Source organism: Heloderma suspectum, chromosome 2 (assembly GCF_057233095.1).
Source record: "Heloderma suspectum isolate Gila_16-S chromosome 2, 16-S_ref, whole genome shotgun sequence".
Taxonomy (NCBI): Eukaryota; Metazoa; Chordata; class Lepidosauria; order Squamata; family Helodermatidae; genus Heloderma; species Heloderma suspectum.
Window position 1 is genome coordinate 324,603,154 of NC_139459.1, and position 144,179 is coordinate 324,747,332.

Sequence of the window (144,179 nt, forward strand, 5' to 3'; positions counted from 1 at the left end):
GCCTGGCTTCTTCATATCTTCATATCACTTAATGATATCATTTAGCTCAGAAGAAAGCTAATTTTGGGCGGTAAGTGGATTGACTGACCAATTTGTATTTTAAGTTGATAATTCCCCCATGTGCTACACTTCAGAGTGATCCACGGTGAACTGCTTAACACCTTCTGACACTCTGTGCAGTAGCTCTGCCTTCCGCAATGAGTGTGGCAGAGATGCAGGGAAGAGTTAAAAGTGAAGCCTTCTGCCTATTTGAACTGTTTTCTCAGTGCTGCATGTACACAGATACACTTTTGATGTGTTAACTAGAAAATCTGACGGAAGAAGAACAAAGCAGCTGTCACTGAAAGGAAGACACTGATGAAGAACCACACAGCCTTTTATTGAAGAACTGTCAAGATTGATCCTGCAGCACTCAGTTTGTCTGTAGTATTTATCAAAGACCCAGATCAGATGAAGGAAATTTTTAAAAAAGTGGGGGGAGAACTCTCTCTCTGCTGGACAGTTATTAATGGTATCTCAGGTTCTGTTCATTTTAAATGCCTAGGGAGGGTATATTTTTAAGGGTTGTAATATATGCACAACAAAGGATAAGCAAACAGCTTTTCACAACTGAGCAAATGTACTTAAGGTTATGATCATGCATGCCTTTTAAGTGCAAGATAATCTCCTTCTGGAACCCACTCCCAGACAAACATCTGCACCAGCTGATTCACTTGTTTATATTCTAACAGCTCCTGGGACTGGCTTGCATGTGGTGTGTCCCATTATTGACTCCTCATCTTCTCATGATTTGTCTTTGAACAAATAGAATCGACTTCATGTGGCGGGGTGGTGGTGGTGTCAGTAAGACTGCAGTGATTTTATTTATTTTTATTTATTTACAATGTCTATATACCGCTCCTCATCAGAAGATTTCGGAGCGGTGAACAACTTGATAAAAGAATAAAACAATGGTTAAAAGAGTTAAAACTTTTTTTAAAAAAAAAGACAAACCCCAACAAAGTGGAGTTTAACAAACCACAGCTGGTCATGCAAGGAAGGCCTCTTGAAAGAACAACGTCTTCACGAGGCGCCGGAAGGAACACAATGTTGACGCCTGCCTGACCTCTAAAGGCAGGGAATACCACAGGAAGGGGGCCACCACACTGAAGGCTCTGTTCCTGGTGGACTCCAACCAGGCCATAGGTCCATGTGGAAGTGGAACCACCAGGAACATGCCCTCTGATGACCTCAGTGACTGGGCAGGTTGATAAGGAAGGAGGCGCTCTCTCAGCTATCCTGGTCCCAAGTTGTTTAGGGCTTTGTACACTAGTACTAAGACCTTAAACCTGGCCCGGTAGCAAATAGGCAGCCAGTGCAGCAGTTCCCTCAGCAAAGGAGTTACACACTGAAATGGGGCAGCTCCTGACAACAGCTGAGCTGCTGCATTCTCCACTAGCTCCAGCTTCTGGACCAGTGATAACATCCATGGGTCCTTCATTATGAGTTCATCCCAAATTTTGCCAGCTTTTTCTTGCAAAAAGTGATGCAATCAAGGAATAGCTAATGAGGAACTCTACTTAAGCCAAGTGGAGGATCTCCATTTGGAGAGCTTTAGGAGATATAAGATGCAAATATAACATGCTCTTCAAAGAAAGAGAGAGTGGTTTTAGGGTTGTGTTTAGGCATGCACAGGAAGAAATGGATCAACTGAGGCAGACTAGCCTAGTGTCAGAACTGAAATAAATCTGTGACTTCTGTAGTACCAGCCTATGTAGAGAGACAAAAAGGTTGTGTAATGCAAGGAGCATCTAGCACTGAACTCCGATACTGAGTCATTCCGGGCAATCAGAGCACTAAGAACTAGGGTAGCCATGTGACTTTCTTTACAGATGGCAGCCCTCTGTTTGAAGGACTATCCGAGGGCAGTCCTCTATTTGAAGGTGTCCTGTATTTGCAGAGCTGTCCAGTCCAAGTCTGGCTTAAAGATAAAGAATAAAGATGAAGATGAGGCTTACAGATAAAGAGCAGGGGAGGGGCCCATCAACAGTTATCACCTAGCTAGTAGACTGAGCAGTCACCTGATCACAGTGTTTTCCACAATTGTGAGATGCATTGTATTCCTATTTAAGTTATAGGACTTATTTCTATATTTGATCTGTAATAATAAGAGGACGTGTGTCTGTCCAGCCAGCCAGCCAGCCATCCGTCAGTCCAAGACCATGACGCACTTGGGGTTATTTTGTTTTTAAAAATCATTAATTAATTTCAATTTATTTAAATATACCTGTGTGGTTGAAACCTGAAGTAACATCTTCAGCCACTAGGGGCTGACTTCCCTAACTAGCACATAGCTGCAGTCCATATGGGTTTAAGCCAGAGGAGATTAATAGGCTGAGGGACAGAGTTATATGACTGCCCCTCCCTCCTGCTGTGGAAAACCTGCCTCAGGTGTGTGGACAGACCCCCTCCCCCAGAGGGCTATAGGGATATGCCATGGCAGGGGCCAAGCTAGTGGTGCCAGAAAGCTTGGCTCTGCTCAGGTGGGGCAGGTTTAATGGGTTGGATACAGAAACTACTTTCTGTGAAAGGAAGGTCTCTGCTCTCGGAAGGCCACTCTGCCTGATTTTTGGCAGTGTCGCCCCCCGCCCCCAGCTCATCCCATTCAGCAGGGTCTCCTGACTCTGTGTTGCATTTTCAGGGGGCTGGAGGGACTGCTATTGGAAGGAGGGGGAAGGAAAGTCCACTTCTGCCAGTGCTCCAGTATAAATCCAGATCCAACCCATTCTGTCCAATTCTTACAACTACTCAAGTTTGCTTGAGAGCTTTGCTGTATCAAACTAAGGGATAGTTCCAACCCATGCAAAGCCAGGTCTCTTCACTAGTCTATACATATAGGATATCCAAATTTTATGCATATCTATGTCTTCTTTTTTGGTGATATCTCTTCTCTGTTTTGATGATGTGTAAGCAGCCACCCTACTCTTTTCTTTTCCCTGTGTCTTGTATCTATTAGATTATAAGTCTGCAGACAGTGCCGGGGCCTTGGTTCTTATTTTCTCAAGTTTCTAGTCATAGGTGATCTATAAATACAGAATAAAGTACATGTGACTCATGCATCTTTCTTCCCTGTTTCCACTATAAAGTCTGAAGTGTAGGACGGATCTTAGTGATGAAATCCATGAGTCCCACTTTGGGTATTAGAAGCTCCCCAATCCATTTGATAGGCAATGCTTGAAGGGGACATACACCTTCCTCCAACATGACACTATGGTACTTTTCATGTACAAGGCACTCTACATGTACAAATTATAACTGAATCATAAACTGGAAATTAAAGTAAGACTGCAAGCCTACACATATTTAGCTACTTCAAAATCAATAGGACTTCATTCACAGATGATATGTTTAGGATTGGAGCTTTCAGGTGACATATTTTTCTTTTAGAAATTTAACATGTGGCACAAAGTTTGTTCCTCAGAAGTGTACTTTACCCCCTTTTTGTCTCTCCCTTTTTTTTCTGGTGCCACCACTGGCTCTCAGCTCGCATCGTGTGATATTATCAGAGAAATAGGGAAAGAAGTACCAGTCACACTTCTGCTTTCACTGCTTCTTTGAAAGAATTGAAGTGCTCATGCAGCTCAATCCTATGCATGATTACTCAGCAAGTCCCACAGTGTTCAATGAAAATTTCCCTGTCAGACATAGTGGACAAAGGATGCAGTCTTACAGCATCATTATTCAGAAATAAGCTCCATTGAGTTCAGTGGGCTGTTGTCCTGGTAAATAAGGATAAGACTTTCAATGCACCTCCAGCAACATTGAACACAGTGGAACTCAACGGAGGCTGCTGGCTCCTATGCCGGTGGAGCTGTGAATCCGCTCTGGGTTTCAGTCAGAACCAGTCAGAACTCTAAAGGAGCTGTCCAAGGTGTTGAATACAATATCCCAAAGAGGTCCAGAACCTTGGATAGCTCCTTTAGAGTTCTGACTGAAATCCAGAGCATATCATAGCCCCACCGACATTGGGGGCACCAGACTCCACTGATGGAACTTATCCACGTAGATGTGTATAGAATAGTTTCGCCCACTAGTGTTTTACCCGTCATTACCTGCTGCAAAGCATTTCCCTTTAGAGGTTTGCTTTTATTGCATGACTACCATAATTATACTTCAGTTGTTGTTGTTTTTAAAAAAAACACCTCTGGCTTTCTATGACGTTTTATGACATTTGTTATGGTGGTTATTTTTAAATGGTTTCACTGCTGACATCTATAGTTTGTTCTTTTATTGTTTTGTACATATTGCTGTTCTTATTATATTTCATTATTCCTGAAAGCCACCTTGAACTATATGGGGAAAGGTGGGGTTATAAATATTTTAAATCTTAAAAATATTTCCAGAGAGACTCTGCTTATCACTGATTGATTCAACTTCCTGATAAACAACAAGCAATATAGATTTAGGACAGCCTTCTCGAACTTGGGGCCCCCTGGATGTGTTGGACTGCAACGCTCATCATTCCCAGCCAGCTTGTTCCACCTTGTCAAAGTTCCCCTTATGGCCTGGACACCCTGAGCAACTCCTTAAGGATCTCTTGCCTCCTTAAGAATCCCACATTCCTTCTTTTAAATTTCCTCTTCCCAATAACATGGGGTTAAGGCTGCAGGCATGGGGTGATTGGTACTTCAGACACCTGGATGTTAACCACAACAGTTTACTGGTAAATTAAAGCAAGCACATTACAACTAAGGGTATTTTCACAATAGAGCTGATCGATACAAAAGGCATTAAGAGGAAATAAAGTTTGCAAAAACGCAAGTTCCTCTTCTCTAGTTGCCCTTGGATTTTTCCAGGTTGCTTCTTCCTGCTCTCTCTTCAGGCTCTGATCTCTCTGTCTCTCTCTGGTCGCCCTCTCCCTTTATATCCCCTCCTTTCCCCAAATCTAAAGTACAGTTTAAAACCTGGAGAAAAAATGAAACCTAACTCAGGAAAATAAAAAAAACAACAACCAGGGACATGACACTACTCCTCTCAGGGATGCCCCCTCCCAGCACAACACCCCAGGCCTCTAGGCCTGACCTTTGAACCTTGCCTCTGTAGACCTCAAACCTTCACACACGTGACAGGAGACGTTCTTGCTGACACTGAGCTGGTGTTGGCATAAGACTGTTGTTTATAATATGAGACGCATACTCCGAAACCGCAGCCTGGCCATGAACTCACTGAGGTAAGTCACTCTCAGACGCCTTCATCGATAGAGGGAGGGAGTAACAATCGCTTTACAGGCTTGTCGTGGAGGTTGCTGAATTAATGGCTCTGAATCACTTTGACTCTGAGAGCTTAGGAAATGTTCCCCATGGATGGAACACACTTACTGGATTGGATCCAGGCTTAGTCATGCTTACACACATTGAAACTTGCTGCTTTTCCCCCTGGCAAGGCACCTGCTTTAAAATACCTGAGGGCAGGAGAACAGAGCAAACTCAATATGGAGCTCCAGGTGACAGTAATCCCACCCAATGAGCAGTAGGCCTCCCTCTAGAAATTAAGCCTCATTCATTCAATAGGCTGGATCCAGTTTCTGCTAGCGGGAGCGTTACATGAGCAGAGTTCTGCTCAGAATGCTCCCACCAGCAGAAAGGACAGGGGAGGCAATCTTTGCCAATTCTCCCTGCCTCTGAAGCCTCCAATGCCACCTGCTCCATTGTTCTGGAGTGTTCCCTCAACCCTCAGGAGCAGATGTGTGCGTGTGTGAGGGAATAGATGGTCTCCTCCCCCATTCCGCATTTTACACAAACACTGTTGATAGCTAATATCTGGGAAGACACAAACAAAATTCAAAGTGATCTTGATAGGCTGGAGTGCTGGGCAGAAAACGACAGAATTAAATTTAATGGGGATAAATGCCAAGTTCTGTACCTAGGCAAAAGAAACCAAATACAAAGTTACCAGATGGGGGATACTTGTCTCAGCAATAGTACAAGTGAGAAGGATCTTGGAATTGTTGTAGATCACAAGCTAAATATGAGCCAACAATGTGATGTGGCTGCAAAAAAGGCCAATGCTATTTTGGGCTGCATTAATAGAAGTATAGCTTCCATATCACGTGAAGTACTTGTCGTTGTTGTTCAGTCGTTAAGTCGTGTCCGACTCTTTGTGACCCCATGGACCATAGTACGCCAGGCCTTCCTGTCCTCCTCTCTCTCCCGGAGTGTGCTCAAGTCCATATTCATTGCATTGGTGATGCTATCTAGCCATCTCATCCTCTGCCGTCCCCTTCTCCTTTTGCCTTCAATCTTTCCCAGCATCAGGGTCTTTTCCAGGGAGTTTTCTCTTTGCATATTCAGCACTGGTTAGGCCTCATCTTTGAGGACTGTGTCCAGTCCTGGGCGCCACACTTTAAGAAGGATGCAAACAAACTGGAGAGGGTTCAGAGAAGATGAACAGGGGACTGGAAACAAAGCCCTATGAGTAGGGTTGGCGGAGAATTTCTCCCCGAAACTTCGGGGGGGCCAAGCACCAACGTGTTCAGCCCCCCGAACAAGTTTCGGGGAGAAATTCTCCGCACCCCCCCCCGGGACGGGACTTACCTTTGCCGAATGTCCCTCCCGGCGGCGGGTCCGGCCCGCGGTTCGGCGGGTCTTCGTCCGGGGCGGGAGCGGCAGCCGGTCTTTTGACCGGCTGCCGCCGCCGCCATTCCAATAAAAGAAAAAAAAAACGCCCCCGTGATAGGCTACGTGATGATTAACGTAGCCTATCATGGCTAGATTTGCAAAGTCAGCCGTGATAGGCTACGTAAATCGTCACGTAGCCTATCATGGGTGACTTTAAAAAAAAAAAAAGCGCGTACGGATAATGGCGGCCCCCATAGGGAGCCGCCATTCCCGTTTCTTATTTGGTCGCTGTAGTCTACGTAAATCTTTACATAGACTACGGCGAAAATAAGGGCAACGCTATTTGCGTTGCCCTTATTTTCACCGTAGTCTACGTAAAGATTTATGTAGACTACAGCGACCAAATAAGGAACGCAAATGGCGGCTCCCTATGGGGGCCGCCATTTGCGTACGCGTTTTTTTTTTTTAAGTCACCCGTGATAGGCTACGTGACGATTTACGTAGCCTATCACGGCTGACTTTGCAGATCTAGCCGTGATAGGCTACCTTAATCATCACGTAGCCTATCACGGGAGCATTTTTTTTTTTAACTTTTTAGTTCGCGGCCGGGCAAGGCGAGGCGCCTCCTCCCCGGCCTGAATTTCGGCCGGGCGAGGCGGGAAGCCTCCCCCCCGGCCTGAATTTCAGCCAGGCGAGACAGGAAGCCTCCCCCCCCGGCCTGAACTTCGCGGGGGGAGCAGCAAAGCGCCTCCCCCCCACCACGAAAAGCTTCGAGGACAGGTAAGGGACTTTCATGCACCCCTACCTATGAGGAGAGATTGGAAGAACTGGGCATGTTTAGCCTTGAGAAGAGACGACTGAGGGGAGATATGATAGCGCTCTTCAAGTACTTGGAAGGTTGTCACAGAGAGGAAGGCCAGGATCTCTTCTCAATCATTCCAGAGTGCAGGACATGGAATAATGGGCTCAAGTTACAGGAAGCCAGATTCCGCCTGAAGATCAGGGGAAATGTCCTGACTGTTAGAGCAATACGACAATGGAACCAATGACTTAGGGAGGTAGTGGGCTCTCCCATGCTGGAGGAATTCAAGATGAAGCTGGACTGCCATTTGTCAGGGATGCTTTGACTTAGATTCCTGCACTGAGCAGGGGGTTGGACTCGATGGTCTTATAGGCCCCTTCCAACCCAGAATTGTATGATTCTATGATTGTGCAAAATTGTTTTCTTTTTGTATGCAAATTATTTTATTTTATATTATATTGTATTTTTCAGGTTTTAATCTTTGTAAACCACCCAGAGAGCTTTGGCTATCGGAAGATATAGAAATGTAATAAATGGATGAAAAATGTTTTGTTGGATCAGGAGCCTTCAATAGACAGCAGGAAGACCCTGGATCCTGGCTTGAAGTATGACTGTGTCACAGGACTGGTTTTATTTATTTATTTATTATTAAATTTAGTAATCGCCCATCTGGCTGGTCACCCAGCCACTCTGGGTTCTACCATTAGGGAGAGTAAAGCAGTTGCCTCAGATGGCAGATGCTGGGAGGCAGCAGCAAGGTATTGGGCAAAGACCTGTGTGTCATGCAGCCTGCTGTGTGTTTCCTAAGTGGAGGATGTTGCCCCATCACCAATGTTGAAGGAAGATTCAACTGCCAGTCTGGTAGGATTTCGTACATGGACTAGGAGGAGGCGCCATCTTGTCCTTCGCCTTAGGTAGCAAAATGGCTTGGCCTGCCCCTGCTATGTTGGGATCCATCCTGCTGTTTATCTTACAAAATAATGTGCCAGTTCAAAAAAATATTATCCAGTGAGAAGAATGCAGAGTTCTCTTTTTAATTGTGAATTTTCTACTTGCTGTTGTAGTGAGATCCTTTTGGATAAGATGCCCTTTTTCTATTGAGAGTTTTCTACTTGCTTATAGTGCTCCATTGCAGTATTCCCTTTCTACCTTTTTAATACACTTTCATAACAAAATACAAGTGGTCATTCAAAGAGGCTTATTCAGAAGCATTGCTTATTCATTCACCCACAACTAGAAATAAGTAATACAGGCTCTCTCCGTTACAGAAAATGAAAGCTAGAGCAAAATACCAAAAGGCTGCCAGCTTTCAAGTGAAGTTTGAAAGCATGCTGCGGGTTGCAAGAGGTATCCTTTTCTTTCATGTAAATAAATAGATCACTTTACAGCAGATTTTAAAACAGAGACATGAATGCAGACTATTCCAGGGTAGTTTAATCAGCTCTAGAATAAAATGCAGCAAACAGAAAAGAAAACATTACAGAATGTTCTTTTTCAAGCAAAGATGGATACACAGGAGACAGGCTTACATATACATACATTTTCAAAAAGGGGAAGTTTACTGCTCAGATATTACATGAAAAATAGAGATAATCATGATAATCTCCAGGCAAATTGTATGGTTCCTCCACAGCATTCATTTCAACTTTCCCCAACCTGGTGCCCTCCAGAAATGTTGGACTGCAACTCCCATCATTCCCAGCAATGGCCATGGTGGCTGGGAATGATGGGAGCTGCAGTACAATGTCACCAGTTAAGGCACCAGTTTGGGAAGGCTGGTTCTCATCATGGTGAAGAAAGGTCATAGCAAAAACCACTTACAGAAAATGTGTCTTTTGTCTGCGTAACACAGGGTGCCCAAGGAAGCAGAGCACTCCAGAAGCCTGTTCTCCTGGGCTTGGATCTAAAATTGTTCTTTTGCCAGAAGAAGGATACTGTTTGTGGAGCAGGACTTCCATGTCCTCTCCTCTCCCCGCACCACCCCCGGCCGCATGCCCTCCAAATCTGCTCCAGTCCAGAGTGGCCCTCAACCCTGCCAGGGGTTGGGGGTGGATTCAGGAGTCCCATTCTGCAACTGGTGTTCCCTCCAATGGAAGAAAACATATTCTGCATCCATCCCCTGGAGATTTCTAAAGTGAAACTTAGGAGAATTTCGAAAATTGGCCAAAGGTCCAATAACCAAATCTAATGTTACAGATACTGAAATTTCCAGATTTGGATCATAACATTTGACTTTGAAGAACTCATTAAAATGAACCTTAAAATTTAGGTCTTGTTCACTTTTCAGGCAATAATCTCAAACACCAACACCCAAATTCAATTCTGGTCTCATTATTTTTTCCCCTAAAATCCCAACAATGCACAGTTTGTTACAGTACAAATCATGGGTTGAATCCAGAGCTCTGTGGAGTGAACTGGATGGTCCTCCAGGCAAAAATGGGGGGAAGCCATTTTTGCTCATTCCCCCTCCCTCACAGCACCCTATGTATCTTACAAGCTGCTCTGAAAGTTTGAGGGACCGTCCAGAACAGTGTGTGCAATGGCACTGGGAACTGCAGGGCGAAGGAACAATAGTTGAAAATTGGTGCTTTCCCCCTGCCAAGGGAATGAGACCTTCTGTTTGTTTGCAGAGGGGCAACTCGAGATCCAACCTTATGAGAATACAAGTTGTACTCCCAGTGGAATTGCACACGCTCTCCCCACGACCTGAGTTCGATCCCAGCGGAAGCTGGGTCCCAGGTAGCCGGCTCAGGTCGACTCAGCCTTCCATCCTTCCGAGGTTGGTAAAATGAGGACCCAGCTTGCTGGGGGAAAGGTAGTCATGACTGGGGAAGGCAATGGCAAACCACCCCGCTACAGTCTGCCACAAAAATGCCAGCGCAAGCGGCGTCCCTCTAGGGGTCAGCAATGACCCAGTGCTTGCACAGGAGGAACCTTTCCTTTGGGGCCACGGTGGCTTAGTGGTTAAGACGCTGAGCTGCAGACTGGAAGATTGGCAGGACAGCAGTTCGAGACCCGAGTGCTGCATGACGGAGTGAGCTCCCGTCTTCAGTCCCAGCTTCTGCCAACCTAGCAGTTCGAAAGCAAGAAATTGCAAGTAGATAAATAGGTACCGCCTCGGCGGGAAAGGTAACAGCGTTCCGTGCACCTCGGTGTTCAGTCATGCCGGCCACATGACCACGGAAGTGTCTTCGGACAGCGCTGGCTCTTCGGCTTAGAAACGGGGATGAGCACCGCACCCTAGAGTCGGACACGACTGGTTGGGGACACCTTTACCTTTTTTTAACTCGAGATCCAACCTTATGAGAATACAAGTTGTACTCCCAGTGGAATTGCACACTGTGGGTATGATCTATTCCCACATGGACTTAGTTCGGCACATGGAAAGGGATTGGCCTATTGAAATGCTTTTCCTTCCTCTCCTCTATCCAACTGGCCCTTGGATGCAAACACAAGGTAGTGCATTGGTCGTTATTTGTAATGGGAAGCCCTCATGTAGGGAATGCAGTAATAGGCACCCCTGTGTTGAGCATAAGATGTGGTTTGGAAACTACAGGTCATGGTGAAAATAGAAGAAAAGCAAATAGATATCGAAGTCACCATGTAATAATAAAGCAGGAATTTATTGAGCGTTTTCAAAACAGTGTGGGAGGCAGGTTAGATGCAATTCTGTGCCAGCTGTAGATGACTTTAAAGTTATCAAGCATTGGCTTAATTGTGCTGTGTTTTCATTTTCCACCTTCTTTTGAGGACCAGGTGTATGCCTAGAAGCAGGGTCATTTCTAGTGGGAGGCCAAGGTGTGGGGGGGTGTCACCCAGGGTACCAAGAGATCTAAGATTGCAAACATCCCCCAGGCAGGCAGCAGCAATAGCGGCTGGGCAAGGCTTGGCACACAGTAAAGGAAAGTGCGGCATTGGCTCCTCCAGGCTACAGCTGTGTGCCATTTTGAACTGCAATATTTTTATTTTCCCTAATGTGAGAGGCAGTGAATGTGTGTTCCCAAAGCAGCATCTGATTGATTGAGCTCGCTGCCACTTTAAGACTAAGGGAAATATTGTGGTTTGAAATGGCACATGGCCGCAGGACTGGACAATGGAGCTCTCTCCTGGACTGTATGCCATGCCTTGCCTGGCCACTGTTGCTACCTGCTTGGGGGTTGTTGTTTTTTTGGGGGAGCCACGACCATAGCCACCAACACCTGCTCCCACTGCTGGTAAGGTGGCAGAAGTTTTATGGGGTGGGAGGAACAAACAATTCCCTTTTCCTAAATATTTTTCCCAATTTCCCCCATCCCCAAAAACACCTTGTAAAGAGGTTATTGGATGCACTGGACCTTTGCTCCAGTGATCTCTATAAAATGTTTTTTTATAAAGAAAGGAACCCATTTGTTCCCTTCCACAAAGGGAAAGGGGCTGCGGCATGATTGGGGAGGGGGGGTGACTGACTGACTGACTGACCAAGAGGGGGCAAAATAACACAGCAGCACAAAATAGCAGGGCTTGGGGTACTACTTAATCTCTATTTATTGCTTGGACAATTACTCCTGAGTAATCCAGTCCTTCTTATTTGTGAGTAGAGATGCATTAAGATGGGTTGTTGTACTTTGCTGCTTCGCACTGTTACTTCCGAGGAGTTATGGAAAGGGGAGTCTGAAGATTCTCAGTGAAAGACATGGATTTTGAATTCTTTCCTGGGTGGCTCTGAGGATATTTTCATTATCATCCTCTCTCAGTGTCTCCTTTTGCAATGGGTTCCAAATAGGTTCCAAAGACTGTTGTTCTGTGTTATGCTCTGTGGGTATTATATCAATGACATCTTGAGTTACTGTGTGGATTCCCACCCCCACTGTTTTGCGCTCATAGTCTTAAAGTCACTTGATTCTCTGTGCAATGGGAGTTGTTTGTGGAACAGGACAATGCATGTTCAAAGAAGTGTTTATGTGCTTGCCCCTCTATACCTAGGGATGGGCGGATCACTTACCCCGTTCCAGTTGGGGGGGTCCACGAGGGGGGGAGGCGATCCCTCCCTCCCCCTGGAATCTGTCCGGGCTGGCTCCATTCCATGGTGATCCTGTAGAGCCGGCCGCCAGCTTTGCATCGCTGGCAATACAGCCAGCCACCATTGCCATATCACTGTGCTCAGTCCGGACGCAAATGGTGCCTACTACGCCATTTGCGTCCCTGTTTTTTCATGTGATAGGCTATGCAAATATTTACGTAAATATAATTTGCATAGCCTATCACGGGAAAACAGGGATGCAAATGGCGTAGTGGGCGCCATTTGTGGCCGTAAAGCTGGTCGATTAACCCAAATGCAGACATAAATGGCTGCATTTAGGCTAATCTAACAGCATTACGGCCGCAAATGGTGCCCATTACACCATTTGCGTCCAGACTGAGCACAGCGATACAGCATGGCAATGGTGGCGGGCCATATCACCAGCGATGCGGAGCTGGTGGCTGGCTCCGCAGGATCACTGCGCTGAGGAGCTGGCCCGGACAGATTCCGGAAGGGCACAGAGGTGAGTACTCTGTTCCTCCACAGACCGCAGTGGGGCCGGATTCTTGGAATCCGGCCTCATTGGGGTCCGTGGAGGAATTCTCCAACATCCCTACTTACACCCATGTAAACACAATGTGATAGCATGAAAGTGGATCCCATATTGCAGGTTCTCAGGTCTGGGCAGGTTGAAGGCTTAAAGGACATCATTTTTCCAATGCTAAATTCATCCCATCCCAATTTTGCATCAGATTGCCATTTTATTTTAGTCTTCACAAAAATTAGTACACATTCTTGTGCACATTTTTAAAATTTGGATTTGTTTTTTGCATTTTGGTGTGCACTTTTGCAAATGTATCCTTTTTTTCTTCATTAAATAATGCATTTTTGTGTAAATTTTTTGAAATACTCATACTTTGTACATTTTTTAATATGTCTGTCTGTATGTATGTATACACACACACAAACTCACACACTTCCTTTGTTCACAGTTTTTGAAATGTACACATTTTTTTGTACAGGGTGTTCCTTTGTTTTTGTTTTTTGCAAACTGCATTGCAAAATTTGGAAATGTATGGATTTTGGTGGTGAACTGTGTGGTGCATGTTTAGATTCAGGAAGTGCGAATTTTGTAAGTTCTCATCCAACCCTAGCTGTCACCCACCTTATCACAGCACAAAAGTTTTAATAGAGCAAGAAAAACCCCGCAACTAGGAGGGATCAGAGGCTTGTCTTCCAACATAATGACAACCATAATCTTCCTACAATATCTTAGATCAATGAGTACACATAAGGATTAGAGAACCAGGATGTTTGAACTCACCAAAATGCTTCAAACTTCACTTTGAAGCTTCGTTTGACTCCCATTTTTGTTTGTGGTCTGTTTTTTGGTTCATTATCATTTGAATGGGGAAGTCTGCGTTTCAAATCGGAAAAGTGCACATTTCTGTGCACATTTTTTCAAGAGTGTGCATTTTTCTCTCCATTGATAAAAGAGTGACAATGAGTGTTTTTAAAATGCGATCACAAGTTTAGGAATGTGTGAACTTTTTTTTTTTTTAATGTACTCCTGTTCAGGCGTGTGAACAGGGCAGGTTCAGATGATTTGTGAACTGAAACAAGGTTCTTGTTTCATCCCTACTTCCACATAACAGTTGTCACTGTCTGGGGAAAAAATTCTGCTGTGTTTATGAAGTATAATGGACTATACTTGGACTAAAGTATACTTGGACTAAAGGGGAGTAGAAATCATGGAGTTATAAAAGTATAACTACTTCTTTATATGAGGTGTACATAGAAGCAGCCTAAAATATGCCATTCTGTCCTGTACTAGCACAACATTGTTTTAACCAGAATGTAATTAAAGCCTTAACCATTCTGAACAGTTTCAAGCAAATAATCTCACTTTCACATTAACACGTCATTTGTGCCACAGTGTAGATATCTGCATTTCCTCAAAGTTAAAAGAGCCCACTGGGTTTAAAAAATAAAAGGGGAAATTTTTATGAAAATGCAGAAAAATTACAGATCGCATGTTTAATAGCTCCTCCTTGAAACTGTTCGAGTCTGTCAAGCAAACTATTCCACCCTGCTCCCACACCTCAGAATTAATGAGGCTTGCGAAAATCATACTGCACATACATAGCTTGAATAATATGGGAATTGTAAAGGATCAACTTGAACTCCTCAGAAAACATTTTGCAAACCGGGGGCTAAAGGAAGCTTTTTAAAGTGCATCAGAACTTTAAGGCAGTAGTACTGCAATGTGTGCCATCCACATCAATATATATTCTGGAAAGGTACAGGTCCAAACCCCATCATTCACTTAAGTAAGTTTCTGAGATCTTCACAACCAGATTTTCATGTCTTGCATACCTTTGACATCAGAAGCTCTTGTTGTCTCAAGGTATAAGCAATCATTTTCCACCTGCTCCTATTTACCAGGGATAGACCCAATTTTCTGGTCCCAGACCCAGATGTTATGTGTCAATGTTCCCATTTTTACCTTTGGAGGCTGCCTGATTAAAATGCTGGAGCCATCAGAAATTTATAGTCATGTAACAGAGCAACTCTCCCCAATGTGGTAGCTTCCAGATGTTGCCACGCTGGGGAAGGCAACATTAGAGAATGGAGAAGGATTTCCAAACCAGAAGGCAGCATTTCCAAGCAGATTTGAGTACCAGCATTTCTTTTTTGAGAAATTAAGAACTACAGAAGGGAACTCTAGAAGTGCCAGCAAAGGCACTTTGGAAACTGGAATAGTAAGGTGGGGGAGTTAGGAGGTACGTTGTGGTTCGACTTTCAGTGTGTATTACATGAATGTGCAAACCTGCACAGATGGCGATGTGCAAAGGGTGAGAAGGGGTTATTTGGTTTACTATCACCATCATCAGGGTTAAACTGGAGTAGAACCATTTTCTATTTTACCTAGGATGCCGAAAGGGCCCTGGCAGAATTTACACTGTATATATAGTGCCAAAGGTCTCCTTGCATAGTTCCCTTGTCTGCTGTGTTCTTGCAGAAGCTAATGTCTTCCCCAGTGATTTTATGCTTATAGAATTAGAAGAAATAGAAAAGTACAATTCATCCATATTAAACATTGGCTGGGCCTGTATTCCTGGAGCTCTACATCTATTCAGATCATACACCCCAGAACTCAGCCAGTCTAAAACTGTTGGAAATTATGTATATGTGGCTGTTTAGCACAAGCGACAGGAGACCTGGGTCATCAAACACCATCTAGGATACCGATTGCCATCTAAGGTGTCAGTTTGACACTGTTTTTTTAAATGAGGCCATTGATGGATGGATGATCTGGCTAGGAAACAAATATCCATTTTTTTCTCTCTAAGGCAGTTGTTCAGTCGTTAAGTCGTGTCCGACTCTTCGTGACCCCATAGACCATAGCACACCAAGCCTTCCTGTCTTCCACTCTCTCCCAGAGTGTGCTCAAGGCAGGCACAAGTTCAAATCCCACTTTTATGTCAAGTTTACAGATACTGCTTTTCACATATGTGTGGAAGTTGCTTTCTCCCTACTCCCATCCTTAAATCTAATATTATGCTTCTGAATTCAGAATTTACCTAAGTAAATAATTATTTTTAAACCTAAGATTTAGGCAGCATTAGGATTTGATGTTATGCTAATGTTTGACAATTACTAAATGTGGTTATCAGCCAGTATTTTTTAAAGTTTAATTTAAAGCAATTTGACATGGAAAGGTTATTACTTTAGTTGCCAATAAAAGCTGTACTTTTAACATAAGTGTACACTAGACCCTGGGGTATGTGACTATTATCTTTTCTGCAATTATGTGGTGTTCTACATAAATGCTAAAAAAAATTAGAAATATCAAAAGTATGAACTTAAGATACAATATAAAAAAGTTGAATAGATAAAACCAGAACACTGGTTGTTATGTTGAGTTGACATGAACGTAACGATAGGTTGAGGTTTCCCCCTAAAGGTAATATTTGGAACATCATCTAGTTTTTAGTTAATACATGAATTCAGATTGTAAACTTGGCAAAAACACAAGTTCTGGTCAGAACAGAGCCACTGTGGTGTAGTGGCTAGAGTGTTGGACTGGGAGTCGAGAGATCCGGGTTCTAGTCCCCACTCGGCCATGGAAGCTCACTGGGTGACTTTGGGCCAGTCACAGGCTCTCAGCCCAGCCCACCTCATAGGGTGGTTGTTGTGAGGATAAAATGGAGGAGGAGGAGGACTATATACGCTGCCTTGGGTTCCTTAAGGAGGAAAAAAGGCAGGATATAAATGAAATGAATGAATGAATTAACATTGTGTTTTATGTTCATAAAATATTGAGATAACAGATGATTTGGTCATGAAAGCCTCCTAATATTTCTATTTATTTATTTATTTATTTATGTATTTATTTTATTAATCGCCCATCCGGCTGGTCACCCAGCTACTCTGGGCAACGTACAACAACAAAACAGTTAAAACAATAAGATTCTACATTAAAAACATCATAAAAAAATACGCTAACCCACCCCAAATGCCTGTCTGAAAAACCACACTTTTAATGCATGGCGGAAGCTCATTAAAGAGGGGGCATAGCGGAGTTCCCTATGGAAGGAGTTCCGCAGAGTGGGGGCCACCACAGAGAAGGCCCTCTCCCTCGTCCTCACCGGTCTAACTGTCCTGGCTGATGAGACAGAGAGATGGCCATCTGAGGCTGATCTCTTGTTAAGTGGCCTGTCTGGTGTTGCTGGAGGTGCTCCTTAAGATAGGCTGGGCCGGAACCATATAGGTAGGGGTGGACGAAAGTCCCTTACCTTTCGCCGAAGCTTTTTCGCGGTGGGGGGGAGCGCTTCGCTGCTCCCCCCGCGAAGTTCAGGCCGGGGGGGGGGAGGCTTCCCGCCTCGCCCGGCCGAAATTCAGGCCGGGGAGGAGGCTTCCCGCCTCGCCCGGCCGCGAACTCGAAAGTAAAAAAAAAACAAAAAACACGTCCCCTGATAGGCTACGTGACGATTCACGTAGCCTATCACGGCTAGATCTGGAAAGTCAGCCGTGATAGGCTACGTGAATTGTCACGTAGCCTATCACGGGTGACTTTAAAAAAAAAAAAAAAGCGCGTACGCGAATGGCGGCCCCCATAGGGAGCCGCCATTCGCGTTCCTTATTTAGTTGCTGTAGTCTACGTCAATGTTTACGTAGACTACGGCGAAAATAAGGGCAACGCTATTTGCGTTGCCCTTATTTTCGCCGTAGTCTACGTAAACATTGACGTAGACTACAGCAACTAAATAAGGAACGCGAATGGCGGCTCCCTATGGGGGCCGCCATTCGCGTACGCGCTTTTTTTTTTTTTAAGTCACCCGTGATAGGCTACGTGATGATTCACGTAGCCTATCACGGCTGACTTTGCAAATCTTGCCGTGATAGGCTACGTGAATCGTCACGTAGCCTATCAGGGGACGTGTTTTTTGTTTTTTCTTTCATTGCAATGGCGGGGGCGGCAGCCGGTCGAAAGACCGGCTGCCACTCCCGCCCCGCTCGAACACCGGACGAACCGCCAGCCAGACCCGCCGCCGGGAGGGACATTCAGGGAAGGTAAGTCCCGTCCTGGGGGGGGGCGGGGGGGCGGAGGATTTCTCTCCGAAACTTGTTCGGGGGGCCCAACACGTTGGCGCTTGGCCCCCCGAAGTTTCGGGGAGAAATTCTCCGCCATCCCTACATATAGGGTTTTAAAGGTCAAAACCAACACCTTGAATTTGGTTCGGAAAACAACTGGTAACCAGTGCAACTCCTTCAGCACTGGAGTGATATGATCTCGCCGGCGGCTGCCTGTAATCAGGCGAGCCGCCGCGTTCTGTACCAGCTGTAGCTTCCAAACTGTCTTCAAGGGTAACCCCACATAGAGCACTTTACAGTAGTCTAAACGAGAGGAGACCAGGGCACGTACTACCGATGGGAGCAGATGGTCGGGAAGGAAGGGGCGCAGCCGCCATATCAGATGGAGTTGGTACAGCGCTGTCTAGCTCACAGCTGACACCTGAGCCTCCATGGACAGCTGGGAGTAATAAGGTAATCTTTCACTAGTCTCCAGTGGGGCAATATTTTTCTTTCCTCCTCGCCCAACACACACGCACGCACGCACACGCACACACTTTTACTTAGTAATCAGTCTAACAAAGAGTTCTGAAGAACCTGAAAGTTTTCTTTCTCTTTCATGACATTTTGGTTAGCCCAAACTAAGGTGTTGCTTGACTATGGATTTTAGATTTTTTCTCATGGACCAGCATGGCATTCTCTGCTTTTAGTGTTTCTCCTACTAGCTAACATATATATGCTTTCCACACCAAAAGTGTTGTTTTTGTTGTAATTACATACTAGAATGTCTTGTATCGACTCTATATAATGTAACTTGGAAACTTCACAAGCGTGCAAAAGTCTAGTCTCTTGCTATATGTACTTCCCAATTCAAATACTTATTGACTCACCTAGTCAGAAGCACTAGGGTGGCCGTTTGTTCTACTTTACAGAGGATCTTCCAGTCCAAGCTCATTTTAAAGATTAAGAACCCTAAGAAGGGAGAGCAGCAGTGGCCCACCATCAGCCAGCACCCAGAGAGGAGACTGAGCAGGTGCACAGGTTGCCTGGTCACTGTCTTTCCTACTCTGGAGAGAGATATTGTATTTCCATTTAAATTATGTCAGCATTTATACATTTGCATCTATGTATATAAATTAACACATGCAAATCAGTTCCTTCTTTTGCCTTTGTTGGTGTTGCATTTCCTCTTTGGTGATGCAGAAGTGGCCACCCTACTTCAGGCTATCATTGTTGAGCTGCATTTGGCAGACTGAAGGAGAGACTGAAAGCAAGGGCCTCAAAAAGTAAGGCGGGAAGATGGAGAGGTCCAGGACAGTGGGTAGAAGGCAGAAGGCAGGAGTCTCAGAGGGAAAAGAAAATCTGAGGCAAGAATGGGCAAAGGAGAGCCTAAGGTGGAAAAGAAGGGTGATGTTCATAGAATCATAGGGTTGGAAGGGCCCCACAAGACTATCGAGTCCAACCCAGATGTTGAAATAAACAACCCTGATCTTTGGCTGCTGGTCTCTAGTATATAAGATCAAATGATATATGAGGTAATCACTGGTAGTCCCCAGCCAGAAGCCCCTGCTGTGTGAAGTGAGGTGGACTGAGAAAGGGCCTTCTCAGTTCTGGCACCCAGTTTATGGAATCCTCTCCCCAGTGAGGCTTTCCTGGTTCCCACACAGATGGCTTTTCAGTGCCAGGCAAATACCTTTTTATTTTCCTGGATGTTATCAGATGAGACTGATTTAATTTTGCCATGTATTTGCTGTTTCATGGATGGTTGTGGTTTTACTGTGATGTTTATAATTTTATTTTAGCTTACCTTTGGGGCCAGGAAAGGAGAAGGTGCTCCCAGGATGCTGGTGAGGAGAGGTACTCATAGCACTGAGGTGCTCCTCATGCATCTCTGAGCAGGGCCCTGATCACCTCAACCTTGCTCACAATCAGCCAAACAGGAGGGTTTGCTTGTCTGAGTGCACCTATTTGAATGCTTGCAACATCCCTAAGACATTGATCTACAGTTCCTTGCTCTGGGGGTGGGGAAAACGTATGGATTGGGACTCCCTGGCCTGCTATATCAGATATCCACCTTCATCACGAGAAGCAGGCATTCTCCTTGCAGTAGCAGGGTTATCGTTACTAGAAAGCCCATCACTGAAGGGACATACTTTAGTGGTCGAGGTGATACTCAGTGAAATCAATAGCACAGAAGGTGGAAGATGAAGCCAATCACCTCTATAGGAGGCCTGGTGAATTTGGTGTAGATCAGAGGACAAAACAGAAGAGAAGAAAGTAAACTTAAGAATGACCTCATATAAGAGAGGTATGTATAAGGTAATAGATCAATTTAATAAGGCCCAAGGATGGTGTGAGAAGGTGGCCTGGGCTTAATTTTTTCAGGACTTCAATCTCAGAACAATTCTCCTGAAAGTCTCTTGGTATAAAAAAAACAACAACAACGTTAGGACTCTTGCCTCTGATCTACTGGAGTTTCATGAAAGAAAACAGGTTAACTGATGGCCCAGCTCCCATCTCTTCAACCAAAATACACAGTTTCTGAAAACATCACAGACAGTGGATTTTTAAAAAATCGACTTACTCCCACAAGGAGGAACCTTTTGTGTAAAAAGAGACTTCTCAATTTGGCTCCATGTACTTTGCTCACTGGAATCTGGCAATAAATCAGGGGTCCCAAAGATTCAAAAACTGCATGACATCAGTGATGCCAGGATTTGGAAGAGGGATAGATATGGTTGGAAGAGGGATAGATATGGCAATACATTGATAGGGACATTGCAGGTGGGCTTAGACTAGCATAAGACTATTTTCCAAACCACTTTGAAGTCATGGTGAGGTTCTGGAACCTGGACACCTTCTTATTTATTTATTACATTTCCATATTGCCCAATAGCTGAAGCTCAATCCTTTACAACACATCAAGGGTTATGATCTACAAGCCATGGTTCAGGAATTGGGTTGAGAAACCCATTGTGAACCCCAATATGCTTACTCCTACTCGGTCCAGAAAAGTTCATGGCATTATATATCATTCGGCATATTTTTAGTATAAAGAGCTTGTCAAAAAGATTAGTTCCTAAAACCACTGTACTCCCCATTTTGTTGAAGAAGTGTACTCAAACAATATTTTTTAAAAATATGAAGCACCACTGATTTACACAGGAGGATTAAATTCTATGGTCTTATGACTGCAGTGTGATTCATATAATAATTTTGCCCCAGATGTTTCCAGTTTTAAGCTGGAGAAGTCATTATTGGACACAAAAGATTGGTTCAGTCCTCAGTCTGCTTACTCCATGGTCTTTCCGCTAGGTCTAGAAAAAAAAATAAGGCTTTTGGTTATTATAATGCCAATTGCAAATGGTGGGTTATGTTTCAAATTAGCTGAAGTTTGTTATTTTTCCCTCTTAGGTAGGGACTAAAACAAGCTGTTCACAAAAGGTCCAGCCACAGTATACAAGTCCCCCTAGAATTAGTTGGAAGAACTCCTGATGAGTTCACTCCTGTTTGTACATTAACCTTGGGATGAAAGGCCAGCCACAGTCATGTGAGAATCAAACCAAGTTTTCCAAAGCATGACACAATATGATGGAAGTGTATGGGACTCATAGAAAATGGTTTTGTGAGCCCAGAAAAATAATAAAAACTTTAAGCTCTTAATGGTTCCACTTGAAGGTTTACTAAGAGTTGTTGACTCCAGAGGCCAAACTGTAATGCTTGGAAGAAGGAACAGGTCAGGGAAGGAAGTAGAGCCAACTAAGCTTGTGATGGGCAGTAGAAAGTGATGGACACAATGGAAAATTAGGCAGAGGCCAGGCCTGCCTGTTTGCCCCCTGCCCATTTCAGAATTGGCTGAGAGCTGATCAGTACCTTACCTAAATGGTGATCTTTGCATAGGATTGCAGTTTTAGTTAGATTGGTTAAATATACAATTCTTGATGCCAAGCCAATGCGAAATCCATAGGACATCAGCAAGGGGCAACGTAAAGCCCACCGGGACAGATTTCCTACTGCTTTGAGAGATAATACAAGCTCACAGGTGGTCATCACAAGTAAGGATGTTTGTGGAATTGCACCACTGAGAATTCCAATATGAACTAACCTCAAGTTGGATCCAGGATCTGCTTCTGAAGGGGTAAGGTTCCACTCACAGAAGGTCCCGCTCTGCTCAATTTTGGGGGATTCCCCTCCCCCCCACACACCACAGCTCATCCCATTCAGCAGGGTCTCCTGATGCTCTGTGAAGCATTTTCTGAGGGCTGGAAGGGCTGCCCTAGAGAGGAAGGGGCAGGGAAGTCCACTTCCACCAGCACAGTTGATCCAGCTTAAATCAGGATCCAGTTCCAGACCTGCACCTCCCAAACCAATGTGCTGACTGGAAATTAGTTATCCAGCTGCTTTTGCACTATCCAAGTTTCCTGACACAGCTCATGGCTCAAAAAACATATTAAGATATGTTTTAACATGCCTATTTTGAGAGAAAATATGTTTAGAAGCGTGCATTTGAAAGCAAATCTTTGTGCTGGTTTTTTTTTTTTAAATTGCAGGTAAATCTCGAACTGGGAAAAACGGACTTATGAGTGAACACATACAAAAGAAACAGATTTATTCACCCATCCCTTGTCACAAGTTATGTGAGCTGCAGAAAAATCGTGGCCAAACAGAATATGGCCCATGGGGTTTATACTGCCTGTCTCTGCATTATGGTGCAATGGAAAACTTGGCCCTGCACATAAAACAAAGTATTTCTTGAACACTATGAATCAGAGCAAATACCAATGACAATATTAAAAAAAGAATTAATAAATCTGGTTTTAATTTTGTAAAGGCATAATGTCCTTGTAACACCTTTTTCAAGAATTGCTGAAATAATTTGAATTTTAGAAGGGGGGAAAAACCACTTACAGTACAGACCAACTAACATTGACTGCCAATCCTCAGTCAATTACACAAGTCATATTCCTTCTGCAGGAATGTTAAGTGTTGCTTTCTTTTCTGTGGTGTGTGTGTGTTTGACAAGTGTCAACAACTTTTCTTGATCAGTTGAAACAGTAAATTAGCAAAGATTCAGGTTAACAAGATAATTTACCTGTTGGCTAAAGTGTAGCACTGTGCTATTTTTATTTTTAAAGCACAAAAATAATGTGTATAGTGGCAATCCACCATCTATTTACTCCACTGAAATGAATGGGGCCATAGAGACAAGCAGTTTTGACTGGTACTGCAGCCAGCCTAGGCCTGCATTTAAAATATGCAATCTTTCTAGTCCACATGTTGATTTTTATAAGACAAATGCTATGGGCAAGTGAGTTAATAACAGCTGCTTGAAAATTATCAACATGATATTCTTCATTTGGGGGCAGGGGATTATGGACATTTCAGTGGAGAAGCTGAACACCAGCAGCTTGTATAGAAGTTGGATGAGATCAGGGAGTCTTTCTTGTCATTCTTCTGAATGTATTGAAAGAAGATTCTGATTCTCTTTCTTTCTACCACAAGCTTTTCCCTCCTTCAATAGTGAAATTGTGGCCAGTCATATAATCTGAAGCTTCAGATGCCAAATATACAACGGCAGCTTGCAAGTCTGTCACTTGAGCCAACCATCCAGCCGGAATATCCGTGAGCCAGAGCTACACAAGAGGGTATGGCAACAATCCCCGTATAAACATACAGATTCTGTTATGGGTTCTTTCTTTCTTTAAAATGGAGCACACACAATTTAAAAAGAAAGTCCATGAGTACTATACATCATATAGAAAACCAAATAAAGAATGCAGAAGATCCTGAGGTTGGCATTTCCTAACTTCCTTGGCTAATGGCCATCAGAAACGTCAAGCATGATCTTCCTTAAATGTCTTTTGATACTGTTTTTAGAAGGCCCATCTTAGTTATCATTCTTATATTTCATCATTGAATCCTTCGTTTATTTTCACATTAGTGAGACATTAGTTAGCATAGTGCCCCAACAGAAACATTCGCCTCAAAAACAAGCATATCATCTAAATTGAAAGTGACTTGCAACCGGTTACCTACAAATAGATTTTTGGAAATGGACATACCAATTCTTCTGTTCATTAGTACACACAGCACAAAAGATTCTACAGTATGTTTGTACGCAGTCGAACAAATACATGCAGTTCAAAGGCTAGTATTTCAAGAGGAACTAAACCCCAGGATCAGCCTTTTTTAATTGTATTTAAAATGAAACTTCATATTAACCATGACTTTTCTGCAAAGAAAATGTCATTCAGTTTAAAAAATAGAAAGCTTGATGAATTAATCCAGTTTGGATATTTTTTCCTGCTGCAATGCAACAGAAAATTAATCAGGAAATGTTTCTGAAAGTTTCTTTATTTTGAATGGGAACCACAGAATCCACACACAGCACAGCAAAAACATTTTGTAAGTGTTTAGGGCTTTAACAATAACCAATTTGTCATTCCTTCTCCTTAACAACATATTTGTATTTTGTGAAATGTTATAATTTTTCCCCCAGCCCTGTATAAATATATTTACATAACTGTGCCTAACAAGAAATTACATTTAACTTCTCAGAAATGACAATAACTAAAACCTGAACTGCCAATTCCACTTCATTAGTGTGGTAGAAATGCATTCCAAATGTTAATAAAAATTCCAACATGCTGATAAATTAGCGCTTCTAAGGAGCATGTGACACCTTGGTTAACATATTCAACCTCAATTATATTTCTCTTCAGCACCCTGTTATCTGGAACCTTTGCTGGCAATCAGAGGTGCTGTTTTTCAGCGGCCAATTTTCTAGATAATGTAGCTTATCAACACTGTGGGTAAACTTGCCAATGAAATCAGGCTGCACTGAACCACACACGCGCTAATTGCATCTCTTTTTTATGCATATTTACAGACTGTCACTTCAAAGAAATCAGTGGCCCATTGAGGCACCCAGTTAGCTGGAAGAATTGCCTCTTGCAAATGAAAATTAGCAAACAACCTAGTGATAAATATGAAATGAACAAAGTCTCAAAATGCCGTTTTGTTCTCAAACTTCGTCCTCATCCCAATTTATACTTCCAAAGAAATAGGTTTAACAAACACACTGAATTATGGGAGTGAGAGCATCCTTCCCATAATTTTGTTTTAAAAGAAAGTCTGTTTATGATATTATCTGATGAACATGTTTCAGACCTTGCCCTCCTATCCATTTACTTAAAAAAATTATCATCATCGTCGTCATCGTCATCTTGCTAACTGGGGCACCTTTTAAATCGCAGCCTTCCTTGTTTTCCCAGACTGAAACTGACAAGAAACAGCATAGCTATTCATATATAATACTGCACAAGGGCAGCTTGATTGACCTCTGGCACTATCCTACATTCCAAAGTTACATTATAATCACATAATTTCCCCCAAACATTTCTCTCCACCCTCTCCTGGATCCCTTGGCTCTAGCAGATGCTTGCTGAAAAAATAAACACACTTTCATTTGCAAAAACATCAACAGGCTTCATTTACAGTTACTTTACATCCATATTCATATATAACGCCCTCACCTCCCCATATGAAGACTGTATAAAATTATGCTGAGCTTGGATAATGCTGCTACTACCACCACTGGTCATATATCTATATCTACGTCTATCTATCTATCTATCTATCTATCTATCTATCTATCTATCTATCACCGTGTGCTAGGTGCTGTACAGAGTACAGATGCAAGATTCAAACAAGGCGTTTACTATTGTTTTACTTCACTTGTAATAGACATTTCTTGACTATTGAAGTGCTTCCTGATTCCAGGTTTTGAAGCGTCTAATGGCCCAGTTCACATGATCAAACAGCCCACCGTGGCTTATTTAAGTCACGGTGGGCTGTGGCACATGCGTCTGCATGCATGCGTGCAGAAATTTTGAATATTCAAGCCGCAGCCATGGCTTGTCATGTCATTCAAACCCAGACGGGGGGTTGTGCAGGGGTTAAACAACCCTTGTATAACCCATGATTTATCTAGGGATATGTGAGGATTGTTTAACCCGGGCACACACCCCACCACCTGAGTTTGGACAACTTGACCAGCCTCAGCTTGAATATTCAAAAATCTCCCAGCATGCGCTAGCATGCGCCACAGCCTGTCATGGCTTAAACAAACCATAGTATGCAGTGTTGATTATGTGAACCAGGTCACTTTAATTCTCTGCTTTCCATTTAGTACTGTTTTCATTAGGAAATGTTCGCAAGGCATGACTCTGTGCTTCCTGTGACAAGGTTTTATTTTCCTGTAACTAGATATTGTTGTTTTACGTCAGGTAAACTCTCTGGCTTTGATAATAATTTAACCCAAACCAAGATATAGATAATTATCAACTGTGCAATAGATCGATAAAATTTGCTTGTTCCCCTTTTCATGACAAAAGATCATTAAAATGAATGAGCTTATTTCAATGTTCCAGTGAGAGAGATCCATATGCAGATGTGCCATAGCGTGTGTTCACATGTGTGTGTGGGGGGGAGGTACCACTCTTCTCTAGAAAATTGTCTGAATAACTGGCAGAGTGTGGGGCAGGAAAGGGGAGAGATCAATTTAATTCCCTCCCTCAAAGGTTACTCTCACTAGGAGGGACGTCTGTGATAAGACCTTTAAAGTGCTCATCAGCTCTCAAATGGAGATGAGAAAAGGAAGAAGTGAACTCTTTGACTCAATCTTCTGAGTGTCCACTTTCCTGCACTTTCTCCAAATTAACCAGCTAAAGCAAGACAACCTAATCTCAGAAAACCTGCTGAGCAAAAGTGTGCTCACCGTACAGCAGTCCTAAGGCTCATAGCAGCCAGTGCCTCTAGGCTCAGGATGTTACAGGGAAGTAAGAAAAAAAATGGATATTTCTGAATTAAATTTACTGTTCCCACATTATAGAGCCACATATTACAATTTAAGCCTTCCTGTTAATTATGCTGGGGCTAGGGAGGGGAGGGAAATCAGAGTTTTATTTTGAAGACAAGATAATTTGGTATGGTTCTCTTTTTTAAATAAATAAAAACAAGGAAAATTATAGAACAAAGCGTACAGTTGCAAACACACATTCCAGTTGCTCTATAAATATTAGTCATGCCCCAACACAGCACATCTTCTGGGAGAGGCTCTGTGCCAAGATGGGCAATTTAATGCTGGAGATGGAAACCCTTTTAGGCAAATTTTAGTTGGCTCTTAAACATTCTGAACAGCGACAAGTGCCAATGGATTAATTCCCTGCTTCATCTGGAAAGCAATGCTGTTGCATGACAATGGCTCATGAAACTGTAGGTTCCTTAACATGAGGTGTGGGACTGAGATTTTGCTTCTGGCACACAGGCAGATTAAGACTCAAGTAGCCCAAGACAATCCCCACTTCATGCCTCGGTATATGTGCTGCTGATGTTGTTTTTAAATGTGCCGCTTGTTGGCTACTTTACTGAAACTGCACAATGTGTTAATATCCCAAATTGCGGGGGTGGGGGGAGATTCCATCTGTGTGTAAGTTGATTTCTTTCAGATGAGTTATTAATTTGAATGATTTGAGAACACTTCATTTGCTCAGGAAGTGTTTAATCAGTAAAATCCACTTAATTGGGACATCTCCCAAGAAACTAGATACAAGCCCAGAGATATTTAAGAGCAACTGCTGTTGCTTAATGGAGACAGTAATGCTGGTTAATTGGGATGCCTTTAAGTGATAGAATGGTGCTTAGTTCTTCCCTCTGGTGTACTTTGATGCCAATTCTGTCTATGCACAAAAATGTGTTGTCCTCCTCAGTGTTGAGATTTATCCTACATTAAGATCCCCTTAGCATTCTAGATGTCTTGCAGCTTTTGTCAGTCTAGATTAGAAATCCATTCGCACTGAAGGTGCACCAGATATTCTCATATGTTTGAATTCCATTTGGATGTTCCTATGGAATGATCATGGCGAGCAATTGGAAGCAAATACTGCAGTCGATGGAACAAGGTGCTCCATAACTGCTCATAAGCACACAGAAGCTGTTTTGCTTGCAAGCAAATATGGCAGCTGACTTAGATGTCTGATTGGAGGGGCAATTTTGGTCACCAGCTCACTGCTTCAAGGTCCCGCTCACAATCTGTGCATACATTCCACCATGGGACACAGAGAGCTTCGGCTATTGGGTGGTATAGAAATAAATAAATAAATAAATAAATAACTGTGCACACACCGCCTTCCAATTCCCAAATCCATCCTTCTCTCAGATGACCTAATTGCCTAGCCCCATCATAAGCTCCCCAACAACATTTCCTTCTGAAGTCGCTCCAGCACCACCAATCCACTCTTCTGGAGACTTTGAGCAGTGTCTAGCGATGTTGTTCTGCTAACGCTAATTACATTGAGCTAGCATAAGGGACCTTTAGCGCAACACCAATAGTATTAGTTTGCATGACAGGATTCCCGGAAACCCTCTTGTGCAAGCCAATGTTATTGAGATTGTGCTAGAAGTCCATTATGCATTGCCAGCACAATGTAATTTGTCTGATGCTGTGTAACTCATCTATACCCTCCTCTCAATCAGTCTATCCAGTTGTGTTTCTCCCCTCCCCCGCTGCATTATTTCATCAATCTGCCATAGTGTGGAAGATATTAGGACCTCTGTGTGTTTTATGCATGAATGGAAACAAAATATTAATGCACAAAAATGCATTAGCTAACACTTCAATACTAAACTAAATCTAGCCATCAGATATTACTAAAGGAAGCCTCGGGCACCTACTTAGTGATAAATGTGGATTATCTTGTAAAAATACAGTTCAGGGAAACATCTCCTTGTGTAATTGGAGCCTGCACATTCTTTCTAAAGCCCTGTCATTCCTTCGTCTAAAATGTAACACATGAAGAACAGTGTATGTGGGGCTCACATCTTCATTTAGCTAATACAAAGCTGTGAAAGTTGCACTAAAGCTGTTGTCAATATAGCTATTACAGCCAAGGTAAAATAGCTAATCAGGTCAATGGACCTATTGCCTGGTAAAGAATGGGAGGCCCAACTAACATCATGAAATACAGAAAACTCTGCTTACACGCAATAAAGTTTAATGACACGTCACACCTTCAAGGGTCAGTTCTGTGAGCAGCAGCTAAAGGAGTATATCAAATACAACCATAGGTTGCATGGAAGGCATGGCATGGTGCTATATGACAACTCACCATGTGAGTTCATGAGACAATAGCAATTGGCATTGTTTTATTCGCCAAGCCTTTAATATTTTTATTTATGTATGTATTTTTGCCCTGGCTCACTGTTATATTTTGTAATAGGAAGTTGCTGAGTTGCTGCTTGTATTGTTATTTTTATCCATTTCTTTACATAGCATAATCTTGTATTTTAGGGATTTTTTAATTTGGAAGGCCTTTTCATTTTATTTATTTAGTGTATTTTTAGATTGCCCCCCTGCTGAATGGACACTCAAGGATATGTACAAATAAAAGTAATAAAAAGAATAAATGCATCAAACTACATCAAACTAAAAAAAAAAAATCTAGCACTGGCAAACAAGAGAAACCACAGTATAATAAAATCAGGAAGCACAAATAAAATCAGAGAGCAGCATTCACTATTAAAAGCTCAGCAGAACAATGTCATCTTCAACAGCTGTCTGAAGGACAGTAAACAAGGAGCTAACCTAATTTCCCTGCAGAGTAAGTTCTGCAACCAGGGTGCTGTTACACAGAAGGCCCTGTCTTGAGTACCCCCCAACCTCTCCTCTCTAGGAGGTGGAATATGAAACAGGGGCTCAGATGGCAAATGTAAATTTGGGGCATGGTCATAGGATAACTGCCAAGGGGCAATCGACTAATCAAAGTTTATTATGCAGCCAGCACCACCTTATGGGTGGGTCCAGCCATATAGGACCAGAACCACAGCAATACTGTGCCTCCAAGTCCCATATGGGCCAAGTGCACCAGAAGGATGCCACGGTCAACTGAATGCTGCTAAGAAGTCCAGCAAAATCAACAAGGATGCACCCCCACACCCATCCAGCTTCCAGCATAGTCATCCACCTAGGTTACCAATGCTGTTTCTGTCCCCAAATCAGGCCTGAACCCAGATTGGAAAAGATCCAGATAATCAATTTCTTCCAAGAAAATCTCCAAGACTTTCCTTAAAAAAGAGAGATTAGATACTGACCAATAATTATCAAGGGTGATAGCAGCCAATGAAGGCTTCTCCAGTAAAGGTCTTACCTCTGCCTCCTTAGAGAAGCTGGAACATAGCCCTCTTTCAAGGAGGGACTAACAGTCTCCACAACCTACACAGCTATCCCTGTTACCCCTGTTTCCACTCAACTGTTTTCCACAGTTGAGTGGAAAAGCACCCTAAAATGTTATTAATATTAATAAAAATATAAATAAAGATAATGAATGAAATAAGCTGGTTTTGTTTTTATCAGGAACTGCTGACCACTGCCCCATGTTGTGAGCAGAGTCCCTACGGCTTCTCAGTGAAGAACTTTCCAGACCGAGTCTGTGTGGGTTAGCCTTTGGATAATACTAACCAGGAAGGAGCATAGGAGGGCTTCCTGTTTCAATGGAACTTTGCTCAACTCACAAAGCTCTGAGATGTCTTGTGTTTTTGGTCCTGAGCTCTAGAGTGTCTTGGGTTTCTGGTCTTGCTCTTTGGTCCTGACTCCTGGCTTGTTCTCCAGTTTTGCCTCCTGCTTTGCCCTCTGATCCTGATTGCTCTTCAATCCTGACGTTCCCCTGACGTTTGCCCTTAGCCCAGCCCTGACAATGCTGAAGTCTTTGACACACTTAGCTAGTAGACCCACTGTTCCCATTTCACATCCAAGTACAGACTTTTCTTTAAAGAAAAGTGCAAACCTCCCCTCCATGTTATGGCCTGCAAAGTTAAAGATCGAAACTTTTTTGTTCGTCCAGTAATGGCAGCTGGACTGTCCATTTGTTCATTCTCTGAGTTTAAAAATAATTTTTATTTATTTTTTATTATTAAATTTATTAATCGCCCATCTGGCCAGTCACCCAGCCACTCTGGGCGATGTACAGCATACAATAAAACAATTTAAAACAATAAAATTCTACAATAACAACATTTTCTAAAATACCCTAACCCACCCCAAATGCCTGCCTGAACAACCATGTTTTTAATGCACGATGGAAGCTCATTAAAGAGGGGGCATGGCGGAGTTCCCTAGGGAGGGAGTTCCACAGAGTGGGGGCCACCACAGAAAAGGCCCTCTCCCTCGTCCCCACCAGTCTAGCTGTCCTGGCTGATGGGACAGAGAGAAGACCATCCGAGGCTGATCTTGTTAAGCAGCCTGTCTGGTGCTGCTGGAGGCGCTCCTTAAGATAGGCTGGGCCGGAACCATATAGGGTTTTAAAGGTCAAAACCAACACCTTGAATTTGGCCCGGAAAACAACTGGTTGAAATTGAAACTGGATGAGTGCTTTTGGGGTTTCTCTTTGTCCAAATTCACTAGCTGGTTGTTAGTTATCTTCAAAACTGACTACCATCTATTTTAACTTCCCAACTGCCTAGATTAAAGACAATTACAGTATTGTACAAGACCAGCCACTATGACTGTCAATATGCCTATGAGTGTGAAGTGTCCCTTCATGGGCAGTGAGGGACTTGACCAAAGACTCCTCGTGGTTCTCAATGCCTGTGAAATATGATCTTCAGAATGGAAGATATGTGCATGGGCTGACACTTCCTTTGGGTGCAGTTGCTGTGTGGGTGGTTTAGAAAGCCAATGTGGCGTACTGATCAGAGTGCTGAACTTACATCAGGAGAGCTGTGCTGCCTGGGCCAGACCATTTAGTCCAGCATTCTGTTTACACAGTGGCAACCAGCTGCCCATGGGAAACCCACAAGCAGGACATGAGTAGCAGCACCCTCCCACCCATTTTCCCTAGCAACTGATGTACCTAGGCATACTGCCTCTGATACTGGAGGTAGCTTTTAGCCATCAGAACTAGTAGCCATTGATAACGTTATCATCTATGAAACCCGGGTTCAAATCCTTGCTCAGCCATAAACTTATTGGGTGACTTTCAGCCCAGTCACTGTCACTAATCCTAACCGAGCTCACACAGCTGTTCTGAGATTAAAGGGAGGAGGACAGTGTGTGCTTCCCTGACCTCTTTGAAGGACAGGCACAGGCAGTAGCAGGACCAACTGGTGGCTGTCATGCCTGCTAAAAAAGTCCCTGTATGATTCCAGGATGCTCTACTGGTGTATTTGTAAATAAGGCAGATACTACAAAGGCACCATAAGGCTGCAGAGCTCTCTCATCCAAAGGAAACCCTGTAGCACTGCCCTTGGACTTCTCACTCATAGAAGTGCTTAACAGCATGTATGCTTTTGAACTATACATCAGCACATTCTCTGGTAAGAAGCATCGAGCAGAAAACAAGCCCCAAATGCTCATTCAAAGCCACCTTCCTTGGGGTAAGGCTTGTAGAAATGAATGACTAGCCTTATCCATGCCGGCTTCTCTGCAGAGATATAGAGAGCCACTGATGGTATTCCATAATGTGAGAGATCCATATGTGTGTGTGTGTGTGTGTGTAAGCTACTGAGCTAAGTGTAATGTGTTAATATGTAAAGCCTAAGCAACTTGGGACCAAGTTACCTTAGGGACCACCTCACCCCTTATATCTCTGCCCGATCTCTATGATCATCTGAGGGAACACTCCTGAGGGTGCCGCATGCTCCTGACTGAGGTTCGCCTCAAGAGCTCTGGTAGTACAGCCTTCAGTGTTGTAGCACCCACCCTCTGGAATGCCTTACCAACTGTTATTAGACAGGTCCCCACAGTTCTGACATTCAGACATCTCAAGGCCCGTCTCTTCACACAGGGTGTCCCTGAAGTATGACCCAGCCAGCTATGATCTGTAGTGCACCATAGGGTGTGGCACTTTTCCAAACATATCAGCATTTATTTATTATTTTGTAGTTTTATTGTTGTTTTAATAATAATGACATTGTATGCTAACTCCATGGAAAGCTCCATGGAAATCTGGCACACACAAGCCCTGTTCAGGCATTTGCCTGAACACATGAGGGCTTAAAAGTGGGTAGAGTTGGGGCCATGCACGCTGATAAGGCAGGGTCTGTGATCGCATAGAGAGTTCTCTTTCAGACCTTGTTGATTCAACATGGGAAGGTCTTGAGGGAAGCAGGGCCCATGTGCCAGGAGATGTAAGGGACATGGCCAGTGTGCATGGCCCTATCCCCACCTACTTTAAGCCCTCACACATTCAGCCGAATGCCTGAATAGGGATAGTGTGTGTGTGTGTGTGTGTGTGTGTGTGTATGTCCATTGAACCATCCATCTATCCATCTATACACACATTACATATTATATAACACAGAGGCCACAATCCACTGGGCAGTTTTCCTTTGAAAGCTGTATAGAAATGAATGGGAGCTGTGAAAGAAAAACACACTTGTTAAATTTTTCCTTTTCAAAAACTCCAGTCTTTAAGCCTTCAAAAATTAGGTACAATGTAATTTGTAATGAATATATTTTTTAGAAACAAAATAATACCTAGGTATCCTGTAATTGCTATTGCTGAACAGCTTCTAAATTATAGTAGTATAATGTGCCTTTTAAAGTGCCTATATATTTGTCTGAGGTAAAAGGTGGGGGAGACTGGGGGAAGCATTGTCTATTAAGTGTCAAAAGCCTTTTCTTTAACCACAGAAGACTTGGACAGTAGTAAGGAAATATTTCATCTGGAAAAGAAATGTTAAAAACCACCCTTCATGTAATTGGAAAACCTGTTATTAAATAGTAGAATCTTTTCAAAAATCCCGAAGTGTATACAAAGATAGGGATGACTTTGTGATAAGTGATTACACACTTGTGTTATGCTGACAGATACTTTTTTAAAAAGGAACACACGTTTTGCCAATTAACAACTTTGTTTCCCTACATTTTCTTAACTTGAGGACTTTAGTAAATTTATGTCATCTTATTTTTCCCCTTCACTAAAATTACATTTTACTAGGGATGTCAGTTATGTATTCTCCCACATTTGAACCTCAAATGTGTTCTGTCTTATTTATGAAGACATTTGTGAATTTTGGTAATTTTTTATTTAAAACCCCCCAAAGTGAACAAGTTTCTCATCAAACTACACCAACCAAATGCAATAATTACAGCTTTTCCCAGCATGGAGAGCACCGTGTTGTACCTGCTTGAAATGTAGCTATTAACAATGAAAAAAAGAGGTGGTAACTCTAATTCAGCACACCAATGTGGTTGGATAAACAGGCATTCAAACCCAGATATTTAAAAGCTGACCACTCAAAGCCCGGATGGATGAATCGGACAGTTTCTCTTTCCCCCCATATTCATTTTAAAAAACAACAAAACTCCAGTTCTTCCCCTCTGATTTATGAAGAAATTTGCAAATTTTGATAAATTCTCATCAAGGAATGAACTGAACAAAATTCTCACCCATTGCTACCTTTTACTTACAGAGAAATACAGTTCACTCTCCCTCCTCTGTCAATCCACTCTGTCCCCAGCATCTGAGTTAATTTTACAACCCCGGCTTTTGAAGCATTGTAGGCTAATTGCTTCTGAGGGCGGGGAACTGAGAGAGGGGAGGTGGAAACACAGATATTTATCTAGCACATAGTATTGGAGAGATAGTAAATAAAACTGAAACAGTTATTTGCATGCATTCAGCACACAGACAATCGTGTATCGATTTATATATCTATAATCTTATAGTAATTTTGGATCAACAAATTGAAAACTAAGCCCAAAACACTCGCAAACAAACAAAAACACCAAGTAGTTAACGTAATTGTTTAAGAGTGTAATCTTATGCATGTCTACTCAAAAGTAAATCCCACTGAGTTCAATGAGACTTACTCCCAGGTAATTGTGAATGAGATTGCATCCTAAGACATGTACTTGCAGATGCTTATTCAATTTTAAAAGTTATCAATATACCATCTCTATATGATCATATAAAGCCAACACAGGGTTATATAAGATTCAGCATTTATATAGATGCTCGTGTTCCCAAAATGCCAATCTCTCCTAGCATCTTGAGTGTCGGATGCTTTGGGGAGGGGGGGGGGAATGCACAGATGTCACATGTCAGTCACAAACTAAAATGATCGGCTTTGTTAATTATAATGTTCACGCTTACAAGCTACTTTGGTATGTTCTTCTCGTCCTGCCCGTTTCCTTGAGCTTATATACCTGCACAAACACATATTATTTTTAGCAACCCAGCCATTATCATTATCTTTTAAAACAGTGTTTAGGTCACATATTGCAATATGAATTAAAAATATTTGTTTAAAGAGAGAAAGATAGGAAGATAGTGGTGTCAAATGTAACTGGTACACCCCATTTTTGTTGACAGGGAAATGTTTTAGACCTAGTTGTAACAATTTTGAAGAAGCACTCTAGAACATTTCAAAGGCCAGACCAGCATTCCACCTGGAAACCACCTTGGTATTAATTTATTCTTTGTCTGGCAACCTTTATTCCCTTCTCCTTAGTTTTTTATCCCACTTTACTTTTTCTATTCACATTTTTGGTTGAATAATGAATTGTTATACAGAATAAGGTAATAAAAAGCAACTGTGCCTCAGATCAGGATTCCATGTAGACCAGGCCACATCTCCGACAGTGGCCGACCAATCACATCTCCACTCGCAAGAAGCTCAGCGCTACAGCACTAAGAAGATAAATGCACATTAAATGCCATTTTTCTTTTGGGGAGGGCTTTAAAAAATGGCTCGAATATAGATATTATAATTGTTGGAAGTATGAAAAGATTTAGGATGTTATATTAGACAAGGGAAAGAAATGTACAACAAAAGTCAAAAACTACAAATCATCAGTAAATTGTTTCTATATGTCAGAGTGGTTTTCATTTGATTGGGAGCAATCCTATAACAAAGTCTGGAGAATTCAACCAAATGAAAACTATCTTTGTAAAACATTAGAGGATGTAACAGATTGTCTTTTGCTTGCCTGCCTGCATTCTCATATATTTCTTAAAATCAATACAGTGGAAAATGCAGACATGAAGGTTAGCAAATAAAAAGTATTTTTGTTGAGTTGTACAAAAGCGTGTAAAAACATACCACAATTTACATAGGCTGTGGTCCTAGTCAGTTTCTGCCTCCCCTTTCCCACAGTATAATAAAACTCGATTTGTAACATTAAATGTTTTTAAAGTCTGCTGCTTTATAAAAGAGAAATCTTTTTTTTAACAGTTCCAACCTATTTATTCAATAAGCTTTCATTACAAATATTTTTCCTCCTTTGCTGTTGTTTTGTCTGGCATGCCTGCATTCAACACTCCATGTGGGCTGGAGAAGAAAAGAGGAATCTAATTTCTTGATTAATTACTCTGCTCAAGATCCAAGTTACATACAACTTTGGTAGTTAACCCCATCACCTTGGAAAAGTAGCACCTGCTAAAGTTTCCAAATGTGCCTGCTTATGATAAATTGCTGTGTGTTTGCTTAGAGGGGCTAAATGCTTTTCCATCTTCCTCATCAGAGATTTCTGTTTGTTTCCAGAAAACCAGAAACCTATTTACTTACTCAACTAGTTTTGACCAGACCTACAAGGTGGCTCCCATAGAAATATAGCATGCCTTCTACTGAGTCAGATCATTGGTCCATCTAGCCCAGGATGGTCCACTCTTAACTGGCAGGGGCTGCCCAGAGTTTCAGGCAGGACTCAGAGTTTTTCCTGCCCTACCTGGAGATGCTGGGGATCAAACCTGGAACCTTCTGCATGCAAAGCAGGTGCTCTACCACTAAGCGACAGCCCTCTCCTGCTTACTTCATAGATTCGCAAACCTTCTGCACTCAGGTCTCCTTCTCAGCTTCTGAGACCCCTCTCCGAATGCGCTCCAGCCACACACAATATAAAATGTAAGAATCAGTTTGATACTAGTTAAGAATGAACACTTAAAAAAAAAACTGATAGAGTGGAAGCAATACAGCACAGCTGTTATTATAAGAAGTTAATACAGAGTCAAAAAAGCTATGTACAAAAGTCACTTACCTTTTATGAAATTTGATTCGCGGTGGGGGGGAGGTGCTCCCTGAAATTCTGGCCCGGGGGGAGGCGTCCCATCCCCCCCAAAAAAAATTCTGGCCCGGGGGGAGGCGCCCCATCCCTCCCACAGCGAATCCTGGCCGGCCGGGTCTGCAAATAGCAGCAGCCGTAGCCACCACCATTTGCATCCCTGCAGTCAGCTGTGATAGGCTACGTAAATGTTTACGTAGCCTATCACTTCTGAGTTTTTTTAAAAAAACAAAAACTGTGCATACGCAAATGGTGGCTCCCATGGGCGCCGCCATTTGCATTCCTTATTTTGGCACGTCTAGTCTACGTAAACATTTACGTAGACTACAGCGAAAATAAGGGGAACGCAAATAGTGTAGATGCTACGCTATTTGCGTTCCCCTTATTTTCGCCGTAGTCTAAGTAAATGTTTATGTAGACTAGACGTGCCAAAATAAGGAACGCAATGGGCGCCGCCATTTGCATACGTGCAGTTTTTTTGTTTTTGTTTTAACTCAGCCGTGATAGGCTACGTAAACATTTACGTAGCCTATCACGGTATTTTTTTAAAAATCTAGCCGTGATAGGCTACGTAAATCTTTACGTAGCCTATCACGTTTTTTGTTTTTTTTTTAAACTTGGAAATGGCAGTGGTGGCAGCCGGTCGGAAGACCAGCCGCCGCAGCCACCACCGCCGAATCGCCGCCGGAGCCGCCGCCACCAGGGAGATTCACCCAAGGTAAGTCCCGTCCCGGGGGGGGTGGCGGGGGGTGGCAGACCGTTTTGCCACCAATTTCGGGGGGCCGAATGCGCTGGCATTCGGCCTCCCCGAGATTCGTGGTGAAATTCTCTGACATCCCTATAGGAAATTCTGCCCCAGTCACTGAGAGGTTGGGCTTGCTTCAGGCTGCACAACTTTACAGATCGAGGCTGTATATTGGGAAGGGACCATAGCTCAGTGGTAGAGCGCCTGCTTTGCAGGCAGAAGGCCCCAGTTGAAAGGATCAGGCAGCAAGAGACAGAAAAGACCATCTTCATGAGGACAGAGGAAACCACTGGCAGTCAGAGTAGATAACACTAGCCTGGATGGACATATGGGGCAGTATCCAGTGCTGTCCATGTGCCAGCAAGACCCATTACTAGTGCAATGGAAAGCTAGCACTTCCTAAAGCATCCGGAAAGGAGCTGAAATGCTAGTTTCCAGAATGGAGCAGGTCAGCAGAGCTTGCAGCTGCTGACTGAAGACTTTAAAATTCTCTTCTGGGACTGGGGCCAGAGGCTCCCTTATGTAGGTGGTCCTTCAAATAGCCTGTGGCATAGGCAACTGGGGAAAAAAAGTTCATTGCTTTCTGGTTCAACAGTGAACTACTTTGCAATGCTGACCTTTTCAATGCTGAGAATTTAGGCAAAGACATACATTGAAATTAAAGTTTCAATGCATCATATGAAGAGAGACCAGCAGTGCTGAAAAATGCCCTTTTGGTGTTTTAATAGTATTGACAGGTGGATGGATCCAGACTGTGGAGAACCTGGTCTTAGGGTGAAACCCTCTACTCTAGGGCAGTCCCACCATTAACACCAAATGTGGAAGACCACCCTTCACGACTAGGCAATCTCTCCCTTCACTTCTGCTGACACCATTAAACTACGCCCCATTATGTAATATACGGCTCCCCCTCCCCCAATATCTGGTCACTAGGTGTGAGACAAACAAGATCAGAGGTACCAGGAAAGTGTGTGTGTGTGTGTGTGTGTGTGTGTGTGTAAGAAATAAAATAAGAAAGTTTGCTACTGTGAAAGAAACCCCAGCTCCTGCTCCTAAACAAACTTAAGCCAATTCCCCTATCAAGCTCCACCCCAGTTAGGCCTAACAATGGGAGCTTGAAGGACAGTCTTCTCTGTGGTAGGGTTTGACTTCTTCCTGGAACCTTCAAAGCTGTTCACCAGGCTTCCCCTAAGTCTTCAGTTTGGTCCAGCACCTGCTCTGTCTTCAGACCCCCACACCAGATTACACTCAGGCTTCAGCTCTTTCCTCCAAAGGCTGTTCCAGAAGTCTTCCTCTCTTCACTTGCAGACATTCGTCTGCTTCTGCCTCACGTACTCTCAGCTTTCAGTTTGACTTCCTGGTCTTGTGGCTGCTCCTCGTCTTCCTCGGGCTCCCCAGCCTGTAGACATTTCCTGATGACTCTTCTTCAGGCAAAATTCCCCAGGAAAACTCTCCTGACAGATGTCCCCAGATGCCTTTCCACAGCTCCTTATATTCACTCCAGTCAGAACCCTCCAGCCAATTAGCTTTGGTGTGACCAACATTCCACCACACCACCTCTGTTTAAATGCAGGACCAATGGCCACCTTCAGAAAATTCAGTTATTCTCCAATCAGATGGTACCAATTTATATCCTACCTTTCCATATATAAAGACAGAAACCTGACTTCATTTCCCTCTCAGTAGTGACAGCAACTGCCACTCCACCAGCACACAATATTTACAGTGTATGTCGCTCTGGCACTTGGTAAATGACACACATTGTCCTTCAGTCATTGAAACAGAACATGGCAGTTAAACTTTTGCCTTAGTTTTACCTCAGTTCCTTCACACAAATTAACAATGAAGTCTTAGGCATGCCTACTCAAAAGTACCCCTTCATGGATCACTGCCTTGTTGTGGTGAAGGGGCTTGCATAACTCAGTGAAGCCATAAGCTATGCCGTGCAGGGCCACCCAAGATGGACAGGTCATGGCGGAGAGTTCTGACAAAATGTGGTCCACTGGAGAAGGACATGGCAACCCACTCCAGTATTCTTGCCAAGAAAACCCCATGGAACGTATCACAAGGCTAAAAGAGATGAAGCCGGAAGATGAGCCCCTCAGGTCGGAAGGTGTCCAATATACTACTGGGGAAGAGCAGAGGGTATTTCCAAGTAGCGCCAGAAAGAGTGAAGCGGCTGGGCCAAAGCCGAAAGGACACTCAGCTGTGGATGTGTCTGGTGGTGAAAAGAAAATCCGATGCTGTAAAGAACAATATTGTTTAGGAACCTGGAATGTCAGATCAATGAATCAAGGTAAGCTGGAGGTGGTCAAACATGAGATGGCAAGATTGAACATCGACATCTTGGGAATCAGCGAACTAAAATGGACAGGCATGGGCAAATTTAATTCAGGTGACCATCATATCTACTACTGTGGGCAAGAATCCCTTAGAAGAAATGGAGTAGCACTCATAGTCAACAAAAGGGTGGGAAAAGCAGTACTGGGGTACAATCTTAAAAACAATAGAATGATCTCAGTATGAATCCAAGGCAAACCATTCAACATCACAGTAATTCAGGTCTATGCCCCAACCACTGATGCCGAAGAGGCTGTCTGAAGTGGCTGTCTGATGAGGCTTTACAAGCAGCTGAGGAAAGAAGGGAAGCGAAAAGCAAGGGAGAAAGGGGAAGATATATCCAACTGAATGCAGAGTTCCAGAGAATAGCAAGGAGAGACAAGAAGGCCTTCTTAAATGAACAATGCAAAGAAATCGAGGAAAACAATAGAATGGGAAAGACTAGAGATCTCTTCAAGAAAATTGGAGATCTCAAGGGAACGTTTTGTGCAAAGACGGGCATGATAAAGGACAAAGAAGGCAGGGACCTAACAGAAGCAGATGAGATGAAGAAGAGGTGGAAAGAATACACAGAAGAACTATACAGGAAAGATCTGAATGTCCCTGATAACCATGAGAGTGCAGTCACTGAACTTGAGCCGGACATCCTCGAGAGTGAAGTCAAGTGGGCCTTAGGAAGCATTAGTAACAACAAAGCTAGCGGAGATGACAGTATTCCAGCTGAGCTATTTAAAATCCTAAAAGATGATGCTGTTAAAGTGCTGCATTCAATATGCCAACAAATTTGGAACACTCAACAGTGGCCACAAGACTGGAAAAGGTCAGTTTACATTCCAATTCCAAAGAAGGGCAACACCAAAGAGTGTTCAAACTACCGCACAATTGCGCTCATTTCACATGCCAGCAAGGTGATGCTCAAAATCCTACAAGCTAGGCTTCAGCAGTATGCAAACCCAGAACTACCGGAAGTACAAGCTGGGTTTCGAAGAGGCAGAGAAACTAGAGATCAAATCGCCAACGTTCGCTGCATCATGGAGAAAGCAAGAGAATTCCAGAAAAACATCTATTTGTGCTTCATTGACTATGCTAAAGCCTTTGATTGTGTGGATCACAACAAACTCTGGCAAATTCTTAAAGTGATGGAAGTACCAGACCACCTTACCTGTCTCCTGAGAAACCTGTACGAGGGTCAAGAAGCAACAGTAATAACCAAACATGGAACCCCCGATTGGTTCAAAATTGGGAAAGGAGTACGACAAGGCTGCATATTGTCGCCCTGCTTATTTAACTTATATGCAGAATACATCATGAGAAACGCCGGGTTGGATGAATCACAGGTCGGAATTAAGATTGCCGGGAGAATTATCAACCACCTCCGATACGCAGACGATACCACCCTAATGGCAGAAAGCGAAGAGGATCTAAAGAGCCTCTTGTTGAGGGTGAAAGAGGAGAGTGCAAAAGCTGGTTTGAAACTCAACGTTAAAAAAACTAAGATCATGGCATCTGGCCCCATCACTTCCTGGCATATAGAAGGGGAAGAAATGGAAGCAGTGACAGATTTTACTTTCTTGGGCTCCAAGATCACCGCAGATGGTGACTGTAGCCATGAAATTAAAAGACGCTTGCTCCTTGGGAGGAAAGCTATGGCAAACCTAGACAGCATAGTAAGAAGCAGAGACATCACCTTGCCAACAAAGGTCCGTCTAATTAAAGCTATGGTTTTCCCAGTAGTAATGTATGGCTGTGAGAGCTGGACTATAAGGAAGGCTGAGTGCCGAAGAATTAATGCTTTCGAACTGTGGTGCTGGAGAAGACTCTTACGAGTCCCCTGGACTGCAAGGAGGTCAAATCAGTCCATCCTAAAGGAAATCAACCCTGAGTGCTCATTGGAAGGACAGATGCGGAAGCTGAAGCTCAAATATTTTGGCCACCTAATGCGAAGAGAAAACTCTCTGGAAAAGACCCTGATGCTGGGAAAGACGGAAGGCAAAAGGAGAAGGGGACGACCGAGGATGAGATGGCTAGATAGCATCACGGATGCAATGAATATGAACTTGAGCACACTCCGGGAGAGAGCGCAGGACAGGAAGGCCTGGCGTGCTATGGTCCATGGGGTCACGAAGAGTCGGACACGACTTAACGACTGAACAACAACTCAAAAGTAAGTCCTATTGATCTCAATGGGTCTTACTCCCAGGGAAGTATCTATATTCTGTGGGCCTGCAGTCTATGTTAGTTGAACGTAGGTCCCATTGAAATGAAAGGGACAAGCTAGTCATGGCAACTTAGTCCCCCTTGATTTCAATAGGAACAAAGTCTAATTAATTTAATCTGGATTGAACCCAGAAGCTCTCATCCAGTCATATAAGGCAATGTTGATATCAGGAAATTATTTCTGGATTCTGGAAAGGATTTTTTCAGTGGCAGTAAATTACTCTGAACACATTCTTTCAGCACCGCACAGAGTACCGCTTTGCTGTTTTCAGGGAAAATAATTGTTTTTGAAAATATCTCTATATGACCACATCTATTTGTCTTTGCCATGATACATCTTGTTTTAAATTAACTAAGCCACTCTACCACGATACAGTAACATAAATATCATGTCATGAAATGGTATTCAGCTTCTCAGATATGTCACGTAAGTAGGCAACATCACTGGAAAGTCACTGGAAATGAATAACTGGACACTGGTATGATTTCTATCAACCAGAAATGAATGCAGTTCATTTCTCACTTTGCAAACACACAACTGGCTTTGCCTCTTCACAACCACTTTGACTTTTATTTATTTTTATTTATTATTAAATTTATCAATCGCCCATCTGGCTGGTCACCCAGCCACTCTAGGCGATGTACAACATACCATAAAACAATTTAAAACAATAAAATTCTACCATAAATTTTTTTTTTAAATACCCTAACCCACCCCAAATGCCTGCCTGAACAACCACGTTTTTAATGCACGATGGAAGCTCATTAAAGAGGGGGCATGGCGGAGTTCCCTAGGGAGTAGGGGTGGACGAAAGTCACTTACCTGTCCTCGAAGGACGTTCGCGGTGGGGGGGAGGCGCTTCGCTGGTCCCCCCGTGAAGTTCAGGCTGGGGGGGGAGGCTTCCCGCCTCGCCCCGGCCGAAATTCAGGCCGGGGGGGAGGCTTCCCGCCTCGCCCCGGCCGAAATTCAGGCCGGGGGGGAGGCTTCCCACCTCGCCCCGGCCGAAATTCAGGCCGGGGGGGAGGCTTCCCGCCTTGCCCCGGCCGAAATTCAGGCCAGGGAGGAGGCTTCCCGCCTCGCCCGGCCGCGAACACGAAGGTTTAAAAAAAAACAAAAAACGCCCCCTGATAGGCTACGTGACGATTAACGTAGCCTATCACGGCTAGATCTGCAAAGTCACCCGTGATAGGCTACGTGAATCGTCACGTAGCCTATCACGGGTGACTTTAAAAAAAAAAGCGCGTACGCTAATGGCGGCCCCCATAGGGAGCCGCCATTCGCGTTCCTTATTTGGTTGCTGTAGTCTACGTAAATCTTTACGTAGACTACGGCGAAAATAAGGGCAACGCAAATAGCGTTGCCCTTATTTTCGCCGTAGTCTACGTAAACATTGACGTAGACTACAGCGACCAAATAAGGAAGGGGAATGGCGGCTCCCTATGGGGGCCGCCATTATCGGTACACACTTTTTTTTTTTTTTTTAAGTCACCCGTGATAGGCTACGTGACGATTCACGTAGCCTATCACGGCTGACTTTGCAAATCTAGCCCTGATAGGCTATGTGAATCGTCACGTAGCCTATCAGGGGGCGTTTTTTTTTTTTCTTTCATTGCAATGGCGGCGGCGGCAGCCGGTCAAAAGACCAACTGCCGCTCCCGCCTCGCTCGAACACCCGCCGAACCGCCGGCCGGACCAGCCACTGGGAGGGACATTCGGTGAAGGTAAGTCCCGTCCCGGGGGGGGGGCGGGGGGCGGGGGGCGGAGGATTTCTCCCCAAAACTTGTTCGGGGGGCCGAACACGTTGGCGCTCGGCCCCCCGAAGTTTCGGGGAGAAATTCTCCGCCGTCCCTACTGGGGAGGGAGTTCCACGAGAGACTCACAATAAAACAGTAACCCTATACCCAGCCCCCAGTTCTTCAAAGGTCAGCAGGCTCGTGCTCATAGCTGACAGCCTTTACTACAGTTTGCGGCACCATATGTGTAGTGAAACCCCCGCTTCCTTCAGTGTGTCTTGACACATTGTGCAGAGTTTCTAGCCTGCACCAAGGTCTCCTCTCCTAATCAGAATGAGTAGCCGTTTGTATGGACCTGACTTTGAATGTGCTATGCTTGTGCACAATTTAACCAGTGCATTTTCAGAAAAAGAGGTCAAAGACATTGATGGAATCTTCCATTTTCCATGTGCCTTTGACTGGTTTGCAGACTAGTAGGTCCTTGATGGCTGGACATCTCTCTCCCACTGCCTTTGGAAGGTGGCACCCTTCAGCCAGAAAGCTGAGAGGTTTTAGATGGAGATGTTTAAAACTGAGGCATATTGGGTACTGTTGCTCTCTTTGGGAACCTGATGGAGTGGTTGTGCTGCCTGTTCTTGGTAGTCTACGAACAGTCAACTTGATTCCAGGAGGCTTACTTGCTTCCAATAGGCTTAGGCTCTGTTTGTATATCTGTAAATAAACAGATTACAAAGATACCAAAAGTCTCTTTCATCCAAAGGCGATTCGATCTTGTAGCACACCCCCTGGATTTGTCACCATTCTTACTTTACCCATCCATTACTGAATGCCACACAAGCAGGCCATTCCTGCTTGTAGGGAGGGTTTGTAGCTCAGTGCGACAGAGCACCTGCTTTGCATGCAGAAGGTCCCAGGTTCAATCTTGGACATCTCCCGGTAGGGCAGGAAAAAACGCCTGCCTGAAATCCTGGACAGCCACTACCAGTCAGTGTTGACAATACTGGGCTAGAAGGACCAATGGTCTGACTCGGGATAAGGCAGCTCCCTGTGTTCCTTCCTAAGTGCACTGATTTCCCACCAGCAGCAATCCATTCCCCAAGTTGGTTTCTTTCCCTTCCTTTCCCCAACCTTGACAAAAGCTGCTCACATAATCTATTCCATCCATGCGTTCACTGCCTTCTTTTCCAGCTTTCCTATCACCTCTCCCTCTCCCACACACAACCTTAGCCATCGCTCAGGACAGGCATAGCACACACAGGTTGCATGCAGAAGGGACCAAACCTGAGTTCCTGGCATCCTTAGTTCCTCTCCAGCACTCACAGGTAATGATGTTCATCACCTCTTGGGGGTGGGCAGAGGGACAGCTGAACCAGACACTACCTTCTCACCTCCTCACTCTGCACAAATGGGTGTCAGCATGACAGTATCAATTGTGGATTTAGTGAGAGAGATCCTTGCTTTCAGGAGCTCTTGCACAGCCCCTCTGAATAGTGAAAGGAGTGCTCCCCCAGCTCATTTTGGATTAGATCATAATTAAACAATACTATGTCTGAACAAGACTTTCCCAGCCACCCCATATACAAGGCTGGCAACTCCCCTCCCCTGTTAAGTGGCACTGGTGGGGCAGTGGGAACGGGAGATAGGAAAGGGAAAGAGGAGAGCCCTCTCCTCTCTGGTGTCTGGTGTGCTCCTTATTCAGTGTGCCATGCTGCCATTTTCAAAAGGCTACATTTCCTTGAGTCTGTTTATGGCCTGTCATGGTCGCAGTCCAGGTGCCAGAGAGGGGTGAAGGAGACTGTTCTCTCCATTCCCTTTCCCCACTTGCCTTGGTGTGGCATGCCAGCGCCACTGGAGTGCCAGTCCAATAAACGTTGAGTAAGCAGGAGGGGATCGGGTGGAGGTAGTGTCTTGACTGGCTGGGCATATGTGAATGGGAGTGTGATTCTTCTCTGCCTCACTCATGATCCAGGACCTGACCCCTCATCCTCAGAGGATGAGGCTCCTGAGTTAATGGATCAAGGAGAGGGATCAGTTACAGAAGGATGTCATGAAGTTCCCACCTCCTTAGGACCTAGTTCTCCAGGAAGACCCCAGGCACCAGCTCCCCTGTCTCCAGAGGAGACTGCATCACCATCCTTGGATTCTGAGACCTCTAGCTATGAATATATCACAGCCACTTCCATAGTGTTGCAGCCCAAGACTGCTGAAACACACCAGGTCACTTTAGGAGAAAAGGCCTCAGTCAATAGGGAGGTGGGGCTAAGTAGCCTAAAGCAGCAGTCCCCAACCTTTTTGGCACTAGGGACCGGTTTCATGGAAGACAATTTTTCCACGGACTGGGGGGGATGGTTTCGAGATGATTCAAGCGCATTACATTTATTACTTTGCAGTAATAGGCTACGTAAAGATTTACGTAGCCTATTACTTGAAGAACAGGGATGCAAATGGCATCCGCTATGCGGACGCCATTTGCCTCCCAGCGGCTGGAAGTCCACCAGCAGCTGGAGCCGGCCGGCAGCTCCACAGACACAGTGGAGCAGAGCTGGCCAGGGCCGATGAGGGTTCCGGGGGGGGGGAAGGACAGATCGCCTCCCCCCCCCCGCGGACCCAAGGTAAGGGGGTTTCGCACACCCCTATGCTCACCTCCTGCTGTATAGCCCAGTTCCTAACAGGCCACGGACTGGTACCAGTCCGTGGCCCGGGGGTTGGGGACCCCTGGACTAAAGGAAGCCAAAACCACACTTAAGGCTCAGTCTCAATCTGCTGTTTGTTGGAACCACATACAGGCAAGCTTTTCTGACTTCCAGCCCCAGCATCTCTCAGCATTCTCCTTGGTGCTGCTCTATTTCCTGTCCCTCTGGGAAACCTGACTCCTGCTTTATCAGAACCTTTTGAACTCCCTTGCTCCAAATCCTTGCTGTGAACTGGACCACATATGCCCAATGACACTAGACCCTTGCTGTAACAGGGCTCACTGACTGAAACAGAACAAGGCCAAAGCTGTTTTAGATCACTATTAGATCACTGTTTTGCAATATAAATTGCAGGCATGGGGAGGGACAATCCAGATTAGATCCATAGCAGGAGAAAGGATTAAAGCCTCCCTACCCCACACCCATCCCAGATCAGGAGGCCTGCGCTTACACTAATTTAAAAACAGCCGCAGCTGCTTTCTGCATTTTTAATGTAATATCTGCTTTGGCCCTCAGATTAAAATCCCAGCCAGAGAAGAACTCAGGGGTCATGATGTTCACCTTGTATTACAGGCAAGCTTTATGAACCTGGAAATATGAGTTTCAGTGGTATCACTTATGTTAGAGAAAGACTAAGAGAGCTGCTGCCAGTTGGGAGACGACAACACTAGTCTAGATGGATCAATAGTGTGACTCAGTACAAGGCAGTTCCCAGTTTCATATTGTCAGACATATTGTCATTTGTCTGGAGGTGCAAGTGCATCAAATATACTCCTCCAGGTGTTGTATGTGGATTTCGCCTGCCTTGCAGCAGTCTTTAACTGAGCTCCAGGCTCAGATCCATAAGGGTGATCCACATACTGAAACAGATTTCCAGGCATGAAGTGTCCTTCCTGGAAAAGGGAAAGGTCCAAAGTCTAATGCCTGAGGAGGAGTCGGTTCTGTCTCTGTGCTGGAGTAATGTGTAGTCAGCATCACGTCTGGCTTCTCTAATCTAATCTAAATCATCAGGTCTCCTGCCTCATCACAGTCACAGATGGAATGACTAGAAGCAGTAAGCAAGTCAGCTAGCTCAAGTCTGGCTGGAGTCGACAGCAAGTTTCCTAAACAATGAAATGCTTCTGCAAAAGCTGGGATCTGGTTTGGCAATGTGGATGGTCCAAGAGAATCTGCCTGTGTCCAGTTTGATATGATTTTGCAAATGTATGTTGAAAGTAGGGATGTACGAATCCCTTACCTCGTTCCGCGTGGGGTCATTCGCGGTGGGGGGGAGGCGCTCCATTTCTCCCCCCAAAATTCTCCCCGGCCACTGGGCTGCAGCTGCTGGGCTGCGCGGACATCCGGCTGCTGGGCTGCGCAGGGACACAAATGGTGGCCGCCATAGTGGCTGCCATTTGCGCCCCTGTCTTTTGCCATGATAGGTTACATAAATATATACGTAGCCTATCACGGCCGCCATTGCGGCTGCCATTTGCGTTCCTGCCTATTGCCGTGATAGGCTACATATATATTTAAGTAGCCTATCACAGCCATTCGACGGAATGCGAATGGCGGCCACAGATGCGGCCGCCATTCGTGGAGCACCAGACAGCCGACACAAGGTAGGCTCCGTTCCGGGCCCATTTTGCGGTGTGGCGGGGGGGGTTGCTTCATTCCGCCACAGATTCCGAGGGGCCAAATTCACTGGAATTCGGCCTCCCTGGGATCCGTGGCAGAATTCTCTGACATCCCTAGTTGAAAGCAGGTACAACTGTAGTTCTCTAATGTCTGTCTTACCAGAAGCAGATAGGGTTGCTGCCTGACACTTAGGCAGGACAGCGCACAGGTGATTGTGTTTGCAAGGGCGCCACTTCCAAACTGAAGGGGACTGGCATGGTGGATAGTGCACCTTCCATAAATGATGTCCCATAAATGGTGCTTACTGAGGTGACTCTCCTATCACTTTACCTCCTTCCTACATCATGCACTATCCCTGGCAATTTTGTCTATTTATTTATAATAAAATATTTACCCCGCCTTTCTGAAGCCCACATACCACACAAGGCAGCTGGCATCAATTAAAATTAAAATCTCACAATAAAAACACAGCCATGACAGAAAAAAAGAATCTTCCAATAAAGTCATTATCTACCCCCATGAACTAAGGCCCTCATCTGGGTACCTCCTCTGAGAGAGGCTCAGAAGGTGGCAAGAAGGGAGGGGGCCTTCTCAGTGGTGCCTCCCCGCTCCCAATTATGGAATGATCTTCCCAATGAGGCCTGCCTGGCATCAACACTGTCATCTTTTTGGCTCCAGGTTAAGACCTTTCTCTTCACTCAGGCATTCGGCAGCATATGATGACTTTTTGATTAGATCCTGGATTTGTCTTATGTGTCATAGTTTAGAATTGTTTTTAGATGTATGTTGTCTCTGTGTGTGCTGTCTGTTTATATGTTTTATGTAAACGGTTTTACAATTTGTATAATGTATTTTTAATGGGGGGGGGGGTTATCTTTGTAAAGTGCCCAAAGAACTTCAGCTATGGGGCAGTATAGAAATGTAACTAACAGCAACAATAATAAAGCTTGCTGGATTCAAAAGGTCTTCGCTGGTGGAAAACAGCAAGAGAGGGGACCAGCTGAACCTCATGGAGCAATGTGTGCCAAAGCTTGGATGCTGCCACAGAGAAGGCCCTGTCTCTACACACACTGCCAGTCATGCTTCCACCATGGGCAGGACACAGAAAGGGGCCTTTTCTACCAGAACTTAGGCAGATGGCAGGCTGGAGCAGGAAGCGGTATCTTGCACTCAAGTCATTCAGAGCATTCCAAGGTAGAAACCAACCGTTATAATTGCACCTAGAAACAAATTCTAAGGAACACCTAGAGAGCTTCAGATAGTGGATGGTTTGGAGACCACTTTGGGATTTTTTAAATTAAAAAATGAATAGCGGTACAGAAATGTTCTGAAATAAATAACTATACAAATGTAATCAACAAATAAATAAATACCCAGTGCAGATGATGCACTGAAGGTACAACCAGGGACTGATAGCACTTATGAAGAGAAGTAAGAGGATGGGGATTGACAGCAGCTGGTGACAATGGGGGTAAGAAGGTAGGCTCACTGAGGGAGGGGGCCCATAGAGGGCATTTCACACAAGGGCCCTCCAAAAGCTGGAGCCAGCACTGCTGCTGTGCCTAAAGATTGTCACCAACATATTAAATAGGAGGGGCCATGGCTCAGTGGCAGAGCAGCTGCTTTGCATGCAGAAGGTCCCAGGTTCAATCCCTGACACCTCCAAGTAGGGCTAAGAAAGAATCCTTCTGGAACTGTGGAGTGCCACCGCTGCCAGTCAGTGCTGACAATGCTGGATGGACCAATGGTCTCACTCTGTACAAGGCAGCTTCCTACGTTCCTAAATGGTGCTTTTCTTACCTACTTTCTCCATATATTTTCAGCCACTGATATAAACCCATTGTATGCCCCATGTAGAAACACAGGGCAGCTCACCAAGAACTGTTGCTGTGCAACCTCCATTCATTCTAACGGGACTTGCCCAGAAGATCCATGCAAGCCTCATTCAAACGATGTACAGCACAGTATACCACTCGGTATACTGTGGACCTTAGACTGCAATTTCCGTAAGGTATTCTATGCTAGCTTTTGAAAATATAATTGTTGCTTGCAAATTGCCAATGACAAATCAAAGCAATACAGGAATGCTGCTGCTGCTTCTTTTATGTTTATACGTATTTCTGTTTCCTATACTGAAACTTGTACATTTCTTTAAATGTCTTACTTTTGTTTGCAAAAATTCCTTACACTTGGGCAAGAGCAGCTTCTCTGGTGTTATAACCATAAGTGAAACAGCTGGTAAAAGCACTTGAAAAAAAATTAAGAGCAACATTATAAATGCATTTTTTTTCCTGAAGAAACAGTTAAAGTTACTAAGCAATAAACTGAACAGAATGTCATAGAATGTCAAACTGGGCACAGTAAAAATAAATGTTATTCCCAAGGAAAATAAAAAGGCTGCATATTTATGTAACATTCAGCAGATGGACATGATATTAATATCGAGCTTTTCAGTTGTACTTTTATAGCTACTGGATTTTTTAATTTTTTTAATTTCGGGGGGAGGGGGGCTAACTTGGCAGCTCACAGGCACCATTTGATTTTTGGATTTGGACAATCCTGCAACAGATGTCCAGACCAATAAAACAAATTCCTAAAGGGCTATGCTTAATTTGTGTAATTGATCAATTTTTGTTACATGGGCCTCAGTTCACCAGCATGTAACTGCCTTCCAGATTAGCTCAGCAGTTGGGATTTCGTTCCATATGTTGCAATAGTTTATTGGCTCTTTGACGACGCTGCTGATACAACAGCGCTAGTGGGGACACCTGTTGGCAAGACGCATTAAATATAACAATTGGTATTAGAGCACAAGCAAAGGAGACCAGCTGGCACGCACACGGACACAGCCAGGTATATGCCCAAAGTTGGGGTCTGAAAGGTCACTGCCAATAACAAACATGTACCGGAGCCAAACACGGCTGGACAACCAAGACAGCAGTCCATTGAGCACAGGACATGGGGATGCATCTAGGAGAGTCTAGGATGGATGTAAGACAGAGCCAAGGATGACCTGATTTGGCTGAGGGAGCTTTGAAGCACAGCCACATCCAGACCATCCAGAATTGAGGGCTGACCTATGTATATATCAGATTGCCTGACCAAGAAGATGACTGTGCTGGAGGCCAACTGGAGCTCCGTTTCCGTACTGAGGAAGGGCATACAGCAGCAGTGCAGAACCAGGCCCTCTGCGGCCAGATGATGACAGTAGGCGGGAAAGCAGCACACAGAGGAATCCCTGCTGCTGTTTCCAATCTCACATAACAGAGGAGACTCCTGCAGAGGCCAAGCCCCACCCCCTGGAGGAGCCCACAGAGGCCAGGGGTACCACATGCCTGCTCTACAGCTTCTTCAGAGGCATTCTGAATATTATACAGAATAATCCGGTAGAATTCTGGACCGTACCACTTCAGATTTCAGATGGGTGTCATATTTTTGAATGCCTCTCCTCCCATACTAGGTAAAAAGCTTCCTGCATGCAGTCAATTTAGCACATTATGATAAACTGGTGATGCCCCGCTCCTCTCTCTGATATGTTCCTTCCATGATGATGCAGGAAGCTTTTCATATGGGGCAACATTTCTGAATATACCACCTCTGTCTATCACCTCATTCTACTAATGTCTGCATTGGTTAGCAGCCTCCTGGGTGAGTTAGGAAATGGAGACATCTACCAACCAATGCAAAGGACTTGAGTTCGAATCCCATATATCACACTCCCTGCCAGAGCAGGTAAGTCCTTTAGGGCACCCTATAAATAACGAAAGAAATAATATGCCTCTCATTCTAATTGTGGAGGGTGGATTGCCCCCAACACCTTTCTTACATAATGAAATGTGTCAGCTTCAGAGACCGTTAACCCCACCTCTTCTATAAAGAGTAATAAGTGCTCTAAAATAGAAGGGACAGATAAATGTTGAAAAATGATATCAATAAAAATTTTGTAGTACATTTTCCCTAATACAAAATGTCAGTGATTTACTTCTGTGCAATACAGGTTTAATTGATTCAAATAGCATCAGTAGTAATTAAAATATGGATTCTGAAGCACAACTGTTAGCTCTCATCACTCACCTATTAAACTTGCCATAGATGCTGTGTTAATTATCTTCCCATATCCTTGATTCAGCATAATGCGGCCTGCAGCCTGAGATAGAAATTAAAGGAGAGACCAGTGACCCCTTTTGTGATTCTGCTAATAATGACATGATAATAAATTAGTCCTCACTTTTCAGAAGAGTTTATGTGCTAACTAATTTTCCCCCTCTCTAAAGTGCTTGATGTAGAAACTTGATATGACAAAATGCTTAATGCAGGAAAGTTTCTACAGCCATTTTAGTGCATTTCCAAAGTGGCTTCCAAAAGCAATTGGCAAATTTCAGAGCTCTGCTATAAATTCAGATAGTCACTGCTGAAAAGGTTAGATTGATCTTGTGTATGTCATAGATCGACAATGGACTACAGAAATTTACAGAGAATTGGGACAACACAAGTTAGCAGTAATTTTATTATATTTTTATTTCTTACATTTTAATGCTGCCCTTCCTAATAAGGAGCTCAGGCTGCTATACATGATTCTGGCTTTTTAAATCTTCACAACAATCCTGTAAGGTAGGTGAGGCTTATTTCTTTGGGAGGGCAAACAGGATGGCCACCTTGGGCACCAAATTCTGGGTGTGCCTAAATGAGCCCCCAAAGATGGTGGCAGTACTCTGGCTCATTCCCCATGCTGGCAGCCCACCTATCTGTCCCATCCAGAGAGCCTACGTGTCCACCCAATCTTCACTCAGCAGAATTTCCCAGACTGAGAGATCAATTGGGCAGGTGAGCTCAGAACTATACCAGCTGCACAAAGCAGATGATGTAGCTTTCCAGAGAGCCAGCCAAGCCCAAATACCTTGCTTTGAGGGGCCCTTCCTTCAAATGAGGCATTCTGGATAAGGTGGCTATGAAGACTGCCCATGCTGCTATGGCATGGGCAATCTCCAGGGCCACCTCACCCAGAATGCCTCTCGCTAAGGACAGACACCTTGAAGCATGGCATAGAGGGGAAGACAGATGACAGGGAGAGTAAAGGAGGATAGCAGTGGCTAGAGAAGAGGAGGTAGGAGGTAGGGGAGTGGCAATGGCCAGGGGTGGGGGAGAGGAGAGATGGACACAGCTGGGGGATGGGGGGAGAGAGAAGAGAGGTGGGTGGTGGCAGCAGCATGTCCACCAGGGTGCCAAAATACCTAGAGATGAGCCAGGTGAGGCTGAGAAATAGTATCTGGCCCAAGCTCACATCATGGCAGAGCAAGGATTTGAACCAGGATATCCCTGGTCCTACTCTAACACTCTAAGCCAATGTTGTGAACCGGTAGCTCAAGGGCCAAATGCACACCTTGGCCTAGCTCCATGCGGACCTCAGCCTAGTTTCCAACTCTCTCCACTTTGGCTCTGATCACACTCACCTTGGGGTCTGCCATCACCACAGGGGGTCAGCACCTGCCCGCCACCCCTACCCATATCATAGCACCACCTTTGGTTTTGAAAGCTGCTGCTGTTTTGAGATTTTTTTCAAAGTTTTTTCAGAGCTGAACAGGTAGTCCTAGGGGTTACAGCTAGCATGACAAAGTGGCTATGAATATGTGGCAAAACATAAGATGGTGATGACGTGTTGACTGGCCATTGCCTATTAGCTGAATGCTTTGGGATGAAAAGTAAGAAGCAGGAGAGTTAGAAAATGAAAGGACATTTTGAAGGTTGCTTGTAAGAAACTAAGCATAATTTGAAGAACAATGCATAACACATGGATCAATCCCCATATCCATAATTCTGCATACACCTCCCTCCTATAATATGTCATATCCCCTTATTCTTTCCCAAATGGTGTGACCCAACTCTCCTTATCTCCTGTGTGTCCTATAGAGCTGACAGTCTTATGAGTCGCCAAAGCCTTCTCATAGAGCTTTTCTACATGAGGCATTCATTGTGCGCTTGTGATTCCTGACTTACAGTTATTTACATGTTCTTTAGATGGCTAGTGGTCCTCCAGTTTCACTTTTGTTTTTTAAGAGTATTTTCCCAGGGTTTTTTTAGAGCAGGGAAAATGCAGTATTATTTCTGAAAGTGAAAAAAATCATTTTCCTTCTTGTATAATTGTAATATTCCACTATACCACAGTGCCACCTAGAGGTTACTTAGCATAAAAACAGGGAAGGGAAAAGCTCTTTCTGTCTCAATGTTGCCTCAAAGCCAAAAGTAGATACAGCGATTAATGGCCTCATAAGCAGAACATAAGAAGAGTGATGCTGGATAAGACCAAGGGTACATCTAGTCCAGCATTCTGTTCACACAGTGGCCAACCAGCTGTTGCCCAGAAACCCACAAGCAGGACATGAGTGCAACAGCACACTCCCACCCATGTTCCCCAGCAACTGGTGTACATAGACTCACTGCCTCTGGTGCTGGAGGTAGCACATAGCAATCAGGACTAGTAGATCAGCCTTGGATGGCCTTCTCTCTGTCCCGTCAGCCAGGACAGCTAGACTGGTGAGGACGAGGGAGAGGGCCTTCTCTGGTGGCCCCTACTCTGTGGAACTCCCTCCCTAAAGAACTCCGCCATGCCCCCTCTTTAATGAGCTTCCGCCATGCATTAAAAACATGGTTATTCAGGCAGACATTTGGGGTGGGTTAGGGTATTTTTAGAGATATGGTATTTTTAATGTAGAATTTTATTGTTTTAAACTGTTTTTATTACTGTACATCACCCAGAGTGGCTGGGTGACCAGCCAGATGGGCGATTAATAAATTTGATAAATATTTTTTTTTAAAAAAATAGCCATTTATAGCCTTTTCCTCCAGGAATGTGTCTACCCTGCTTTAAAAGCCATCCAAATTACTGGCCATCACTACATCCTGTGGTAGCAAATTCCATAGTTTAACTATGCGCAGCCGCAGTGTGAAGAAGTACTTCCTTTTATCTGTCCTGAATCTCCCACCAGTCAGCTTCATGGGATGACCCTGGGTTTGAGTATTTTGAGGGAGAAAGATGTCTCCCTATCCACATTCTCCACACCATGCATAATTTTGTACACACCACCTCTATCATGTCTCCCCTTACTCTCTTTTTTTCCAAGCTACAAAATCCCAGCTGTTGTAACCTTCTCATAGGGGAGATGCTCCAGCCCCTTGATCATTGTAGTTGCCCTTTTCTGCACTTTTTCCAGCTCTGCAACATCTTTTTTTTTAGGTGTGGTGACCAGAACTGTACACAATATTCCAAGTGTGGTTGCACCATAGATTTGTATAGGGGCAGTATGATATTGGCCATTATACTCTCAATTCCTTTTCTAATTATGCCTAACACTGAGTTTGGCTTTTTTTTTTTTACAGTGGCCACACACTGGGTTGATATTTTCATCAAGCTGTCCACCACAACTCCCCAGATCTCTTTCTTGGTCGATCACCACTAGCTCAGATCCCATCAGGCTATATTTGAAGTTAGGATTTTTTGCCCCAATGTGCATCACTTTACATGTGCTTACATTGAACTGCATTTGCCATTTAGATGCCAATTCTCCCATTTTGGAGAGATCCTTGTGGAGCTCTTCCCAATCCCCCCCCCTTTTTTTTAACCACCCTAAATAATTTGGTGTCATCGGCAAACTTAGCTACTTCACTGCTCACTCCTAATTCCAGATCATTTATGAACAAGTTGAAAAGCATTGGTCCTAATACAGATCCCTGTGGGACCCCACTATTTACTTCCCTCCATTGGGAAAATTTACCATTTATTCCTACTCTCTGCTTTCTGTTCTTTAACCAGTTACTGATCCATAAGAAGATCTGTCCTCTTATTCCGTGACTGCCAGGTTTGCTCAGGAGTCTTTGGGGAGGGACTTTGTCAAAAGCCTTTTGGGAGTCCAAGTAAACAATTTCTACTGGATCACCCCTGTCTACATGTTTATTGACACTCTAAAAGATCTCTAAAAGGTTAGTGAGACAGGACTTACCTTTGCGGAAGTCGTGTGGATTCTTTTTCAAAGGGAGTACGAAATTCATACCTGGCTCCGCGCCAGGCAATCCGCAGTGGGGGGGAGGCGCTCTGTCCCTCCCCCCAGAATCCTCCCTGTCCGGGTCTGCTCCATGGTGACTCCGCGGAGCCACCAGCCGGGGCCTCCCGCAGCCGGACATCCAGCTGCTGGGCTGCACAGGGACGCAAATGGCGGCTGCCGTAGCCGCCACCATTTGTATCGGTGTCTTTAGCTGTGATAGGCTACGTAAATATATACGTAGCCTATCATGGCAATAGGAAGGAATGCAAATGGTGGTCGGCTACGCCATTTGCGTCCCTGCCCTGAGCCGTTATAGGTGATGTAGATACTTACATAGCCTATCACGGCTTGCCAGGGACGCAAATGGCAGCTGGCATAGCAGCCGCCATTTGCGGCCACAGCCCGGCAGCGGCTGGAGCCACCGGAGCCGCCGCCACTGCCGCCGCTGGAACCACAGCCAGGTAGGCTCCATTTCGCGGGGCTTTCACGGGGTGGTGGGGCGGGTTGCTACATTCCGCCACAGATTCCAGGGGGGCCGAATTCACTGGAATTCGGCCTCCCTGGGATCCGAGGTAGAATTCTCTAACATCCCTACTTTTTCAGCAGGGCTTGTCTTTCTATATGCTTATTAATTTTATCTTTAATAATGGCTTCAACCAATTTACCCAAAACAGACATTAAGCTAACCGGCCTGTAATTTCCCAGGTCACCCCTGGATCCCTTTTTGAAAATGGGTGTTACATTGGCCATCTTCCAGTCCTCTTATATAGAGGCTGATCTTAGAGACATGTTGCATCATGTAGAAAAGCTCATAGACTTAGGGAAAATATTTCAAGTATCCTGAAAGGAGGGACGGTAGCTCAGTGGTAGAACATCCGTTTGGCATGCAGAAGGTCCCAGGTTCATAGAATCATAGAATCATAGAATCATAGAATAGTAGGGTTGGAAGGGGCCTACAAGGCCATCGAGTCCAACCCCCTGCTCAATGCAGGAATCCAAGTCAGAGTATCCCTGACAAATGGCTGTCCAGCCTCGTCTTGAAGGCCTCCAGTGTGGGAGAGCCCACCACCTCCCCAGGTAATTGGTTCCATTGCCGTATTGCTCTGACACTCAGGAAGTTTTTCCTGATGTTCAGTCGGAATCTGGCTTCCTGTAACTTGAGCCCATTATTCCGTGTCCTGCACTCTGGGATGATCAAGAAGAGATCCTGGCCTTCTTCTCTGTGACAACCTTTCAAGTACTTGAAGAGTGCTATCATATCTCCCCTCAGTCTTCTCTTCTCAAGGCTAAACATGCCCAGTTCTTTCAGTCTCTCTTCATAGGGCTTTGTTTCCAGTCCCCTGATCATCTTTGTTGCCCTCCTTTGAACCCTCTCCAGCTTGTCTGCATCCTTCTTAAAGTGTGGTGCCCAGAACTGGACACAGTACTCCAGATGAGGCCTAACCAGTGCTGAGTAGAGGGGAACTAGTACTTCCCGGGATTTGGAAGCGATGCTTCTATGAATGCAGCCCAAAATAGCATTTGCCTTTTTTGCAGCCACATCACATTGTTGGCTCATATTCAGCTTGTGATCGACAACAATTCCAAGATCCTTCTCGCTCGTAGTGTGGTTGAGCCACGTATCCCCCATCTTGTAACTGTGCATTTGGTTTCTTTTTCCTAGGTGCAGAACTTGGCATTTGTCCCTATTAAATGTCATTCTGTTGTTTTCTGCCCAGCACTCCAGTCTATCCAGATCACTTTGAATTTTGTTTCTGTCTTCCAAAGTATTAGCTATCCCTCCCAATTTTGTGTCATCTGCAAATTTGATCAGCATTCCCTGCACCTCCTCCTCCAAGTCATTAATAAAAATGTTGAAGAGCACTGGGCCCAGGACTGAGCCCTGCGGTACCCCACTCGTTACCTCTCCCCAGCTTGAGAAGGTCCCATTGATAAGCACTCTTTGAGTCCGATTCTGTAGCCAACTGTGGATCCACCGGATCGTTGTTTCATCTAGCCCACTTCGAGCAAGTTTGCTCATCAGGATATCATGGGGCACTTTGTCGAAAGCTTTGCTGAAGTCGAGGTATATGATGTCTACAGCATTCCCACGGTCTACAAGGGAGGTGACTTGATCAAAAAATGAGATCAGATTTGTCTGGCAGGACTTGTTTTTGACAAATCCATGTTGGCTTCGAGTAATCACGGCATTGTTGTCAAGGTGCTTCCAGATGGATTGCTTTATGATCTGCTCCAGAATTTTCCCAGGGATTGATGTCAGACTGACTGGTCTGTAGTTCCCAGGTTCCTCCTTTTTACCCTTTTTGAAGATAGGGACAACGTTAGCCCTCCTCCAGTCATCTGGCACTTCCCCCGTCCTCCATGATTTCTCAAAGAGAATAGACAGCGGTTCTGAGAGTTCTTCTGCCAGTTCCTTTATGACTCTAGGATGCAGTTCATCTGGCCCTGGAGATTTGAACTCATTCAAAGTAATGAGGTGTTCCTTGACCATATGCCTGTCGATCTCAAGCTGCAATCCTGCCCCTTCAGCCTGTACTTCGCCTTTGCCAGGGGGGTCATAGACCCTCTTTTGGGAGAAGACTGAGCCAAAGTAGGAATTGAGCACCTCTGCCTTTTCTTTGTCCTCTGTTATCATTTTGCCATCCTTATTTAATAGCTGAACAACCATTTCTTTCCTCTGCCTTTTACTATGCACGTAGCTGAAGAAAGCCTTTTTGTTGTTTTTAGCATCCCTCGCTAACCTCACCTCGTTCTCCGCTTTAGCCTTCCTGACGCCATCCCTGCAATTCTGTGCTACCTGCCTGTACTCTTCCTTTGTTACTTGGCCTTCTTTCCACTTCCTATATGTGTCCTTTTTTGTTTTCAGGTCATCCCTAAGCTTTTTGTGAAGCCACATTGGCTTCTTCTGTTGTCTTCCACCTTTTCTTCTTGTTGGAATTGTTTGTGATTGTGCCTTGAGAATTTCCTTTTTTAAAAGTTCCCACCCATCTTGGACTCCTTTTCTCACTAGCATTGCTTGCCATGGGACCTTACTGATCATTGTTCTGAGTTTATTAAAATCAGCTTTCCTAAAATCCAGGGTACGCGTTTGAGTACACTCGGCTTTTGCTTCCCTTAGAACCAAGAACTCAAGTACAACATGGTCGCTTTCCCCCAGAGTTCCTGTAACTGCTACTTTCTCCACTAAGTCATCTCTGTTGGTTAGGATCAAGTCAAGGATAGCCGATCCTCTAGTTCCTTCCTCTACTTTCTGTAGGAGGAAGTTATCCGCCACACAAGTCAGGAATTTCCTGGAGGGGCCATGTTTTGCAGAATTTCTGTTCTTCAATCCCTGAAGAAGGTTCAATCCCTGTCATCTGCAGGTAGGGCTAGGAAATAATCCTGCCTGGAACTCTGGACAGCCGTTGCCAGACAGTGTACTGGGCTAGATGGATCAATGGCCTGTTTCAGTATAAGACAGCTTCTTGCATTCCTAAGTAAACTCATTAATCCCACAGCAATTCATTCTGTATCAACTGTCCATGTACTAAAATTTGTCACTTGGGCTGTAGATCTTAAACCTCCACAAGCTAATAGTGAGAAATAGGAATGGAATATTTTTTTACTGGTCTATGCTTTTCTGTACTTTTGCTGTAGTGTCCAGTCCTGGCTACAAGCCACATACAGAATACTGGAGACGAGAAGGTGAGTGTTCTGATCCACTAAGGTGGTTTTGATGTTATTTCAAGAAATGATGATTAGTCATAACAGTGCTGACAAATTATTATTGTTAGACCTTGTAAACCTTATGTTAGCAGATGTCTGACAATGCTAATATTACTTCCAACACTTAGACATGGGGAACATGTTTACATAAAACACTGAGGGATCCATTACTCACTTGGCAACACAAAAACAAGCCTCATAAATTCACATTAAAAGTTTTGTCCCATTCTTCCAGCGAGGTGGATTCACTTGGGGAATTCATTTTAATCCCTGCATTGTTACATGCAATGTGGTCTGTGCCCCACTTAGCCATGATGGTATCAAGCATCTTCTGGACATCTTCTGGTTTGCTTATATCTGCTGTTATAGCAATGCTTTTTATCCCTAAAAACAAACAGAAAATACCTGATTTACTTGAGGTTTTTTCATGTATTATTTCAAATAATATGGTGATGGTAATTATCTGCAAACACGTAATTTTCAAAGAAGCAAAACCATTTTTAAAGATTTACTCATTCCCAAAGTGTTACACATACAACCAGCCTGTTCTAGCCTTTCAGATCAGAGATTTTGGTAGAAGCTTTGAACACTGCACCATCTACTGGAAAATAATTTCAACTGCCACTGCTGTTGATTGTCATCATGATACATATATGGGTCTCTTTTCACATTTTCAGTTTCAAAACACAATGCATTGGAGGAGTTCCGTGTATAAAAATGGTTGAAAGTATGAGAATTAAAATACTCACAGCTATCTCTGAGATTCCAGAGTGGTACTCGCATTTTGCAGACTTTGTGTTCGAATGAAGACTGGAGATTGTTATTCAGATTGTACATTTGTACCTATTTTTAGAAACAGGGTTGGAGCCCTAAACTTCCATTATGACTTGAAATGGTAATGTTCAATGGCCTTCAAAATAAAGGCCAGTTACCAAGGGTAACTGGCCTTTACTTTCTCAAAAGAGTACTTCTTTCACACAATGGGTTGGATCCAGACTTGCCCTTCTGTGAAGAGGAGGGATCCTTCCATTTGCAGAGGGAACAGAGATCCAGCAGAGGCTTCTTTCTGGAGTAAGGGTCTGGGTGGCCGTTTCCTCCAATTCCCCCTTCTCCCTGCAGCCCACAGTACTACCTACCTCCCATGTTGTTCTGGATGATCCCCCAACCCTCTGGAACAGTGTAGGAGGTAGTCTTGGGGGCTGCAGGGGGAAGGGGAATCAGAGGAAATGGTCAGCTCACCCCTTTTCACCAGCGGAAGTCCACTGAGTGCAACTCTGGATCTAGTCCAGTAGTTGGAAGGGGGACACATTAATGTAGGGCTGGGCAATGAAAACTGGGTAGGGGCCAAATGACCCTCACCCAGACTTCCACGGGCCAAACCATGTCAAAGAGCCACCATTTGGCCCTCGGCAGGTGTGTTGAGAAGATGATCCTCCTGGTGTTTCTGGCTTCACTGCACATGGGGCTTATCCTATTGGAGAAGGCTCATGCACAGTGAAGCTGCTTCACCTGCCCCACACCTTTTCACTTTGGGGAGAGGACACAGGGCAGGTGAAGCTGCTCAGCCTGGCTTCACTTGTACTTTGCCTTCCCTGCACGGAGAGGGCAAAGGATGAGCAAAACCAACTTGTCTGGTACAGGAGCTCCTGCAACTGCCTGATGATCTTATACATGTCTTCTCAGAAGTAAGCCCAATTGAGTTCAATGACACTTACTCCCAAGTAGGTCTGCATATAATTGGTACCGCTGAGTTCCATGAGGCTTACCCCAAGTAAGTCTGCTTAGAATTACTACCTTCAGTCCTCATTTACTTGTAAATGCATCTAGACATTTTTTTGTTCGTTAGAAAGCATATATGAACATTTGACACTGCTGTATGTCGAGTATTAGCCCCATATTTTGTAGTCCTCAAGGTATTTGCCTTCCCTTGTAACTAAGGGAAGTTACTAAGATTGTAACTAAGATTGTTTTAACTGGAGATGCCAGGGGCTAAACCTGGGATCTTGATCAAGCAAAGCTTTGTCACTAGGAATATGGGTCCTTCCTGTCAAAGGCTAAGGTTTTATTTGCAAAGAAGCTGCAAGTCTTGCACAAAAGTCTGCTTTCATTCAGTTTTCCAGTGCTTCATTTAAATTAGCACACTAGTTCTTGGGAAATTGACTTTACTAACACTAGTTAGGAAGCATCAATGAAGAAGATGGCATTCATTGTCTAGGAAATAAAGGGCAAAGCCAGATTAGATTTCAAAGCCAGAGGCAGAACTCCCTTAATATCAGGTGTCCTCTCAGTATGACAGAGCTGGCAAGTCAGGGTGTTATGAAAGCATCTTGATTTATTCATGCCCCCCTTGCGGGGTTGATCCAACATCTTATATCTGTCAACAATTTTAGCATGGGTTCTGTGTGCGCAGTACTGAGAATGATCCATACATGAAGACAATACAGAGTATTGGATGACATTCAATCAGAACTGGCCCTAATCTGTTGTGGCTGTTACCTGATGATGCGTTCTTTAGTGGCATAAGTACGAAAGAGAGCAGAGTTGCTGTTTGGCTCTACTTTGTTAGGAAAGTCTTAAATGCCATAGCTGACACATGATTTATTGTATGGAACACCTTCTTTTGCTGGCTGATTGATGTGTATTATATAGAACCTGTTAACAAAAGATTGCTCTCCTCTGTTCCCGTCAGTCATGCCTCATTGTATGTTATTTTTCCTTCAAGTACCCCAGTGAAGAATTCTATATAGGGTAATTTGCTTTCCTGGCTGAATCATCTCTGCTAGGCAACACGCATATGGCTCAGCTATGTTAGTCCTTGTTTACCAACAAAGAATTGATGCAGTACCTTTAGAGAACTTGCTTTAAGACAATATTATTCCACAGAACAACATCTTTCAGCATGCAAGTCAGCATTTTCTCCCCAAGATGATCATTCCATCTCTGATCTTTCCATTACTGTCCTAAAGAGAAACTTACAGAAGATCTTACGAAAGCCATGCTTCAAAGCTAAAGTACTAAATAACACAAAGAAAGCTTGTAACGGCAGGCTGCATTAGCAGAAGCATTGCATCCAAGACTAAGGATGTTATTCGCATTGCTTCCTCCTAAATTGGGCCACTGAAAATAAGAAAGCTTGAGGGGGAACAGCAGATCTGTGTGCGAAAGGATTTGTCTGCAAGCTCTGCTAATACAAACACTTCACTTTCACAACCACTTGGGTGGGGGGCAGGGGAGTGATTTGTTTATTTTTAGTGCTGGAGGCAAATGTTCATGTCCTTGCTACAGACCAGATCTAACAGAACAGTGTCATGCAATGGATACCGTATAGGATTGGATCAGGAGACCTAGGTTCAAACTCCTGGTCTTGGGCAGATCACTATTTCATAGGCTAATCTCCCTCACAGAGGTGTTCAGAGGATCAAATAGGAATATGCTGCCATCCAAAACCCCATGGAGAAAGAGCAAGATACCAATGTAAGACATACATAAACGATATCATTGTTTTGAATGGTGTCCAATGTGCTAGTATAAATCAAGATTGATTGATTGATTGCATTTATACCCTGCCTTTTTTCCTCTTGCAAGGAACCCAAGGCGGCTTACATTATCCTCCTCCTCTCTGTTTTATCCTCACAACAACAACCCTGTGATGTGGGTTGGGCTGAGAGTCTGTGGCTGGCCCAAAGTCACCCAGTGAGCTTCCGTGGCCAAGTGGGGATTAGAACCCGGCTCTCCCGGCTCCCAGTCCGTCACTCTCACCACTACACTACACTGGCTCTCTGTAGATGTAATACAATACAAGATGTAAAGCAGTGTCTTGCCGGCCTTATTGTTTGTTTGTTTGTTTGTTTAAAAACACTTGTATCCTGCCCTATATCATTAAGATCTCAGGGTGACGTACAGATAAAATGAATTTAAACAGTATAAAACAATAATTTAAATAGCTAAAAACATATTAAATCATTAAGTTAGCCAATACCAATTTAAAATCTAAAACAATAAAACAGTTAAAACAGTGTGCAAACTCAGGGAATCCAATTAGTCCTCAGTCATGTTTTGACTTGGTGTAGGGATATATGAAAGTCTTACCTGGATCAGCTCTGGGGCATCCGGAGTGGGGGGGTGGCACTCCGTCCCTCCCCCCGGAATCCTCCCCAGCTGGCTCCGCTCCGTGGCGACTCCACAGAGCCGCCAGCCAGGGCTGGCCGCAGCCAGAGTTCCGGCCATTGCCGGGCTGCTGCAGCTGCAAATGGTGGCTGTCGTAGCGGCCTATCACATAGCCTATCACAGCAAAAAGCGGCCGCCATTTGCATCCCTGCTCTTTGCTGTGATAGGCTATGTAAATACTTACGTAGCCTATCACGGCTGACTGCAAGGACGCAAATGGTGGCCGCTACAACAGCCGCCATTTGCGGCCACAGCAGCCCAGCAGCGGCTGGCTGGGAGACCAGCCAGAGCTGCTGCCGCCACATCTGCCACCAGAGCCGCTGTTGCCGAAGCCACCACCAGGTAAGATCCATCCCGGGGGGATTCCGCGGGGTGGCAGGAGGGGAGAGGCCATTCCGCCACAGATTCCAGGGGGGCGGATTCTAAATAATCTGGCCTCACTGGAGTCCGTGGCAGAATTCCCTGACATCCCTAACTTGGTGTCGAAATGAAACCAATGTACACCTAGGGATGTACGAAAGTCACTTACCTGTTCACGGATTAAGTTTATGGGGGGGGCGTTCCATCCCTCCCCCCGGAATCCTGGACGGGGGGGAGGCGCTCCGTTCCTCCCCCCCGGAATCCTCCGTGGCCGGTTGGGCTCCACGGCAGCTTTGCGGAGCAGCCGGCCAGCCCCAGCCAGGCCAGAGCCGTCCGCAGCCGGATTTCCGGCCGTGGAGGGCTCTGGGCAAAAAAACAACAACAACTGCGTATGCAAATGGCGGCGGCTACGGCCGCCGCCATTTGCATTCCTTGTTTTTGCCCTCTTAATCTACGTAAATATTTACATAGACTATGATGGCGAAAATAAGGGGAACGCAAATAGCGTAGCAGGCACTATTTACGTCCCTTTTTGATTCGCTGTTTTAGCCTATGTAAATATTTACGTAGGCTAAAACGGGGAATCAAAAAGGGACGCAAATAGCGCCCGCTATGCTATTTGCATTCCCCTTTATTTTCGCCATCATAGCCTACGTAAATATTTACGTAGACTAAGACAGGCAAAAATAAGGAACGCAAATGGTGGCGGCCGTAGCCGCCATTTGCGTACGCGGGTTGTTGTTGTTTTTTTAACCCACCCAGCCGTGATAGGCTACGTAAAGATTTACGTAGCCTATCACCTCGTGTGTGTTTTTTTCAAACCTAGCCATTATAGGCTACGTAAATCTTTACGTAGCCTATCACGTCTTTTTTTTTTCCCCCCGGGGATCCGCGGGGGGGCGGGGGGGCAGGCCATTCCGCCACAGGTTTCGGGGGCATTCGGCCTCACCGAGATCCATGGCAGAATTCTCTGCCATCCCTATGTATGCCCTAATTGGGTCTCCAAGGGGAGGGCATTCTACAACTAGGGATGTCGCAAGCACAGTACGGGGTTCGGGAATTTGTCGAGCAACCCCCACCCATGACCCCCAAACTGTTCCTGCCGAGACGCTGTCCTTGTTTGCCCCCCACTTGTGCCCACTATAATCGCTCTAATATTGCACTTATTTTGCTTTCCCAGCTCCAAACTGCGCACATTTGAATATGCGCCTTTTTTTACCTTCCTGTTTTACGCAGAAATCAAAGGCGCAAAAATGGCGGCGCTCACCAAACGAGTTTGCGGTGAGCACTGGGGAATTCACTGAACATGTGGGTGACTCGAGCGCAGGTTCGGGGGGATGCGAGCAGGGGCGCTGCTTTGGTGAGTACCTGGAGAACCCAAACTAGGGTGAGTTCTTACATCCCTATCTACAACCACAGCTAGGGATGGCGGAGAAATCTGCCGCAGACCCCAAGGAGGCCGGATTCAAAGGAATCCGGCCTCCAGAGTCCACAACGGAGCAGCACCACTCACCTCCGCCTCCCTCCGGAATCCTACGGAGCCAGCCTCTCTCTGCGGCAATTCCAGATAGCTTATCACGGGAAAAAATACAGATGCAAATGGCATAGTGGATGCCACTTGTGGCCGTAAAGCCCTTAGTTTAACCTAATTGCAGCCACTTACGGCTGCATTTAGGTTAAACTAAGGGGCTTTACGGCCGCAAGTAGTGTCCACTACGCCACTTGCTGCTGTATCCATTCGCCAGGCCAGCGATACGGAGCTGGCTGCTAGCATGCAGCGCTGCGGAATCTCCGCAGAGTAGGGATGTATGAAAGTCACTTACCTGTTCCAGTCGGGGCATCCGCTGGGTGGGGGAGGTGCTCTGTCCCTCCCCCCAGAATCCTCGACGGGGGGGAGGCTATCCAGTTCTCCCCCCCCCCAGAATCCTGCCCGGCCGGCTCTGCTCCATGGCAGCTCCACGGAGCAGCCAGCCAGGGCCGTCCTCAGCCAGATTTCCGGCTGCAGATGAGTTACTGCGGACGCAAATGGTGGCCGCCATAGCAACCACCATTTGCGTCCTTCCAGGCTGCCATGATAGGCTACGTAAGAATTAATGTAGCCTATCATGGCATGCCCCCCCCCAATAAATAAAACGGCGTATGCAAATGGCAGCGGCTACGGCGGCTGCCATTTGCGTTACCTATTTTTCACCATTCTAGCGTACGTAATTTTATGTAGGCAATTACAGCGGGGGGGAAAGGGAACCGCAAATAGCATAGTGGGTGTTATTTGCGGTTCCCTTTTTTTACGTAGGCTAGAAAAATAGAGAAATTTATTTTCGGTGAAAAATAGAGAACGCAAATGGCAGCTGCCGTAGCCGCCACCATTTTCGTACGCTGGGGTTTTTTTGGGGGGAGCCATGATAGGCTACGTAAATTCTTTTGTAACCTATCACAGCTCGAAGGATGGCAATGGCAGCCACAGCAGCCCGGCCACGGCCAGCTAGGAGACCAGCCGCCACCAGAGCTGCTGCCAGAACCACTGCCCGAACCGCCACTGCCACCGAATCTGCCGCATCCACCCCAGGTAAGTGCCATCCCGGGGGATTCCGTGGGGGGGGGGCAGGAGGCCGTTCCGCCACAGATTCCGGGGGGAGGAATTCTACAGAATCTGGCTTCACTGGAATCTGTGGCGGAATTCTCCGCCATCCCTAAGGGTGACATTCACAGTGGGGGGGAAGTGCTCCATCCCTCCCCCCGAAATTCTCTCTGGCCGGCTCCACTTTGCGGCGATTCTGCAGAGCCGCTGGCCAGGGCCGCCTACAGCCAGACATCTGGCCGCTGGGCAGCCTGCACAGGGATGCAAATGGCGGCTACCGTAGCTGCCGCCATTTGTGTCCCTGTATTTTGCTGTGATAGGCTACGTAAATATTTACGTAGCCTATCAGGGCAAAAAACGAAACAAAACAGTGAACACAAATGGCGGCAGCTAAGGCGGCCACCATATGCGTTCCCTTTTTTTTTGGCCGTGATAGGCTACATAAATATTTAGTGGCCGCTATGGCAGCCACTACACCATTTGCGCCCCTCCCTTTTGCCATGATAGGCTACATAAATACTTATGCAGCCTATCACAGCTTCCGCTGGGACGCAAATGGCGTCTCTGCATTAGCTGTGATAGGCTACATAAGTATTTACATAGCCTATCACGACTATAATGAAGAAGTGAATGGTGGCCGTGGATGCGGCCAGCATTCGCAAAACAGCGCGAACAGCAGTAGGTAGGTGTCCCGTTTCACGTGCCTTTCGCAGGGTGGGGGGCGGGGGGGCTTCGTTCCACCACGGATTTCGGGGGCGAATGCACTGGCATTCAGCCTCACCAAGATCCATGGCGGAATTCTCTGACACTTCTACTGCAGAGAGGAGCCAGCTCATGAGGATTCCCGGGGGAGAAACAGATCGCCTCCCCCTGTGGGCGGATTCCCCATGGACTGGCAGGTAGGGAATCTGCCCATCCCTATCCACAGCAGAGAAGGCCCTCTCACATGGCCCACTGTAGTTTATGTCTCACACTGGTGGGATGCGGAGGAGGGCCCCTCCAATAGATCTCAGTCCTCAGGCAGGCATATATAGGGAGAGGCACTCCCTCAAATATCAAGGTCCGAAGCTTAAATATCATCACCAGAACTTTGAATTCTGATCCAAAGCATATTGGCAGCCAGTGCAATTCCTTTAAGACTGGTGTTATGTGATCTTTGCGGGATGTTCTGGTCAACAATCTAGCTACTGCATTTTGTACTGGCTGCAACTTCCGAGTCGTCTTCAAGGGCAGCCCCACATAAAGTGCATTGCAGTAATCTAATCGGGAAGTTACCCGTACATGCAGCACTGTGGCTAGGTCATCCCTGTCCAGGAAAGGCCGTAGCTGGCGGATCAGCCGAAGCTGGCCCCAAGTACTCTGAGCCACGGAGTCCACCTGGGGCTCCAGTGACAGAAATGGATCTAGGAGTACTCCCAAGCTACGCACCTGCTCCTTCAGGGGGAATGCAACCCCATCCAAGACAGGTCGCTTACCCAATTCCCAGACTTGGGAACCAGCAATCCACAGAGCTTCCGTCTTGTCAGGATTCTAGGAATGGCGGAGAATTCTGCCATGGACTCCAATGGGGCCAGATTCTAAAGACTCCCCCCCCCCACAGAGCCCGTGGTGAAATGGAGCACTCACCTGCAGAATCCGTCTGGGTCGGATCCCTCTTGATGTCAATCCTGTGAAGCCAGCCATCTGCTCCGCAACACTAGTGAAAGTTGATACGGCTGGCAGCCATTGCCATGCCGTATCTCTGTATAAGTAAGTCTCCACAATTCGGACACCATTTGTGGCTAGGGATGTATGAAAGGCACCTACCTTTCATGGATTATGTTTATGGTTGGGGGGGAGGCGTTCCGTCCCTCCCCCCGGAATCCTCGCCGGGGGGGAGGTGCTCCGTTCCTCCCCCCCGGAATCCTGGCCGGCTGGCTGTGCTCTGCAGGGATTCTGTGGAGCCGCCGGCCAGCTCCGCCAGCAGCCGGACATCCGGATGCTGGCTAGCAGGGACGCAAATGGCAGCGGCCATAGCCACTGCCGTTTGCATCCCTGCAGTCAGCCGTGATAGGCTATGTAAATGTTTACGTAGCTTATCACGGCTGACTTAAAAAAAACACACAACGGGCGTACGCAAATGGTGGCAGCCATGGCTGCCGCCATTTGCGTTCCTTATTTTGGCACGTCTTAGTCTACGTAAACATTTACGTAGACTAAGATGGCGAAAATAAGGGGAACACAAATAACGTAGCGGACGCTATTTGCGTTCCCCCTTATTTCTGCCATCTTAGTCTACGTAAATGTTTACGTAGACTAAGACGTGCCAAAATAAGGAAAGCAAATGGTGGCGGCCATGTCCGCCGCCATTTGCGTATGCGCGGTGTTGTTGTTGTTTTTTAACTCAGACATGATAGGCTACGTAAACATTTATGTAGCCTATCATGGTTTTTTTTAAAAAACCTAGCCATGATAGGCTATGTAAATCTTTACATAGCCTTAATAGGGATGTCAGAGAATTTCTCCACGAATCCCGGGGAAGCCGAATGCCAGCACATTCGGTCCCCCCAAATTGGTGGAGAAACGGTCTGCCACACACACCCCACCACCCCTGGGATGGGATTTACCTTGTTCGAATGTCCCTGGCAGCAGCGGCTCCAGTGGCGGTGCAGCGGCGGCGGCAGCCGGTCTTCCGACCAGCCGTTGCCGTTGCCATTTCCAAGTAAAAAACAAACAAACAAACGTGATAGGCTATGTAAAGATTTACGTAGCCTATCACGGCTAGATTTTTAAAAAACACCGTGATAGGCTACGTAAATGTTTATGTAGGCTATCACGGCTGACTTCGGGGGGGGGGAAAAGCGCATACGCAAATGGCAGTGCCCATGGGCGCCGCCATTTGAGTTCCTTATTTTGGCACGTGTAATCTACGTAGGGTTGGCGGAGAATTTCTCCCCAAAACTTCGGGGGGCCGAGTGCCAACGTGTTCGGCCCCCCAAACAAGTTTCAGGGAGAAATTCTCTGCACCCCCCCGCACCCCGCACCCCCTCCCCAGGACGGGACTTACCTTTGGCAAATGTCCCTCCCGGCGGCGGGTCTGGCTGCCGGTTCGGTGGGTCTTCGTGCGGGGCGGGAGCGGCAGCCGGTCTTTCGACCGGCTGCCACCGCCGCCATTCCAATAAAAGAAAAAAAAAACACCCCCGTGATAGGCTACGTGACGATTAACATAGCCTATCATGGCTAGATTTGCAAAGTCAGCCGTGATAGGCTACGTAAATCGTCACGTAGCCTATCACGGGTGACTTAAAAAAAAAAAAAAAGCGTGTATGGATAATGGCGGCCCCCATAGGGAGCCGCCGTTCCCGTTCCTTATTTGGTCGCTGTACTCTACGTAAATCTTTACGTAGACTACGGCGAAAATAAGGGCAACGCTATTCGCGTTGCCCTTATTTCGCCGTAGTCTATGTAAAGATTTATGTAGACTACAGCGACCAAATAAGGAACGCGAATGGCGGCTCCCTGTGGGGGCCGCCATTTGCGTACGTGCTTTTTTTTTTTTTTAAGTCACCCGTGATAGGCTACGTGACGATTGACATAGCCTATCACGGCTGACTTTGCAGATCTAGCCGTGATAGGCTATGTTAATCGTCATGCAGCCTATCACGGGGCGTTTTTTTTTTTAACTTTTTAGTTCGCGGCCGGACGAGGCGAGGCGCCTCCTCCCCGGCCTGAATTTCGGTCGGGTGAGGCGGGAAGCCTCCCCCCCGGCCTGAATTTCGGCCGGGCGAGGCGGGAAGCCTCCCCCCCCCGGCCTGAACTTCATGGGGGGGAGCAGTGAAGCGCCTCCCCCCCACCGCGAAAAGCTTCGAGGACAGGTAAGTGACTTTCGTGCACCCCTAAATCTACGTAAACATTGACGTAGACTACGGTGAAAATAAGGGGAACGCAAATAGCGCTTTTTTTTTTTTAAGTCAGCCGTGATAGGCTACGTTAACATTTACGTAGCCTATCACGGCTGACTGCAGGGACGCAAACGGCGGCAGCTACAGCTGCCGCCATTTGTGTCCCGGCAGGAGAGGAGGTTTCACGGCCAGAGGGATGGGGTGCCTCCCCCCCGACCATAATTTCAGGGGGGAGGGACGGGGCGCCTCCCCCGGCCAGAATTTTAGCGTTGCCCTTATTTTCGCCGTAGTCTACGTAAACATTGACGTAGACTACAGCAACTAAATAAGGAACGCGAATGGCGGCTCCCTATGTGGGCCGCCATTCGCGTACGCGCTTTTTTTTTTTTTTTAAAGTCACCCGTGATAGGCTACGTGATGATTCACGTAGCCTATCATGGCTGACTTTCCAGATCTAGCCGTGTTAGGCTACGTGAATCGTCACGTAGCCTATCAGGGGACTTTTTTTTTTTTACTTTTGTGTTCGCGGCCGGGCGAGGCGGGAAGCCTCCTCCCCGGCCTGAATTTCAGCCGGGCGAGGCGGGAAGCCTCCCCCCCCGGCCTGAATTTTGTCCGGGCGAGGCGGGAAGCCTCCCCCCCCGGCCTGAACTTCGCGGGGGGAGCAGCGAAGCGCTCCCCCCCACCGCGAAAAAGCTGCGAGAAAAGGTAAGCGACTTTCGTTCTTCCCTACGTAGCCTTACATGGCAAAAAAGGGAAAGCAAATGGCAGCAGCTACGGCGGCCACCATTTGCGTTCCTGTTTTTTTGCCATGATAGGCTACGTAAATATTTACGTAGCCTATCACGGAGAAAGACAGGGGCACAAATGTAGGGGTGGACGAAAGTCACTTAGCTGTCGTCGAAGGCCGTTCGCGGTGGGGGGGAGCGCTTCGCTGCTCCCCCCGCGAAGTTCAGGCCGGGGGGGGAGGCTTCCCGCTTCGCCCGGCCGAAATTCAGGCCGGGGGGGAGGCTTCCCACCTCGCCCGGCCGAAATTCAGGCCGGGGAGGAGGCGCCTCGCCTTGCCCGGCCGCAAACGCGAAAGTAAAAAAAAAAAAACTTCCCCTGATAGGCTACGTGACGATCCACGTAGCCTATCACGGCTAGATCTGCAAAGTCAGCCGTGATAGGCTACGTGAATCGTCACATAGCCTATCACGGGTGACTTTAAAAAAAAAAAAAAAAGCGCGTACGCGAATGGCGGCCCCCATAGGGAGCCGCCATTCCCGTTCCTTATTTGGTGGATGTAGTCTACGTAAATGTTTACGTAGACTACGGCGAAAATAAGGGCAACGCTATACAACGTGATAGGCTACGTAAATGACAGGAATGACAGGTGGGGAATCCGCCCATCCCTACAGGATTCAGCTTCAGTTTATTTGCCCTCATCCAGCCCATTACTGCCTCCAGGCACCAGCACCTTCACTGCCCCAGCTGACTCCAACGACAAGGAGAAATAGAGATAAGTATCATCAGCGTACTGGTGACACCACACCCCCAAACTCCTAATGACCTTGCCCAACATATAGATGTTGGACAGCATGGGGGATAGAATAGAACCCTGTGGCACCCTACAACTTAAACCCCCAACCCCTATCCCACAGAGCCGATCCAGTAAGATACAGCGATCATTCTGCCCTCCCATTAGGCATCATGAGGGTGACAAGTAGTGGTAACCTAGTGTTGGAGGACAGAGCTGCACATGTCACATAGCCTTCCCTGCATCCCCTAAGCAAGCCTGCTGTCCTCAAGTAGTGGAGGAGGCTGCCCCTGTGCCCCATCACCAGTGTTGAAGGACGATTCCACTATTAGTCTGATCATTAGATCAGACACTATTAGTCTTATCGATGAGACATTTGACCCACCAAGGACTTTTCCATAGTTCCTGCAGCCCCACATGGGATAATCGCAGTGAAAAGAGGGATATTTTGTTGAGGAAGAAGCTTTGAAGGAACAGCTATAGCCTGTTCACCTTCCTCTGCCTATCCCTAATCTGCCTCTATCTATATCTATATCTAAATAAGGTTTTGGCTGCAATCCTCTACACACCTACCTTGGGATAAGTCTCACTGAATGCTCTAGGTCTTACTTCTGGGTAGACAAGCATAGGCTTGCACTGTTAATGATATTAAGGATGGAAGAATCAGGGGGTTCAACATTTGGATAGTCTGGTGCTAATTCTTTTAAAATGGAACAAGAATAGAACAAGTGTTTTATCTGCCCACTGCAATGCATTTTCCCCCTATGCCTCTTTGACCCAGCTCCTTTGCTATGGCTTCTGCCTTTGCAGGCATCCGATCCACCACAGCCACTTTAGCGCCTGCCTCCCCCAGTGCACGGCAAAAGCCTCGCCCAATCCCTTGGCTGCCACCAGTTACATATGCCACTTTGCCATCCAATCATAGGCGGTCAAGGATGCGGCACCCACAGTAGCCCCCAAACACTTTCATCTTTCATGATTCCCTCTTCATAACAGAAACAGAAGAAATCATTGAGGAACTAAGGAAGAATACCTAAAACATAACATATATGGAGGAGTTGACACACTCACGTTTTACAGGCCTTGCACTCAGAAAGCTTGGCAAGCTTGTTCACAGTGAATGCCTGTATACATAGTGCCCCCATGTGGACAAGCCTTGGATTTCAAGAATGGACATTTTTCGTGATTAGAAAGGTTTATATTGAGAGATGGGTGAGAATTGTGTTTCAGTTCGGTTTTGATAAAGAATCTAGGGATGTACAAAAGTCACTTACCTTTTCGCAGCTTGGATTCGCGGGGGGGGGGAGGCGCTCCGTCCCTCCCCCCAGAATCCTCCCTGGGCCGGCTCTGCTCCGCGGCGGCTCCATGGAGCCACCGGCCAGGGCCATCCACAGCCGGAGTTCCGCCATTCGCAAGTCAGCGCGGACGGCAGCAGGTAAGTGCTCCTTTTCGCACGCCTTTTGTGGGTTGGGGGGGTGGGGGCTTCGTTCCGCCACGGATTTTGGGGGGCCGAATGCACTGGCATTTGGCCTCACCGAGATCCATGGCGGAATTCTCTGACATCCCTAAAAGAATCTGAGATTGAAAAAAATTGAATGTGGGAGAAACCAAAACTGATTTGTCCACCCCAAGGTTTAGAGTGCTTTACTGTTAAAAGTCTGGGTTTGAATCCCTTTGTATTCAACCATGTTAGTGCTGAATTAGGAGTGCCACCTCTTTTTCCTGGATCCTCTTCTTTTTAACAGATAAAAGACTGGCAAGAATAACACAGTCCTTTCCACACTGGGAACAGCTGTACCTATTGAATGTAGCTGCTTTAGATGAGTGAGAATTTAATTTTTTCATTTTTCATAAGAAACTGCCAAAATTTACAATGTTTTTCATAGTTGGGACAGAAAGAACGTGAGACTAGGGATGTCACAGGCGCCCGACTGGGTCCAGGAATTCATGGCCCTGCTCACAACCCTCGGACTGCACTCGCCGAGCCACTCCTTGTTCGCCCCCTGTCGTGCCCGCTCGCACTCTCCAGGACTCACCACGATCCCGTCCGGTGAGCGCCTGCCATTTTCGCGCCTTTGATTTCTACATAAAACAGGAAGTTTAAAAAATGCGCATATTTAAATATGAGCAGTTCGGAGCTGGGAAAGCCAAATAAGTGCAATATTAGAGGGATTACACCTCTAATATTGCATTTAGCTTTCCCAGGTCCAAACTACGCATATTTAAATATGCGCATTTTTTTAACTTCCTGTTTTACGTAGAGATCAAAGGCGCGAAAATGGGGGATGCTCACCGGACAGGATAGGGGTGAGCCTGGGGAACTCAGCAAGCTTGTGGGTGGCCCAAGCACGGGCCTGGGGTAGGGGTGCACGAAAGCCACTTACCTGGTCTCGCAGCTTGCTTCGCGGTGGGGGGGAGGCGCTTCGTTGCTTCCCCCGAAGTTCAGGCTGGGGGGGAGGCTTCCCGCCTCACCCGGCCGAAATTCAGGCCGGGGGGGAGGCTTCCCGCCTTGCCCGGCCGAAATTCAGGCCAGGGAGGAGGCGCCTCGCCTCGCCCGGCCACGAAATAAAAAGTTTTTTAAAAAAACGCCCCCATGATAGGCTACGTGACGATTAACGTAGCCTATCACGGCTAGATCTGCAAAGTCAGCCGTGATAGGCTACGTTAATCGTCACGTAGCCTATCACGGGGGCGTTTGTTTTTTTTTTTACTTTTATTGGAATGGCGGCGGCGGCAGCCGGTCGAAAGACCGGCTGCCGCCTCTGCCCCTGTCGAAGACCTGACGAACCGCCGCCGGGACCCGCCACCGGGAGGGACATTCGGGAAAGGTAAGTCCCGTCCCGGGGGGGTGCGGGGGGCTGGGGGGCGGAGAATTTCTCCCCGAAACTACTTCGGGGGGCCGAACACGTTGGCACTCGGCCCCCCGAAGTTTTGGGGAGAAATTCTCCCCCATCCCTAGCCTGCAGGGGTGCTAGCAGGGGCGCTGCTTCGGCGAGTGCCCACAGAAACTGAGCTAGGGTGAGTTCTAACATCCCTATGTGAGACATTTTTTAAAAAATTGAATGGAGGAGAAAGCAAAACTGACAGAATCACTCATTCTTAGTAATATTTGCTGCTGCAAGCTTTATAAGGGTGCAATCCTATGTTGATAGTCGACAGTCTCCAAAGTCAGAGGCAGCCAAGTATCCTAATGCAGGGTGGCTGTTCACCTTCCCTGCATCCTCGCCTCTGTGCTCGGGCTGCCCTGCATTTTTGCTAGATGGGCCATTTCTCCCATCTAGCCACAGTGCTTCAGAGTGTGAGGGAAGGAGGCTGGGGCAAGCATAGCTTCCCTGGTCCCCTCCCCTCTCCTGGGACCACCCCCTTTTCCCCACCTCCACATTCTGGTGTCCGAGCACAAAAATGTAGCCAGCATGGTTCTCTCTGCGCTGGCTGGGGGGGAGAGCCCAGTTTACTGGCTCCAAGGTCAGAGCCAGTAAACCAAACAATCCTATGGCCCCCCAGACACTGTCTAGGGGCCATAGGATTGTTCTCTAAATGACTCGAACAGGACACTTGAGTGTTCAATGAATGAACTATATTCAACATGGTGCCATTCTTAGAAGCTCCATCTAAAAGCTCCATCTCAAACGTTCCTTATGTGGTCGCTGTAGTCTACGTAAAGATTACATAGACTACGGCGAAAATAAAGGCAACGCTATTTGCGTTGCCCTTATTTTCGCCGTAGTCTACGTAAAGATTTACGTAGACTACAGCGACCAAATAAGGAATGCGAATTGCGGCTCCCTATGTGGGCCGCCATTTGCGTACGCGCTTTTTTTTTTTTTAAGTCACCCATGATAGGCTACGTGACGATTAACGTAGCCTATCACGGCTGACTTTGCAGATCTAGCCGTGATAGGCTACGTAAATCGTCACGTAGCCTATCACGGGGGCATTTTTTTTTTACTTTTTATTTCGTGGCTGGGCGAGGCGGGGCGCCTCCTCCCTGGCCTGAATTTTGGCCAGGCGAGGCGCCTCCCCCCCGCCTGAATTTCGGGGGGAGAAGCGAAGCGCCTCCCCCCCACCACGAAGCAAGCTGCGAGATGAGGTAAGTGACTTTCGAGGACTCCTAGTCCCGGGGGGGCGGGGGGCAGACCGTTTCACCACCGATTTCAGGGGGCCGAATGCGCTGGCATTCAGCCTCCCCAAGATTTGTGGCGAAATTCTCTGACATCCCTACATTTTTTAAAAAATATTTACTCTCCTATTGTTTCCATTGGGAGGGGATTAACTACACCAGCTTGCAGTGGCAGGGGGAACAAAGACACTTAGAATCCGGTGAATCTGCAGCCTTCCCCAACCCCCAAATGCCCTTTGTCGTCCCCCGCCCCATGCTGGCAGGAGACTGACAGGAGAGGACCCTTCCACTGCCGCACCTGGAGACTTCTAGATCTGGATGTGTCATCCCAATGGGCCTCCCACTCTGCCAGGAAAGGGGCACTTCTACATCACCCAATGGCTTCTCAGACCACTACCCAGGGAATAGGGATGGGGAGAAATTTGTTTGGTTCACATTTTAATGTGAACTTACCTAGTTTTGTACATTTTGAACCAATGTGCAAACCAAAACTCAAGTTATCCTTTGAAATTCACTTCTCTGAATTTTGCGGTGGAGTTCTCCAATCAAAATTGTAAAAATGCATATATAAAAGAAAGGTGCAGACAACAATGTGTGTGTTCATGAAAACAATGTTCAAAAATGCATTCATAAAATTGCTTGCAAAAATGTGTATATTAAGCAAAAAAGTTTACAAAATGCATGTGTTAGGAGAAATGTGCACAAAAATCATAATGCATGTGAATTTTCTTACAAACGTCTTTGAAAAATTCAAAGTTTGGGGTGAGCCAAACATAAGACTAGAAATTGACAAATTTGTAGGGATGGCAGAGAATTCCACCACGGATTTCAGTGAGGCTGAATGCACTGGCATTCGGCCCCCCAAAATCCGTGGCGGGATGGCCTGCCCCCCCGCCCCCCCGCAGATCCCCCCCAGGATGAGACTTACCTGGGGTGGATGTTCCAGACGGCGGCAGCTCCAGCGGTGGCTTCAGCGGCAGCGGCTGGTCTTCCGACCGACTGCCACTGCCGCCATTTGCGGTCTCGTCTTTTTTTTTTTTTTTTTTACATAGACGTGATAGGCTACATAAGTCTTTACGTAGCCTATCATTGTTGAATACAGGGACGCAAACGGCGTTCCTTATTTTGCACATCTTAATCTATGTAAACATTTACATAGACTAAAACGGCGAAAATAAGGGGAACGTAAATAGCGTAATTTATAAGGAACGCTTATAATTTACATTATAAGTGTTCCTTATTTTGGCACATCTTAGTCTATGTAAACATTTACGTAGACTAAAACGGCGAAAATAAGGGGAACGCAAATAGCGTAGACGCTACACTATTTGCGTTCCCCTTATTTTCACCGTCTTAGTCTACATAAATGTTTACAAAGACGTGCCAAAATAAGGAACGCAAATGGCGGCGGCCATGGCCGCCACCATTTGCATACACGCGTTTTTTGTTTTTTTAAAAAATCAGTCGTGATAGGCTACGTAAACATTTACGTAGCCTATCATAGCTGACTGCAGGGACGCAAACGGCGGTGGCTACGGCCGCCGCCATTTGCGTCCCTGCTAGCCAGTGGCTGGATGTCCGGCTGCTGGCGGAGCCGGCCAGTGGCTCTGCAGAATCGCTGTGGAGCACAGCCGGCCGGTCAGGATTCCGGGGGGAGGAACGGAGTGCCTCCCCCCCCGGCGAGGTTTCCAGGGAGAGGGACGGAACGCCTCCCCCCCACCATCAGCATAATCCCCGAAAGATAAGTGATTTTCATACATCCCTAGCCTAGAAGGCCATCAAGTCCAACACCCTGGTCAATGCAGGAATCCAAGTCAGAGCATCCCTGACAGATGGCTGTCCAGCCTCATCTTGAATGCCTCCAGTGTGGGAGAGCCCACCACCTCTCTAGGTAATTGGTTCCATTATCGTATTGCTCTAACAGTCAGGACGTTTTTCCTCATGTTCAGCCGGAATCTGGCTTCCTGTAACTTGAGCCCATTATTCTGTGTCTTGCACTCTGGCATGATCAAGAAGAGATCCTGGCCTTCCTGTCTGTGACAACCTTTCTAGTACCTGAAGAGTGCTATCATATCTCCCCTCAGTCTTCTCTTCTCAAGGCTAAACATGCCCACTTCTTTCAGTCTCTCTTCATGGGGCTTTGTTTCCAGTCCCCTGATCAACTTTGTTGCCCTCCTCTGAACCCTCTCCAGTTTGTCTGCATCCTTCTTAAAGTGTGGTGCCCAGAACTGGACACACTACTCACGATGAGGCCTAACCAGTGCTGAGTAGAGGGGATCTAGTACTTCCCAGGATTTGGAAGCTATGCTTCTATTAATGCAGCTCCAAATAGCATTTGCCTTTTTTGCAGCCACCTCACATTGTTGGCTCATATTCAGCTTGTGATCTACAACAATACCAAGACCCTTCTCACGTGTAGTGTTGTTGAGCCACGTATCCCCCATCTTGTAACGGTGCGTTTGGTTTCTTTTTCCTAGGTGCAGAACTTGGCATTTATCCCTATTAAATGTCATTCTGTTGTTTTCTGCCCAGTGTTCCAGTCTATCCAGATCACTTTGAATTTTGTTTCTGTCTTCCAAAGTATTAGCTATCCCACCCAATTTTGTGTCATCTGCAGATCTGATCAGCATTCCCTGCATCTCCTCCTCCAAGTCATTAATAAAAATGTTGAAGAGCACTGGGCCCAGGACTGAGCCCTGCGGTACCCCGCTCATTACCTCTCCCCAGTTTGAGAAGGTCCCATTGATAAGTCTTTGAGTCCGATTCTGTAGCCAGCTGTGGATCCACCGGATCGTTGTTTCATCTAGCCCACTTTGAGCTAGTTTGCTCATCAGGATATCATGGGGCACTTTGTTGAAAGCTTTGCTGAAGTCAAGGTATATTATGTCTACAGCATTCCCACGGTCCACAAGGGAGGTTACCTGATTAAAAAATGAGATCAGATTCATCTGGCAGGACTTGTTCTTGACCAAGGGTCCATATAGTCCAGCATTCTGTTCACATAGTGGCCAACCAGCTGCCCATGGGAAACCTACAAGCAGGACCTGAGTGCAACTGCACCCTCTTGCCCATGTTTCCCAGCAACTGGCATACCAAGGCATACTGCCTCTGTTACTGGAAGTAGCACATAGCCATCACATAGCCTCCTTCTCCAGGAAATAACTGTGATTTCAGTGGAATTTACTTGCTAGAATTTGGGATGTACGGATTTTGTTAAATCCATTCTGTCTGTGTTTCACAGATTGTTAAGCATCTTTCATTCCATCATCCATTCGTTGACAGAATCAGATTTTTTGTATGAGAATTTCATTTGTTTGCAAATGCACACTTGTACTAATATGCCCTTACACAAATCCCCTCAAAAGTTTTTTTTAAAGGTCTGCAAGTTTGTGGAATCTGCAGACGCAGAAAAAGCTGGTCTGCTGAGGAATAAACAGATCAGATTCACAGAAATCCAATCTCATTTGAATCAGTTGTGGATTTCTCTGACATCTCTAGCTAGAACATGTGCTTAAAATTGCAGGTAGGGATGGCTGCCTTTATTTCCTTAGGGTAGACTGATATTTTGCTTCCACCAAGACAGAAAATGTATTAGAACTGAACAATGTGAGGGGAAGGATTGGTAGCGTGGGAGGCTAACACATATTTTCAGGTCCCAAATATGCAGGATGCATCTATCAAGAAATCTGTCACAAAAACCAGTTTCATGAGACTCTTACCTTAAGGGGTGAATAGGAATGGACTAATCTATCAAGTTTGGTTTCACTCAGGTTTTTTTTTTCTTTTCTCTTTTTCAAACCTTAAGTTCATTTCGTCTCATTTCTGAATCAGTGCACACAAAAATCCTTACACAATTTTGTACATACTTTTCCTAATATACACATTTTGGCCAAGCAATTTTATCTCATATAATTATTTTTTGTATATTATTTTAATACAATATGCATTTTTCCGCACAATTTCCCCTGATATATGTATTTATGTATGCATTTTTTAAACTGGAGAACTGCATCGCAAAATTTGGGAAAGCACAAAATCAAAGTATAACTGCTTTTCAGTTTGCGTTTTGGTTCAGGAAGCATGAATTAGGTATGTTTGCATCAAAACGTGAACCAAACAAATTTCTCTGCCATCCCTAGGGGTGACAAAGAGAAAACAAACAACTTCTGAATGGGAGGCACACAGATATGTGAACCCACTTTACTAGCGAATCAAGTACAAGAAATTGCAAGATGTATGCTGAAAGCGGGATTGTTTCCTTAACATTTAAAGTGCAAACAAACCATTTTGAGAGAAGCAAATATGTACATTTGGATTGGCCTCCTCACAAAACAAATCTGACTCCTTTGGAGCAGAATCAATCCACCTTGGCAAATGAAAGCACAGTTTATTAAATGCTTAGAACAATTCCTCAACAGTTCACTTTGAGCTCTCTCAGTCATGGCACCAAACCTGAAGCCCACTGATGCTGAGGAGTTTTAAAAATATTTTCTTCAGGATGTCCCTTTATCTCCCATTAACCAAGCTCCTTTCTATTTTTTTTTTTTTAGGTTCTCATTAAACACTTGCCATTTCATCAAACCACCCCCCTGCATGCGCATGCGCACGCACACATGCAGGCAGGCACACACACACCTCAAGTCAATTTTAAGAAGTACCACACAGAAGGTTTGATGACTTCATATCTCAGTGGTAAAACTAGTGTGCAATTTGAACTGGATCTATTATCCCAGAGAGCAAGACTTGGGAGTTCCCTGGCTTTAATGTCTCTGACATGCTCAGAGAAGGTTAAAGACAAAAACCAGAGAACAGGTTTGGAGGAGGGGAAGAGGGATGAAAGAGTATGTCATATTCTCTCCCAGCCTAGAAATTGGCTTGTGTCAGAAGGAAAATCAGAGCCAAACTACACATTACACTAATCATGTAGCTGAGAATTGTCTTTTTTGTTTACTCTAGTGTGAACACAAACAGCTCTGATTTGAATCAGGACCATTGTGCTCTGAGAGGAGAGGGTTAAAAAAAAAAGTTTCAATTCATGCCAGTGGAGACTTTTTTCTTTCAACCCTCCCCTCAGGACGTGCAGTGGTCCCAGTCTGAATCGAGACCATACACACTTACGCTAGAATAAACAAATAGCCTCAGCTGCACAGTATGTGATTCATGTGACATGTAGTATGGCTCTTATTCCCAGTAGGGATGTCAGAGAATTCCGCCACGGACTCCAGTGATGCTGGATTCTTTAGAATCCGGCCCCCCGGAATCCATGGCGGAATGGCCTCCTCCCCGCCACCCCGCGGAATCCACCTGGGACGGAGCTTACCTGGCGGCAGATGCAGCGGCGGCGGCGGCTCCGGCTGGTTTCCCGGCCGCTGCCAGGCTGCTGCAGCCACAAATGGCGGCCGTCATAGCGGCCGCCATTTGCGTCCTTGCAGTCAGCCATGATAGGCTACATAAGTATTTATGTAGCCTATCATGGCAAAGAGCAGGGACACAAATGGCGGCTGCTACGCAAATACTTACGTAGCCTATCATGGCAAAGAGCAGGGGTGCAAATGGTGTAGCGGCCGCCATTTGCGTCCCTGCTCTTTGCCGTAATAGGCTACGTAAATACTTACGTAGCCTATCATGGCTGACTGCAAGGACGCAAATGGCAGCCCCTACAATGGCCGCCATTTGCGGCCGCAGCAGCCTGGCCACGGCCAGAACTCTGGCTGCGGCCGGCGGCTCCATGCCTTCCCGAATTCAGACCTGGCTTTGGGGAAGGAAGCAAAACCACAGGTGGGGCAATGAGGCCAGGGAAGGATGCTCACTAGAAGGCTGCACAGCAGTTTGAGTGGGTGTACCCCTTTCCTTCCATGCCCGGGATCAGCTTGGAACAAGGAGCATCTGTCCTTTCCTTGTCCTCACCTGTGATCTTTTTGATATAATAATTTTATTTTTTATAAAAAGAAAACAACAACAACATAAATACACAATACACATACACTAAAATATCTCTTAAGATTGTAAGAAATCTACCTTTGGCTCCCCTTACACAACAATTGCTTATTATTATTCTCTACTTCTTATCTTAGTTGTATATCATACATTGATTTCTCACGCATTATCTCATTTCTCTCCTATTTTTAACAACAACAACAACGACGACAAAGGAGAACTAACCATCTCAAAGTTCAAAGTGCACATACATAAATATCGTTTTTCTCTATTTCTTGTACAAATTCTATAAAAGGTTTCCAGTCTAACATAAATGTAGTTGTTGACCCTTCTTTAATTATAATAGTAAGTTTTCCCATCTCTGCCAGCGCCATCGTTTTCATGATCCACTCGCTCAAGGTTGGTATTGTTTCATTCTTCCACTTTTGTGCATACAATAACCTTGCAGCCGTTATCATGTAGAGAAAGAGGGTTCCCCCCTTCTCTTTTACATGTTTATCTGTTAGTCCCAATAAAAAAAGTTTCTGGCTTTAGCTCTATAGTAGTCTTTAATATTCTTTGAGCTAAAGACTGTATTCGTTTCCAAAATATTTTAGCTTTTTTACAAGTCCACCATAAATGATAAACGGTTCCATCCTGATCTTCAGTCCCCACCTGTGATCTGATTAGAATGGTGCCCACTCCAAATTTAATATGTTCAGTGACAGCATGAGGAATATCCCATACCCTCTAGGTTAAGCAGCTAAGGGGTGGATTGGACATCATGTCTGTCCCCACCCCTTTCTTCCTTCATCTGGAAATTTCACAGGGCTACAACTATTTATTGAAACCAGTTCTGAACGTCCATCTCACTAGCATCATATTAAGAAACTCATGGTGATAAGTTATGGCAGCCTTCCTGAACCTGGTGCCCTCTAGATATTTTGGACTACAAGTCCCAGAATTCCTAACCATTGGCTATGCTGGCTGGGGCTGATGGGAGTTGAAGTCCAAAACATCTGGAGACCACCAAGTTGGGGAAAGGCTGCGTAATAATAATAACATTTACCCAATTGCACCTAGGTTTTTTAAAAAATGGGGCAGGCATCTCAACTGTATTAAAATCTGCATATCTAGCACAGATAAATCTTCAGCAACCCCTAGCATACTTATGACTCATTTGTACACATACACAACAACAACTTCACACATACACACACCCCACAGTAATAAATTTCAAGGCAGCTCACAAGTCTGACATTAAAACACTTACAATTAATAATCAATCATTACAACAAAAAAACTGCACTTAAAACAACTTTGAGAGCCCTAAAACGTTAAAAGTAGCACACCAGCTAAAAAGAAGTACTAGAAGTAGCAAGCAGATAGAACCAGAGCACCTGCCCTGAATTAAAAGGCTAGGGCAACTGAAATTATTTTTACCTGGCACCATAAAAATTGGTGGGAGGCACACGGCACTGGGCAGGGCATTTCAGAGTCCGGGTGTCACAAGAGAAAGGCCTGATCCTCAGACACCACCTGCATCACTTTAATATGATTATTAAGATCTCCCCACTCATAAGGGAAGCTTAAGTAAGGATAATCCATATGCTTATGTTCAATGAAGGAGCAGGTAGAAGGGCCTAAACAAACTTATCATTTCTTGCACCAAACATGTGCAAAAGCTATTATAATATCGACGTCAGCCTTAATTGCATTGCACTAACCTGCTCTATGTGAGGATCTGAATTAATTACTTGATTCAATTTTTTGACATCTAATACATTTTCATCTGTTGTATTCTCCAGGTAGGCATGTCCTTTCATGAGTGTGTTCTCCACACAGAGCATCCCATCCATCCTCAGCAAATGGTTCTCCATGACAAAGTGATAGTACTCTGCAGGGTCCTTTTGATCAGCATCAATAAAGACGACATCAAAACCGTCCCCCATGGCTGCTAACTGCTGGAATCAAAAATATTAAAATCAAGTCAAAGGAAAACATCACAGTGATGTGTGATTTGGCCCTCAGGCCAAAACAAGTCAGGTGCCCTTGCTTCAAAACAAACAGATTTCTTTCTTGCTTGCTTTTTTAAAAACCCAGCTGCCAGATAGTTCTGATCAGACTGAAGGCATATCCTGACAACTCGCACTTCAGGAACCAATGGGTCCTGAGTCAGCTCTTCTAAGCTCCACAGCCTCGACGCTTCAACCTACACTGGCTCCCATATGGCTGACAGGGAGTGCTCAAGACAAGAGCAGATAGTGTGGGAGTGCCCAAGCTGGTTCCCTAAGCTGACCATAGAGACATCGAAGGGAAAAGGGCCTACTCTTAATGTCCAAATTGGGGCCCTGGAATCTTTTGCAATGGACTCTACAAATGAGAAATTCCAATACAAGACACACTTCAAATCCATTACCATGGATACGCCTTGTTCTTGACCTAAATGAGGCAGTAATCTTCTATACGGGACATGATATACATGGGGAAAGTGTAAGCCCCTTTTAAAAACACCATTAGAATATTTTACTGCATGTGGCCATCCACTCTTGTTGCTTCTGGATGCTATTCTATTGAGTACAGTTTATATTCACTGGCAAAGCTAAATCTCGGGGGAAGCTAGAGAGGGAATGCAATTTCTAGTAATAACAGCTCACAACAGTGAATACTATCCACTTATCCCCACAATTTCCAGCTATTTTGGACTCCTTTCTGAATTAACCTTTCATATCAAAAGGAGCAATTCTGCACACTAGAGACTCCGACACAATTTCATGCATAATTTATTCACTCAGTTCAACATTAAACGTGGAGTCCTTGACTTTGTCAAGGTGGATTCTGTTGGCAGACTTCACAAGCAGCAAAACAGGGGAAATGAGATCTGCGCTTCAACCTCTTCACCTAGTCTATCGAAGAAATGAGAGGAGGGGATGAAAAAGGCAGCAAAGTCCCTACCATTCTTCCACAGTGTGCTGCAATTACCAGACTCTTTTGCAAATGTATTATTACTTCCTAGCATGATCTTGTTAAGGCTTTCAAATGAAAGGTTCTAAAACTTTGTCTAGATTCGAATAAGAAACCTGAACCAGTTCTAAACTAAAACAAATCAATACAATGCTGCTAGGGTGCACTAGGCAATTCTAATACCTCAGTATGTCAGTACCATAATATATTTTGACTATGGTAATCAATGAAACTTGCATCAAACACTTGAAAGGAGCACTATAAATGCTAAGTGTTGTTGCTGTCATCGTCTCACACCCTTTCATCTATTTATTCTCATAATTATTCTCTTACAAGGCAACTATCTCCACGTTATAGATGAGGAATTTAAGACACAGGCAAAGAAAACATAAGAACAGCAGCATATCATGAGTCCAGCTATAATAGCAGCTTATATTACCTGGACTGGGTGTCTTGGGGAACAAACAGAATTAACTGAGGGCCAGTGCATATGTTCTGCCAAGAATCCAACATACGAACAAGCAGATAAAGGCTGTACAGCAGAAGGCTGCTACAGGATAATTCAGCTTGGCAGCTGTTCAGAACAACATCTGTAAAGGGACTGGGGAAAGTGTGGGAATAAATCCAGGCTGTGTGTACAACCATCTGCTAATTCCCTGCCGTGTGTACCTGAATTCCTAACCGTGGAGCTTCTTGCAACCTATGGGTTGCTTCATCCTCCAGTCTGTGGTCTTTGGCATGGATTTGACCCCATTCCCATCTCCTTTGACCTCCTTCAAAATATCCTAATAGGAAATCTGTGACTTTGGCTTAAAGGATCTTCCATCTGTGTCAATGAAAAGCTCAGAATACCAACATCTTATAGTAGGCAGTCCCTTGCTTCCGATTTCAAGGACATTTATAACCAGGGACAATCAAGGACATTAGAAGTAGGGCTGTGCACCCCCTTGGTCTGAACCCCAAATAACAAGGTGAAGCGGGCTGCTTCGGGGGTGCCTCGGTGTGATATGACCCCAAGGTGAAGCAGCTCACCGCCAAGGTGCCTCAGCCCACCCCAGAGATTCATTGCTCTTCTGATGCCTTCTGAGCAGGCCAGACAGGCTGGCTCCAAATGTATCAACTTGAGAGAGATCTGGGAGGGGGAGAAGAGGAGGAGGGAGGGGGGAAGGGGAGAGGAGGAGGAGGAGGAGGGAGGGAGGGAGGGAGCTTTGGTGAATGGCAACTCTAGTTGCCAAATTAGGGCTGAATGGAACCCAGCAGTTTCCAATCAGTAACAGTGATGGAGGAGGGGTGGGGAATACTGGAGGAGGAGATCAGTGTGTTTGTTCATTGTGTGTGTGTGTGTGTGTGAGAGAGGGAGGGAGAGAGGGAGGGAGAGAGGGAGGGAGCACACTGATTAGGTGGTGGTTGGTTTTGTTTGTTGTTGGAGAGAGATCTGGTGTGTGCATGCAGCTCTGTGTTCTTTATTAATTCAACTATTCTCTTTCTTTCTTTTGTAGATTTTTAAAAACCAAACATTTAGTATTTAGTCTAAGTTTCCTCTTTGGTTCTTAGTCTCCCCCCACCCCACCCCACCCCACCCTTCTGTAATAGGTTTTACCTATCATTCTTCTTGTTTGTTCATTAAAAAAAATAGAAAATTTCACTTTAGTTGCTTTGCCTTGCTCTTTAGCTCTCTCTCTCTCTCTCTCTCACACACACACACACACACACACGCGTTCTCCTTGCTCTCAACCATTACTTTGCCCTTACTTTCATTCTGTCTAGAATATACATACATACATACATACAGAGAGAGAGAGAGAGAGAGAGAACGAACTTTCTTGTCCTTGTTCTTGGCTCCCCTCCACCCACCCTTCTCAATCCCTGTTTTCCTTCTCTTCTCATTGATCTCTTTTCTCAATAAAATAAAAAAACCCTTTTCTCTTCTGCTAGGATTATAGTTAGTTCCCCCCACCCCTTGCTTGTAGGTAGTTCCATGGTTGCATTTCTTTTGCTCATGTGTGTGTGTGTGTGTGTGTGAGTGTGTGTGCATGCTTGTGCTATGTGGACAAGCAGAGTGTGGCAAAGCAGTACACAGTCCACATTTCAAAAAACAGTGGGCAAAGCACCATTAAGAGCTATTATTTAAATAATAAAATAAAACGACACTGTGTGGCAGAGCAAGCAAGCCCAATATGAAGCATCTTCAGGGCGTTGTTGGTGAGGTGCCGCTGGGACTAGCAGCACTGGTAGCCGAGCTGGCTCTCCCCCAGTCCAGATAGTACGTCCTGGTGTAGCAGGGCAGCAGACTGCAGAGGCAAGCCGCAGTGCCCAGAGGGCACTGCTTGAGGAGGTTGGTGCAGGCAGCAGCAGTAGGACCGTTGCCGAAGGAGCACCATCTCCTTCTGTAGTGGAAGAGGAGAGCCCACTGATGGACCTTACGTCAGAGGTGTCTGATGTCCTCAGCGTGGTGGAGGGTCAAGAGGAGGACGAGCAGCAGGCGGAGGCTCCAGCACCTGACCCCTCTTCCATTGTTCCCCCTGCTCGTGTGGCGCCCCCTGAGTCTCAAGGCAGGCAGTCTCTGTCTCCACGGAAATGTCACTGCAGCATCGTGTGGGACCACTTTGAGGTGGGAGTGGATCCCACTGCAAGGCATCTCTGAGCAGGGGGAAACAGCAGGGCACTACACCAGCAGCAGCCTGCCCCTACACTTAAGGAGGCAGCACCAATCCGGCTTGCTCAGGGAAGAGGCCCCCACATCCCAGCAGGCGGGCAGCAGGGGCAAGCAGAAGACTGGTAGTGCCAGACCTCCTGCAAGCTCTCTGTCTCTTACCCCCAAGAGGCTTAGGTGGGCCACCAAGGAGGAGATGGGGTGGGGGAAGCTCAGGTCAATGTGCCTGCCTGGCAGGAAAGCTGTCTTTGCTTGCTTCCTGCTGACCAGCCAGTATTTTCCCAGGCAATTCAGCCAAAGAGAGTCTGAGGTCATCAACTGTGATTCTGAGTAGTACTAGGGGATAGGGGTTATTTATTCTGCACTTCAAAGAAACCTACTACAGCAGAGATTAGGGTTAGTGATTTCCTCCTAATTGCCGCTTAAACACCTAACTTCTCTGATTATCCCTTTCTGATTACATGACCTTTGGTTTGAGTTTCTGAGAATAGCACATTTTACCTGTGCATAGCACAAAAACTACTAGGCCAAACTGCCTGAAATTTGGCAGGCGGGATCCCCTCCTTGGGGGCTGAGAAGTCCCCAAATTTCATGCACTTCTGTAGATACAGTGAAAAGTTATAGCTCTTTGCTTTAAGAATTTTTGTTGAAAAAACAAATTTCACCTATGCCTAGCACAAAAGCTACCAGGCCAAACTATCTGAAATTTGGCTGGTAGAATCCATTGGGGATGCCAGGACCCCAAATGTCATGTATTTATCTTGAAAACTGAAAAAAATATGGTTGTTTGTGTTTTCCAATGCAAGTCAATGGGAAAACATCAAAAACGAGTAATTCGGATGGGGTCCAAATTGGTCTGAAGTGAAGTGGGGCTCCTTGAGAAGGTCTGAATGTGCATCCGAAGTGAAGTGGGGGGGGTCTGTGCACAGCCCTACTTAAAAGCACCTTAAAAAACAATGCATCGCAGGATGCATACATTCACTGTTTTATTGAGACAAGTAGCCAGTAACTCTGCTTTCCCCAACCTGGTGCCCTCCAGATGTGGCCATTGAACATGCTAGGTGGGGATGATAGAAGTTGTAGCCCAATACATCTGGAAGGCATAGCCTTGGGGAAGGCTGCAGTTACCTGTACCATTCAGATATTGTTTCCCTGCTGACTGGCATCTTTTAAAGTAGCTTTCTTTATCTATTTGAACATGCCACTTATCCTCCCATTAGGGATATGCCAGATGTGTTCCAAGTAGGGATGTATGAATCCCTTACCTGGTTCCAGTCAGGGCATCTGCTGAGGGGGGAGGCAATCCATCCCTCCTCCTTGAATCCTCCTCGGCCAGCTCCGCTCCGCAGCAAAGCCTCAGAGCCTCCAGCTGGGGCTGGCCACAGCCGGACTTCTGGCCACTGCTGCCATGCTGCAGACTCAAATGGTGGCCTCTACACCAGCCGCCATTTGCATCCCTGCCTTAGGCCATGATAGGCTATCTAAGTATTTACATAGCCTATCACGGCAAAGAGCAGGGACGCAAATGCTGCCCATTATGTCATTTGTGTCCCTGCCCGTGGCCGTGATTGGCTACATAAATATTTACGTAGCCTATCACGAAAAGAGCAGGGATGCAAATGGCGTAATGGGCGCCATTTGCATCCCTGCTCTTTGCCGTGATAGGCTACATAAATATTTACATAGCCAATCACGGGCAGGGACGCAAATCTCTTAGGTCCACAGGCCAGCTGAGGAAGGAGGACGACCTGACCCGGAGCATCCGCCACCATGTAGGGTCCATCCCGGGGGGATTTTGGGGGGTGGCAGTGGGGAGGTAGTCCATTCCACCACAGATTCCAGGGGGGCAGATTCCAAAGAATCTGGCCTCACTGGAGTCTGTGGCGGATTTCTCCAACATCCCTAGTTCCAAGAGTATTCTAAGAGATGCACTGCCAGCTGGGGCTATTGGAGAAATGGAATCAAATGAGTTGGATTACTATTAATCCAACTCCTGGATTTGGCAGCGGACCAGCTTTTCCTGAGCTGCACGGATTCTGTGGACTTCCAGGTTGTTGTTGTTGTTGTTGTTTTTAACTGTCTGTTTTAAATGTTTTTTTAAGAAATGGTGATTGGCGCAGAGGAGGCAAATGGCTCCAGTGGAAGAAGCAGCTGAGTGCTGTTCCACCTCCAATCCTTCTGCAGTGGAGATAAATGGTGCAAAATTTATGCAAATTTAGTCATAGAAAAATACATAAAATAAAAAGACACCAGCTGAAAATGCGCATTTCTCCCATAGGGTAAAGCATGCACATTTTGGGGGGATTTGTGCTTTTGCAAGTGCAACTCTGTGCAAATTTGGGAAACTGGAAAAAATCCAATGTTATCCATGAGTGGACAATGGAACATAAGGCACCTAACACTCCATGAAATGCAGATGGAACGGATTTTCCAAAATCCCTACATCCCTACTGTCAGGATTGATTCTGAGTCTGAGCACAGGGAGATAGCAGCTCAGATTCAGAAGAGGAGCAGCTGGAACTGGGGGAGGCATTTTCACAAGCCAGTTCAGATATGGATAGGCATGCTTCTCAGGTTACCAACTCCCAGGTGGCCAGGCAAGAAGCTTCCTTCTTACCCACCTCTGTGAGAAGCAGAGAGCAGGAGGAGGAGGGGCTTGAGGACTGTGACCTAAGAGATGCAAGGCAGCGGTGCAGAAGGAAACGTCAGAAGGAGTGCAAGGCAGCGGTGCAGAAGGAGTGGAGCTCAGACAGTCGACCCCGTTAGCGATGAGCGAGAGGCTATGCAGGGGAGCAGCAGGCGAGGGGCAGGACCTCCCTCCCTAAGGTAGCCTAGTCTAGGGATGGCGGAGAATTTCTCCCCGAAACTTCGGGGGGCCGAGCGCCAACGTGTTCGGCCCCCTGAACAAGTTTCGGGGAGAAATCCTCCGCACACACCCCCGCACCCCGCACCCCCCCCCCCCCCGGGACGGGACTTACCTTCACCGAATGTCCCTCCCGGTGGCTGGTCCAGCCGGCGGTTCGGCGGGTGTTCGAGCGAGGCGGGAGCGGCAGCCAGTTTTTCGACCGGCTGCCGCCGCCACCATTGCAATGAAAGAAAAGAAAAAAAAACGCCCCCTGATAGGCTACGTGACGATTCACGTAGCCTATCACGGCTAGATTTGCAAAGTCAGCCGTGATAGGCTACGTGAATCGTCACGTAGCCTATCACAGGTGACTTTAAAAAAAAAAAAGCGCGTACGGATAATGGCGGCCCCCATAGGGAGCCGCCATTCCCGTTCCTTATTTGGTGGCTGTAGTCTACGTAAATGTTTACGTAGACTACAGCGAAAATAAGGGCAACGCTATTTGCGTTGCCCTTATTTTCGCCGTAGTCTACGTAAACATTTACGTAGACTACAGCGACTAAATAAGGAACGCGAATGGCGGCTCCCTATGGGGGCCGCCATTCGCGTACGCGCTTTTTTTTTTTAAGTCACCCGTGATAGGCTACGTGACGATTCACGTAGCCTATCACGGCTGACTTTGCAGATCTAGCCGTGATAGGCTACGTGAATCGTCACGTAGCCTATCAGGGGGCGTTTTTTTGTGTTTTTTTTTACTTTCGCGTTCGTGGCTGGGCGAGGCGGGAAGCCTCCTCCCCGGCCTGAATTTCGGCCGGGCGAGGTGGGAAGCCTCCCCCCCGGCCTGAATTTCAGCCGGGCAAGGTGGGAAGCCTCCCCCCCCGGCCTGAACTTCACGGGGGGAGCAGCGAAGCGCCTCCCCCCCACCGCGAACGGCCTTCGACGACAGGTAAGTGACTTTCGTCCACCCCTAGCCTAGTCAGACAGCTGCCCTTCCAAACTGCGGGCAACTTTCGTTTATCCCAATTGAATCCCCTGAAGGCATTCCTTTGCAGCCAGAGAGTCTTTGAGGATTGGCATCTGTAATGAACCTGTGAATAACGAATTAAAGGCGTGAGACTGAAGCCTCTCTTTGTGTGTGTGTGTGAGTGCTTAAGGAAAGAGGGGCCCAAGGGACTGTGACACCTACTGCCAGCACTATACCATACATTTCTACTTTTGGAATCATTCCTTCAGCTTCAATCAAAGCTGGAGTGTGACAAAACCTAATATCAAATACATAGCCCTGAACCTGAGACTTGGGTATCTCAGGCAGAATATCTTGCACACCACCACTATGCTGCCAGAGGTAGGGATACCAGGGGAATTTGTCCAGGGGGTTGGGCCTGCTGAGTTTTGGGCAGCTCACCCCCCTGGACTCCCAGCTCATTTGTCTGTGGCCTAGGGATGATAGAGAAATCCGCCACGGATTCAAATGAGGCCAGATTTTGGGGAATCCAGCCTCAGGAATCCACGGTGGATTGGCACCATTTATCTCCACTGCAGGAGGATTGGAGGTGGAACAGCACTCAGCTGCTTCTTCCACCGGAGCCGTTTGCCTCCTCTGCGCCAATCACCATTTCTTTAAAAAAAAAAGCGGTCGGCAGGATGTGCCCATAGACTTATATGCAAAATAGAGTCCTGAATCTTGCATAAAAGCCGGTGGACACATCCTGCTGATTGGCTTTTTTTTATTATTTAAAGAAATGGCGATCGGCACAGAGGAAGCAAACGGCTCTGGCCGGCAAGGTAAGCAGCCCTGTAGCCAGTGCGGCTCCACAGAATCCTCGTGGAGTGGAGCCACTCTGGAGGATTCCGGGGGGGGGGGGGAATGGATTGCCTCCCCTCCCCCCACGGATTCCCCACCGGATCAGACGGTGGGGAATCCATATACCCCTACGTGTGGCCTGGCTTGACTCAACCAGCATGAATTGGGCCAGCTCCCAGACTTCCAATGACGGCCAAACCCTCATGCTCTCCTTGCAGGCAAGGTGGGAACTGAGAGGGGTGCCCAGCAGAGGAAGGCTCAGTTGCTCGGTGGCAGTGGGATAGGGCCAGAACCGGCACTGGACTTGCGTGCCACCTGTCCTTGAGTGCAAGTCTCCATTCTCCCTGCTGGGGCCCCAGCAAGAAGAAGGGATACTTGCACACAATGACAGGTGCTGGGCTTGCCCACCACCTGTTGGTGCCATTGCCACGATTGCTCACTGGCTGCCCCAAGCAACTCTCTCAAGCAAGAGAGTTGTGCAGAGTGGCCAGCAATGGGGTTGGCAGCAGCAACAGCAATGACAGGCGTCGGGCAAGCCCAGCGCCCCCCATTGCCCACCACCTGTCATTGTGCGCAAGTCTCCCTTGTCCCTGCTGGCACCCCAGCAGGGGGAAGGGAGACTTGCACACAATGACAGGAGAGTCCAGGAATTGCAGCGGGATTGAGTGCAAGCTCAGCCGGGGGCTCCTGGGAAATCCGTCGAGCCCCAAAAGGGCCAGATTTCCCAGCACTAGACATCCTTAGCCTGAGACAATGGACCGAGTGGTGCCCCCTCCCATCCCATGTACAAATCCTGATCAAACTAGCAGTGGAACATTATTTCAACACTGGCAATGGGACAGCATCCTCCACCACTCCTGAAGCCAGCAGGCTAGTTTAGGGGGGGCCGAGCAAGTTGCTGAGCACACACAGTTCTGCCCTCCCAGCACGTTGCTGCATCTCCCTGCCTCCCAGCATCTGCCAATTCACTCTGCCCAATGGTAGGGCCGGCCCTGTTCCTGAACTAGGCCAGAGCAGTCACAAACAGCCTGACCCATATTAGAGCTTCCATGTGCATCCAGCATGCTTTTTTGGGCTGAGCAGCAAAAGGACTCAAGTTGTTTCTGCTCCTTGTTCCAGATTTGCCCCAGCTTGCCTTTCCTTTCCTTTACCTTCCCAGACCCATTGCCTCATCTCATCAAGCTATTTTTCAGTCTCTGGACTTTGCCCTCTCAACACACACACACATGCATAATGCCACATTTAGCAGGAAACAAGCCTGGCAAATGGGGAAAACACATAACACACCTCCATGTGACATTTGTTTGAGGGAACGGAGCCGCACACGCTTCCCTCTGCTGATAATGACTTGTTTCTACATTCAGCATTGTACCCTGCTGAGCCCATCTAAAGTGAGTGCTTGCAACAGTTCTTTCTATGCCTGAAGAAGCATTTTTCTTTTTGCTTCAGTGATCATATCTTCAGACACCAAGTATCCTATGTCTACCACAGATTATGCATTTGCTCCAATGCATATAGGTAAGTTGACCCTGTATTTGCTTCAGTACTTTGATGGCCATGACAGACAGCTACAGACATGGGGGGGGGGGGAGAAGAAAGGGGCTACTGAGGTTAGGAAATAGTGCCTTTAATGCCACACAGATCCAATGCACAGCCACAAACTATGTGATCCTAATCATCATCCTATGCATATTTCACTGAATTCAGTAGGTCTTCTTACCAAGCATGTATGGAGAGGATTGCCACATAAGAGGTTGTGGCTGTCAGTCTTTTTACTCGACCAGGTGAACTACCATAAATCTCCCAAAACATTGAGAGATGAATTGCTCGCATGCAATCTAGGTCAAAAGTGGAGCAAATTAGGACCAAAAAACCAAAAGAGTCCAGAAGAGCTCAACCATATGTTCAACTGATCATGAATCGCCGTATGTGGGTGCGCATTTGTATATCTGTGTGTGTCTATGTGTGTACCTGCTGCGAGAGGACCTACCTTGGGAAGGGAAATATCTTCCCAGATGCAATATGCTTAATTGACATTGGCCATTATGAGTAGGAAGCAAATAGAAAAGAAATAAAACAGTTGCGGATTTTTCTTAAGTACCAAGGAATTGCAATTTGTGTTGCTGGAGAAATTCAAGACGGACTAAAATGAACTTCGATTTTTAAAAATCTGACCTGTGGAATCTGCTGCAGACCAACCTCCTCAGGCCGCACAGAGCCTGTGGACTTCCAGATCTTTTTTTTTTTTTTTTTTTTTACTTTACCAAAATTTATGCATATTTATTCGTAGGAAAATACACACGTTTCTGCTGAGACTGGTGAATATACACAGGGAAAAATTGAATGGAATGTTACGTAATAAAGCAAATTATGTAAATTGTTGCAAACCCTCTAACAGAATTATTTGCATATTTTTCCACATAATCCCCCAAAATTCGAATCCGTCTGTGAGGGGACGACGGAACAAAAGGCACCTGTCAATCTGTGAAACACAGACAGAGCGCAATCCATACATCCCTATTTGCAATGCAAAACGCATCAGTGCTTAACAACTTATCGAGTAACTATTTGCTGCCATCAGACATTGTCCTCCTCTAATAGTTCTTTTGTTTTTTTTTTGTTTTTAAACGTGTTGAAAAGGGGGGGTATTCCTTTTTATAAGAAAAGGAATACTTTTATAAAAAAAAGTATTCCTTTTTGTCCTTGGCATTTCAAGGTCTCCTTCTGTTCCATCTATATTGTGCATTTGGGATGTCTGTGATCCTCATTTTGGAGGGGTTAACAAAGAAGGAGCAGTACCTACCCTCACCCTGCCATACATGCCACAAAGAGTATTAGTTCTTTCCAACTTAATCCCACTTCGAGGTACTGAGCACTTCTGAAAAAGGGCTTCCTTCAGAATTCAGATGACTTTGGATAATTTGGGCCACATACTGTAGCCCTTTGCCATGGAAAACCCCTAATCTACTGCTGCATTCTCCTTCAAAGTCTCCATTTACATGCCTTCACTCTCATCCTGGTCCTTTTTTTAATCTTCACACCACATGTACTTTGCTTGCCTCTAGTTATTTTTATTCACAGTCAGTTACACAGAATGAGCACTAGAGAGCATCAGCAATTCAATTAATTTCACACTCTCTGCAGGGAGCCAAAGAATTTGAAACCTTGCACATTGCAGGTGATCTGTAACATTCTTTTTTCCTCAGTGTCTTTGCTAAAATCATTATATTTGATACGTATATATTTATTTTCTGTCAAGCTCATGGTGACGACATAGGTCAAAAAGCTTGTGACCATTTCACTGAGAACCAAAGACAAGACAGCAGCACAAATATGAATAAAGCCACAATGAGCCTGCAGTGATACTGCTAGCAAATCAACAGTTAGGTCTGTACAAACTGAAACTGAGGTGGATGGAGAGGGGTTGAGACTTCTTTCAGTCTGTACATGCACGTGTGGGCCACCTTATTAGCACTTAACTATTAGTCCTGATCTCTGGCAACCCTGCAACAAGCCATGAGACTTGGCCAATACCTAGACTGTTATTTAAACAGGCTGTTATTACAAAATTACAAATTGAGAAATATAACGAAATGTTAGGGTGTGTCCCTCCCCAGCTCTGACAGACAACATTTTGTTATATATCTCCGTTTGCAATTTTGTAATTCCTGTTCATGACTCCAAGTAGCCTGGATTTGACTTTGTGGCACTGTTTGGGTCTCACAGAGATAAACAGGGAGGTTTCAGGAGGGATGGGGAAAGGAAAATGGGAGGGGAGGTTTTCCTGTAAGCCCACCCCCCAGTTCTGTAAAGAGTCCAAGTTTGGGAATAGCAGTATGGGGAAAGTATCTGGTGATTGGGAAAGGGAACAGTGCCCCTTCCCTTTCCTCTCCCAAACCTCCCTAGGGAGGCAAAATAAATAAATAAATAACCTCACAACGTGTATCCATCCAACCCTAATTCTACTTCAGGATACTATCAGCTTAGGACTCAAGAAGGCAAATTTCCTCCTTCCCCTTCAAATGACACCCTCAATATTCTGTAAGTAATCAAAATCACTGAGCCATTCCTCAAAATAATATATTTTAGTTTAGCAATCAATATGCTTTTGTATACTGAACACACAGAAACCATCACCTTATTTTGGGGCAAGGGACCAAACAAGTTTGACTTGAGAGGGAATTATTACTTTTCCTCACAAGAATGGATCAGCAAAGTATGATTCGCTAGTACAGTGAATTATACCTCAAACTGGGGATGTACAAAAGTCACTTACCTTTCCGCGGATTATGTTGATGGTGGGGGGGGAGGCATTCCGTCCCTCCCCCCCAGAATCCTCGATGGGGGGGAGGCGATCCGTTCCTCCCCCCCGGAATCCTCCACGGCCGGCTGTGCTCCGCGGCAGCTCCACGGAGCAGCCGGCCAGGCCCAGCCAGACCAGAGATGTCCGCAGCCGCATTTCTGGCCACAGAGGGCTCGGGGGGGGGGGTGAAACTGCATATGCAAATGGCGGCGGCTACTGCCGCCGCCATTTGCGTTCCTTATTTTTGGCCTTCTTAATCTACGTAAATATTTACGTAGACTATGACAGCGAAAATAAAGGGGAACGCAAATAGCTTAGCGGGCGCTATTTGCGTCCCTTTTTGATTCACCGTTTTAGCCTATGTAAATATTTAATCTTTACGTAGCCTATCACGTTGTTTTTGTGTGTGTTTTTAAACCCAGCCATGATAGGCTACGTAAATCTTTACGTAGCCTATCACGTCGGGGTTTGTTTTGTTTTGTTTTTTACAACACTGCAAATGGCGGCGGTGGCAGCCAGTCGGAAGATCAGCCGCCGCAGCCACTGCCACCCAGAAGATCTGCCCCAGGTAAGTCTCGTCCCGGGAGGGATCCGCAGGGGGGCAGGGGGGGGCAGGCTGTTCCACCACGGAGTTCGGGGGGCCGAATGCACTGGCATTCGGCCTCGCCGAGATCCGTGGAGGGATTCTCTGACATCCCTACCTCAAACACTATTTCTTAGAAGAGGTAAATGTGTGTTATAATTTAGCTGATTAGTAATAGTATTGAAATATTATTAATAATAATATTTGATTTGATTTGATAGCCCTGAGAGATTCATCTCTAAGCTAATGTATTAATATTAATAGTAGTAGTAATAATAATCACTTATCACTTGATTATGCATTTCAAATGTTTATTGACTATCACATCCTTACATCTGTTATTACAGTAATAATATACTGTATTAACATACAGTATTAACATACAGCCTCATGTGGTGCAGAGTGGTAGGCAGCAGTATTGCAACCAAAACTCTCCCCACGACCTGAGTTCGATCCCAGTGGAAGCCGGGTCTCAGGTAGCTGGCTCAGGTCGACTCAGCCTTCCATCCTTCCGAGGTCAGTAAAATGAGTACCCAGCTTGCTGGGGGAAAGGTAGTCATGACTGGGGAAGACAATGGCAAACCACCTCACTATAGTCTGCCATGAAAACACCAGCACAAGCGCGTCTCTCTAGGGGTCAGCAATGACCAGGTGCCTGCACAGGAGGAACCTTTCCTTTCCATTAACATACTACACTATGGACACCATGTATGATAATGCACCATTTGGGGATTTTTGCTTTTTAAATTGTTTACAGCTTTTACAGGGCACTCCTATACATATCTAGGAGTAAGTTTCATCACATTCAATGGGACATGCCCCTGTGTGTGTATAGAATGGCAGGATATATTATTAGACACAAAGAAGAAATATCAGAGAAGAAAGCGTATTAAGGCTCTAGCATAGACATTACCCAACCTGCTGCAACAAATTAATTTTCATAAGAACATGAGAAGAGCTGGAACATGCCATCTGTCAGGATGCTCTGACTTGGATTCCTGCATTGAGCAGGGGGTTGGACTCAACAGTCTTGTAGGCCCCTTCCAAACCTATGATTCTATGATTCTATGATTCTGTGCTGGATCAGACCAAAGAACATGCTGGATCATACCAAAGGTCTGTGTAGTCCAGCATTCTGTTCCCACAGTGGCCAACCAGCTGTCAACCAGGAACCCATGAGCAGGACAGGAGTGCAATAGACTGCCCCTCTTGTTTGCACCCTGCAACTGATAGTCAGAGGCATACTACATATATGGACACAAAGGTTTCATATAGTCATCCAACCTTCGTGAATTTGTCTAGTCCCCCTTTAAAACCATCAATGCTAGTGGCCATCATCACACCTTTTTAAGGCTTCTTAGGTGGAAGAAGGACTCTTTTTTTTGGTCTGTCCTGAATCTCCCACCAGTCAGTTCTATTGAATAATCTCCAGGGCCAGCCCTACCACGAGGCAGAGTGAGGCAGCTGCTTTTGGGTGTCATGAGAAGATATTAAGTAGTTACTTAAATTATTCTTATTGCATTTTAACTGCCAATGAAGGGGATAGGGGCTTCTGGGATACTCTGCCTCGGGTGCCAAAATCTGACCAGCCTTGGGTATTATGCAGTTCGACGGGGGGGGGGGGGGGGAATTTGCTGTTCCACTTCAGGCAGCAAAATACCTTGGACTGATCTTGATCATCTCAGGGTGTAATCTTATGGGAGAGGGAGAAAAACTTCAATCTATCCACTTTTCCCACATTGTGCATCATTTTCTGCTTATTTATGTATTTTTGTTTATTACATTTATTTGTTGTTGTTGTTCAGTCGTTCAGTCATGTCCGACTCTTTGTGACCCCATGGACCACAGCATGCCAGGCCTTCCTGTCCTCCGCTCTCTCCCGGAGTGTCCTCAAGTCCATATTCATTGCATCGGTTATGCTATCTAGCCATCTCATCCTCTGTCATCCCCTTCTCCTTTTGCCTTCAATCTTTCCCAGCATCAGGGTCTTTTCCAGGGAGTTTTCTCTTCGCATTAGGTGGCCAAAATATTTGAGCTTCAGCTTCAGTATCTGTCCTTCCAATGAGCACTCAGGGTTGATTTCCTTTAGGATTGACTGATTTGAACTCCTTGCAGTCCAGGGGACTCGTAAGAGTCTTCTCCAGCACCACAGTTCAAAAGCATCGATTCTTCGGTGCTCAGCCTGCCTTATAGTCCAGCTCTCACAGCCATACGTTGCTAATGGGAAAACCATAGCTTTGATTAGACGGACCTTTGTCGGCAAGGTGATGTCTCTGCTTCTTACTATGCTGTCTAGGTTTCCATAGCTTTCCTCCCAAGGAGCAAGCATCTTTTAATTTCATGGCTACAGTCACCGTCTGCAGTGATGTTGGAGCCCAAGAAAATAAAATCTGTCACTGCTTCCATGTCTTCCCCTTCTATATACCAGGAAGTGATGGGGCCAGATGCCATGATCTTCGTTTTTTTAATGTTGCATTTCAAACCAGCTTTTGCACTCTCCACTTTCACCCTCAACTAGAGGCTCTTTAGATCCTCTTCGCTTTCTGCCATTAGGGTGGTATCGTCTGCGTATCTGAGGTTGTTGATAATTCTCCCGGCAATTTTAATTCCGACCTGTGATTCATCCAACCCGGCATTTCTCATGATGTACTCTGCATATAAATTAAATAAGCAGGGCAACAATATACAGCCTTGTCGTACTCCTTTCCCAATTTTGAACCACTCGGTTGTTCCATGTCTGGTTCTTACTGTTGGTTCATGTCCCTCATACAGGTTTCTCAGGAGACTGGTAAGGTGGTCTGGTACTCCCATCTCTTTCAGAATTTGCCACAGTTTGTTGTGATCCACACAATCAAAGGCTTTAGCGTAGTCAATGAAGCAAAAATAGACTTTTTCTGGTATTCTCTTGCTTTCTCCATGATCCAGAGAATGTTGGCAATTTGATCTCTAGTTCCTCTGCCTCTTCAAAACCCAGCTTGTACTTCCACTAGTTCTCAGTTCACATACTGCTGAAGCCTAGCTTGTAGGATTTTGAGCATCACCTTGCTGGCATGTGAAATGAGTGCAATTGTGCGGTAGTTTGAACACTCTTTGGCATTGCCCTTCTTTGGAATTGGAATGTAAACTGACCTTTTCCAGTCTTGTGGCCATTGTTGAGTGTTCCAAATTTGTTGGCATATTGAGTGAAGCACTTTAACACCATCATCTTTTAGGATCTTAAATAGCTCAGCTGGAATACTGTCATCTCAACTAGCTTTGTTGTTACTAATGCTTCCTAAGGCCCACTTGACTTCACTCTCTAGGATGTCCGGCTCAAGTTCAGTCATCGCACTCTCATGGCTATCAGGGACATTAAGATCTTTCCTGTATAGTTCTTCTGTGTATTCTTCCCACCTCTTCTTAATCTCATCTGCTTCTGTTAGGTCCCTGCCTTCTTTGTCCTTTATCCTGCCCGTCTTTGCACAAAACGTTTCCTTGATATCTCCAATTTTCTTGAACAGATCGCTAGTCTTTCCCATTCTATTGTTTTCCTCGATTTCTTTGCATTGTTCATTTAAGAAGGCCTTCTTGTCTCTCCTTGCTATTCTCTGGAACTCTGCATTCAGTTGGATATATCTTCCTCTTTCTCCCTTGCTTTTCGCTTCCCTTCTTTCCTCAGCTACTTGTAAAGCCTCCTCAGACAGCCACTTTGCTTTCTTGCATTTCTTTTTCTTTGGGATGGATTGAGTTGCTGCCTCCTGAACTATGTTACGGACCTCCATTCATAGTTCCTCAGGCACTCTGTCTATCAGGTCTAATCCCTGAAATCTATTCCTCACCTCCACTGTATATTCATCAGGGATATGATTGAGGTCATACCTGAATGGTTTAGTGGTTTTCACGACGTTCTTCAATTTAAGCCGAAATTTTGCGATAAGAAGCTCCTGATCTGAGCCACAGTCAGCTCCAGGACTTGTTTTTACTGACTGTATAGAGCTTCTCCATCTTTGGCTGCAAAGGACATAATCAATCTGATTTCGATATTGACCATCTGGTGATGTCCATGTGTAGAGTCGCCTCTTGTGCTGTGGGAAAAGAGTGTTGCCATGATCAGCATGTTCTCTTGGCAAAACTCTATTAGCCTTTGTCCTGCTTCATTTTGTACACCAAGGCCATGCTTGCCTGTTATCCCGGTGATTTCTTGACTTCGTACTTTAGCTTTCCAATCCCCTATGATGAAGAGGACATCTTTTTTTGGTGTTAGTTCTAGAAGGTGTTGTAGGTCTTCATAGAACCAATCAACCTCAGCTTCTTCAGCATCAGTGGCTGGGGCATAGACTTGAATTACTGTGATGTTGAATGGTTTGCCTTGGATTCATACTGAGATCACTCTATCGTTTTTGAGATTGTACCCTAGTACTGCTTTTCCCACCCTTTTGTTGACTATGAGTGCTACTCCATTTCTTCTAAGGGATTCTTGCCCACAGTAGTAGATATAATGGTCACCTGAATTAAATTCGCCCATGCCTGTCCATTTTAGTTCACTGATTCCCAAGATGTTGATGTTCAATCTTGCCATCTCATGTTTGACCACCTCCAGCTTAACTTGATTCATTGATCTTATATTCCAGGTTCCTAAACAATATTGTTCTTTATAGCATCGGACTTAGGGATGTACGAAACCCCCCTTACCTGGCTCCTCCGGGTTCCGCTGTTGGGGGAGGCACTCCGTCCCTCCCCCCGGAATTCTGGCCAGCCGACTCCGCTCCACGGGGATTCTGCAGAGCCGCCGGCTGGCTCCGCCAGCAGCCGGACATCTGGCCGCTGGCTAGCACGGACGCAAATGGTGGTGGCCATAGCTGCCACCGTTTGCGTCCCTGTATTCAGCCGTGATAGGCTACGTAAAGACTTACGTAGCCTATCACGTCTGGGTTTTAAAAAAAAAAAACTCGTACGCAAATGGCAGCGGTACAGCTGCCACCATTTGCGTTCCCTATTTTTGGTTGTCTTAGTCTACGTAAATATTTACGTAGACTAAGACAACCAAAAATAGGGAATGCAAATGTTGGCGGCCGTAGCCGCCGCCATTTTCGTACACGTTGTTTTTTTTTTTGTTTTTTTTTAACACAGACGTGATAGGCTACGTAAGTCTTTACGTAGCCTATCATGAATGGGGGGGGGGAAAGATTGCAAATGGTGGCGGCGGCAGCCAGTCGGAAGACCAGCCACCGCCAAAGCCACCACTGGAGCCGCCGCCATCCGGAACATCCGCCCCAGGTAAGTCTCATCCCAGGGGGGATCCACGGGGGGCGGGGGGGCAGGCCGTTCTGCCATGGAGTTTGGGGGGCCAAATGCACTGGCATTCGGTCTCACCGAGATCCGTGGCGGAATTCTCTGACATCCCTAATCGTACTTTCTTTTCCCCACCAGACACATCCACAGCTGAGTGTCCTTTCGGCTTTGGCCCAGCTGCTTCACTCTTTCTGGCTCTACTTGGAAATTCCCTCTGCTCTTCCACAGTAGTATATTGGACACCTTCCGACCTGAGGGGCTCATCTTCCGGCGTCATCTCTTTTAGCGTTGTGATACGTTCCATGGGGTTTTCTTGGCAAAAATACTGGAGTGGGTTGCCATTTCCTTCTCCAGTGGACCACATTTTGTCAGAACTCTCCGCCATGACCTGTCCATCTTGGGTGGCCCTGCACAGCATAGCTTATGGCTTTACTGAGTTACGCAAGCCCCTTTGCCACAACAAGGCAGTGATATCCCACCTTTTTTCTTCTTGCAAGGAACCCAAGGTGGCTTACATGTAAGGATAGACAGACTCACCCAAATCTGTCTTGTGTACCGCTTGCCAGACCCCTGCCAGCCATCCACCCCTGCTCTCTGCACATGGCAAGCCACCAGGCGGTCCACGGACACCCAGTGAGCACTGCATAGCCACCTGATCCCTCAGCAAACCGCTATTGTGTGTAAAGTGGTGGCTCATTATTTTATGTAAAGGGCCTTTTATGCAAATTACAACCATAAAGCAGCCATTCACTCAAGATTACAGGCATAAATGGTCTATTTACGCCTGTAAGCTTGCATAAATGGCTGCATTACGGCCACCATTTGCATAAAAGGCCCTTTATGTAAAAGAAAGAGCTATCATTTTTACGCAAAATGGCAGCTCGGGGGACCAGCAGGAAGCATCGTGCATGCTGAGTCCACCAGACTCCAGCCCTCTCCCAGACTCCCACGACATTCCTACTTACATGGTCCATTTTATCCACAGAGCAACCCTGTGAGGTAGCTTAGAGTCAGCGACTGGCTCAAAGTCACCCAGTGAGCTTCCTTCATAGCCAGGTGTGCACTAGAACCCAGATCTCTTATGTCCCCCTTTAGTCATCTTTTTTTAAAACAAAGAAATGTAGACTCAGATGACTAGCAGAGAATAATGGTTTGCATTTTGCTCAATGTATCATATTCTAAGCTCTAACCTTTGAGATCATATTTTAATCCCTCACCTGTTAGTAGCAGTGATCACTTTTTAATTTGCCATCATATTCTTCTACACAGACCTAGGCGTCTGAGGCTGTGTTCGCTCCTCTTCTCTAGTTCTGTGCATATGGGGCTGCTCCAATGCTGTTGGACATGAGCTGATCCAAAACCCATTCATGGGTCTTAATAATGTTTCTTGCCCCAGGTTTTTTGCCCCGATACAAAGATCAATCCATATTTTGTTATAATGACAGCACCACTTAGCACCACTAGCTTTACCAAAAAACAGTGTCAAGCAATAACTTTGGATGCAGATCCTAAAGGGAGCACCATTTTTCTGCCTCAGGCATTTTTACTAGCCTGCTAAGGGACACCAGCCTGGCTGGCTCTAGAGGGGGTGCCATGAAAAAGGGCTGGGGATAAATAGGCCACTATCCCTTCCCAGGGGCATTCCAGGGTGTTAGCATCCATGTTAGTCCATCGAGCAAAGGGCTGGATGTGCCTGATCTCGTCTGATCTCGGAAGCTAGGGTCAGCCCTGGTTAGTACTTGGATAGGAGACTGCCTGGGAATCAGGCTTCCTGCACTGAGCAAGGGGGTGGACTCAATGGTCTTGTAGGCCCCTTCCAACCCTATGATTCTATGATTCTAGTGGGCTGTATTTCCATATTGGTCTTGAAGGAGAGAAGCCCATCCTCCATGGCCAGCATGGAAACACAAGCTACTAGCCTCTTAAAAGGCTAGTAAAGAAAAGGACTTCTATGAAGCGGGCTAGCAGAAAGGGGGCAGCTTACCCAGTCCCCACCCCCTTTCACCAGCCTGCTGTATTTCCAGGCTGGCAGTGAAGGAAGAGGCTTTCCTTTCTCTGTGTCTAGAATGGAAATCAAGGCTCCATCCTCTTCTGCCTGCCTGCAGAGCAATCCAATTCTCTTCTGCTAGCCAGCTCACTAACCTGCATGGAATTCTTGGTGCCTGTGGCTACCAGGTGACTTGTAAATTACACAGTCGGCAGTGTATACACACATCAGTAACCCTATGTAGCTAGTCACATTCCTATGACCTTCATTCATGGAGACTCATACTGCAGGTTATCTTGCTTGTGTAGTTTGTTTGGTTTTTACTCTAAATTAAGCACAGGGCACCTCAGCTGGATCAGGACATGTGTGTGTGTGTGGGGGGGGGTTAGGGGGCTTTAACCTTTTGCCTGTCACTGTGGTCGAGATCTATATTGGTTAAAGCCTCCCAACTCTCCATCCTAGGGTCCTGATCCAGATTGGGCCTCTGGGTTCATAGATAGATAGATAGATAGATAGATAGATAGATAGATAGATAGATAGATAGATAGATAGGCAGGCAGGCAGGCAGGCAGGCAGGCAGGCAGGCAGGCAGGCAGGCAGGTGTTAGCTACAACTTCGAAGTAATTTGTAGCTTGGCCCTGAGTCAACCTAGATGGTTCCAGTGAAGAGGGAGGGAGCTCTGAATAGAAATATCTGTGAAATTATGAAATCATTAAGGTAAACTCCATGTTAGGCATAATTAGAAAAGGAATTAAGAATAAACTGCCAATATCATACTGCCTCTATACAAATCTATGGTGCAGCCACACTTGGAATACTGTGTACAGTTCTGGTCACCACACCTAAAAAAAGATATTGTAGAGCTGGAAAAAGTGTAGAAAAGGGCAACTAAAATGATCAATGAGCTGGAGCATTTTCCCTATGAGAGAAGGTTACAACAGCTGGGACTGTGTAGCTTGGAAAAAAAGAGAGTAAGGGGAGACGTGATAGAGGTGGTGTACAAAATTATGCATGGTGTGGAGAATGTGGATAGGGAGAGGGAGACATTTTTCTCCCTTCCTCAAAATACTAGAACCCAGGGTCATCCCATGAAGCTGATTGGTGGGAGATTCAGGACGGATAAAAGGAAGTCCTTCTTCACACAGCACATAGTTAAACTCTGGAATTTGCTACCACAGGATGTAGTGATGGCCACCAATTTGGATGGCTTTAAAAAGGGGTTGGACAAATCCCTGGAGGAAAAGGCTACCAATGGCTACTAGTCCTAATGGCGACGTGCTACCTCCAGCACCAGAGGCAGTGAGCCTATGTACACCTGTTGCTGGGAACATGAGTGGGAGGGTGCTGTCACGCTCATGCCCTGGTTGTGGGTTCCCAGTCGACCGCTGTTTGGCCACTATGTGAACAGAATGCTGGACTAGATGTACCCTTGGTCTGATCCAGCAGGGCTCCTCTAATGTTCTTAGATTTGCCAGGAGTAGTCAACAAACAGTGAAATGGTACCTTCAAGAAGTCTGTTATCAGTCCTATATTTGACCTTATTTTGTTGTCATGAGGTGAAGAGTCACAAGCCTCCTGGATGAATTCTCCAAAACAGGGTTGTGCTGAACAAGTGGTTACGCTGCCCTCATGTGGGACCACCTCGGCCAAAGGCAAAAGAGATGGAACAGTTAGCATGCCTATTGTTAAAAGCCTTTTGGCTCCAATCATGTGCACCAACATCTTGTGAAGTTGCCCTAGGCAGAAAGCAAAACAGAAGGCAAGCACATCATAGGCATACAGTATAACCTCACGTTGGCAAGTAGCACTGGGAACGTCCCATAACATTTGGCTGATAGTCCGGGATTGTTATATTTTTACACATCATCACATTAATATGAGCTACTCTGAGTGTTCTACATGTACTGTCTATATCGCACGAGCTCACTGTGGAAGCATGGGATTTGGTAACAGGACTAGCATTTGCCTTCTACACAGTTTGTTTTATGTAAGTAAAAGTCATCTAGCCCTTGTGACTGCCAGGCCCAAGCATGGCATGCGGGAGCAGGGGGAGACACACTTTACCAGGTCCCAGAGTTCTGGACTGGGAGGCTGTGGCATTTCCTTCTTTCTGTGGGTCTGCCAAAGAGCACTCACTGTGTGAGATGACCTTCCATCTTGTCTACCCTAAGTCCCAAAAGCACCAAGACTCAAGGTAACTTCCAGAACCTTCTTTATGAAGGAGCAACATAGCAACTTGATAGCTTTGATGTACTATATAGACTAATACATCCTAACCAGTTTTAACTGGATCGTGAAGATATCCACACCCAAAGAGGAAGGGAAGCTGTATTGCAATCCAGGCATGTCTCTTAAAGAGACATACTGCACACCTGACCCAGACTGCAACACCATTATAATGAGGAAATAAACTGAAACTAAATATATTGTAGGTCAGTGGCAGCTGATGCCCAGTGAGGCTGGGTGGGTGGAGGGTGAGTGGAGTCAAGGGTTCACAAGAGGTGGAGCCAACTACATCTATTTTGCTACCAATCCCTGTCTCTCGCAAAGACCCCAAGGACACTTAAGCAGAAATGCCTGTCTGGAGAGTATGGACTGCTTAAGAGTAAAGGTATACTTGTGAGCAAGGCTCCACTTGAGTAGACCATTCCTCAGGTGGCACTGTTGTTCTGCAGCTGTACCCTGAGTGCTCTGACCTCTCAGTGTTAAAGGCCTTCAATTCATAGAATCATAAAATAGTAGGGCTGGAAGGGGCCTATAAGACCATCAAGTCCAACCCGCTGGTCAGTGCAGGTATCCAAATCAAAGCATCCCTGACAAGTGGCTGTCCAGCCTCGTCTTGAATGCCTCCAGTGTGGGAGAGCCCATTACCTCCCTAGGTAATTGATTCTATTGTCGTATTGCTCTGACAGTCAGAAAGCTCTTCCTGATGTTCAGCCAGAAGTTCTAGACAGAGAGCGCTGGAACAACATGTGTGACCAGGTGTCTGCTTTGTAGTTCCCTGGTATCCTAGTGCTTCTTTGGACCTCCCTGTATTTGGACCTTGGACTGCCTACTGACCCTGCCTTTGGAAATGACTCTGGCTAAATCCCTAGAGGTTTGGCCCTATGCCATGGTAGGGAGGACAAAGGGTCTCTGACATTGTGTTCCACAGGAACTTCTTTATCCTCCTCAGTTGAGAGCATCTACTCTGCTTCTGCTATTGCCATAGTAGTGGTGGTGAGGATTCTCAGCAACAGCATGGTCTGTTACAAATTCATCCCCAGATTGTTCTCCTGTCAGGCACCCAGCTGACCCAAGTCCAGTGGAGACCTCTTTGGAGGAGGAGGAGGATTTTGACCCCTCAGTACACCTCACTCCCACAGAAGACATGAGGCAACCTGAGGAGACCTGCTCAACACACACACATGGTTTTTAATTTTTTATTTTAACACTCGCTCTCTCACACTCCTGGACCATCAGTGGTGGTCCAAATAAGAAGTCAAAATTGTGCTCGTTGTCATAGTGCTGCCTCTGCTGCCCTGTTCACAATATGTGCCTGAGTGCTCTTCTCAACTAACAGAAAATGCCCATCACTGGTTTGCTGCCCCTCTATGCATGCATGGGAAGAAACCTTTTTCTTTCTTTTTTTAATTCTCACACTGTGATTTTCTGTGGACATCTGCCTTCATGCCCATTCTCTTCCACTCCTTCTATGATGAGCTGTTGTTGGTGAGGGATGACAGCTCTGGCAATGCCCTGATTCATGAGGGGAAGGGGAAACAGGCAAACTGGAATGCCTGCACTCTCTTTTTATTACAGTTTTACTTCACGACTCATGAAATTGTATGTATGGGATGGGATCATGATATGTGTGTGTTGGGGGCTTCAAGTTTGTACTAGGTCCCCCAAAATGATGCTTGTACCCTGGCCTGCCTTTTTTCAGAATGCTCCATTCTCCCTCCATAGAATCATGGAGTTGGAAGGGGCCATTTAGGCCATCAAATCCAAATCCCTGCTCAGTGCAGGAATCGAGTTTAAGCATTTCTGACAGATGGCTGTCCAATCTCTGCTTGAATACCTCCAGGACAGACAGCCCACCACCTTCCTAGGCAGTTGGTTCCATTGTCTGACTGCTCTGACCATTGGAAAGTTTTTCCTGATATTCAACTGAAATCTGCCTTCCTGAAACTTAAGCCAATTATTTTGTATCCCACAGTCTTGGATGACAGAGAACAGTTTGCAGCCCTCTTCTATGTGACAATCCTTTAAGTACTTGAAAAATGGTATCCTATCCAAATGGTTGCCCATTTCACCAGCATTCAATAGCCAAAGAGCATCTCAGTCCACTTTTGGCTGTTTTGCAGGGTGGGGTGGGGGGTCCCCTTTAGGGGTTTTTAAATGTATTTTTATACTTTTGCGAACACTGGGGTTTCCCCCAAGCCTGTTGATACCTTCCCCTTGTGTGTGGATACTGTTGTTTGGACTATATAAGCAATGGCATTCATTACAAGGGTGTGATAGTAACTGGTAGTTTCAGATAATCAAAGTTCAGCTAAATAAACCTTCACTTCGGCATGTATGAGAATTTCGTTTCAATTCACAAGTCACTAGAAAATGCCCTGTTCGCTTTCATTTTCACAAAATATGTCCTTGAAAAATGCACACATTTTAACTCACCCACGCTTCAGTCTCTGGGAAAACTTGTGCAAAATTGGGAAATGTTTGCACCATTTTCACATTCAATAGTTGTTGGTTTTGCACAGTGTTCCAGTTTGTGCAAAATAGTGAGCACAAATGCGAGCACAAACCAAGGAAAGATGAGCTGCATCCATCCCTAGCTTCACTTCCTGAAATTGTAAAGCCATGAACATAATGGTGTTGGAAGACCATGTCAGTAGTGGGACCATAATGATGAAAAGTGACTTGCATCCACATGCAGCTTAAGGAAGTAAAAGAAGTATTTTAAGTATTACAGGCCTTTTTGATCATTGTTAGCTAGTATCATTCCAGGATTTTTAGACCTGTCTGACTCTGATCTGCTGAATATTTGAATATCAGCCCCCATGAAAAAGACTTCCAAGACATTCCACATGTCTTGTTCCTGGGGCAGGTTTGGGGGACGGGTGTGTGAGAATCATGAGATTACCTTGCATTTGCTCTTAAAGTCATTATTCCTAGACAGCAACATCATTTAAGAGATTTATCACCACTACTGTCCTTTGAACAATGTATTCCTGCAATACATTTCGAGAGCACTTTGTTTCCATGATGTATTACTCAAAAGATGGCAACATCTGGGATACATGAGCCTAGCGATTTAGTGTAATAACTTTACAGAGGAGCAAAGGCATTGAGCATTGAAATAATCTGAAATGAGCTAGAATCCCTGACAATTCATCCCCTATAAATACATTCAGATTGTCTAGGAATAAAAAAATTAATCATCCTTCATTAATTTAATATCCTTACTACTGGAAAAATGTGTAAAGGTTAGGGCTGTGCAGGGACCCCCCAACCCAACTCGGAAGCCCTTCACAGCTTCGGAGGCAGGTCCAATTCATATCGGGCTGATTTGGGAGGACCCTGAGCCGACTTGGCCCTGAACCCAAAGCGGAATTCGGATGCTGAACCCCGCTTCCGGTCCCCCTGATGCCCCCGCGCAACCCCCCAGCTCTTCCATTGCTACCGCCTTCTCCTCCTCCATCGCTGCTGCCGCCGCCATCGCCACCTCCACCTCCACCATTGCCTTCTCTTGCCACCTCTGCTGCTGCCTTCTCCTCGCTGCTGCCTTCTCCACTGCTGCCTTCTCCACTGCCGACCCCACCATCACCACCACTGCCAGCTCCTGAGGCCTGGACAAAGGCCGACTCTTATTGCAGGGAGTCGCCATTTTTAAAATGGCAACCTCGTGTAAGTTTCTGTAAGTTGCCATTTTTAAAATGGCGACTCCCTGCAATAAGAGTCGACATGTGTCCAAGCCTCAGGACCTGCTGGTGGTGGTGGTGGCAATAGTGGCAGCAGCAGAGGAAGAGAAGGCGGCGGTAGTGATGATGGTAGCAGTGATGGTGGAGATGGCATGGCAATGATGGCGACATAGAATGAGGAGAAGGCGGTGGCAGCGATGGTGGTGGTGGAGAAGGCAGCAGCAGCAGAGAAGGCAGCAGCGGTGCTGAAGCTGCGAAGCACACGGAGCACTTTGGAGAGCCCCCGACCTGCTCTGGGTCACTTCGTGTCCCCTCTGCTTCGCATCAGAAGGGGCTCAAAGTGACCCGAAGCAGCCCACTTCGACTCAGGGTTCAGGCCTTGGGCCAAAGCGGTGCACAGCCCTAGTAAAGGTAGCTTAGAAAAAAAGGTTGTTCATGCTGTGTGGAAAGAATACAGCTACTCAAACATCTCATATCCAATGCTTGGATTCTGCATTCTGCATGAACGTCACAACTAACAGGATGCTGAAGGGATGGCAACAATATCTCTTCGTCTCCCATCCACATGATAGTGAACTTAAACACAAAAGGTTATGGGTGATTGGTTCCATTGGGTCCAGTCTGTGGGTTTGCACACCTATTGGGCAATATCCAGTCAGAAGCTAGCAGATCTTTAGTGCAACACCTCTCATGTCCCCATGGCAGTCATTCTGTGAGATGCCCATGGCCATGACACTCCCTTAAAATTCCAAATGTGCCCATTGACCCAAAAAGGTGGGGAACCCCTAAACTACCCAAAGTAACTCATGTCCTAATGACATCAAGATTAGGCAGTAGTAATGCAGTCTAGGTGGGGGTGTGGGGCCACCTTCAAATAGTGCTTGGAAGTGCAACTAGCCCAGAATACAGCCATCAGGCTTTTAACCATGCAGATCACATGGAGCATATAGTTTCATGACATCTTGTCCGCTGGCTTCCAGTTGGTTTCCAATAGGGATGTCAGAGAATTTCTCCATGAATCTCTGGGAGGCCGAACGCATTTTTCCCTGAAATTGGTGGGGAAATTCTCCGACACCCCCCCGCCTCCCCCCCGGGATGGGACTTACCTCGCGCGAATGTCCCTCTCGGTGGCGGGTCCTGGCGGCGTTGCGGTGGCGTTGCGGCAGCTGCGGCGGCCGGTCTCCCGACCGGCTGCCGCCGCCGCCGCCATTTCCCAGTAAAGTAAAAAAAAAAACATGATAGGCTACGTAATGATTTACGTAGCCTATCACGGCTAGATTTTCAAAGTCAGCCATGATAGGCTATGTAAATCGTTACGTAGCCTATCACGGCTGACTTTGGAAAAGAAAAAAAAAGCACATACGCAAATGGCGGTGCCCATGGGCGCTGCCATTCGCGTTCCTTATTTGGGCATGGGTAGTCTACGTAAAGATTTACGTAGACTACGGCAAAAATAAGGGCAGCTCATATATCCTAAATCTTTACGTAGACTACCTGTGCCCAAATAAGGCCCATGGGCGCCGCCATTTGCGTACGTGCTTTTTTTTTTCAAAGACTTTGAAAATCTAGCCGTGATAGGCTACATAAATCGTTACGTAGCCTATCACATTTTTTTGTTTTGTTTTTTACATAACTTTTTTCTTTCGCGGCCGGAGAGGCGGGGCGCTCCCCCCCCCGGCCTGAATTTCGGTGGGGAGGGGTGGGGTGCCTCTCCCCCAGCCTGAATTTCAGCCGGGAGGGGTGGGGCACCTCCCCCCCGCCAAGAATTTTGGGGGGAGAAATGGAGCGCCTCCCCACCACCGAAAACAGCTGCAGGACCAGGTAAGGGACTTTCGTCCATCCTTAGTTTCCAAGCCCAATTCAAAGTATTGCCTTTAAGCAAAGTCCTAAATCAGGGCTGCAGAACCTCTTTCAGCCCCAGGACTAAATTCCATTCTGGAGAAGCTCTCAGAAGCCACCTCTAAGTAGCAGACATGGCCGAAGGCAAAAGGAGGGCCCGGAGTGCCATAGTGGAACCTGGGGGGTGGGCAGATTTGGCAACACCATACAGGTCTGGAATCCCTTAAAGAACACCTTCTCCCATATGAACCTACCCATACACTAAGGCCTTCCTTGCCCTGCTTTATGTATACAGGTACATGGAGAATAAACTGCTTGCTGTATAATGGATAGAGCCTCAACAGTGGCAGCAAAATTGTGAACCTTCCTAGGAAGTTCTGTTTCTCTCCATCATTATAAGCTTTTAGGTATCAGACTTTTGAAGAGTTGGGGGGGCGTACTGAGTGCATATCTTAATTAATGACTGCTGTTGTCGCTTTTATTGATTCCACTGCTTATGGTGGACCTTGGTACTGTATTTATTTGTTGTTTTAATTATATATTACCTCATGAATCCATGGACTGGAAACAGGGATATAAACATTTTAAATCAATTTATCACCAAACATTAATTAGATGGATGCAAGTTGCTACTGGGTACAGTTATTGCTGCCCACCTTTAGCATAATATAGTAAATAATAAACACACTGGCATAAAACTCATCTAACCTTTGGTGAAAATAATACAATGTTATAAGTATAACGTAGGGATGGCGGAGAATTTCTCCCCGAAACTTTGGGGGGCCGAGCGCCAACGTGTTTGGCCCCCCAAACAAGTTTCGGGGAGAAATTCTCCGCCCCCCCGCCCCCCCGCCCCCCCACCCCCCGGCCCCAGGACGGGACTTACCTTTGCCGAATGTCCCTCCCGGCGGCGGGTCCGGCCGGCGGTTCGGCGGGTCTTCATCAGGGGCAGGGGCAGCAGCCCATCTTTCGACTGGCAGCTGCCGCCGCCATTGCAATAAAAGAAAAAAAACAAAACGCCCCCATGATAGGCTACGTGACGATTAACGTAGCCTATCACGGCTAGATTTGCAAAGTCAGCCGTGATAGGCTATGTAAAAATCGTCACTTAGCCTATCACGGGTGACTTAAAAAAAAAAGCACGTACGGATAATGGCGGCCCCCATAGGGAGCCGCCATTCACGTTCCTTATTTGGTCGCTATAGTCTACGTAAATGTTTACGTAGACAACGGCAAAAATAAGGGCAACGCTATTTCCGGCCTGAACTTCGCAGGGGGAGCAACGAAGCGCCCCCCCCCACCGCGGGAAATCTTCGAGGACAGGTAAGTGACTTTCGTCCACCCCTAGTATAACGTACGTGTGTACATCTTGATGTTTGCATCCTTGTCTTTCTCAGTCTGGCCCAGATAGGGATATTGGAGAATTCCACCATGGATCTCAGTGAGGCCAAATGCCAGTGCATTCGGCCCCCCGAAATCTGTGGCGGAACGAAACCCCCCGCCCACCACCCTGCGAAAGGCACATGAAACGGAGCACCTACCTGGTGCCATTAGCGCTGCTTTGTGAATGGTGGCCGAGTCTGCGGCCGCCATTTGCTTCTTCATTATTGCTGTGATAGGCTATGTAAATATATATGTAGCCTATCACGGTGAAAGACAGGGACGCAAATGGTGGCGGCCATTTGCATCCTTGCGCAGCCCAGCAGCCGGATGTCCGTCTGACAGCAGAGCTGGCAAGGGAGAATTTCAGGTGGAGGGACGGAGCACCCCCCACACACTGTGGATGTCCCTGGATGAAACCAGGTAAGTGTTTTGTACATCCCTAGGCCCAGAATTTGGAACTCCAGACATACTTTGGGAGTAGCCTTACAGCAGGGGTGGGGATCCTGTGGCCTTCCAGATATTATTGGACTGTGATTCCCATCAATGCTAGCTGGTATAGCCAGTGGGGATGATGGGAGTTGTAGACCAAAACATCTGGAGGTCCTTAGAAGGACTGGATGACAGGTCTTGAATAGCTGTGATTCAGGATAACCAGGTTTTACTTCCATGAGATCCCTGTGTTATCAACTAGCAATACTTAGGGCACAAATCCCTTAGGGCACAATCCTATGCTGGTTTAGACAGAAAAAAGCAATACTAGCTGGGACATGCTGGGAGTTGTAGGCCTTTTTCCTCCCTAAACATATATAGGATTGCCCTGTTAGTTAGTTATTTCATAAGCTGAAGGACTCACCTTCTGGATAGCACAAGAGCTGCTCTTCATTAGTCTTGATCTCAGTTTCACTATATGGGACATTTAGATGAGCACCCATGGATGAAGGTGTCCTAGTCAAAGAGAGGGAATAGAAAATAGAATATTTTTTCAGTACGACCTTGTGAGAAATCGTTGTGCTCAAATCACTAGGTTCACTGGGTTTTTTTAAGAGTTAGATAAATCCATATAGGATGGATCTATCAATACCTACTAGCCATGACAACTAAAAGGAGCTTTCATATTCATAGGCAGTATATCTCTGATTTCCAGATGCCAGAAGCAAATAATAGGAGAAGTCCATCACCTTCAAGCCCTACTTGTGACCTCAGAGCCATCCATTTTGCTACTGGTAAGAAATTAAATGCTGGATTATCTTAACCTTTGGTCTGAGCTGGGAGCCTGGTAGGCCTGACTGAGTAGAGCAATTCTTCTATTGTTATGGCTGCACATGGACAAAATCGTTATTGTTCATGCACAACAGATATCAGAATGATGGACCACTCAAGAAAATGTAAGAATTCCAGGACTACTTATATCCAACTTCATTCCCCAAGAAGCTCCCAAAAGGAAGCTTACAAAGGGCCTTCAAAATAAAATCACATTCAGATAACCTAACACAGGAACAGAAATTAGCTAGCCTCCAAATGGAACCAGGATTATTCAGGCAGAATTTCCTGTCCTCATTTGTATGCTTGGGTGAGATTATCAAGAAGGTTACAGAGAGCACTGTGAGAAGACATGGACCATCGGGAGGGGGTGTTTGGGGGCCATCAAATTGGTAAACTGGTTGATCTCACTCATGTTTTGTCAGGCTCCCAGCAGATCCAAGACCGGGGGAGATCTCTTCAGAGGAGGAAGAGGAAAATTTGGATTCCTCCACAAAACTCAGTCTCACAAGGCATGGGGCAACCTGAGGATTCCCACTGCAGGGATGCCTCACCTGAGGTCCCAAATAACCCCCTTGACCCCATCCTGAGCCCTGCTGTCGGTCCTGACTCTCCTCCCTCATACCATGGCTCTCCAGAGCACCAGCGGCAATGTACCAGATGGGACACTCAGAGTCACTGTTGGAGAACCTGTCAGACCACCAGAAGACCATTTCACTCAGGCTTTTCTCAGGAGAAAGGGTCTACTTGTGGGCAGGAAGAGCCAGCTGCAGCCAGTGACAAAGCAGACTGCACTGCTACTGCTGAACTAGTAAAAGGGGTAGCTGGCAGCATACATACATACATACATACATACATATATTTATATACACACACACACATACACCCTCATTCTTCTCTCAGACCTTTGCTGGGTTAACAGCTCTCATGGAGCTTCTTGCTCCAGCTGCCTGATCAGGAGGACACATTTCTGCTATTGTTTAAAGTGCTGGATAATCATTGTCACTCGATGGAGTTGATGTTCAGGGCAACCTCACAATGTCAGCTGCAATCTTTTGAATAACTAACCATTCCTCCTCCCAAAGAAGAAGCAAGATCTTCCCCAGCTGAATGAAGTGGAACCCCAGAAGGCTTGCGAATGCATTCCTCCAGGCCAGCATTTGAAATGTGTATCATCAGTTTCTGCTCTGTTCTTCACATAGCCTTTCATGATATAAGAGAAAATTCATAGCCCAGAACAGATATGCTCAGCTACTCCAAGACTGGTAGAGTAGGACATTTAGGGTAACCTCTTTGCTGCCCCTTTCCCGTGCTTCAACAGCTGTAATAAGATAATGTATAGCTATTATCACCCAGCTAGTGGAAGTCAAACAAGTATCGACTATTATTTCAGCAACAAAACTAACATTCAGTTTCCCCATAACCCATCGACTGGAACAGTTACACGCTGTTAATTCTTAAGAAAAGAACCAACTTTTCTTCTCTTCCCCTTCCCGCCCCTAGCAGAACATATGCTGATAAATGGGAACTATTTAGCAACCTAGGTATTACTGAGAAAGGAATAATGAGAGTACCAGACTGCTGAATTAATGATACCTAAAATTAGCTTAATTAATTAGTTTAGTTACTAGAGTAATTTAGTTAGCAGGTTAATTAATGTTCATAAAGTAAGTTATTTGAAGACCAAAAAAAGGTCTGGTGTGCCTGCCCTGAAGGACTTGCATTAGTGGACCAAGTCCTCAGCTACAGCATATATGTTATATGAACTCTTTATTCACAGAGCCCCGTATCAGAGCCATTCTTTTCTATGATATGTTCTGGTTATCTTCCTGATCTTGATTGCTTGACTGAGGGCACGTGAGTAAGAATTACATTATATGACAGGTTTTTTAAAGTTTGTCATCCTGAGCCTCTCCAAAGAGCTCGTTATTAAAAGCACCATTTTTTGTTTTTGCATCATATGGTTAGGTTTTTTAATGCTTTACAGTGAGATTTCTGATGAAATCCTTTACATGTCTACTCAGAAGTAAACTCCATTGAGTTCAGTGGGGCCTACTGATGCAATTCTATTCCCTTGCCTGGGCAAAAGCCCCATTGAAGTCAGTGAGACGTACTTCTGAGTAGACATACGTATATAGGCTTGCACTGTTACTCAAATGAATCCTTAAATAGCATAGAACACTACTGGTAACCTTTTTTCTTTCTTTTAAAGTATTTTATTTATGGTAAAGAGACTTCATTCCACATTCCCCAATGGTAGCCAAGCCTCAAGTTGCCACCCGTTCATAATTTTCACTTTCAAATATATACTGGCCCATTTATCAAGTGCTTTTGAGCATGCACAGAATTCATTTCTTCCATGAGAAATTATTTCCCCCCTAAGACATCAGGGTAGCATGCCCCTGATCACATGCAAAATGGTTTTTTTCCCTCTGTAAATAGTATATTTAAATCCAAAGACAAGTAAAGCTTAAGCTGTTTAAGCTGCAACTGAGTGTAGAGAAATGAGTAAACTACATGCAACTAAAAGTGCTTTAGGATGCAGGGAATGCTGGGAGTTGTAGGACTTTTTTCTGTCTAAACATGCATAGGTTTGCACCCTTAGACTTCTTTGTCTTTGGAGTTAAATAACTTCTAAATTCAGCTTTGAAATGTGCTGAATTTCTTCACATTGAGTTGGATCCAGATGGGACAAGCAATCCTAACCCTTTGGACAGCCATCTGAGAAGGGTTAGGATAGGGCAGAGGTGCCCCTCCACTGGAAGATGAGACCTCCATCAGTGTGTGTGGGGGGGCTTCATCTGCCCCGAAGGTCCCAGTAATGCCAGCAGAAATGTCCATGGGCATAAATCTATCATCCTGAGTCCCTCACTTACCCCTGTCTCAGGCTGAGGTAGGCATTTTCCCTCCCATTAATTTCAAGGGAAGGGGGAATATTTAAGGGAGAACCACCAGGGAACAAACTGGCAGAAAACTGCTCTCCTGCTTTCTGCCCGGGCTGCTTGTGTGCTGGCAGAGCTCTGGGTGCCATGACTTGAACTTAGTTTCCAATGATTTCAATATGGATCCAACTCAATCTGGTTCAATTAACTCACTCTAGATCTCAGTCTGTAATAAATCTGCATTTTAAGGTTTCAAGGGGAGTGCTGCCTGGTCTGGCTTTGTCTGGAGAAGAAAGCACAGGAGTCTTATGGTGGCTTTGGAATATCTGCTGTATTTACAAATATACTAGTAGAGCATAGGTGCAGACAAACGGCATGCACATGCCTAGCAGGCAGCAGATCCACTACCTCACATCCAATCTTCAGAGCGAAGAGAGAGAGAGACCCTGCATCCACAGGGTGCTTCCCTCTCCAGCCAGCTCTTGGCTCACTCTGTGCTTTTCTCTTGCGTAGCTAAACTACACAGGACATTAAACACAGTTTGGCATCACATGCATTTTTTAAAAAACAGTAAATAGCAGCCGCTGGGGGTGGAAGAGAGAGAAATCAAGGCAGAGATCTGTGTGGTGGGGGTTAGACCATTCTTTTTGTGCCGTGATCCCAATGAAAATCCACCCCAAGCTGCTATTTAGCATGGGAGGGAAGCTCCTGCTGGCCCCAATGGTCCTATGTCTGGCCCAACAAACTGTGATCTCTCGTGCATGTGCGCGCACATCCGCACACACACACACACCCCTGCCTTTGGCTAGAAGGGTTCAGAGCTGTCACCACCTCCAAACTCTGATTGCTCTCTCACTCCAAACATTCCAAAGAGAACTCTGCTATCAAATAAATGTCTTCTTACAAGTAGATCCCATAAAGCTGACCTTCATGGGCCATGTTTGAATTAAAACACCAAGTTCAGATGTCTGAAATCATGTGGAGATAAAAAATGGCAAATAGCATGTGTCAAGCTTGTCTACATCAGTTATATTACAGATGTACAGAGGAAAGTATGATCATCCATTAACATGTGGGTACTTCACAACCTGACACTAGGCAACACACATACGTTTCTTTACAGAAGCCTCTTAAAATATGAATCACTGAGGCATTCACAACCAAATGCAGGTCTTGGGTTTATTTTTGTTTTTATATCTCTTGCAAAATTATATCACACACACATAATATACAGTATGCTATGTAACTTTTTGCTGTAATTTAGATATGCTGTATAACCTAGATAATGACCTTTTCCTTAGGCTATTTTACTGTCATTGTCTCACAAGCATTGTTGTTGTTGTTGTTCAGTCATTAAGTCGTGTCTGACTCTTCGTGACCCCATGGACCATAGCACGGCAGGCCTTCCTGTCCTGCGCTCTCTTCTGGAGTGTGCTCAAGTCCATATTCATTGCATATCTAGATGCTATCTAGCCATCTCATCCTCTGCTGTCCCCTTCTCCTTTTGCCTTCAGTCTTTCCCAGCATCAGGGTCTTTTCCAGGGAGTTTTCTCTCCGCATTAGGTAGCCAAAATATTTGAGCTTCAGCTTCAGTATCTGTCCTTCCAATGAGCACTCAGGGTTGATTTCCTTTAGGATGGACTGATTTGACCTCCTTGCAGTCCAGGGGACTCGTAAGAGTCTTCTCCAGCACCACAGTTCGAAGGCATCAATTCTTCGGCGCTCAGCCTTCCTTATAGTCCAGCTCTCACAGTCATAACAGTACTACTGGGGAAACCATAGCTTTGATTAGACGGACCTTTGTTGGTAAGGTGATGTCTCTGCTTCTTGCTATGCTGTCTAGGTTTGCCATAGCTTTCCTCCCAAGGAGCAAGTGTCTTTTAATTTCATGGCTACAGTCACTGTCTGTGGTGATCTTGAAGCCCAAGAAAGTAAAATCTGCCACTGCTTCCATTTCTTCCCCTTCTATATGCCAGGAAGTGATGGGGACAGATGCCATGATCTGAGTTTCTTTAATGTTGAGTTTCAAGCCAGCTTTTGCACTCTCCACTTTCACCCTCCACAAGAGGCTCTTTAGATTCTCTTCGCTTTCTGCCATTGGGGTGGTATTGTCTGCGTATCTGAGGTTGTTGATAATTCTCCCAGCAATCTTAATTCTGACCTGTGATTCATCCAACCCGGCGTTTCTCATGATGTACTCTACATATAAATTAAATAAGCAGGGCGACAATATACAGCCTTGTCATACTCCTTTCCCAATTTTGAACCAATCGGTGGTTCCATTTCTGGTTCTTACTGTTGCTTCTTGACCCTCGTACAGGTTTCTCAGGAGACAGGTAAGGTGGTCTGGTACTCCCATCTCTTTCAGAATTTGCCACAGTTTGTTGTGATCCACACAATCAAAGGCTTTAGCGTAGTCAATGAAGCAGAAACAGACGTTTTCTGGAATTCTCTTGCTTTCTCCATGATCCAGCGAATGTTGGCGATTTGATCTCTAGTTCCTCTGCCTCTTCGAAACCCAGCTTGTACTTCCACTAGTTCTCAGTTCACATACTGCTGAAGCCTAGCTTGTAGGATTTTGAGCATAACCTTGCTGGCATGTGAAATGAGTGCAATTGTGCAGTAGTTTGAACACTCTTTGGCATTGCCCTTCTTTGGAATTGGAATGTAAACTGACCTTTTCCAGTCTTATGGCCACTGTTGAGTGTTCCAAATTTGTTGGTATATTGAGTGCAGCACTTTAACAGCATCATCTTCTAGGATTTTAAGTAGCTCAGCTGGAATACTGTCATCTCCGCTAGCTTTGTTGTTAGTAAGGCTTCCTAAGGCCCACTTGACTTCACTCTCTAGGATGTCCAGCTCAAGTTCAGTGACCGCACTATCATGGCTATCAGGGACATTCAGATCTTTCCTGTATAGTTCTTCTGTGTATTCTTTCCACCTCTTCTTCATCTCATCTGCTTCTGTTAGGTCCCTGCCTTCTTTGTCCTTTATCATGCCCGTCTTCGCACAAAACGTTCCCTTGAGATCTCCGATTTTCTTGAACAGATCTCTAGTCTTTCCAATTCTATTGTTTTCCTTGATTTCTTTGCATTGTTCATTTAAGAAGGCCTCCTTGTCTCCCCTTGCTGTTCTCTGGAACTCTGCATTCATTTGGATATATCTTCCCCTTTCTCCATTGGTTTTCGCTTCCCTTCTTTCCTCAGCTGCTTGTAAAGCCTCCTCAGACAGCCACTTTGCTTTCTTGCATTTCTTTTTCTTTGGGATGGATTGAGTTGCTGCCTCCTGAACTATGTTACGGACCTCCGTCCATAGTTCCTCAGGCACTCTGTCTATCAGGTCTAATCCCTGAAATCTATTCCTCACCTCCACTGTATATTCATAAGGGATATGATTGAGGTCATACCTGAATGGTTTAGTGGTTTTCACAACATTCTTCAATTTAAGCCGAAATTTTGCAATAAGAAGCTCATGATCTGAGCCACAGTCAGCTCCATTTCTTGTTTTTACTGACTGTATAGAGCTTCTCCATCTTTGGCTGCAAAGGACATAATCAATCTGATTTCGATATTGACCATCTGGTGATGTCCATGTGTAGAGTTGTGCTGTTGGAAAAGAGTGTTTGCTATGATCAGCATGTTCTCTTGGTAAAACTCTATGAGCCTTTGTCCTGCTTCATTTGGTACACCAAGGCCATGCTTGCCTGTTTTCCTGGTGATCCCAGTGATTTCTTGACTTCCTACTTTAGCATTCCAATCCCCTATGATGAAGAGGACATCTTTTTTTGGTGTTAGTTCTAGAAGGTGTTGTAGCCGTAGGGATGTTGGAGAATTTCTCCATGAATTTCCGGGTGGCCGAATGCCAACGCATTCAGCCCCCCGAAATTGGTGGAGAAACGGTCCGCCACCCCCCCGCCACCTCTTGGGATGGGACTTACCTTGCGTTCGGTGTAGGTATGTACGAAAGTCACTTACCTTTTCGCAGCTTGGCTTCGAGGTGGGGGAGAGGCGCTTCGCTTTTCCCTCCGAAGTTCAGGCGAAGGGGGGGAGGCTTCCTGCCTCGCCCGGCCAAAATTCAGGCTGGGGAGAAGCGCCCCGTCAACCTGGTCGTGAAACAAAAAGTAAAAAAAAAAAAAGACCCCGTGATACGCTACGTGACGATTTACGTAGCCTATCATGGCTAGATTTCCAAAGTCAGCCGTGATAGGCTACGTAAATCGTCACATAGCCTATCACAGGTGACTTTGAAAAGAAAAAAAAAAGCGCGTACGCAAATGGCGGCAGCCCATGGGCGCCGCCATTTGCGTTCCTTATTTTGGCATGTCTAGTCTACATAAACATTTATGTAGACTACGGCGAAAATAAGGGCAACGCAAATAGCGTGCCCTTATTTTCGCCGTAGTCTACGTAAATCTTTACGTAGACTAGACGTGTCAAAATAAGGAATGCAAATGGCGGTGCCCATGGGCCGCCGCCATTTGCGTACGCACTTTTTTTTTTTTCAAAGTCACCTGTGATAGGCTACGTGACGATTTACATAGCCTATCACAGCTGACTTTGGAAATCTAGCCGTGATAGGCTACGTAAATTGTTACATAGCCTATGCACAGGTGTGTGGTTTTTTTTACTTTAGTTTTTTTTTTTTGAAATGGCGGCGGTGGCAGCAGCTGGTCAGAAGACTGGCCGCCGCCCCCGCCCGCGACGAACCGCTGCCGAACCGCTGCTGGGACCCGCCGCCAGGAGGGACATTCGCCAAAGGTAAGTCCCATCCCGGGGGGGGCGGGGGGGGCAGAGAATTTCACCGCTGATTTCTGGGGGCCAAATGCATTGGCGCTCGGCCCCCCGAAGATTCGGGGAGAAATTCTCCACCATCCCTAGTTCGGCGGCGGTGCGGCGGCGGTGCGGCGGCGGCGGAGGCCGGTCTTCCGACCGGCTGCCGCCACCGCCATTTCCAAGTAAAAACAAATCAACAACAAACGTGATAGGCTACGTAAAGATTTACGTAGCCTATCACGGCTAGATTTTCAAAAAACACCGTGATAGGCTATGTAAATGTTTACGTAGCCTATCACGGCTGACTTTGGGGGGGAAAAAAAGCACGTACGCAAATGGCGGTGCCTATGTGCACCGCCATTTGCGGTCCTTATTTGGGCACGTGTAGTCTACGTAAACATTTACATAGACTACAGTGAAAATAAGGGCAATGCTATTTGCGTTGCCCTTATTTTCGCCCTAGTCTACGTAAATGTGTACGTAGACTACACATGCCCAAATAAGGAACGCAAATGGCAGTGCCCATGGGCGCCGCCATTTGCGTACGCGCTTTTTTTTTTCCACAGTCATCCGTGATAGGCTACATAAACATTTACGTAGCCTATCATGGCTGACTGCAGGGACGCAAATGGCGGCGGCTATGGCCGCTGCCATTTGCGTCCTGGCAGGAGAAGAGGTTTCGTGGCCGGAGAGACGGGGCGCCTCCCCCCCGGCCAGAATTTTGGTGGGGAGGGATGGGGCACCTCCCCCCCTGCCCAGAATTTCAGGGGGAGGGACGGAGCGCCTCCCCCCCACTGCGAAGCAAGCTACAGGACCAGGTAAGGGACTTTCATCCATCCCTAGTTGTAGGTCTTCATAGAACCAATCAACCTCAACTTCTTCGGCCTCAGTGGTTGGGGCATAAACTTGAATTACTGTGATGTTGACTGGTTTGCCTTGGATTCGTACTGAGATCATTCTATCATTTTTAAGATTGTACCCCAGTACTGCTTTTCCCACCCTTTTGTTGACTATGAGTGCTACTCCATTTCTTCTAAGGGATTCGTGCCCACACTAGTAGATATAATGGTCACCTGAATTAAATTTGCACATGCTTGTCCATTTTAGTTTGCTGATTCCCAAGATGTCGATGTTCAACCTTGCCATCTCATGTTTGACCACCTCCAGCTTACCTTGATTCATTGATCTGACATTCCAGGTTCCTAAACAATATTGTTCTTTACAGCATCGGACTTTCTTTTCACCACCAGACACATCCACAGCTGAGTGTCTTTTCACTGGCCCAGCCGCTTCACTCTTTCTGGCGCCACTTGGAAATTCCCTCTGCTCTTCCCCAGTAGTATATTGGACACCTTCCGACCTGAGGGGCTCATCTTCCGGCATCATCTCCTTTAGCCTTGTGATACGTTCCATGGGGTTTTCTTGGCAAGAATACTGGAGTGGGTTGCCATTTCCTTCTCCTTCTCACAAGCATATCTATGATATACTAAGAATTACTAAGGAACAAATACTAAGAACTAATAATGTCTGAAAGCTTGGAACCATATAGTTAAGGCCGTTACTCTGGAAGCTCAGGGAGTAGCCATGGAGAAGCAACTCTTTATGCTACTGTGAGTACTTATGAAGGGTCTTAAGATTTAGCTGAAAGAAGCTGGGAAAGGAGGGAGGAAAGAGACCAATAAAGAGCCATGTTGTGAGAATTCCCATGACACACTATCAAAATTCCAAATGTGCCCACTGTCCCAAAAAGGTCGGAGGCCCATGACTCATAGCTCAGATTTAGAGGGGAAGATATGGAGGGAGCAATCCTGTGGCTGCTAGTCAGCAGCTAGACGGCCATAGGATATCTGGTTTTCCAGGAACCGACCTCAGAGACCGTGCTCCCAGAGAACTGACCTCCCCACACTGTGCTCTGCGCTCGCCCTGTGCTCTGTGCTCTGTGCTCACAAGAGGAGTGCAGAGCAGCCAAAATGGGGCATGCCGGGGCATTCCGGGGCAGGCAGGGTGGAAATGCCTGTATGACACATCCAAAGTGTCGTATGGCAGCCTGCTCCCCCGCTCTGCCCTCCCACAGCCAGACAGCCACAATCGGCTGTCTAGCCAAAAATGCAGGGCAAGAGGAGCACAGAGGGAACGATCCCCTCCATGCTTCTTCTGCCCTGCATTGGATAGGCAGTCGCCTATCTGCATAGGATTGCGCCCTTAGTAGCTAATAAAATTCACATTTGAAACTCAAAGAACAATGTTTGATCATTTTTAAATGCATGAGATGCATCATCATGGTTCTGAAGGCAGGTTCTTTGTCCTTTCTGATGGGATTTGAATCAGGTCCTGAAAGAAAAATAACCAACTCTGAACATTCTGTTATTTTGCCAAATGTTATATCTTGCTAGTTTCAGAAGGTAGCTATTTTGCAATGATTAGAAACATACAGCAGGACAGACTCTTGAGAGTAGGGAACTATTATTCAAAAAAGTGTAACATAATCATGCAATAAATGTTAGGACTTCAGATTTCTAATGGTACATGTACTATAAAACATTGACTGTATAATATTCATATCCCAGAGCAATGAAGACTAGAGGACATCCTAGCAGAAAATAATGTTTTACTACCAATCTTTTAGGCAGCAATCTTTGTCACGGTCATATTTCCTTAGTATGAAATATTTCTTGCAAAACACAAGGTGCATTTACTTTCAGTATAAGGTAATCTCAAACAATAACTTTAAAACAGAGGAAATACATGTCTCTTCAGCTATAATATACACCTTCAGAAAGCACTTGCCTAGAAAGAAATCAGGCAGAGAAAGAGCATTTTGTTTTGTACCATCTGGCCCTGAAGATTCCATCATGCAGCATTCTCCCATTTCTTTGAATAAAACGAACAAGGTGCTTAACCCTTTTTTTGACCAACAGTTTTTCTTCTCAGAATCATCATCATCATCATCATCATATTTATATTTATATTGTTGTTCAGTCGTTCAGTCGTGTCCGACTCTTCGTGACCCCATGGACCATAGCACGCCAGGCCTTCCTGTCCTGCGCTCTCTCCCGGAGCATGCTCAAGTCCATATTCAGTGCATCGGTGATGCTATCTAGCCATCTCATCCTCTGCCGTCCCCTTCTCCTTTTGCCTTCAGTCTTTCCCAGCATCAGAGTCTTCTCCAATGACTTTTCTCTTCGCATTAGGTGGCCAAAATATTTGAGCTTCAGCTTCAGTATCTGTCCTTCCAATGAGCAGTCAGGGTTGATTTCCTTTAGGATGGACTGATTTGACCTCCTTGCAGTCCAGGGGACTCGTAAGAGTCTTCTCCAGCACCACAGTTCGAAAGCATCGATTCTTTGGTGCTCAGTCTTCCTTACCATATTTAAAAAATATCCCTAGTGATTTACAAGGAGAATGAAACACATTAAAACGCATTGTGGTGTACTTTACAATACAATTAAAGTACATAATTGTTAAAATATTTTTATAAAACATTAATAATTCTTACATAGACTGCACTCCTAGGAGTGGTTTTACGTACATGAATAAAGCGTATGGCTTTGAGATAAAAAAAAAACACATGCCAAAGAGAAACAGAGAAGAATAGGAAAACACAGGTGTTGCAGAACTCAGAGTCAGAGAGACCACGGAGTGAAGGAAAAAGAGTTTCTTTATTTAACGCGCGGGCTTAAGGCTGGAATCATTTCCAAAGAGCCAGAAGCCCCGATTTACATCAGCACATTGTTTTTATAGATATTGTGACACATAGGAAACGGCTCCTCCTCTCCCTCCCGTGTGGGGTTGCAGTCCTCAACATTTCTTCTCCTAGCACCATTGTTTATAATACAAGAAATGGGTCATAGGGTAGCCATGATAAGCAGAGAACAGAAACACAGTATGCAATAAGCAAAGAACAGGAACATGATATGCAATTTGACTTAACCTCAGCCTGCTGATAAGTAAGGAAGTTTCCACATTGCTGATCTTGCTAAACTATGGTAGCTCAACAAGAACATGGGACCACTTAGTCTGACCCCCGATATGGCTGCTACACAGGAAATATTGCAAAATAAAGCAATAATTAAACAGAACAAATCTTAACCCTTCTTGAAAAGGCAATGGAGGGATCAGGGGGAAAGTTTACCTGTAAAGTGTAGTGTTGTGATTTACTTCACTGAAGCTTCAGGGGATGAGGCTGCTTCTTTCAAGTGGTGTGAGGCCAGATGTGGCCAGCTGGGAAATGTGCATCTTCCTCCATGTGTGGGGTAGGGCCAATCCTGTCAGCACATGGACAGAATCAACTGGAGCCCAAATGCCATCTTATAGAATGACTTGGCTGGGTGTCAACACCTGCTGCACAGTGTTGGCACAACTGTCTGATGCCCCAGGTCCCAAGACCTGTGCAGTGGCTAAAGCATAAGAACTTAAAAAGAGTCATCCTGTATCAGACCAAGGGTCCATCTAGTCCAGCATTCTGTTCACACAGTGGCCAACCAGCTGTCAACTAGAAAACCACAAGCAGGACTTGAGTGCAACAGCACCCTCCCACCCATGTTCCCCAGCAACAGGTGTGCATAGGCTCACTGCCTCCGGTACTGGAGGTAGCACGTCGCCATCAGGACTAGTAGCCATTGATAGCCTTTTCCTCCAGGGATTTGTCCAACCCCTTTTTAAAGCCATCCAAATTGGTGACCATCACTACATCCTGTAATAGTGAATTCCATAGTTTAACTATGCACTGTGCGAAGAAGTACTTCCTTTTATCTGTCCCAAATCTCCCACCAATCAGCTTCATAGGATGACCCTGGGTTCTAGTATTTTGAGAGAGGGAGAAAAATGTCTCCCAATCCACATTCTCCATACCATGCATAATTTTGTACACCACCTCTATCATGTCTCCCCTTACCCTCCTTTTTTCCAAGCTACACAATCCCAGCTGTTGTAACCCTCTCTCATAGGGGAGATGTTCCAGCCCCTTGAGTATTTTAGTTGCCCTTTTCTGCATTTTTTCCAGCTCTACAGTATCTTTTTTAGGTGTGGTGACCAGAACCGGGCACAATATTCCAAGTGTGGCTGCACCATAGATTTGTAAAAGGGCAATATGATATTGGCAGTTTTATTCTCAATTCCTTTTCTAATTATGCCTAACGTGGAGCTTACCTTAATGATTTCATAATTTCACAGATATTTCTATTCAGAGCTCCCTCCCTCTTCACTGGAACCATCTAGGTTGACTCAGGGCCAAGCTACAAATGATGGGGGAAATAGTTTGATATTTCATTTTCTGAGAATTTCAGCACTTGTGGGGTGATTTATTATTTATTTTATGACTTTTATTATTATTTATTTTATGATTTTATATATTATTTATGACTTTTTAACATTTTTATTCTTCAAATTAGGTTTACATGAGGAGTAGAGAAGGCCAAGGAAGAGCAACACAGGAACAGATGACCTATGCTCTACTTGTATATTTGCAAATAAATATAATACTACAAAAACAGGTCTCCAGTGATTCCTCCTCCAAAAAGGAAGCCAAACCTAGGTAGCATCTTGAGTGGAAGATAGTTACTCTACATGCACTTTCTCCATCCTATCCCATCCCCTCAAATCTCTGTCCCCCTGCAAAATATGTGGCAGCTCTTCCTAACAAACACCCAAGAACTTAGCTTATTTCCTGTTTACAGATGATAACATACTGGCATTCCAATCCAATGATATGTCCCAGGCACAGGAGCTCAAGTGTGGAGCTTCAGTCACCCACCCGCAAGAATCCCCCCATTCATTTCCATTGAGGCAACATCCCTTCTATGTGTGTGGAGCTCTTCTCTCTTGGTGAGAAGGGGTAAGGAAGCCTGATCATGCCGGAGCTCTGTATGATCACAGATATGCGCAAAAAGCTCTTGAATGGGGTGAAATACACTTTGGTTTTTTGAGATCATTTGGATGTGTGACATAATGGCAGAGAGTGTGAAGTAATAGCTGGTGCTGGACTTTGAATGGGGAGACCAGACTCCAAATCCATGTTTTATCCTGGATAAAATGCTGGGGGGCAGGGGGGGCATATGTACATTGCTCTGAGCTCCTTTGAGGGCAGGTGAAATACAAATGTGATAATTACATAAACAGAAACAAAGATTTGTCTGGAAAAAATATAGCACACCTTTGATGTTCAACCAGGACTAAGCATCTAATTCTAGTCAGTTTCTGTGATCTAACTTTGAACAGCTTCTAGGGTTATTTAAAGGTGTGTTATAATCAAAGGGTCAGTGTTTCAGCCGTTTCATTGCAGGGCATCCCATAGGAAACTCAATTTTGCATTCTAATTGTATTTTTGATCCTTATAAAACCATTGGGTTGCACAACTTTGCTTCTTCCCTCTGTGTGTGTGCACACACATGAGCATGCATATCTTGGTAATGTGACCATCCCACTTTTATGTATACAGATTAGGTAATGCTAGTTTTATAATTCCTCCCCCCACCTCCAAACCCCACCAGGGGAGGAATACCTCCCATTCCAACCTATGGTGAAAGTGGAGTTTTTGTAAGCCTATATAGATAGTGCCTTCTTAGTAGATACCTCTTGGAAGAGAAGGTGTGATCATGCCAGCTTCCAAAGAGATCTTCTCAACTGATACAAATTGCAGAACCACCATGCCCCAACATTCCAAGCAGGCAGACTTCCAACTAGTGCGGGTCAAAAATACTTGGTGCCCAATCAAGGAAGGTGGAACTATTCCTGGTGCTGAGAATGAGGTCACTGTTTCACATGCTAAAATGTAGGTAGAGGAGGTTGCACAATATTTCCAGTGTGAAGGGTAGCAATGGAGGTGCCATTCACCTTATTTGGGTTAAGTAATCCTCTCTAGGATAGAGAAGGTATTAAATCTAGATGCTAGGATTATTTGGTCTCATATATTGCATTTTTGTTTTTATCATGGGATTTTTCTTTGAAAAAAAGTTAAAAATACAGGCAAAAGGAAGAAGACACATACTGAGTAACTTTACAGTTACTTACTGATCATGAATATGCTTGTGGGACAACTAAAAAGCCTAAGGAGAAGCCCGCTATTATTGAGAGGTTGGATATATAAATTATATAGCCAAATCATAGTCAGAAAAATTTATATAAGCATCTCTACTTGATTGGAATGTGACTGGAAGCTTGAAGGGCTTCCACACAGGAGATAAATAGTAAGCATAGTGCCATAATATCTTTTTTTAAAATTAAGATTCTTCCTTGCTTGTTGCACTCACTGAATAATGCCATTATTGAAAAACAATCCATCCTATGTACAGGCATGAGAGAGTGACTAAGGCGAGTCTGGCTGGTGGTCTATCTGGGCCTCTTTTCCAACCTCATCAATCAACACTAATATAAAAGAAACATAATATAAAGTACTCAGTAGCTGATACATTGCCCCTGCAAGGCTTCATCTAATATGTTCAAACAATGGCCAGTGCTGCTGGAAGTAGTGTGGACAGATTGGTGCATCTTTGGTAGGAATGCTCAATGATGTGGGAGTTGTGGAACATGGTTGCTGATTACTACCAGGAATTTCTCCACACTAGGCCATACATAACTCCGAACACTACCCTTCTTCATCATTTTGAACCTAATGATCCTGGATTCCTCTATATAAAGACCTTCTTAAACAGCAGCAAAGATCGGTATTGTCCACAACTAGAAGTCTCCCAAGCAACCTTCTAAACAGCATTGGATTGATAAACTTTGGGAGGTGATAATTATATACAAATATAGGGTTGATTCCAGACTCAGTAGATTCATTGAAATAAGTGGAACTAAGTCATGACTAACTTAAGTCCCACTGATTTCAAGTAAGTATGACTAAGTCTACATCCAAACCATAGCAAGTGCAGCAAGCTAGGAATCCTTTTTTTAAAAAAAGATATTGAGGCACCATGAGGTTGGATCCAAACTTAGTCATACTTAACATGAAATCAATGGGACAACAGTTAAAGGTAAAGGTAAAGGTGTCCCCAACCAGTCGTGTCCGACTCTAGGGTGTGGTGCTCATCTCCATTTCTAAGCCGAAGAGCCAGCGCTGTCCGAAGATGCTTCCGTGGTCATGTGGTCGGCATGACTGAACACCGAGGTGCATGGAACACTGTTACCTTTCCTGCCAAAGCGGTACCTATTTATCTACTTGCAATTTCTTGCTTTCGAACTGCTAGGTTGGCAGGAGCTGGGACTGAAGACGGGAGCTCACTCCGTCACGCGGCACTCGGGTCTCGAACTGCTGTCCTGCCGACCTTCCGGTCTGCAGTTCAGCATCTTAACCACTAAGCCACCGCAGCCCCTGGGACAGCAGTTAGTTATGATTAACTTGATCCATTGCTTTCAATGGGTCTACTTTGAGTATAACTAAGTCAGGCTCCAACCCATGGTATCCATATATATCCTAAGTAATGAATGTCATTGTTAAGCTTGGAATAGGCAGAAGTGCTCAATTCCTACTTTGGCTCAGTCTTCTCACAAAAGGGGGTCTATAAGCCCCCTGACAAAGGCCAAGTATAGGCTGAAGGGGCAGGACTGCAGCTTGAGATCGACAGGCATATGGTCAAGGAACACCTAATTACTTTGAATGAGTTCAAATCTCCAGGGCCAGATGAACTGCATCCTAGAGTAATAAAGGAACTGGCAGAAGAGCCCTCAGAACCACTGCCTATTATCTTTGAGAAATCATGGAGGACGGGTGAAGTGCCAGATGACTGGAGGAGGGCTAATGTGGTCCCTGTCTTAAAGGGCAAAAAGAAGGAACCTGGGAACTACAGACCAGTCAGTCTAACATCAATCACTGGGAAATTCTGGAGCAGATGATAAAGCAATCAGTCTGTAAGTACCTTGAAAACAATGCAGTGATTACTCAAAGCCAAAGTGGATTTGTCAAGAACAAATCCTGTCAGACTAATCTGATCTCATTTTTTGATCAGTTAACCTCGCCTGTGGACTGTGGGAATGCTGTGGACATCATATACCTCGACTTCAGTAAAGCTTTTGACAAAGTGCCCCATGATCTCCTGATGAGCAAACTAGCTCAAAGTGGGCTAAATGAAACAACAATCAGGTGGATCCATGGTTGGCTACAGAATTGGACTCAAAGAGTGCTTATCAATGGGATCTTCTCAAACTGGGGAGAGGTAACGAGTGGGGTACCGCAGGGCTCAGTCCTGGGCCCAGTGCTCTTCAACATTTGTATTAATTACTTGGAGGAGGAGGTGCAGGGAATGCTGATCAAATTTGCAGATGACACTGGGCGGGATAGCTAATACCTTGGAAGACAGAAACAAAATTCAAACTGATCTTGATAGACTGTAGCGCTGGGCAGAAAACAACAGCATGAAATTTAATAGGAATAAATGCCAAGTTCTGCACCTAGGAAAAAGAAACCAAATGCATAGTGACAAGATGGGGGATACTTGGCTCAACAACACAGCAAGTGAGAAGGATCTCAGAATTGTTGTCGATCACAAGCTGAATATGAGCCAGCAATGTGATGTGGATGCAAAAAAGGCAAATGCTATTTTGGGCTGCATTCATAGAAGTATAACTTCCAAACCCCGTGAAGTACTAGTTCCCCTCTACTCAGCACTGGTTAGGCCTCATCTGGAGTACTGTGTCCAGTTCTGGGCACCACACTTTAAGAAGGATGCAGACAAACTGGAGAGGGTTCAGAGGAGGGCAACAAAGATGATGGGGACTGGAAACAAAGCCCTATGAGGAGAGACAGAAAGAAGTGGGCATATTTAGCCTTGAAAAGAGAAGACTGAGGTGAGATATGATAGCACTCTTCAAGTACTTGAAAGGTTATCACAGAGAGGAAGGCCAGCATCTCTTCTCAATCATCCCAGAGTGCAGGACACGGAATAGTGGGTTCAAGTTACAGGAAGCCAGATTCCGACTGAACATCAGGAAAAACCTCCTGACTGTTAGAGCAATATGACAATGGAACCAATGACCTAGTGGGAGTAGGGGTGGACGAAAGGCACTTACCTTTCGTTGAAGCTTGTTCGCGGTGGGGGGGAGGTGCTTCGCGGCTCCCCCCGCGAAGTTCAGGCCGGGGGGGGGGAGGCTTCCCGCCTCGCCCGGCCGAAATTCAGGCTGGGGGGGAGGCTTCCCGCCTCGCCCGGCCGAAATTCAGGCCGGGGAGGAGGCTTCCCGCCTCGCCCAGCCGCGAACACGAAAGTAAAAAAAAAAAAAAAAACAACGTCCCCTGATAGGCTACGTGACGATTCACGTAGCCTATCACGGCTAGATCTGGAAAGTCAGCCGTGATAGGCTACGTGAATCGTCACGTAGCCTATCACGGGTAACTTTAAAAAAAAAAAAAGCGCGTACGCGAATGGCGGCCCCCATAGGGAGCCGCCATTCGCGTTCCTTATTTAGTTGCTGTAGTCTACGTAAATGTTTACGTAGACTACGGCGAAAATAAGGGCAACGCTATTTGCGTTGCCCTTATTTTTGCCGTAGTCTACGTAAACATTGACATAGACTACAGCGACCAAATAAGGAAGGGGAATGGCGGCTCCCTATGGGGGCCGCCATTCGCGTACGCGCTTTTTTTTTTTTTTAAAGTCACCCGTGATAGGCTACGTGACGATTCACGTAGCCTATCACGGCTGACTTTGCAAATCTTGCCGTGATAGGCTACGTGAATCGTCACGTAGCCTATCAGGGGACGTGTTTGTTTTTTTTTTCTTTCATTGCAATGGCAGGGGCAGCAGCCGGTCGAAAGACCGGCTGCCGCTCCCTCCCCGCTCGAACACCGGACGAACCGCCAGCCGGACCCGCCGCCGGGAGGGACATTCAGGGAAGGTAAGTCCCGTCCCAGGGGGGGGTGGGGGTGTGTGGAGGATTTCTCCCCGAAACTTGTTCGGGGGGCCGAACACGTTGGCGCTCGGCCCCCCGAAGTTTCGGGGAGAAATTCTCCGCCATCCCTAAGTGGGAGGTAGTGGGCTCTGCCACACTCGAGACAGTCAAGATGAAGCTGGACATCCACTTGTCAGGGATGCTTTGACTTGGATTCCTGCACTGAGCAAGGGGTTGGACTTGATGGTCTTATAGGCCCCTTCCAATCCTACTATTCTATGATTCTATTCTATGATTCTATGAATATAGACATACAGGCTAATCACAAGTAACAATCACAAGTAACCAGTAGAGGCTGGTGGCTCCAATTCTGGTGGGGATCTGAATCCATTCTGAATTTCAATCAGAACTATGGAAGTTTGTTATTTCCAAATCCAACCCTTTTGGGGCCCGATGGATCCCTGCTGTCCACATGGCTCAGCTTGCATTTGCAACCTGAATTGTGGGCTTTCCCCAAAATCCAGGAACTTTTTTTCAGGTTTTTTAGTTTTCTTAAATAGACATTTGCACAAATTATGGCCACAATTTGCACACATTACACAAATTACAGCCACAGTTTCTGCAAATGTCTATTTAAGGGGAAAAAACAAATGTCCATGAGCTGGCCTGACTCAATCTGCATCAAGTCAAGCCAGCTTGCAGGTAAGTGAGCTGAAGTCCGGGGGGCCGAGCTGATGAAAGCTCGGTGAAGTTCATCCCCCAAATGGATTCCTCCAACATCCCTAGTTACAACCAGCTAGAACTCTAAAGGAGCTATCCCAGGTGCTGAACCTATTTGGGGGATATGACTACATTTGTGTAAAATTCCAGAAAGTAAACAAATAGCCGCTAGCAATTCCACAGTACCTGTGTGACTCAGAAGATGCTGGTCCACTGCAGAATCCTCAGGTTTGTTTCACAGAATTCCGAAGTCATTTTAATCCATTTTGGATTTCTCTGACTCTTACTGGGGAGTAAGACTTCTTGAACTAAGAGGGATTTACTTCCAAGTAAACATGCTTAGGATTGAGCAGCAAGTCTGAATTTTTTAAAAAAGTTCCTGTTAGGCACAAAAAGACAGGATGCAGCAACACGACTTAAAAGACACCACCTTTCTCATTGCTGTGTACTTATCTGAAAGTATATATGCTTTCCCTAATACTTGGGATGTCTTTGAACTAAAATGATATTTGATTGGGGTTGAAGGAGAAAGGTGGGGAGAGGAATTGTATAGAGAAGGATTTTTTGCCATGATGACAGACATTTTCCAGATCCACAGACACGGGTACTGAACTACAGAGACGGGGAAAAACAAATACAGTGATACTAAAAACCCATCAGCATGATCAAAAAGCATAATGCATTTGACATAAACTTCAGGAGAAGTTTGCATTATTCCTGGAGCAGCATAAAAGCGGGGCGAGGGAGGAGTCACAGATGGGTAGATGTCTGACAAGTTTTCCCCTACGGACAAACATAGCTTTCTCTGCGTGAAAGTCATCTCTCCAGTTAATTAACCTTTGAGGATAGGATTATCTCCTTCTTCTCTACACAATATAACACATGTGTGGCTATTAAATATGAACCATAGTATGTTCTTTTATGTATTCCCCAATATTTGCAGTATACAAGATCACAATCACATTCTTCCTAGGCTAGAACCAAGTTTTGTTTTCTTTATTACATGCTCATCATACCCTTCCTCCAAGGAACTCAGGGTGGGAAATAAGGATGTCAGAGAATTCTGCCACGGATCTCGGGGAGGCCGAATGCCAGCGCATTCGGCCCCCCGAAATCAGTGGCGGAATGGTCTGCCGCCCCCCCCGCCACCCCCCGGGACGGGACTTACCTTGGGCAGATCTTCCTGGCGGTGGCGGCTCCGGCAGCGGTTCGGTGGCGATGTGGCGGCAGCGGCCGGTCTTCTGACCGGCTGCCGCCGCCGCCATTTCCAGACTTCCAGTTAAAAAAAAAAAAACATGATAGGCTACGTACAGATTTACGTAGCCTATCACAGCTAGATTTTTTAAAAACATCATGATAGGCTACGTAAATGTTTATGTAGCCTATCACGGCTGATTTAAAAGAAAAAAAACGCACGTACACAAATGGCAGCGCCCATGGGCGCCACCATGTTGGTTCAGGACAGCCTTCCCCAAATGGCACCCTCCAGCTGTGTTGGACTACAAAGCCCAAACAGCATGCCTGGAGATGATGGGAGTCATAGTCCAACAATCTGCAGGGTGCCAGGTTGGAGAAGGCTGGTTTAGGTCATGTAAAAAAACCTGCATAAGCCCTGTGATGGTTTAAACAGAGATCCAGTCTGGTGTAGTGGTTAAAAGTGGAGAAACCCATTCGAATCCCCACTCAGCCATGGAGTTTACTGGGTACCTGTCAGCCAATCACCATCTCAAACTTACCTCACAGGATTGTTGTGAAAATATTATTATGGTGTCTGTGTGTATTAGGGATGTCAGAGAATTCCGCCACGGATCTCGGGGAGGCCGAATGCCAGCACATTCGGCCCCCCGAAATCGGTGGCGGAACGGTCTGCCCCCCCCGCCCCCCCGGGATGGGACTTACCTTGAGCGGATCTTCCTGGTGGCGGTGGCTCTGGCGGCGGTTCGGCAGCGGTTCGGCGGTGGCAGCTGCGACAGCCAGTCGTCCGACCGGCTGCCGCCGCTGCCATTTCCAGTAAAAAAAAAAAAAAAAAGTGATAGGCTACGTAAAGATTTACGTAGCCTATCACGGCTAGATTTTTAAAAAACACCGTGATAGGCTACATAAATGTTTACGTTCACGGCTGATTTAAAAGAAAAAAAAACGCGTGTACGCAAATGGCGGTGCCCATGGGCACCGCCATTTGCATCCCTGCAGTCAGCCATGATAGGCTACGTAAATGTTTACGTAGCCTATCACAGCTGATTTAAACGGAAAAAAAACACGCGTATGCAAATTTGCGTTCCTTATTTTGGCACGTCTTAGTCTACGTAAACATTTACGTAGACTAAGACGGCGAAAATAAGGGGAACACAAATAGCGTAGCGTCTACGCTATTTGCGTTCCCCTTATTTTCGCCGTCTTAGTCTACGCTATTTGCGTTCCCCTTATTTTCGCCGTCTTAGTCTACGTAAATATTTACGTAGACTAAGACGTGCCAAAATAAGGAACGCAAATTTGCATACACGTGTTTTTTTTTCTTTTAAATCAGCCGTTTTTTCTTTGAAATCAGCCAGGTTTGACGTCGATGTGCTAACTAAGCGTAAGCAAATAATTTTCTTTTTTATTTTCTTGTTAATCAAGGGAAGGCAATATTATTATTGTTATTGTTATTGTTTAAACTGAGCAAGCATTCACAAACCAGGGCAAACAACCCACTGCTTCTTAACACCAACTACTTAAGAACCTTCACACCTAAGGCCATAGGAAGTCATTCCATGATGTAATGCTCCCATAGAATTCCATTCCTTCCATGTTGCATGACCTTCAGTTGCTAAGTACCATTCAACAATTCCTTGTTTAAGCAGTACACAAAGAGAGGTACACAATCCTTATTTCCAGGGGGGCTGGAATAGGCCAACTTCAGCTGACTTTAAAGATGTAACATTACTAGGCAAAACAAACTTGGCTTGGGATAAACAAGAACGGGAATCACATACAGCATTACAGTGGGATAGAGTTATATGAAACCATAATAGGGAGGTGAACTTATGAGGCTGAAGAACGAATTTGAGATTGGCAATGCAACATTTCTGGAATCTTTTCAAGTGTGTTGGAAACATTACAGTAGCATAATACAATATAATATAATATAATATAATATAAATATACCAATATATGTGACTGAGTATAAAATAAAATATAATTGTTATTTATATTTTATGTATTTTATTTATATTATGTAATTATTATTATTTATATGATTATATTATTTTTATATATTTATATTTCTTTATATTTACATAAAATATATTTATATTTATATTTCATTTATTTTCATTTTTATATTTGTTGCACAGTAACCACTCACAACAGCAGTAATTGCCAATAATAATTTGGAACTCAAAGATATAAAGAGGACTTACTTCAAACCACAGCAAAACAGTGTAGTTTCATGTAAAACAGAAAACCCTCTTCAGGCATTTGTCTCCATGCATTCTCAGAACATGTGAAGGGATCCGTGGCCTCTGACCTTTGCTTGTTGAGCAGGAGGTGGGAAGGAGGAATTCTTGCACATTCAGCTGAATGTGCTTAGAATCCTCCACGTGATTAGAAACCCTGCACAACCGGGGGTCCCAATTGTGTGGAGGATGCTGGGAGTGTGAAGATTTCTGAAGAGAAATTTTGGCTCCAAAATTGGGAAATTCAAAAATTCAGAAGAAGAAAAATCACCCAGAGACCCTGTTTTATCGTTATTGGCAGCACCAATGACAAAGGTTCTATTTATTCTCTCTCTCCCCCCACCCACTCCCCAATTATTCTCACCATCACTTGTGGAGGTGGTGGCATTAGAGCTTTTCCCAGATACCTCTGGCCACATTTTCTTTCCCCCAAATTGGCCCTGGAATAGTAGCATTATTCCAAGGGGGGGTTCTGGGGTGGGGGATGGCGGAATTGGCAGCTGGCATTTTTCTTCAGACATCCTCAGAATGATACTACATAATGACAGACCCTAATTCTAGGAGCACTCTGAGGAGAAGAAAAGGGTAGTCAGTAGGGCTGTGCAGGGACCCCTCCACTCAGGCTGATTGGGGGACCCCCAATCTGACTTGGCCCTGAACCTGGAGTGGGATTCAGATGGCCAAATCCCCATGATGTCCCCATGCAAAACTCCAGCTCCTTACCTGGGCCGCTGCCGCCACCTCCTCTGTTGCTGCCATCGCCTCCGTCACCTCCTCCTCCACCGCCGCCATCATCGCCGCCAGCCTAACGGGGCGAAGCAGGGCCAGCCCTACCATGTGGCAGAGTGAGACAGGTGCCTCAGATACCTGATTTTAGGTGTTATGAAAGGGCAGCAAATTGTAGTTGTTTAATGTATTATTACTGCATTTTTAACTGCCAGGGAAGCAGAGACATGCTTGCCGGATTTTCTGTCTCAAATGCCAAAATTACTTAGTTGGCCTTGGGTACCAGGCACTTGACTTGGGAGCTGGGGGCATTTGTTGCCCTGACTTAATTGGAAATTGTTTGAATTGCTGCTGCCACCTATTGTGTGATTAGTGCAGGGTTGCTGTTGTTGTTATATTTACTGTTTTAAGTTTCACTTTGTAAACCACTCTAGAAATGTTTTATGTTGAAGGGCAGGATATAAACCGATACAGCCAAAGAAATGAACTAACAAGACAGGGTCTATAAGCAAGACTCCAATTCAACAACATATTATAACATACTCTTCAATAGCTAAAAGATGGAGGGAAATAGGGATAAGCTGTTAAGGAGGATGGGGAAGGAAGATGTGCAAAGGCTTTGGGGGGCCATGTCCATTTTGTGCCCATGCACATCCACTAGAGTCAAGATGCAACCACCAACAATAAGTAGGTATGAAGAGATACTTACTTGACTTCAAAGTATCTGGGGAAAGGGGCTGAAACCTGAAGAACACTCATGTGTCTTCGTATATTCCCTAACAATACATTTTAAAGACAGAATCAAAAGGAAAATATTCTCCAGGAACGGTTGCCAGAAGACAGGAACACTTAAAGTGTGTATAATAGCAGCCTTAAACGGGAGGATGCCTGCCCTCAGCACACCCCACAGACACACCATTTTAATTTCCCCAAATGCCCCTGACATAGCTAGTGGGGCAGCATTTTAATTTCCCACAATGTCCTGCAGTAAAACTACATTGGAGAGAAATTAAAATGGTGGCTCTCAACCACCCAGCACTGCCACCAGGGCCTACTGAGGTAGGACGGGGCCTACCAGAGGGCACTTTGCTGAGGGCCCCTCAAAGCTAGAGCCACCCATGATCATGAAGAACTTTGTCATGCCCTACCACACTATCTATTCATTCAGGCCCTTAGCAGAAATGTTTGTGGAGCTCACCCATACAATAGGTTCTTTCCAGGTGTGTCCCTCCCGCCCCGGAACTCTTGTTCGCAATCTTAAAATCACCCATTGCAGAGCAGTTTCAGTAGGATTCTAGCCTTTGTTCTTACTTACTTGTTCATGGGAAGGGGGGGTACGTGTGTGTGCGTGAGAGACAGAGAGAGATTGAAATCTCAAGTTGGAGACCTACAAAGGGATGCCAGATAATATACTTGCATGCCTGTCCCACAATTTATGTTGTTGTTGTTCAGTCGTTAAGTCATGTCCAACTCTTCGTGACCCCATGGACCATAGCACACCAGGCCTTCCTGTCCTGTGCTCTCTCCCGGAGTGTGCTCAAGTACATATTCATTGCATTTGTGATGCTATCTAGCCATCTCATCCTCTGTCGTCCCCTTCTCCTTTTGCCTTCAATATATTTCCCAGCATCAAGGTCTTTTCCAGGGAGTTTTCTCTTCACATTAGGTGGCCAAAATATTTGAGCTTCAGCTTCAGTATCTGTCCTTCCAATGAGCAGTCAGTGTTGATTTCCTTTAGGATGGACTGATTTGACCTCCTTGCAGTCCAGGGGACTCATAAGAGTCTTCTCCAGCACCACAGTTCGAAAGCATCGATTCTTCAGCACTCAGCCTTCCTTATAGTCCAGCTCTCACAGCCATACGTCGCTAATGGGAAAACCACAGCTTTGATTAGACGAATCTTTGTCGGCAAGGTGATGTCTCTGCTTCTTACTATGCTGTCTAGGTTTGCCATAGCTTTCCTCCCAAGGAGCAAGCGTCTTTTAATTTCATGGCTACAGTCACCATCTGCGGTGATCTTGGAGCCCAAGAAAATAAAATCTGTCACTGCTTCCATTTCTTCCCCTTCTATATGGGGAAGTGATGGGGCCAGATGCCATGATTTTAGTTTATTTAATGTTGAGTTTCAAACCAGCTTTTGTACTCTCCATTTTCACCCTCAACAAGAGGCTCTTTAGATCCTCTTTGCTTACTGCCATTAGGGTGGTATCGTCTGCGTATCTGAAGTTGTTGATAATTCTCCCGGCAATCTTAATTCCGACCTGTGATTCATCCAACCCGGAGTTTCTCGTGATGTACTCTGCATATAAATTAAATAAGCAGGGCGACAATATACAGCTTTGTCGTACTCCTTTCCCAATTTTGAATCAATCGGTTGTTCCATGTCCAGTTATTTCTGTTGCTATTTGACCCTCGTACAGGTTTCTCAGGAGACAGGTAAGTAGGGATGTACGAAAGTCACTTTCCTTTTCGTGGATGTGATTCGCGGTGGGGGGGCAGGCGCTCCGTCCCTCCCCCCGGAATCCTTGACGGGGGGAGGCGATCCGGTCCTCCCCCCCACCCCGGAATCCTGCCTGGCAGGGTCCACTCCGTGGCAGCTCTGCGGAGCAGCCGGCCAGGGCTGCCCGCAGCCGGAGTTCCGGCTGTGGACTCGCTGCTGCGGACGCAAATGGCAGCCACTGTAGCGGCCGCCATTTGCATCCAGCCAGGCTGCCATGATAGGCTTCGTAAGTATTTACGTAGCCTATCACGGCAGGCAAAAAAACAACAGCGTACGCAAATGGCGGCGGCTACGGCGGCCACCATTTGCGTTCCCTATTTTTCACCGTTTTAGCCTATGTAAATATTTACGTAAGCTATTACAGCAAAAAAAAAAAAAGAATGCAAATAGCGTAGTGGGCGCTATTTGCTTTCCTTTTTTTTGCCATAATAGCTTACGTAAATATTTAGGTAGGCTAAAACGGCGGAAAAAAAGGAACGCAAATAGCGCCCACTACACTATTTGCATTCCCCTTTTTTTTCACCATAATAGCCTACGTAAATATTTATGTAGGCTAAAACGGCGAAAAATAGCGAACACAAATGGCAGCCACCATAGCCGCCGCCATTTGCGTACGCTGTTTTTTGTTGTTGTTTGTTTGCTTGCTGTGATAGGCTACGTAAATACTTAAGTAGCCTATCACAGCAAACAGCAGACGCAAATGGTGGCAGCCGTAGCCGCCACCATTTGCGTACGCTGTTTTTTGTTGTTGTTGTTTTGCTTGCCATGATAGGCTATGTAAATGGCGGCCACGGCAGCCAGTTGAAAGACCAGCCGCTGCCGCAGCCAGAACATCCGCCCCAGGTAAGCTTCGTCCCAGGGGGAAATCCGCGGGGGCCGGGGGGGGAGGCTGTTCCGCCACGGATTTCGAGGGGCCGAATGCCAGTTCATTCAGCCTCACTGAAATCCATGGCGGAATTCTCCACCATCCCTACAGGTAAGGTGGTCTGGTACTCCCATCTCTTTCAGAATTTGCCACAGTTTGTTGTGATCCACTCAATCAAAGACTTTAGCGTAGTCAATGAAGCAAAAATAGACTTTTTCTGGAATTCTCTTGCTTTCTCCATGATCCAGCGAATGTTGGCGATTTGATCTCTAGTTCCTCTGACTCTTCGAAACCCCGCTTGTACTTCCGGTAGTTCTCGGTTCACATGCCACTGAAACCTAGCTTGTAGGATTTTAAGCATAACCTTGCTGGCATGTGAAATGAGCGCAATTGTACGTTAGTTTGAACACTCTTTGGTATTGCCCTTCTTTGGAATTGGAATGTGACCTTTTCCAGTCTTGTGGCCACTGTTGAGTGTTCCAGATTTGTTGGCATATTGAGTGCAGCACTTTAACAGCATCATCTTTTAGGATTTTAAATAGCTCAGCTGGAATACTGTCATCTCCACTAGCTTTGTTGTTACTAATGCTTCCTAAGGCCCACTTGACTTCACTCTCGAGGATGTCTAGCTCAAGTTCAGTGACCGCACTATCATGGCTATCAGGGACATTCAGATCTTTCCTGTATAGTTCTTCTGTGTATTCTTTCCACCTCTTCTTCATCGCATATGCTTCTGTTAGGTCCCTGCCTTCTTTGTCCTTTATCATGCCCGTCTTTGCACAAAACATTCCCTTGAGATCTCGAATTTTCTTGAAAAGATCTCTAGTCTTTCCCATTGTATTGTTTTCCTCGATTTCTTTGCATTGTTCATTTAAGAAGGCCTTCTTGTCTCTCCTTCCTGTTCTCTGGAACTCTGCATTCAGTTGGATATATCTTCCTCTTTCTCCCTTGCTTTTCGCTTCCCTTCTTTCCTCAGCTACTTGTAAAGCCTCCTCAGACAGCCACTTTGCTTTCTTGCATTTCTTTTTCTTTGGGATGGATTCAGTTGCTGCCTCCTGAACTATGTTACGGACCTCCATTCATAGTTCCTCAGGCACTCTGTCTATCAGGTCTAATCCCTGAAATCTATTCCTCACCTCCACTGTATATTCATAAGGGACATGATTTAGGGCATACCTGAATGGTTTAGTGGTTTTCCCGACGTTCTTCAATTTAAGCCGAAATTTTGCAAGAAGCAGCTCATGATCTGAGCCACAGTCAGCTCCAGGTCTTGTTTTTACTGACTGTATAGAGCTTCTCCATCTTTGGCTGCAATGTACATAATCAATCTGATTTCGATATTGACCATCTGGTGATGTCCATGTGTAGAGTCGCCTCTTGTGCTGTGGGAAAAGAGTGTTTGCTATGATCAGCATGTTCTCTTGGCAAAACTCTATGAGCCTTTGTCTCGCTTCATTTTGTACACCAAGGCCATGCTTGCCTGTTATCCCGGTGATTTCTTGACTTCCTACTTTAGCATTCCAATCCCCTATGATGAAGAGGACATCTTTTTTTGGTGTTAGTTCTAGAAGGTGCTGGAGGTCTTCATAGAACCGATCAACCTCAGCTTCTTCGGCCTCAGTGGTTGGGGCATAGACTTGAATTACTGTGATGTTGAATGGTTTGCCTTGGATTCGTACTGAGATCATTCTATTGTTTTTGAGATTGTGCCCCAGTACTGCTTTTCCCACCCTTTTGTTGACTATGAGTGCTACTCCATTTATTCTCAGGGATTCTTTCCCACACTAGTAGATATAATGGTCCCCTGAATTAAATTTGCCCATGCCTGTCCATTTTAGTTTTCTGTTTCCCAAGATGTCAATGTTCAATCTTGCCATCTCATGTTTGACCACCTCCAGCTTACCTTGATTCATTGATCTTACATTCCAGGTTCCTAAACAATATTGTTCTTTACAGCATCGGATTTTCTTTTCACCACCAGACACATCCACAGCTGAGT

The 144,179-nt window shown here is 45.6% G+C and overlaps 1 pseudogene; it reads right to left on the minus strand.

Annotated features, from left to right (window-relative positions):
• Positions 1–23,466: 23,466 nt before the first annotated feature.
• LOC146355020 (uncharacterized) lies at positions 23,467–116,170 on the minus strand (annotated as a pseudogene).
• Positions 116,171–144,179: the final 28,009 nt, after the last annotated feature.